This window comes from Balaenoptera physalus, assembly GCF_965194825.1.
Source record: "Balaenoptera physalus genome assembly, chromosome: 19".
NCBI lineage: Eukaryota > Metazoa > Chordata > Mammalia > Artiodactyla > Balaenopteridae > Balaenoptera > Balaenoptera physalus.
In genome coordinates, this window is record NC_138900.1 from 63,327,076 (window position 1) to 63,448,971 (window position 121,896).

The window sequence follows — 121,896 nt, forward strand, 5'->3', positions numbered from 1 at the left end:
TCTGAGCGGCGAACTGCACAGCTGCTACACACACCCACTCAGATTCAAGGAGAGGAGAATTAGGAGGATAGGAATTCTTACCACCGTCTTCGGAACATACATTCTGCTGCAGCCCATGAAATGTGTCGTGCATACTGGGAAGTGGTATTGCGTAGAGATGAACATCTTATGCCTTAGAATTGGCCCAAGATGGGTTCAAATCTTGGCACTTCGCTAACTAGCTGTGTGATTTTGGACACATTACATAACCTGTCTGAGCCTCAGTTTTCTCATCTGTAAAACGGGGAAATAATAAAGCTCCTCCTTCAGGGGTTATCTGAGAGTTAAACGAGATGAAACGTGTGAAGGACTTTGCCCTTTTCCTGGCGTGTGGTCAGTGCTCAGAAATATGAATATCATCACCATTAACACCGACCAGCAAGAAATCATGACAGTCTGCGACCACTCAATTTAAGGAGTAAGTGACCCCATGTGTTGCAGGAGCCCCCAGGAGCGTGAAGAAATGCATGTCCTGAGACAGGAATTGAAACCCAGCAAAGTATTTCACACTAACTTGGGTCTTGGTGAGAATACTGAGACCCCAGGAAGAGACTGCATTGCGTTTAATATAGTTACTAAGGCAGGAAACGTGAGACATTTACAAACACGGGAAGTGATGGCTTGGGTACCCTGAGCTGTCTGGAGGCAGGACCTGAGCTTTGTTCATCCTTGTAACATGGGGGCTGAGGGCTGTTCACCCAAGTGCCTCCAAGCGTCCACCGCGTCAAATTGCATCGAATAAAGGGTGAAATGCAGCTTCCTGGAAGATGCACAAGTTATGAAGGTAGATAAATATAGGTTCTTTTTTTCCATCCAAAATGGAAATGTAGAAAATATGACTTTTTCTTATTATTAAAAGTCACGCATGCTCATTGTAATCAAAAAAAAAAAAGAAAACAAAAAAGGTTGGGCAACCCAAAAATATATTTTTAAAAAATATTTTAAAGTTCAAAAAAAAAAAAAAGAAATCCATTACCCAGAAATAACTAGTATTAGCATTTTGGTGAACGTTTTTTCAGGATGCTTTTTTTTTTTAAATAAAAATACAATCATGGTATAAGAGTTTTGGAACCAGATCTTTTTCACGTGGCAACGTGTGATCCCCATGAGGGAGGCTGCTGTACGGGCCCACAGGGAATGGAAGCAGAGGGTGAATTCTGAGCAGCCCTCTTCTCTCGCTCTCTGGACGACCACCGCCGTGTACACCCTGGAAGGTCCTTGCAGGCTTGGCCGAAGCTCCAGCCACCCACCCTCTGTCCTTGGAAACGCCTGGTTCTCCAGCCGCCTGCCCACCTCTGGCCGCTTGGCCCTTCCCTCTGGGTCCCTGTCAGCTGTTGCTTCTCACAGGGCCTCTTCTTGCTTCTATGCCCTCACCAGCATCACCATCTCTTGTCCCCTCCTCAGCAGAAGGATGAGCTCTTCCCTCCCGTGTCAGGCAAGCGGAAGGACTAACGCCCACTGAGTTCCCTGTGTCCCCAGCACCATGCCACGTACTTTACCCAGAATACCCTTATCAGTTTCCACAACTGCTCTATAAGAGGGTACTAGCTTCACTGCACCCATTTTACAGATGACAAGGTTGAGGCTAGAGAGGGTAAGTAACTTGCTTCTGGTTACAGTAAGCAAGTGGTGCCTCGAGGGTTTGAGCACAGGAACTAAGACTCACTCAGTATCTCTCTCTCTCAACCACTTCCCTGTTACCCTACATCAGAGAACCAGGTAGGGGCAAGAAGTGAAAATACACTTATAGAGTGTTTTCTCGTACTTTTCCTTATGTCACTGAAATGCCAGCTGTTTAAGGTAGAGTTGTGTTGTGTTGTCTTGTTTCTGGGGAGGAAACTAAAGCTCAGAGAGGTTAAATAACTTGCCTGGAGTCCCACAGCTTATAAGCCACAGAACCATCATTTCAACCCTTCAACCTGCCAGATGCAGAAGCTTGCTTTTTCTACAATAACACAGGCTTGCTCCTTTCACATAGCTGCCCCCATGGTTTTGCCCCATCACATATCTAGAAGGGCTGCAATCTTACCAGAAAGAAACTGACCTTTTGTGTAATCAGTCACAAGCATGGCAGCATCTTTTGTGGGCTCTGGAGCCAGACTGCCTGGGCAACCTTGGACAAGTTACTTAACCTCTCTGGGCCTCAGTTTACCTAATCAGTACAAATGCAGATTAAAAATAGGACCTACCTCTCAGAGTTTGTTGTGAGGGTTAAATGAATGAGTTTGCGTGAAGTGCTTAAGACAGTCTCTGGCACCTAATACATTCACCACCAAATATTAGCTATTCTTACTATTAACAGAGGCCAGAGTTTGATACAAAACATACTTTGCCCGTTGCGTTTCCTTTTGGAGCAAACAAAGCAAATGTTGGAAGGTGTATAAGTGTCCTATGGCTGCTGTAACAAACAACCACAAACTTAGTGGCTTAAAACAACAATTCTGGAGGCCAGAAGTCCCGCACGAGTCTCACTGAGTTAAAATCAAGGGGTGGACAGGGCTGGTTCCTTCTGGAGGCTCCAGGGGAGATCTAGCCTCTTGCCTTTCCCAGGCAAGAGGCTGGCGGTGCTCCTTGGTCTGTGGCCCCTCCCTCCATCCCCCTCAGCAGCTTAGCAGCTTCGAGTCTCTCTCTGATTCTGACTCCTCTGCCTCCCCCTTCCACCCGGATGATCTCCCCATCTCAGTGTCAGCTGATTAGCAGCCTTAATTCCCTTTTGCCGTGTCACATAACATGTTCACAGGTTCCAGGGATTAGGACAGGGACATATTTGGGGGGACATCATTCTGCCGACCACAGAGTGGTACCTGGGAGTCCCTTCACTCCCATCTCCATCCACCTTCTCTTTGCTGAGCCTCCCTATCCCAGCCATGACTCCTTTCTGCCAGCACCCCAGAGCCCCTCATTCCTGGCACCCCCTTCAGACAGCAGGGAGGCCCCTGATGGCCGTTTTCAGTCCTCAGAGGAATCAGAATGAAGCATCGCCAAGTCCTCACACTTGCTGATACTGACCACCGATCTTAGCTTGACTCAGGAGCGTGTTAAAGACTCCATGGGGGCGCTGACCCCCATCTCCAGTCACTACAGTTCTGCTGCTTTCCCTGCTGGCTCTAACTTCAAGGTGTTTTTAAACCGCAGCAGAATTATAACCCCCTTCCAATCATTCAACAACAAATATACATGAAGCAGCTACTGTGTACCGGGTTAGGCAACAGGAATCTAAAGGTAAACGAGACACAGACCCTGCCATGGCAGAGCTCAGGGTTGGAGGCGTGGATGTGGGGAGGATGGCAGACGTGTATAAAAGAAGTGGTAGGGAAACAGTTTGCCATTACTTAGTAAAGTGGAGCCCTACCACCCAGCAATTCCACTCACAGGCATTTGCCCCAGTGGTTTCGAATGTGACCTCACATCATCTAAGGCTTTACTTTTAAAAATCCCAATGCCCAGCCCCCCACTCCAGACCAATTATATCAGAACCTCTGGGTGTGCAGCTGGGATATCAGTGTGTTTTTTTTTTAAAGCGCCCAGGTGATTCCAGTGTGCAGGCAATGTGAGAACTGGCATCTAGCAGTGTCCCTGGGGGTTATGATTTAATTGGACTGGGGTGCAGTCTGGGCATGGAATATTTCTTTTTTTATTGAAGTATAGTTGATTTACAATGTTGTGTTAGTTTCTGCTGTACAGCAAAGTGATTCAGTTATACATATGTATACATTCTTTTTTATATTTTTTTCCATTATGGTTTATCACAGGATATTGAATATAGTTCTCTGTGCTATATAGTAGGACCTTGTTGTTTATCCATCCTATATATAATAGTTTCCATCTCCTAATCCCAAACTCCCACTCCATCCCTCCCCCAACCCCCTCCCCCTTGGAAACCACAAGTCTGTTCTCTATGTCCCTGTTTCTGTTTTGTAGATAAGTTCATTTGTGTCATATTTTAGATTCCACACATAAATGATATATATGGTATTTGTCTTTCTCTGATTTACTTCACCTATTATGATAATCTCTGAGTCCATCCATGTTGCTGCAAATGCCATAATTTTGTTCTTTTTCATGGTTGAGTAACAGTCCATTGTATATATGTACCACATCTTCTTTATGCGTTCATCTGTCGATGGACATTTAGGTTGTTTCCATGTCTTGACTATTGTGAATAACACTGCTATGAACCTAGGGGTGCATGTATCTTTTTGAATTGTAGTGTGCTCCAGATATAGGGCATGGAATATTGCTAAAGCTTCCCCATGTGATTCTAAAGTGCAGCAAAGTTTGAGAACCACTAGTCTAAAGCAGTGGTCCTCAACAGTGGGAAGACAGCATGGTCTCCCAGGGGACATTTGGCAAGGTCCAGAGACATTTTTGGTTGTTGCCACTGGGAGCTGCTATTGGTATCTAGTGGGTAGAGGCCAGGATGCACAGGACAGCTCCACACACACAAACACATCACAAAGAATGGTACATCCCAACATGTCTATGGTGTCAAGGGTGAGAAACTCTACAGGGAGTCTGGCCCTAGGACTGGGAGACATGTCTGAGGAAGGTCATGGTAGCACTGTAAGAGCAAAAACAAACCCACCTGGATTCAACCCAAATGAAGAGATAAATCCACATTTGCATATTCACAGCACAGACTCAGGGAACTACTAGTGGGGAGAGAGGCATAAACACACCAGGGGTGAGAGAGCAGAGGCTTCCCTGGGTGGGGAGGAGGGGTCTCCAGGAGTTGTGTCAGTCTTCCCAGGGAGCCCCAGTGAGTTTATGTGTCTCTCTCCATTGCTAGGTTTCTTGGTTAGTTTGACATTTCATGGGAAATTTTATCCTGTTTGGTCTTTTTAAGTAATTTGGGCAACTCCAGTAAAGAAAAAATCAGTATGCATGAGAATATTTCCTGCAGCATGATATATATATTAGCAGAAAAAAATTAGAAGCCAAGTAAATATCCAGAAATGGCAAAGTGATTAAGAGATTATGGTACATCAACTCAATTGAATGTTATGCAGCCATTAAAAAGGATAATTATGAAGGTGATTTAGAAACATGGGAAATGTTTGTGATATGGTGGGAAGTAAAAAAGAACAGGAAATAAACAGCACAAACATAGTGATTACAACTCAGAAAAATATGTTGGCCTGTGGACAAATACTGGAAGGGTTTGCAGAAATAAAAACTGTCATAATTAAGATGCTAGAATTATGGGTGATTTATTTTTTTTCCAAGATTTTCTTTAACTCTTTTTTTATGCTTAATGTAAACATCTTTGGGGACAGCTGCCTGGCCCATAACCGTCTCCTCTGAATACTGTGTCCCCACCCGAAAGGGTGACTCCCCCCAGCCCCATTTGGTCTTTGTGACCTTTTATACCAGCCTGGTCACTTAATCCAAGCTGGACCAATCAGATTCTCTTGATGGAAATTGGCTAGAGAGATGCAAATCCTTCTGAGATGGTCTCTTTTTTTTTTTTTTTTTTTGGAGATAAAATCCACATGACGTAAAATTCATTTTTATTTTAACCATTTTATTTTTTTTCTTCCAGTTTTACTGACATATAATTGACAGAAGTTTAAGGTGTACAGCATAATGACTTGACTTACGTACATCATGGAATGATTCCCACAATAAGTTTGGTGAACATCCATCATGTCATAAAATACAAAATAAAAGAAATAGAAAAAAAATTATTTTTACCTTATGATGAGAACTCAGGATTTGCTCTTAACAGCTTTCATATGTGACATACAATGGTGTTAATTATATTAATCATGTTGTACATTACATCCCTAGGACTTATTTATCTTGTAAGTGGAATTCTGTACCCTTTGACCACCTCCGTCCAATCCTCCCCCCTCCCCCCTCACCTCTTGTAACCACCAATCTTATCTCTTTTTCTTTGAGTTTGTTTTTGACGTATAATTGACCTACAACACTGTGTTGGTTCCTGTAGCACAACATAGCAACTCAATATTTGTCTACATTTTAAAATGATCACCACGGTAAATCTAGTTACCATCTGTCTCCATACAAAGATATTGCATAACTTTTGACTATATTCCCCACGCTGCACATTTCATACCTGTGATTCATTTATTTTGTAACTGGAAGTTTGTACCTCTTTCAGCCATTCTGAAGTGTGCAATTCGGTGGTTTTTAGTACATTCGTAACGTTGTACAATCATCACCACTATCTAATCTCAGGACATTTTCATCAGCCGAAAAGAAACTCCATGCCCATTAGCTGTCTCTCCCAATTCTCCCCTCCCCTCAGTGCTTGGCAACCATTAATTTACTTTCTGTCTCTATATATTTGCCTATTCTGGAGATTTCACATAAATGGGATCATAAAAAACGTGGTTTTTTGTATCTGGCTTCGTTCACTTGGTGTAATGTTTTCCGGATTCGTCCGTGTTATAACATGTATCCGTATTTCATTCCTTTTGATGGCTGTTAATGTTCCCTTGTATAGATAATGTGACATTTGTTTTATTCCATTCATCCATTCATGGATATTTGGGCTATTTCTGCTTTTTGACTTTATGAATAATATTGCTGTGAACATTCATGTACAAGTTTTTCTGTGAATGTGTGTGAACATATACCTAGGAGTGGAGTTGCTGGGCCATATGGTAACTCTATGTTTAACTTTTTGAGGTGCTACCAAAATAATTTCCACAATGGCAGCACCATTTTACATTCCCACCAACAGTGTATGTGAGTGTCAGTTTCTCAATATCCTCACCAACACTTACTTCACTATTATTATTATTGTTGTTATTGTAATTATTATTATTGCCATACCAGTGGATTTGAAGTGATACCTCACTGTGGCTTTGATTTGCATTTCCCTAATGACTATTGATGTTGAGAATCTTTTCATATGCTTATTGGCTATTTGCATATCCTCTTAGGAGAAGTGTTTATTCAAATTCCTTTGCCCATTTTTAAAATTGGGTTGTTTGTCTTTTTGTTACCAAGTCACAGGAATTCTTTATACATTCTGGATACTAGATCCTTATCAGCTATGTGACTTGCAAATATCTCTCCCATTCTGTGGATTGCCTTTTCACTTTCCTGACAATGTCCTTTGATGCATGAAAGTTTTAATTTTGATGAAGTCCACTGTATCTATTTTTCTTTTGTTGTTTATGCTTTTGGTGTCATATTTAAGAAACCATTGCCTAATCCAACCTCCTGAAGATTTACACCTGTTTTCCCTTCTGAGCATTTTAGTTTCAGTTTTTACATTTAGGTCACTGATACATTTTGAGTTAATTGTTGTGTGAGGTAGACATCCAAGTTCATTCTTCTGCATGTTGATATCCAGTTCTGGCACCATTTGTTGAAAAGTCTATTCTCTCCTTCATTCAGTGGTCTTAGAACCCTTGTGAGAAATCAGTTGACCATAGACGTATGGGTTTATTTCTGGAGTCTCAATTTTATCCCATTGATCTATATGTCTACCTTTTTGCCAGTACCACATGGTTTGCTTTTTTTTTTAAATTTATTAATTAATTTATTTGTTTATTTTTATGGCTGTATTGGGTCTTCGTTTCTGTGCAAGGACTTTCTCTAGTTGTGGCAAGTGGGGGCCGCTTTTCATCGCGGTGCGTGGGCCTCTCACTATCGCAGCCTCTCTTGTTGCGGAGCACAGGCTCCAGACACGCAGGCTCAGTAATTGTGGCTCACGGGCCCAGCTGCTCCGCGGCATGTGGGATCTTCCCAGACCAGGGCTCGAACCCGTGTCCCCTGCATTGGCATGCAGGTTCTCAACCACTGTGCCACCAGGGAAGCCCACCACATGGTTTTGGTTACTGTAACTTTCTAGTTAGTTTTGAAATCAGGAAGTGTGAATCTTCCAAGTTTGTTCTTCTTCTTAAAGAACAAATAAAGAAGAAGTTTTGGCTATTCAGGGCCCCTTGCATTTCCATTATGAATTTTAGGTTCAGCTTTTCCATTTCTGCAAACCGGAATTTTGATAGGGACTGCATTGAATCTGCACATTCATTTGGAGGGTTTTACCATCTTAACAATATTAATACTCCAACTCATGAACATGGGATATCTTTCCATTTACTTAGATCTTCTTTAATTTGAGTGTTCTGTAGTTTTCAGCGTACATGTCCTAAATGTCCTTGGTTAAATTTATTCTTAAGTTTTGTGTTTTTTTTCTTTTTGGTACTCTTGTAAATGGAATTGTTTTCTTAATTTCCGTTTGGGATTAGGACAATGTTTTGAACCAAGGGCACAAGCAGAGAGAAGCAGAGAATGGCAGTTGACACCTGGAGGAAAACAAGTATGAACACAGAAAAAAGCAGATTCAAGAAATTATGTGAAAAGGGAGGAAGTTGGGAGAGAGACAGATTGAGAACTGTACTTGAAGCAAATACCTAAGCAAAGTGGACAAGGTCCCTGCAGCAAGGCAGGAGTATCCCAGGACAGATGAGAGCACATGGGACACGGAAAATGAGGACAAGCTCCAAAGGAACCTGTCTGGACCAGGCAGACTGCTTTCACCAGCTGGAGATGAGTTTTCACCACTTCCTTAGAGAAGAGGAACTAGTGTTCCTTCAGAAGGCTTTGTGTATTTCTGTCTCTGCAGAAGGAGCCAAACAGAGTTCCCTGGAGCCCTGTAAGATCAGACATGCCCAACAAAGGCTGGCCCCATAAAGAACTGCTACCTCTCGGTGCTTTTATACTGTAACGCTTGGACCAGAGGGTTCTACCTATAGGAATTCTGGCACCTAGTCAGCCAGGTACCGGCTCTCCTACCCTTAAACAAAAGATGCTTTGGATTTCCATCTGAATGGAACAAAAGTCCCACATATTCCTAATGCTTCCTGCAGTTTTGCTCCAGTGGGGGACCTGGCTGGTGTGGGATATTCTCTCCCATAAATGTGGTGGTGGGGTGGGAAATAGAAGGAGGAGGAGAAAATGGAAGGGAGGTCAGAGCCTCACTTCCTAGAAGACGAAATCATCTCCTTTGATAACTGTAACTATTTGAAAATTGTTTCAAAAGAAAAATCTCTTTTTGTTATCCTGGCAATTGCTCAAGGAAATGGCTTTCCATCAGCCTCTCTCTCTGTCTCCGTCTCTGTCTCTGTCTCTGTCTCGGTCTCTCTCTGACTCTTTCTCTCCCTTTCCACCCTCTTTTCTCACACTCAGCTGCCTCTTCCCTCACTTACTGCAGAATTCCAGGAAGAAGTTGCACAGGAATCAGAGTGTCTCTGAGCCCGGGGTCAACATGGTGCTCCATTTTTGGATACATGCAAATATACACCCACCCCCAAATATTAATGACCATAATTTCGCTAAAATGTGACAGAGGCTTTACTACTTGCCATGTGCTTAACATGAATTGTTTCATTTAATCCTCACAAGCCTGCAAGAGACAGTTACTCTCAACTACATCTGTTAGATGTGGAAAGAGCCTTTAAAAGGTGACAAAACCTACTCAGGGTCACTGAACTGGAAAGCGGCAGGTCCAGGATGCGTCCCCAGGACCTTCTGCTGACTTCGGAGCCCACGGTTTTTATTCATGTGCTGTCCCAGCTCCCTGTACTTGCCTCTGGGGATGGAGATGCTCCAACCAAGCCCCTCCCCCACCTTGATTTTTCTGTTTCTTCTTGGCCAAGGTGCTCCGGCAGAGGATTTTTGAACCTGAGCCCTTGTTATCACCAGAGGTGGCTGTTCCACCCTCACCTCCATCTCCTTGCGGGGACCCTGCTGTTGTCCTGGGCTCCCTGCCTGATTCCTGGTCCTGCTGATGGAGAACCCAGGTCTGGTCAGCCTTGTCATTGACGCATTCAGCACACGGAAGATGTATCTGTGCACATTGCTGGGCCGGTTTGTGATGCTGAGAGAGAACTGCCAAGGCACCCTGCACCCCCCACACGGCTGTACCAGGTGACGCGCCTGCCAGCGGCGGAAGAGGAGGCTTGCTTCCCCACAGGCTCGTGAGCACAGACTGTCACGCAGCTTTTTGATCATTACAACACAGAAAATCAAAACTCATAGCTCACTGGAGTATTTTAATTTGCATTTTTTTAATCACGAGTCAAGTTGAGCACCTTTCATATATTTTTAAAATTTATTTATTTATTTATTTTTGGCCGCGTCGTGTCTTCGTTGCTGGGTGCGGGCTTTCTCTAGTTGCGGCGAGCGGGGGCTACGCTTCGTTGCAGTGCGCGGGCTTCTCATTGCGGTGGCTTCTCTTGTTGCGGAGCAGGGGTTTTGGGCGCATGGGCTTCAGTAGTTGTGGCTCTCAGGCCCTAGAGCGCAGGCTCAGTAGTTGTGGCGCACGGGCTTAGTTGCTCCGCGGCATGTGGGATCTTCCTGGACCAGGGATCAAACCCGTGTCCCCTGCATTGGCAGGCAGATTCTTAACCACTGCGCCACCGGGGAAGCCCACCTTACAGATTTTTCAGAGGCATTTCTATTTCCTCTTCTAAGAACTCTCTGGTGAGATCTTTTCTTCATTTTTCTGCTGGGTTGACAGTCTTTTCCCATGGTGCTTTGTAGTTCTTTATATATTAGGGAGATTAGCCATTTGTATGTGATAATAGCTTGCAAATATTTCTCCAAGGTAGTGTTTGTCTTTTGCTTTTGTTATTAAGTATAAAGAACTTAAAAAATTTATATACTGGAATTTACCTATCTTCTCTTTTATGCATTCTGGGTTTGTGTCATGCTTCAAAAGGTTTGTTGCACTCTGGGATTTTTTTCCTCTAATACTTTTGTTTCATTTTGTGAAATTTTAAACCCTTAAGCCATCTGGAATTTCTTTTGTACAGTGTGAGGACACAGCTTTGCTCTTTTCCCCCCAGTGATGTGTGAAGCTACCATGATGTGGGGCGCTACACCCAATACCCAAGCACCTCTGGGCTCTTCTGTTATTTTCATAAATGTTTGTCTATTCATTCAGTTTTAATTACTGGAGCTTCATAAATTTTAATATCTCTTAGGGCTGGCCCCCCCTCTGCATTTTTTCCCCCATTATAAAATAACAGTTATCACTCCCTGTTGGCTCCCATCATCACTGGGATGGAACTTGGGAACAGATGGATGATTCCCATATGGCCTCTAAGGAAGGAAAACCTTTCCAGAAACTTAACTCACGAGAGTGGGAAAAGCAAAAGCTTCGGCGCCGATAGACAATGGTCAAATCCGGACTTTGCTTCTCACTAACAGGATGACCTTGGTTTGTCACGTGACCCCATCAAGCCTCGGCCTCATCTGTAGTTGGGGGACAACTACCTGAGAGTGTTGCTGTGAGGACTGAAAGCAGTCAACCCTCGGCCATGTGGGAGGGAGTTGGTATTTACTAGATTCCTGTCTCTCCTGTCTGTTCCTCAACATTTCAGCATGAAAACAAACTCACTTCTAAATAATGCAGGAATCCTCATTTTAGCAGAGGCAGGATCCTGGGGTGGAAGGAGCACAGAGTTTGGAGAGAGAGCAGCCTGGGTCCAGACAGTCCTTCCACACTCCAGGCTGGGGGAGACCCAGGGAGCACTGCTGCATTTACTAATGGGAGCCCTTGGGCAAGGCCCTGTATCTCTCTGTGCCTCTGTTCCCACCTCTATAAAATGGGAATAATAGTGCTGGCCCCATAGGGTTACTGGGAAGCTTAAATGAGATACTGCATGTAAGTGCTAAGAACAGGGGGTGGCATTTAGGAAGTGCTGAATGACTGGTGGTCCTATTAGTGCACAGAGAGGCACATGAGGGGCTCAGCCAGGGCCTGCACACATCCTTCTTACAGGCACAGGGGACAGCAGAGGGACTTCAGTGGGACATCAGTTACTGACTACTGTGTGACTAAGGAAGGGAAGCGTTCACCGTCCTCTACCCACCGATCGCCGGGTGCCCTGTAGCTCCCCAAACACACAAGAAAGGCCCTGCCCCGGAGCCCGCTTGCCCCGGGCATACTGCCCACCATGTGTTCTCAATGGGTTCTTTGATGCTCTCCTTCATCCTTTGTACCTAGATGAGGCTTCTCTTTCTCCAAGAGCACAGTGGGACCCTGGATGGCTTTTCCTCTGGACTCCACTGAATTTGGCGTCAAGCCCTGCGAACTCCCCCCAGTCTCTCACTAACTGTGGCAGAAATCTCACTCCCGGAAGGAGGGACTGTCTGAAGCGGGGGTGTGTGTCAAGGCTGTAGACGGATGTGATCCCAGCCACCTCCCCACTCCCTGTCCTGTGTCCGTCTTCCCAGTGTTTAAAAACTGATCCCAAAATCTAAACATCTGGGAGCCACCAGGCCACAGAGTAAGGGACGTGAGGTGGGAAGAGACAGAACACGGGGCCAGAGAGGGGAGCAGGGGCCGTCCTTGCCAGGCTCTGCCTGTCAGGCTCAAAGCATTTCGTTGTTGAGCAAGTGAATAACGTAGTTAGATGGATAGTTTAGAAAGTTCACCCAGTGGCTGATGCAGAGAATGGATTGGAGCAATCAAGTCTGGAAGCAGAGAGGCTACTGCAAGTGGCCCTCGTAAGAAGTGACACGGGCTGCAGGAGCAGAGAGCCAGAGAGAAGAGATGAATGCAGGAGTCTTTTAAAAGCAGAATCGATAAAATTTAGATGTTGGGATGAAAGGCAGGGAAGAGGTTATAAAAAACGGTGCTTTTGACCTTGGGAGAATGGATAGGTGAGCTTCTCCCCACCTCCCCACCTCCCCCCCTCTTCTGGTCTCAGTTGAAATGTCACCTCCTCAGAGAGGCCTTCCCTGATGACCCTGTCCACAGTGGGACGTCCGCTCTGACCCAGCTATATCACTCCACCCTATTTATTTCCCTTATAGCACTTAACACAATTTGTAGTTACGGTATCATCTGTCTCCCTCGTTAAACTGTAAACTCCCTGCAGCAGGTTCAGGTCTATCTGGTTCATTATTTTATCCCCGTGCACCGTATAGGACCTGGCACATACCAGGCGGCTAATAAACACTCTGTTGAATGAAAACGAATGAATGAATGAATGAGGACCAAGGAAGGAGGGACAGGTTGGGGAAAAAGATTCTTGGGAGAGCCCGGTTTGCCATATCGTTGAGAAAGTTCTCCAGCAGGCAGCTGGAAGCCTGTCTCTGGAGCTCAGGAGAGAGGAGGGCTGCAGCTCTGGGGGTCATCTGGGTAAATGAGAGGAGCGCCTAGGCAGGGGTCAAGACAAAGGCTACCTTGCCAGAGAATTACCACCACAAATACTTCGTAGGCACGCAGATTGCTCCGCTCCTCTCCAGACACGCTGGATCAGAATCTCCGGAGTAGGGCCAGGAATCTGCGTGCGTAACAGGTTCCCTAGGTGACCGTGACGTTCCTTGGGGCTGGAGAGCTCGGCCCTGGAGGAGAGGGACTGAAGCGGTGACTTCGGGTGGCCAGATGACAGGTCAGAGGCCGCCCCTGAAGTCGCCACCCGCGCCGCCGCTCGGCCCTCCGATTGGTCGCCGCCCGGGTTACCTTTGGCCACACTTGGCCTCGCGCCGCACTCCGCCCCGCCCCCGTCGCTCCGCCCTCCGATTGGTCGCCGCCCCGCCCGTCCCCCGGGCTCGGGCAACCGGACCGGCGCGTGCCGGAAGCCGGAAGCGCGGCGGCGGCGGCGGCGTTGGCGTTCCCCAGGCAGCTGTATCCTTGCGCCATGCGAGTCCTCAGACCGAGTCTGTCGGCTGGGCGCCTCCTCCTCCTCTGGCCGCGGCTCCCGCTGCGGCCGCCGCGGCCGCCCGGACCCCGGCTGTCGAGCGGGCGGGCGGCGGCGGCCGGCGCCCTGGAGCGGGCCATGGACGAGCTGCTGCACCGTGCGGTGCCCGCGATGCCGGCCTACGGGCTGCGCGAGAAGACGCCGGCGCCGGCGGAGAACCAGTGCGCGGACTTCGTGAGCTTCTACGGCGGCCTGGCTGAGGCGGCCGAGCGCGCCGAGCTGCTGGGCCGCCTGGCGCAGGGCTTCGGCGTGGACCACGGCCAGGTGGCCGAGCAGAGCGCCGCGGTGCTCCAGCTGCTCCAGCAGCCGCGGGAGGCGGCCGTGCTCCTGCAGGCAGAGGACCGGCTGCGCTACGCGCTGGTGCCGCGCTACCGCAGCCTCTTCCACCACATCAGCAAGCTGGACGGCGGCGTGCGCTTCCTGGTGCAGATGCGGGCCGACCTGCTCGAGGCGCAGGCCCTCAAGCTGATGGAGGGGCCGCACGTCCGGGTAAGGCCCCGCCCGGGCTGCCCCCGACCCTTGGCGGCCCTCCCCATGGCGTCCTCACCCGCCCCTCAAGCCCCAAGCGCTCCACCTTCCCCTGCCTGGCGCCGCGCACACTTCGCCCGAGTCAGAGCCCCCGAACCCTGTCCCCTTCCTTCCCACGCTTTCCCAGCCCTCGCCTCCCTCTAGGCTCACCTCGCTCCAGTCTTATAGAAACTCGGCCCTCGCTGACTTTGAAGGTGACTGTCACGCCTCGTTCCTGCTGAGTGTGCGCCATACAGTCTCTTCTTTATTCTTTTACCTGAGAGGTGTCGTCCGTGTGACACACTTGGATGCGGACCGGACCGAGCATCCGGTACCTTTCGGAAGACCTGGATGGGGTCAGTAAAAGTTAGTCGCAGTGCCCACTGTGTAAGCCCTTGTCCTAAAAAGTCCTGTGAAACGTACAGAGGTGACGAGAACTCGAGGTTGCCACCGTCTAGGGGCCTGGATGCCTTCTATTTTCTCTCTGCCTCATAACTTTGACCAGGGCATTTTCACCTGCCTGAGTTCAGCCCTAAAAATAGGGTTCTAAGTTGACTTCTTGAGGAAATCAGGCGTTTAGCACAGTGAGCTCAGGTTAGATGCGAATAAATAGTTTAAGATTTAAATAATGATGACTTGAAAGGTGGCTGATAGTTGAATATAGTCCTTTTATTACTATTGATGTTAAATATGGTGGGACCACTAACTTGCTCTTTTAGTAAACCAAAAATGCTGTAAATGTTCTGGCATTCAGAACTTTAGTAGGTGCAGTTGGCTTTAAAAAGAATTGAACAGTTGAACGATTATGTCCTGATTCGTTTAAGAACTCTTAACACTGGCATAATGGTTTTTGCGTTCATTGCCTCACACTTGGGGAGGTGATAAGCATGTCTCCTTTTACAGTAAAGGAATCAAGTCACGTGAGGTCACATGACTTGACCAGGCCCTCAAAGCAAATAAGTATGTCTCTGATTATCCACCCAAATCCAAATTTCCTAGGTTCTTTGCTCTACACTTTATATCCTCATCATGTTATGTGAGTTATGGTGTTTATCAGAAACCTTCTTATCTTTCTTGGCTATGTAGCCCTAGACGCATAAAATTGTGTGTAGTTAGGATAGGGTTAATCTCAGGATCATAATAGTAGCTATGATTTGATTGCTCATAATAGCTGGCTAATCTACAATGCTAAGTATTACCTAGGGCCAGTGAACCTTCAGCTATAAGAGTCACAGGCTGAGAACCTCAGTTGTTTATTGCATTGGCACCAAGTCAGTCCTGGAATCCCAGTGTGTTGAATTGACCATGTTCCCAACTAAATCCTCATCTGAATGGCTGAGACCTTGTGTTCCACACACTGTGTGCATACCCATCTGGTTCCTCCCAAGAGAGGCTTGGGTTTAGTCTGCAATCCAAGCAGAACTTTTTTTTTTTTCTCCTTAAAGCAGAGACCAGTGCTCCTGAAAGCCTTCTGAAACTTAATTCTCATTGCATAGGAGGCTTGAGAATTAGCTAGGATGTCTGTCTACCTAATCCAAGGTAGGATGTCTTTTGGGTAGGTGACCTGTCCCAAAGTGAAACTCTCCACCCATCCATTCAGCCATTCATTGGCTGTCTGTATGGTACCAGGCGTGCTCAGGCTCCAAGGTCACTTGGTCCAGAGGCTTCCCTTCTAGTATGGGAAGAGTTAGGGGCGGGCACCATATGTGTGAGTGCCTTTCATGCACTTGCTCATTTCATCCTCAGCAAGAAGTGGTGACTGTTTGACAGATGAGGTGATTAAAGCTTGTCGAGGCCCAGTGCAGCGCCCAGAGCACAGAGCTGGTAAGAGCGCCTCCACCCAAGACCTGTCTCCACGACTCCACGGTGTGTACTTCATCATGGCACAGCAACTCTCTTAGTTGACAACCTAACTAGATCGAAAATGGGCTTATTCTTTTAGATTTGCTTTTTTCTATAAAACTGAAGGGAAGGTAAAACAACCCAGTTGATGAATGGCTTTGTTTTATTTAGTTTCACTGAGTCAGGAGTTTAATATTCTCTGGTTGTGACTGTGTTTATCTTTCCAAGACTTTGTGTAAGCTTCCGTCTTATCAGCAACCTCAGCACCCACCTTTTTCTGAAGCATCAGGTCAGTCTCTGCTCTTCTGTCGAAAAATCATCAAACCTTCTGTGGCCAGGAGGATGGCATTCGGTGTCTTTCCTTTGGCATTTTTGCTGCCCACCAGCCATCCTGCACGTTCCCACTCCCCCAGCATTACTCGCTCCCCTCCACGGACCCTGCTCTCCAGCCAAGCTGGCTCCTGGATGGAAAGTTCCTGAACCCGCACCCCTGCGTGATTCCTGTTAGAAAAATAGCCACCTCCACTCGCAGCTCGTTTGCTAGGCTTTTCCAGCCGCTCCAGCTCAGGGCGGCCTCACCCAGTTCTGAGCTTCATAGATACGTAATTGTCTGTACCACTCGGTTGGATTTGATACATTAACCACAGAATCTGTTGTTTGAAATGTATTTTTCCCCCGCAACTGGATGATCAGCTCCTTGAAAACTGGGACCTTCGTCTTGCATAGCAAAATGATGAATGAAGCGTGAGATAGACTCCCGGGTGCCCTGCCATCCGGCGAAGTCGGCAGCTAACCACTCCCATTCGTCCTGAGGTCAGTCTGCTCCATTCAGAGGTCTGAGCCTGGAACGGAACCTGGAGGCCAGGGAAGGTTTCCGTGCGGCCGAGAGAGAGAGACATCCTACCAGACGTTGGGACCGCCCTTGTCCTGGGGGATTCATGATGTCGCATCCGATTCTGTGAGACATAACTGGACTCGTTTCCTTACTCTTCCACACATACAAGAGAAAACTCTTGGTTATCATGAGGTTGAGAAGACATCATCAAAGCTCAAAGCCGTGACCTTGAGACTTGGCTTGTGGGAGGGGAGCTGGGCCCAGGGAGACCCAGAGCTGCCAGCAACACCGTGTCCTCAGACGTTCAGGGTTCCTTTGCTTTTTAACCAAGGCCGTCCACACACATGAGGGAAAAACATCACCAACCGAAAGGCAAAAAGTCACGTGGAATCAAGATATTTCTCAAGCAGAGGGTGAGTGACCCTAGCCTGACCTTGGCCTCTGCGCGTGGTCTGGACGCGCCGGGTGCAGAAGCCTTTTCAGGTGGCTCCATCACACCTCTTGCGTTTCTCTACCTGGAAATCCCGCCCTTAGCCCGAGTGCCTCTAACCGTTAGTAGCTAAATCTGTTGCTCCCCTTCCCCTTTGCTCTCTGTGGCTACGTGAATGTTTTTTTACCCCTATCATTCAAAACATTCGGAGTTGATTTTTTTTTTAACCCATAGAAATCGTCACTGGGATCTGATATTGTAATTAATCACCAGAATCACTTAATGTGTGTGGTCCATCTTGATTCCATTTCTGTTTCATTCTGGATTTTGCAGCCAAGTTAAAGAGGTGGTTAAAAAGCTAGAGCTTTTCGCTTTTAGGAATCCAGTGTCGGAAACCACCAGCAGTTTGGCCCTCGAAGCTTCAGCGCAGGAGCCGCAGATCCCCAGGGGCCTAGGATGCCGCAGGACGCCCAGGAGGCGGGGAGTAGCAGACCTGAGCGCCCCTTGCTGTGCACACGGCACCCCGTCACACGGGTGTGCTTCTCCCCTGGCCCTTGCTGACCTTGGAGCTGCCAGCTAATGTCAGGTGAACGAGAGCTGCTGTGGGCTCAGGCCTGGGCATTGCCCTGGAGTGGACTCAGTCCACTGCTTCCCCTCGCAGCTTCTTGTTTGCTGAATCTCGTGAGCACAAAGGCGTCCTTAGAATAACTGGCGTGTGTGAGGCCCAGAAGGATGCTGATTGGGCATCTTATACGGAACAGTGGGTACAGCAGAAGACGCACCAGGTGGGGAAGGAAGGCCCCAGTTATGCTGGTGAGAAGCGTGATTTTAGGTGATCGTAGCCACGTCCCTTAACTGTCCTGGGCCAACCAGCTCTGCCGCTGAGGCGGCAGTGGTCAGTCTGCCCAAGGGCAGCCTGCTTCTCTTCTGAAAATACTGTGGAGCTTGGCTAAAAACACAGTTATGAATGAGGGCAGTTTGTCAACATCTTGGTCTCTGACCGAGGGCTGTGATTGTTGGAAATATGGAAGAATCCCGAAGCCTGACACTTCTATTTGAGTGGAGCCCAGCATGAAGCCCGAGGCAGACGGCCAGGCAGGGGCAGATCTCTTTTCTTGGATATTTTAAATCGGGTGAGGTTTCTTTTCTTACTCTTAATCCTTCCTGATAGGAAGTTCAGAGTCGGTATCAAGTCTGTTTGCTGGGAAGATGCAAGTGCTGTGTAGAAAGTTTTTACAACCCGGCAAATGTCAAATGTCTGCTGTGGTTTTCAAGATAGCAGATCCGCTGCGGAGAGGATGGACGTCGCTGCCCGTCAATTAAAAGGTCGTTAGAAGCCTAAGTGTCTTAGAGGCCAGCCTGGGACTTCTTGATTCATCCCAGGTCTCTACTGCGATGGTCCGTCCCTCTGATGCCGCTTTGTAGCACTTCTTGGATTATAATAAGTGAATTGATCTTAATGGATTTATCCCAAGAAAGGGATTTTAGTTGTTTTCATAATTAAGGAATTTGTAGAAAAGGGACTTGTCAATGTCCTTGAATTCTCTGGTCGCAGGACCCCTGCCCCCCACCCCGAATTTTAATCTTAGGAAATAGAACAATAAATCAGTCATCCAGTGTTGGGCAGGGGTGGGTAATACCAAACCCACAAAGCAGCTTAATCACACCAGGAAAAGAAACGGTCCCTTTGCTTACAAGATCAAATGTTCTTTTTGTTAAAAATGCTCTTCTCCTCTTGTTGAAGTTCCAAGTGAGTTGAGAGGCTTATTATGATGCCTGGACGTGTGGCCGTAAGTCTGGGTTTGCGTGTTCTTTCCCGAGGCGGGGAAGTGAGGGCTTTGCGCTCTGAGGTGTGAATCCAATCCAGCCGTCAGTTGCTCTCCTCAGCGAGACGCCTTGTGAACTTGCGGTTGTGTGTCCAGCTCCTGAGCGGGGTACACGGTGTGCGGGCAGGCGCGTGCTTCTTGTGTGTGCAGTTTACAGGCTTTTTGTTTTTCTGCAGAGTTATTTCCAAAAGCCCTTTGGGGTTGAAGAGTTCAGTCTCTTACAGATACAGTCCCCAGTGAAGCCAAGGGGACTCCCATTCTGGGAGAGAGTCTGGGCACCGTCAGATATTTGTGGGCAGCAGAAGGGAGCTGGCATTTAGGAAACGATGGGCGATTTGAATGTAGAAATGACGGTGAGAGCTGTGCGAACCTTAATGGAAGCCTGGGCGGAACATTGGAGAAGGGACCAAACGCGTGTCAGGCAGGGTCCCCACGCCACCACTGCAGCGCCCAGCCGCACCACGGTTGGTTGGAAACCTCCTCTGGTGTCTTGTCCTGTTTTGAAGTTAACCTGGTGGTCCTCGTGGTTCTCCTAAATTCTGTGCTTAGCCACGCTAAGAGATGAACTCATTTGTAGATGGGAACGTCGTCCCAGCAGTTGTATTTTCGAGTCCTGGGTCGCTGATAAATGATTTCTGAATCACTGAGCATGACGCACACACGATTCCTCTCCCTCGTGCTGTCTGAGATCCGGTAGCCTTGCTGCCCTCGGCACCTAATTCCAGCCTGAACAGCTGCGGTCCTGTTAGCCCTGGGCGGTGGAGGTGTGTAACCTTTAACCTAGATTCCCGGATCTCGTGTCCAGTGTCCCACTTCATAGCTGTCAGTAGCCCAGAATAGAACGAAGGGACGCGTAGAAGAGGCGCTTCCGTCAGCCAGACCATTCCTTTCATAATTAGTACTGTATGAATGCCGAAGGTAGATTTTTCCAACTTGTTCCTATTGTGCGTGTCACGGAGACGCCATAGAGTTCCACGTACATCCTACGTTCCAGGTGGAACTCGGCTGGTCCGTTCCTAACCTTTCAGTGCAGAGGTTCCCAACCTGGGGAACCTGGTTGGGAACTGAGTTTCAAAGGGGTCCATGAACCCCAGGAAACTGTGTGCAGAGTTTTATTAATGTGTTTGCATTTTTCTGGGGAGAGTGTCCCCAGTTTTTAGCACATGTGCAAGAGTGTGTGGGGACCCCAGGAAGGCTGAGAACCGCTGTAGTCGGTGCAGGAAAGACACTTTTGTAAGGAGCGCTTCTGTGTTGCCTGGTGAGCCACCCCTTCTCCTCCCTTCCTGCTACTTCCTGCTCACTGTTGTCCAGTTTGTCTTCTCTTTTTCATTTGCCATCAATCTGTTAAAGCATCTTCCACACGGAAGACCCCGCTGATGGCTTTGAGAACCAGGGGACTAAATCAGAAATGACCTCTGCCCTTACAGAGCTGAGAGGCCAGTGAAGGAGACTAGACCGTGGGATAGAGAGTTACGAGGAGTTACAGAGGTCATCTGGTCCAGCCGCCTGTCGACGTGGAAATCCTTTCTAAACCACCTCCGCTGCGTTCTTGCCCGCTCTGTGCTCATCTCTTCCCGTGGGGAGGGCCGCTGTCTCCCAGGAGGACCTCTGTGGGCCGCCCTCGCTACTCAGAAGCTCTTCTTTACACGGAGTCTGACTGTGCCTTCCCCCGTTGGTCCTAGACTTACCCCCTCTCCTCACCCCCATGGGGCCTCTTTCGTGCCCTAGGCCTTCAGTGTTGAAAGATGGGCATCGCTTCATTCTGAAACCCTTTCTGAGCCACCATCCCCATGCCTGCAGCTTACCCTCAAGTGACAAGGTTCTGAGTCCTTTGACCTTTTACCAGGGATTAAAATGTGAAATGGCCCTATAACAGTATTATAGCTTGTGTACAGTTTTACAGGTGTTATCCATCATGGTCTTTGTGATTCTTATACAGGGATTCATAAGGTCAGTTCTGTACCAGGCATACTGAGATGTTTGCTGTTATTCAATAATATGCAGTGTATCTGTTAGTATATAGTTCATCTATAAATAACAGAGACTCAAAGCAACAGTGGTTTGAATAAGAGAAGTTTGTCTTTCATGAAGAAGTCTGGAGGTAGGCAGCCCAGGGCTGATCCTGCTCTGTGTTGCCCTCAGTTGACCCAGACTTCTGTTTGTTGCTCTTCCCTGAAAAACTCATCCCCAAAGTTACCTCATGGTCCAAGATGGCTGCTCCAGCTCTAGCCATCACATCGCGTTCCACCCTGCAGTGGGAAGGACAAAGAAAAAGATGGAAGGACATCTCTTCCCTGCGGTGGGAAAGACAAAGAAAAAGAGCAGCCCTTTGCTGCTCCTGCCATCTTTCAGGGTTCCCAGAAGCTGCTGCAGGATACCTCTGCTTACATCTGAGAAGCCAGAACTCAGTCACATGACTACCCCTAGCAGCAGTGCAAACTTTATTCTGAACAGTCATGTGCCCAGCTAAAAAGTGAAGCTTCTGTTGATTTGGGGAAAAGGGACGCAGCCATTGAGGAACAACAGCCTTGTCTCTTGCCCTGGACATCCCCTCCGCTCTGGCTGTCACGAAGCTTACCACTGTTACATGGTCAGCAGTCACCACAGACTAAACTGGGATGGTTCTGCCCCTGCATCCTCTCCTCTCCTTACTCACCTCTTGTTCTGTTCTTGCTTGAAAAGTTTCAGTGCGAATGTATCTCTGATGGTAAAGTTGACTCAAATCATTTTTGGAAGTAAAATAAATATAAGTAAGTGAAATTAGAATAATGTCATCAATTCTAAATGCATGGATTGCCCGACACACTATTATTCTACGGCCCACTCAGGGAGGAAAAAATGCTGCCGATTAAACCGTGACCCGCCATCATTTGAACAAGGCGTCCTGACCACCAAGATGTTAAAATAGGAAAACACACACCTTAGAGCTGTCGAAATGTGGGGCGCGGGACCCAGTGCTCGTTTCTCTTGGGAAACAAGAAAGGGTGTTTTTGATGAACCAGAGAATGTTCCTGAGAGGGTGTTGGAGTTTCCTGCACGAGACGCCGTTCAGCGTCAGCTTAACATCACGTGTGTGGCTGTGTTCATGGCGGCGAATGCATCGGCGCACGTTATTTGATTTGGGCAGCTTAGTTCACATGGAGCCCAGGTGTCTTACGGGTGGAAGGAGGGAAGGAAGAAGTGGAGCTGAGCTCGGTCTGCCGTGGCCGAGAGCGGAGCCCGGTCGGGCTGCCTCAGGACAGGCCCATCCTGCCCGCTCCTCGTTTGTATCAGGTTTCGGAGTCGAATTCCCGGTGCGGCAGCGATGCGGGGATGGGCTGGACGTCTTTCCCTCGGAAGGCCAGCGCTCCCCCTTCTCCATTTCAGGAAATGAACGGGGTGCTGAAAAGCATGTTCTCGGAATGGTTTTCTTCCGGGTTCCTGAACCTGGAGCGGGTCACCTGGCATTCACCGTGCGAAGTGCTGCAGAAAATCAGTGAGTAAGTATTTATGACGTTTCTGCTTTTCTTACGTTTCAGCTGAAAGCCAGTCTCCATTCCCGTGTACATTTTGTTCCAAGCCTGATAAAACCCAAACACAGGATCCACAACGGTGGCTGTCCTAGCAGGTGATGCCGAGACCACGGAGGAGGAAAGGGCACAGGTGGAAGCTGGTCTTTCTGCCAGTGAACCTGCATTTGGGGTCTCGGTCACGTCCTCTTATTTAAAGCCCTCACGCCCGCGTCTCCCCAACGACCCCATGCTCAGAGCTGCCCGGGTTCACTGGACCAAGCACTGGCATTAGTAACTCAAAAAACGTCTGTCTCAACCCGCTGTTAAAATGTCTCCCTTGGATAAAATCTCCAAATTCACAGTATAGTGCGTGATTCCCACCTTCCCCCGGACACAGTGAAATGCAGGCTGGCCGACAGTGGCATGCTGCCACGTCGCACGTTGAAACAAAACAGCGGTGGCCGAGGTCACTGGGCAAATGGAAGCAGCCAGGCGATGTGTGTCCTCAGGCAGCACGGACTTCACACTGCGGAGATTCAGAGGAAGCAAGAGACGTAGGATGTCCGGTGACAGGCATCTGGTCAAGTCTCTGTGTTGAAATCTGCCACATAACTGCTCCCCCAGGGCCTGGCAAATGAGTCTTAAGAGCGGGGATGAGAGCACAGTTTTGTGTGTAAAACGGTCACCAGTCGTGCCTCCTCTCAGTCAGCGCTGTTTCACGCTAAGGTGATCTTTGAATTTCCCGCAGAGTCCGCTGAAGCTGTATTTAAAGGATTGCTTTGACTTGAGTGAATAATACGGGTAGGAATCAGCCCCGCGGCTATTTAACGTGTGAATTGTACTTTTGTCTTGCCCCTTCATAACGTTCTCGTCAGGTCTGAGGCTGTGCATCCCGTTAAAAACTGGGCGGACATGAAACGGCGCGTGGGGCCCTACAGAAGGTGTTACTTCTTCTCTCACTGCTCGACCCCAGGGGAGCCCCTGATCATTTTGCACGTGGCCCTGACCAGTGAGATCTCCAGCAGCATCCAGGTACCTGCGCGCGGTCGATTCAGGACAGGGCAGATGGCCCAGGGTGCCTTAAGTTTTCTGTTAACTTAGTTTTCTCCCCTTTTTGAGAATAAATTGCTTTTTGGCCTTTGTGGATCTTTGCATTAGCTAAATACAGTCTCCAGATCTGCAGCCACAGAGTGGAGAACGGGCAGTGTGTGGCAGTGATGGGACGGGGCAAGCTTTTGCCAGGGTGTGTGGACCTTGGGTTGAGACGTGGTCCAGGCTGTTATGGAGGAGGGGGTACAGGTGCAGGGGCCCCGGGATCAACGCTTCAGCCTCTAAGTGCCTGTGGGTAGTTTCAAAAGACAGCTGGTTGAGAAATTGGAAAGTCGGCTGTGCTGCATGCCTGATGCGGGCCCAGCTCTCTGCCCAGTGTGGTGGTTCCCCCCCGGAGCAAGCTGGGCTTCTCCTCGAGGCGTTGGTGAGTGTCTGAAACACTCAGTCCGCAGGCCCACGGGGGGCAGGGGCTGGGGCTGCAGAGCAGGTCCGGTGAGGGGAAGTGGGCACACCTGGGTCACTGCAGCTTCGGGGTCGGAGTGGCCTGTTAGGAGGCTGAGAGGCAATGGCAGATCTCAGGTGGGCTCTGGGCAGCGTCTCCTGGCATCGGAGGGTGGAGGGCTCGTCAGCAGGGAGACGTTCCCGCACGATGCTTGTTTGGAGGCGCCTGCACTGTCACGCACTAGAGGTTATCACGGCCTCCCGGGGGCAGTTTGGTAATAACTATTAAAATATAAAACGTGTGTTCCTTTTGACCTGAAAATTGCACCCTCGGGAATTTATCCCAGGAGAGGCTCAGGCCTGAGAGTTTGGGCGGTTGCTCACTGCAGCGTGGTCTGGAGGTGGGAGTGGTAACCAACGTGTCCACCGGGAGGGGATGCTCTAGGGAACGATGGTGTGTGCGTCTGGCCTGTCCTCACAGACCCCGCGCTCCCACGTGTGGGCTTAAGTGTGGATTTAGCTGTGTGTTTTTGACATGGAACGTCAACCTTGACTTACTGTTGACTGAAGGTTCAGGTTCCAGCCTGGCCTGTCTGGTGTGACCTTCTGTGTAGCATGAATTACGTCGACTGAGCGTTTGCTCTGCCCCGTCTGCCCGCAGCGCCTTGTGACTCAGGCTTATTTTTAGACATGAGGAGTCTGAGGCTAGGAGGGGACCGCAGAGATCCGCCCAGGATGATGGAAGAAGTGGGGACGGTGGGGGACCGGGGTCCCAGCCCTGAGGGCAGGTGCCTTCCGTGTGAGGAGACTCGCGCATCCGGACAGACACATGAGAGACCGCGTGTGTCCGTGGTTTTGTATGCACGTGTATTTATGTGTGTGCCTGCCTGGGGCCGGTGAGACCGACCTGGAAAGGCGCTCCCCAAAACGTTAACAGTAGGACTGGGTGTTGAGTTCTGGAGTGGTTTGTGATTTCTTCTTCATGCATTTATTTCTTGCCTCTTTGACATTATGCGTATCTCATTCATACAATCAAAGAAAAGTTCGTTTGTTTGGGGTTTTTTTTTTTTTTTTAAAACTTAAAAAAAAAGATTTGCTGGAGACTTTTGAGTCCAGAGCCACAAGATAACCTACAGACTTCTTGAAAAACAAAGGAGGCGATTTAACAAGATGAGGACGAGGAATGATGGGAGGAGAGCTCCTCCGTCAGCTGCGGCTGCAGGAGAGGCTGGCGGGGCCCCGGATGTCACGGCCTCTGCGTCACCATCCGCCCCACTTTCCTTATGGTGACGGTTCATGGCTTCCCAGGAGTCACAGAAAAGACCCTCCAAGCGTCTGAAGGGGATGAGAGCTGAGGATGTTTTCCCCAGGGGGCTACGCGCAGACCCACGCACCCCGTTGGCAATTTAAGAAAGTCTGTGGGCTCCAGACCTCAGCCTGGACTCTGGGCCAGACTCCCCTACTTCAGGCATCCAGGGTAGCTGGTAGGAGTTTAGAGCAGCGCAAGCGTGTCCTTCAGAAGCAGGCTGGCGGGCCTGTGTCCAAGCCAACCGCAAGGTCTCCACCACTATTGTCCAGTGGCCCTCAGGGTGTTAAAGCTCAGAACGCCCCACTCTCACATCTCAGAGCCAATCAAGTCGGACTTGGCTAAGGGACTTCCCAGTACGAGTCATGATTCTTAGATCGCTTCTCGTACGTGTCTGTGCGGGCATGTGGTTTCACTGTGGAAATATAAGGACGTGGCAGAAAACAAAAAAGGTACATAGGAAAAGCATAAAAAGGTACATCTCCTGAAAGAAAACTTACGTAGGACTGCGTCCGCCTTATTGGGAAATGTAAACAACTAGGGTTCAGAGGGGCGGAGGGAAGCCTGCAGGACGCAGCGGGCAGCCTGCGCACAGGAGCCGCAGGAAGTGGGGCCCTTGGCCTTGGCAGAGGGCTGGCATGCTGTCTATGGGTGTCAGAGGGCAGCAGATTGCACAGAGAGAGAGACCTCCCCTGAGAGAGACCTAGGGGACATCAGTTGTGATTCAGCGAAGCTTGTGGGAGAATTTCAAAGTGATAGAAATGATACAACATTGAGCAAACAGCCAGGGAAGTTGTGAGACCACCGCCGCCTCCAGAGACGTCTCAGAACGGGGTGCTTGCCTCTAGAGGCTGGTCCTTGGGTCGAGGGACCCCCAGGAGGGGTGAGGGCGGGGCGGGTGCATCCACGGCTGCCCATCTGTGTCCTTTATGTTTTCCAGACCATCATAGTGAAGGAGAGTCCCACGTCGGAGACAGAGGAGCGGGACAAGATCACCACAGCCATCTTATACTCGCTGAGCCTGACCCAGCAGGGGCTGCAGGGCGTGGAGCTGGGCACCTTCCTCATCAAGCGGGTGGTGAAGGAGCTGCAGGTGAGCGAGGCTCGACCCTGATCCCGCCGCACCGCTGTCCGTGTCCCCGCCTTGGGGTGGCCGAGCAGTTCTGCTCTCATCTCTGGGGACAGGGTGAAGCTTTGGGCCGGAGCGAGCAGGAGGGGTGGAAAAGTGCCAGGTGCCCCTTGGCACTTCCTACGAGCCCCGAGACTCGTCAGGGGGTGGAAGCAGTGCTGAGGAAAAGGCCCTCAAAGCTAGCTTCTCACGGGCCACACATCCAGATGCGTCCTGGGGGCGGCGGCTTCTGCAGGGGACCCTGCCCCCTGGCTGGCGGGGCGGCTCCTGATGGGCACGCGCTGTCCCGGCATAGTCGCCAGCAGGGCCCCCCTCGCTCCCACTGTCCAGTCCTGGCCGTGCCAACCTCCCTACCCACCCTCGCCCACTCGCGGCCCGGGAGGGAGCGTCAAGGTTCGACCAGGCAGCTGGAGGGTAAATGCACTGGCACTTGGTTTTTTTTATAATTGCCTTTTCTTGGTTGCCCTGGGAAACACACAGAAGTGTTCAGGTCCACTCTGGGTTTGGGCTTTTTAAAGCTATCTCATGAGGGGCTGGAGTGAACTGTAATGTGCAGAATCCAATTTTTAGGTAAAATAATTAGGTCACGACTGATGGGCTCTGAGAGCAGCACTCTGTGCTTCTGGTGGTTTCCGCACAGACAGCTGCTGCAGAAGCTCTTCCTCAGAGAATGACAGATAGGGTGGAATTTAAATATTTGCGTGCTTCGTGTTAAATTCATAGTTTTAAGTCTGAGAACTTGGGATTCAGTTGGGTATCAGCTTCGTTAGAATCACTCCCTGCCACTTTTTCCCCAGAGGCGATAAGAAGCACATCTGATTACCCTGAGTTTCTTCTTATTTCCTGCTTCTTTGCTGAAGGTGCTAATGAATGGGGCGAGGGCGGGTGGGTAGCAGGGCTGGTATGAGGGTCAGAAAGGCAGTCAGAGGAGGAGCAGAATCCGGGGTCTGGGTGATACAGCAGAGTCTGTTCCGGAATCAGGCATCCCAGGAGCCATCCTGCCGCTGACCTCTTCTCCACGACTGGGCTGGGAGCCGGAAAGTCACCCGAGAAATCTGGAGGGAAGGGCAGCCCTTCCTACACAGAGGTGTTCGTGGAGGTTTATGAAAGAGGCACCTTAAATGCCCAGTGAAAAGAACAGGGTTAGGAAAGGCATGGGATCGTCTTATCTTTTAATATTATTCTGTCGATACAAGTTACGGTTCTGAATTTTGAGTGACAATGAGAAAGCGCTCATGATATAAATCCACAAAGCAGGATGTAAAATAACTGTCTCGCCCTTGCAAAAATTGCCTAGAGAAGGACCAGGAGTTATACTCTGTCAAACCTGGAGAGTATGGTGGTTTCTTTGCTTCCGTCCTAAATTAAAAAAAAATTTTTCTGTAGTGAGCATATATTACATTTTTAACTGGAAAATACTGGGTTCTTTGAAGTGATCATTGAGATCTCTCTGTAATTTGAACAACAATGATTGAACTGTGTTATCTGATCTGGAGACGTAACTTCTATCCCATCCTCTGCACCCACTTGTGCTGTAGTTGGGCGATCAGTTATTCATTCATTCAACAAACAGCAAACAGTCACTGGGTACTTGTGTGCCAAGCACCAAACCAGGTTCTGTGGCGGCAGCAAAGTCCGTGGGAGGGGCCTGGTGGGCTAGAAAGACAAGACCTGTAGTCAGAAGACGGCACCCCGCATCGTAGCAGCCCACCCCTCCGATTTCAGGCAGGTCCCCCAACTTGCCGGCGTGGATAGTGGTGCAGATGGAGACCCCACAGTAAAGGCTTGTCCTGGGGACTCAGGATGCCTCCAGGACCTGACACACATCAGATCCTTAATAACTGTTCCTTGAAAGAAGAAGATTCATGCGCATCAAATATCACTTTGTAAACCCCACAGCAGCACACGGAGGTTAATGATATGTAAGCGAGAAAGGAGGTGTTTGTGAATCCGTGACTCACCTGCTGAATTGTGTTGTGTGTGTGTGTTTTCTCCACCTTCCTTTCCCCACCCCAACCATGCCCTGCAGAAGGAGTTTCCTCACCTGGGGACGTTTGCAAGTCTGTCCCCTATCCCCGGGTTCACCAAGTGGCTTCTGGGGCTGCTGAAGTCAAAAGCAAAGGATCACGGGAGGAATGAACTGTTGACAGATTCCGAGTGTAAAGAAATCTCCGAGATCACGGGCGGTCCCGTGAATGAGACCCTCAAGACCTTTCTCAGCAGCAGCGAGTGGGTCCAATCTGAGCAGCTGGTCCGGGCGCTTCAGGCCCCCCTGATGCGGCTCTGCGCCTGGTACCTGTACGGGGAGAAGCACCGGGGCTACGCCCTGAACCCCGTGGCCAACTTCCACTTGCAGAACGGGGCCGTGATGTGGCGCATCAACTGGATGGCCGACGTCAGCCTCAAGGGCATCACGGGCTCATGTGGCCTCATGGTCAATTACCGCTACTTCCTGGAGGACACGGCCACCAACAGGGCCACCTACCTCAGCTCCAAGAGCATCAAAGCTTCCGAGCAGGTCCTCAGCTTGGTGGCCCAGTTTCAGAAGAACAGCAAACTCTAAGTCACCTTTGCTGAAGCCAACGTCCCCGGCTTGGAAAAGGATAATTTTCCGGAGGGGTCGGGGATGGGGTTATGTACCCAAAGGAGCTTCTAGAGTGAACCAGAGTTGAACTGTGCTCTCTGGCCTGTGGCAGGGTCACACCGGCAGGCCGGGCCCGGGCTTTGCACGAGGGAAGATGCGTTACCGCTGCGAGGTAGTGGTGGGTACAGGTGGACGTGGGCTGGATGGGGATGCTGTGCTCTCTCCAGAAGATTCCATCGTGGCCTTCGGCCTGGCTCCCTGCCCTGGGATGGTCTTCAGAAACCATGGAGCCTCTGCCGGCTCTCGTCCCAAGGTGGATGGGTCAGCCACTCCAGGACCCGGGCAGGTGGCCCAGGTGAGAACAGATATTCTTTTCAGCGTAGAACATGGTTCAGCCATGATTGTTTTAGCCGTTTCTCTCTGCTGATTGCAAAGGGGTAGAGAGCTGTGCTACACTTCAGTAGTTAAATTCTGGAGATCGTGAACGTATGAAAAGGTTTGTGACTTTGCACAAACTTCACTAAGCTAAATTATTGGACACGAGTGCTCTTGTCGCCTGGGGCTTAAATTGTATTATAGACTTGACAGTTACAGCGATTCAAGTTCGTGATGAATTTCGTAGCAAAGAACAAGTTTGTCCTGTGAAGCATTAAACACGTGGTTATTCACGATCGCATAGTGGTCGTCTCTGAGGTCCAAGACCTCGTTAGCCGTGCCCTTGGTCCCCAGCCAGCCCGTTGGCAGGTTTGATGCTCTGTAAAGCGGGCCTGGAGTGTGTGGCCTGAGGACAGAGGTGATGGCAGAGGCGCTGCTGATTGTGGGCGAGGAGGGGGTGTGATGTTGAGTCAGGCAGCAGGTCCCCACCTTCCTTGCCTTTCACCTTCCAGACCCGTCCCTGGACCACCCCTGTCGTCTTCTTCGTGTCACTTGTTGCCTGGTAACAGACAACGTGACCGCGGTCACTGCTAGAAATTGTGCCTTTTCTGTATCCTGGTGGAAGCAGCCCCCTCTTTCTCGGTTTTGCTTTGAGCTGATGGTGAAGGCCCCTGGGCTCTGCAGGCCTGAAGTCGCCGCCCTCCAGGAGCTTGGAAAAAGTTAAGGCACCAACTGCTTCCGTGTAGCAGGCGGCCCCTGAGACCGCAGCCCCTGATTCCCACACTGCACGCCTTATCTCTGTTCAACCTCTTATATGGGAATCTTCAAACAAAATACACAGAAGTGGAGAAAATAGTGTAATGACCCTAGGTACATACCACCCAGCTTCCACAACCATCAGTAATTTTCCATTTTTATCAAACCTTCTTTCTTTCTTTCTTTTTTTCCAAACCTTATTTCTTATAATGTGTTGCATCTAGGTGTTCTGTGAAGACTGGATGATGGGTGGAGGGATGGGTGGATGTGGATGGTGCCGTGCTCTGAATGTTTATGTCCCACCAAAACTTGCATGTTGAAATCCTAACCCCCAAAGGTGATGGCATTAGGAGGTGGGGCCTCTGGGAGGTGATTAGGTCGTGAGGGTGGACCCCTCCTGAATGGCGTTAGTGTCCTTATAACTCACGACCTCACGAAGCTCCCTAGGAGAATTCTGCAGCTGAAAGAGGGCCCTCACCCAACCGTGCTGCCCCCCAATCTCAGATTTCCAGCCTCCAGAATTGTCAGCAGCCAGTTTCTGCTGTTTTAAGCCACCCAGTCTGTGGTATTTTGTTACAGCAGCCGGAGCAGACTGAGCTGATGGATGTAGCTGGCTGGATAAGGGCTCCGTGCCTCAGTCCACATCACTGAAGGGAAAGCTTATGACGCTTCCATTGCAGTGCACTGGGCTGGAATCCCCCTCACTTCATGTGTGTTACAGGGAACCCCCTTCACTTCCCACACTTACCCTACAAGCCCTAGAAGGGCAGAAGATGGCTGAAACAGCCCAGCCGCCCACTTCCTCTGAGGGATGGTCAGACTGCCCAGTTGTGCGTATGTTGTCCTGGCAATGGCAGCCAGGCAGGAGTCAGAATCAGCAGCTGGGTTTGGAGGCAACAGAAGTTTACTCACGGACCCTCCTCACGTTGCGAATTTACATCCTACGGAAGAGTACAACCCACTCCCCGGGGGCATTATCGCAAGGGGGATGCAGTAACACGAGCATGGACGGTGTCTCCCAGACCTGTTTTCCATCCCACTTGCTCTCAAGCCATCACTCTGACCACCGGATCTTCCTCTGTCAAGTGCCTGGCAGTATGGTGGGCTCACAGTAAGAGCTCAGTAGATTGTCATTAGTAGTCAGTTTCCACAGCGCCCTGGGTTCAAGGCTGCAGCCCCCTCCGCCCCTCCCCAGCACACAGCCTGCTCCCCCAGCGTTCCCAGCCCGCACCCTACAGACCCCACCCGTGGGGTGTCTGTTCTCCCCTCCTTTCCCGTGCACGGCTCTTCTCCTCTCTCATTGCTTTGGGGTCTGTGGTTCAGACAGATCCCAGATCTCTCCAGCCTGTTGTCCAGCAGTCTTGGGCTGTTCTGGAATTCAGATTAATTCCGTTTCCAGGGCTGCAAGTGGCCTTGGGGCTGACTTGCTCTGACTTGTTCGTGGGCGGTTTTGTTCTGAAAGGCAGTAGGTGCCATAATGGTTGACGCCACCAGCTTTGGCTCCAGCCAGTGTCGGGTTCAAATCCCGACCCCACCACTTCCCAGCTGGGTGGCCTGGAGCAAACCACCTACCCTCATCTTGCCCGTTTTCCCATCTTTAAATGCGGGTAACCACAGCACCTACCTCAAGGGCTGCTGAGAGGCTCCAAGGAGATGAAGTGCATAAAGCTTTGAAAAGGCACCAGCTGTTGTCTTTATTACAGATGTTTATACATCTGGACTCTGGGACCACCGTCACACCCGGATGTAGGTTCCGGAATCCATCGTCCCCCTCTTTGGAAATTAGAGTCGTGATGGTTTTCTGGCTTCTGTTCTCTAAGGTGACTGAGTGCACTAATTCATTCCCAGGAACTTCTGTGCACTGAGGCGTCCTCACCGCCCCTGGCAGCTAAGCAGCACCTCACTTTCAGACGAGGATCCCCAGGTTCAGTGGCTTGGCCCAAGCTCTGAGCTCTCCCAGCTGCTACCTTGTCCAGCAAGCCCTGAGCCGGCTCTCCCATGCTAGCTTGAGTCACTCTGATGCCTGCCCCCCCCCCCCCCCATTATTCCTCTGCACCACCCACCCCATCTTCCATCTCAGAGGGCTGGACCTTCTCTGCCCTCTAGATCTAGGGCAGCTGAGGGTTGCACAGCTCTGCCCTCTGTCGGTCATCTAGGGGCATAACACTTCTGCAAGAGGGCCGTGTTCTGTTTGTGGCTTTATATTCGTTGGAATATAAAGTCCATTTTGATCTCTTCTTGGATAGAAACAAAAGCTACTCCGTGATACCTATTCACCACAGAAAGCTGCTGCATTATTTGCAGTTTAGCAAAATCGGTAGAGTGACCCCAGGTCTCTTTCTCGTCTTTTTTTTTCTTTTTTTTTCTTCTTTTCTGATTGCATTTGCATTTCTCGACTAGCTAATTTTTTTTAACATCTTTATTGGAGTATAATTGCTTTACACTGGTGTGTTAGCTTCTGCTGTATAACAGTGAATCAGCTATACATGTACATATATCCCCATATCTCCTCCCTCTTGCGTCTCCCTCCCACCACCCCATCCCACCCGTCTAGGTGGTCACAAAGCACGGAGTTGGTCTCCCTGTGCTATGCGGGTGCTTCCCACTAGCTGTTTTACATTTGGTAGTGTATATATGTCCATGCCACTCTCTCACTTCGTCCCAGTTTACCCTTCCCCCTCCCCGTGTCCTCAAGTCCATTCTCTACATCTGCATCTTTATTCCTGTCCTGCCCCTAGGTTCTTCAGGACCGTTTTTTTTTTTAGATTCCATATATATGTGTTAGCATATGGTATTTGTTTTTCTCTTTCTGACTAATTCTAGCTAATGCTTAGTCATCGAGGAAAGGAGGAAGAAGCAGCGTTTATCTCTGCTCTGGGCCGGATGTTCTCTGCACCTCCCAACCCCGAAGCCTGAGGGAGTGATTGTCATTTACAGATGAGGAAACTGAGGCTCCGGGAAGGCTGAGCAGCTGCTGAGGCTGGAGCTGGGGCCCGAGCCCAGGCCTGCCCAGCGCTGTTCACGCTGCCCTGCCTTCCAACCTCAGGGCGCAAGCAGAGCCCCAGGGCAGGAGCCAGCGCCGTGGCAGGAGTGAGGGGGATGGAGTCGGGAGGGCAGCCCGGCGGGGCAAGACGGCCAGGGATGGAGATGTTGTGACACTAAAACGCCAGCAAGGGGAAGGCTGCTGGGAAGGTTTAAATCCAGTGTCTTCTCTAAAATCTGAGCAGTCGGTATTTGCCAGTGGTTCAGGGACGGACGCCCAGCTCCAACCAGTTCAGGGCAGAGAACCTCAGCTCAGAAAATCCACCGGAGGAGGGCAGAGCCGCTGAGCACACGTGGGCGGAGACAGCAGGGCCCCGCGAGCCGCGGGAGAGCAGAGCAGGCCTGCCGCCTGCCCAGGGCCCCCGCATCTTCTCCGCTGCCCTCTCCGCTCTCTTCCAAGGCCTCGCCACATTCTGGAGACCCGCTTCAGCCCAGGGGTCTGCCCACAGCCCCACCGCTGTAGAGACCATCTCTCTGGGTCACCCCGCTGCTAGTTACCCGGCCTCAGCCGTGGGCAGGGCGGGGAGATGATCGGCCCAGTCTGGAAACTGGAGACGGGCCCCGCGAGGGGTCCAGCTGGAAGGCGACTCTGTCTCTGGACCAGTCGAGTGGAGCGGTTGGCGTCCACTGTTCCCATGGCGATGGGAGGTGACAAGTGTCGGGGGGACGGTTCCTAGGAGGAGGGGGGCGGGGCGGGCCGTAGCCCACCTACCGCAGAGCCTGGTGTGTATGGGTGACAAAGGCTGGAACCCCCCCAGGCTTGTCCGTTTCAAGTATGTTGCTGTGAATCTTCCCGCCATACGTGGCTCGTAGCAGGGGCTCAGTATGTATTTTCCATCCACTGGAGAGACGCAGCCCTCCTTCCTGCGCACTAGACAGCGCATCCTGAGCAAAATTTAGTCCCTCCTTGATAACTCTGGCAGGGAGGGAGGGAGACCAGAGGGCTGCCTTAGATATTCCAAACGCTGTTTTCCTGGGGGAGAGGTGAGGCTCTTTTCACGCTGCTCCAGAGGGGACTGCCACGGGCACTTGCTCCATCCCCTCACCCGGCTCTGGGGTCCACCTCTCACCAGCTCTGCGACACTCCCAGCCACCCCGAAGGGGTAAACCCAGCAGGTGCCCTCCGGGCAGCAGTCAGGGCTGGGGAACGTGCCCTTCCCCTTCACTGTCGGCGCCCTGAGAGGCCGCGCTCCTGGCCGTCCTGCTGCCTCCTCCCCCCAGCCTCAAGTCTTGGCAGATGGTCCCTCAAGGCCTGATCGCAGGAGTCCCTTCTTTCCCCTAGAGAATCTCATCTCCATCCACGTCTTCACTTGCCACCTGCCCACCTGATGACAGGAGTGACCGTCGTCCTTGCTTGCCTGGGGCAACCCGCGTCCGAGGTGCCCCTATCCTGGCATAATTGTTACGAGAGCGTCCCTTCCCTCTCGGAAGTGTCTCAGTTTGGACCGCCAGTTCTATGGTCTGCCCACCGAGGACGCGCACGTGGGTATCGACAACGCAACGCAGCCACCTGCAGAGGGTCCCCTGGCTTTGACAGCGACAATCACCCCGGGTGCCCCGCATCACGGCCCCTTACGGGCAGGGTCTTTCTGGCCAGGCTTGGCCCCCTGCCCCGGCTCTCCCCACAGAGTCCTGCCCCCTGGGGCTGCTGTGTGGGAATAGGACACAATCCCCCCCACCCACCCCAGGAACCCACAAGACCTCACTTCCTCCAAATCCAGTTCCTGCCCAGGAAGCACAATCCCAGCTGCCTTGATGGAGGGCTGTTGGGTGCAGGCATGTTCTGGGTGATGACTTGCACTCAGTCTGAAGACCCCGAGGGGGCCTGTTACAGGAGCGCCATTGTCCCCACTGACAGCTGAAGACACTGAGGCCCAGAGGGACGGGCCTGGGAGCTGCTCTTACAGCCCTGCTGTGTGACCTGAGACCTACAGGGCAAGTTCCCTTTAAACACAAAAAAGGGAAGTTAAAAGACATGCTTCTCTCCACAGTCCCACTTCCACCTCTCTCGAGCTACACAGTGTCCCCAGGTCCCCCGCCTGGCAGTGAAGGCAGGTCTGCAGGGAATGCTGGTGTCAGCGCCCAGTCCTGGGGCTGTGAGGGGGGATTTGAGGGGAGATGTAGGTCTGGAACCCAGCACGGTGTCTGTGGCACGCAGGCTCTTAGGTGTGGTGGCTCCGTGGGTGGTGACCTGCCGTGGCTGGAGAGGCAAGGAGGCCACAAATCCCCCTTTGCCACTGTCAGCAGGGTCAGAAACCTGCCTGATGCTAAAAATGGTTCTGAGCCTATCAGCAGGCATCGCGGGTGCTGTGCACACTATTGGCCACAAGATGGCGGTGTTGCCTCTTCCTTTCCTGAACTTGGGGACCTTTTTTTTATATATATATAAATTTATTTATTGACTTATTTTTGGCTGCGTTGGGTCTTCGTTGCTGCGCGCGGGCTTTCTCTAGTTGCGGCGAGCTGGGGCTGCTCTTTGTTGCGGTGCGCGGACTTCTCACTGCGGTGGCTTCTCTTGTTGCGGAGCACAGGCTCTAGGTGCATGGGCTTCAGTAGTTGTGGCACACGGGCTCAGTAGTTGTGGCTCGCGGGCTCTAGAGCGCAGGCTCAGTAGTTGTGGCGCACAGGCTTAGTTGCTCCGTGGCATGTGGGATCTTCCCAGACCAGGACTCGAACCCGTGTCCCCTGCATTGGCAGGCGGATTCTCAACCACTGCGCCACCAGGGAAGCCCGAACTTGGGGACTTTAATCACAACTTAGCAAGTAACAAACCCACCCGCCACCCCCAGCCCCCGGGCGGGTGTGAAACCTGCACCCAGATTCCTCACAGCAGGCTTCCCTTCCTCTCACAGGAGCTAACGGCGCTCAGAACCGCTGCAGCGACCTGAGCTGTCCAAGCCTGCTGCTCTGCTGGCTTTCGCCAAGTTTCCCCGCAGGCTCTTGGGGGCCCCCCAGCCGGAGCTGGTGGTCATCTCCAGTGGAGCAGGAGTGGGCGTGTTCGGAGATGTCCCAGGGCACCCCCTCCCCAGGCCCTCAGATGGGTCACCGTGCAGGCTGACTCAGGACCTGGCTTTCTGGTTCAGGCACGGAGCCCAGATCACAAATCCCTCCCGCTCAATGTAGAGGCTGTGGCCTCAAACTTCAGACGTTTGGTAACCACCAGGGCGATTTTTATATCACTGCCATAAAGAAACACTCAGTGTTTCCTGTCAATAAATAGAAGTTAAGAGTAAAAATAATACATCAAAAACAAAGCAGTATTACAACATTCTAGATAAATTTGGTTGCCTTCTGAGATGCACGTTAGGGAGTGAGAAAGATGGACAAAGCACCAAACAGACTTACAGATGTTCCCCTTGAGGATCCAGAAAGTCCTCAGAAGACTTTTGGAAGAATGAGAATCGGAAAAAGATTCAGTGAGGTGCTGGCTTTGTCCAAGAGCCTCCAGATTCACGCACACCTCACACTTCGGGAAACTTCTGAAGGACCCTGTCTCTGGACACACACAGTGAGCTTTTCCCTTGGGCTTATCGACGGCAGTTGCTGCAGATGTGCTCTCGAGGGGCCAGCGGTCAGTACGAGGGCCGGAAGGAAAGCCACGTGCAGGCAGAACTCAGAACCCGGCGTTTCAGCCCGAGATGCTGCCCTCGGGGGCCAGGAGATGGGCGGCTCCCCAGCCCCACGTGGCCAGCAGTTGGCGCCCTGATGCTGGGGGACTGTCCAGGCTCTGTGGGCCTCCCGGAGCTCTGCAAACGCTGTATTAAGCTTTCGCTTAAAAATCTGCACACGGGCCTGTACGTCAGCTCCCTGCACGGATGCTGGTGTTGGCGGCCATTCTGCGGCTGTGAGATATTTGACGAGTAAGGCCAGCATGGTGTCTGCCGGGCAGCGAGATGCTCTCAGATGTGCAGCAGAAAGAGCCCATCCATAAATGTGGTGCCTCAAACGCTAGCATATGGGGGCTTGGGGCACCAGGTAATCTCAGCTTCATCAGGCACTCCGAATACCCAGGCTTGCCCCCAAATCTGTTCATTTGCAGCCAACACCGACAACTGCCTTAAACTCTGACCAGTTGCAGCTTTTTGTCTGCATGACTCAGCGCTCTCTCTGGGTTCTGTGCAACCACAGAGACAGGTCAGCTTGTTGAAATAAGCACCGGACATCCCAAACCCTTCGGTTCCAATTTCTGCAATTCTCAGAACAGCCTTGCCGCTGAAAGTTTTTTACCCAAGACCTCAGGATCACGAGGCTGCCACCCTCCAAAGAGGCAGCTGATAGCTGACCTTCTGAAGAGGAAGGTCATGTGTTGAAACAGCCATGGGACTCATCAGTCCTGGCCTGAAGCCAGGCAGGAGGGGGCCTGCCAGGGGCATGGGCTTGTGAGGGTCTTACACGTCACACATGAGAGAAATTTATTAACAAACACGTGACACCTCTGTCCCTCCAACCTTAACCTCCACTCCTGCAGTGACACCAGTCGAGCCCAGAGGAACACTCTCCGTGTCCCTTGCTTTATGTCCTTGAATCAAAAGGCCGCTGTGCCCAGCACCGGTGGTTGGCTGGCTGTGCTGTCACCAGCAGACACAGCGCCGCTTCAGAGCCGAGGGGGCACTGGAGCGGCAGAAGAGCTTAGATGAGAAGGAAGACACATCATTCAACTGTCAGGCCCTTCCTTTCCGATGGCAGAAATCCAAGGGATTTTGGCAGGACCAAGTGTAGCCGCCCAGAAGGCCAGGGCGGTTCATGAGTTAGATACGCCTGTATTTTCTGACCATCCCAACCCACGGCCCCGTCCACAGAACCCCCAGACATAACTGTACTGTCATCTTTGTTCTGTGGATGACCTTCAGACACATAAAAACTGTAGCTTTACAGTACTTTTTTCCCTTTGATTTTGTCATCACAAAGACTACCTGTGACAGTAGAGGTTAGGACCTAATTTATCTGAACCCAGATACGGGTTCTAACCCTGGTGTCATCACTTATGAGCTATGGGGCCATTACTGAATTTACAATAAGTAAATGTAACCATTTTAGTTTATAAAACAGATGTAAGCCAGTAAAAAAAAATTTTTCTTGGCCCCTGATGGGGGCTTGTTTTTTTTCATTAATTTTTTTTTTTATTGAAGTATAGTTGACTTACAATGTTGTGTTAATTTCTGCTGTACAGCAAAGTCTTCAGCTATACATGTATATACATTCTTTTCCATTACGGTTTGTCACAGGATATTGAATATAGTTCCCTGTGCTATACAGTAGGACGTTGTTGTTTATCCATTCTCTATATAATAGTTTGCATCTGCTAATCCCAAACTCTCAATCCATCCCTCCCCTGTTCCCCCTCCCCCTTGGCAACCACAAATCTGTTCTCCAGGTCTGTGAGTCTATTTCTGTTTCATAGAGAAGCTTATTTGTGTCATATTTGAGATTGCATATATAGGTGATATCATATGGTATTTGTCTTTCTCTTTCTGACTTAGTATGATCATCTCTAGGTCCATCCATGTTACTACAAATGGCATTATTTCATTCTTTTTTTATGGCTGAGCAGTATTCCACTGTGTATATGTACCACATCTTCTTTATCCATTCATCTGTCAATGGACATTTTGGTTGTTTCCACGTCTTGGCTATTGTGAATAGTGCTGCTGTGAACGTAGGGGTACATGTATCTTTTTGAATTACAGTTTTGTCTGGACATATGCCCAGGAGTGGGATTGCTGGATCTTACGGTAGCTTTACTTTTAGTTTTTTTAAGGAATGTCCATACTGTTCTCCATAGTGGCTGTACCAATTTACATTCCCACCAACAGTGTAAGAGGGTTCCCTTTTCTTCACACCCTCTCCAGCATTTGTTACGTGTAGACTTTTTTTTTTTTAACATCTTTATTGGAGTATAATTGCTTTACAATGGTGTGTTAGTTTCTGCTTTATAACAAAGTGAATCAGTTATACATATACATATGTTCCCATATCTCTTCCCTCTTGTGTCTCCCTCCCTCCCACCCCTCTAGGTGGTCACAAAGCACCAAGCTGATCTCCCTGTGCTATGCGGCTGCTTCCCACTAGCTATCTATTTTACTTTTGGTAGTGTATATATGTCCATGCCACTCTCTCACTTTGTCACAGCTTACCCTTCCCCCTTCCCATATCCTCAAGTCCATTCTCTAGTAGGTCTGTGTCTTTATTCCCGTCTTGCCCATAGGTTCTTCATGACCATTTTTTTTTTCTTAGATTCCATATATATGTGTTAGCATATGGTATTTGTTTTTCTCTTTCTGACTTACTTCACTCTGTATGACAGACTCTAGGTCCATCCACCTCACTACAAATAACTCAATTTCGTTTCTTTTATGGCTGAGTAATATTCCATTGTATATATGTGCCACATCTTCTTTATCCATTCATCTGTCGATGGACACTTAGGTTGCTTCCATGTCCTGGCTATTATAAATAGAGCTGCAGTGAACATTGTGGTACATGACTCTTTTTGAATTATGGTTTTCTCAGGGTATATGCCCAGTAGTGGGATTGCTGGGTCACATGGTAGTTCTATTTTTAGTTTTTTAAGGAACCTCCATACTGTTCTCCATAGTGGCTGTATCAATTTATGTTCCCACCAACAGTGCAAGAGGGTTCCCTTTTCTCCACACCCTCTCCAGCATTTATTGTTTGTAGATTTTTTGGTGATGGCCATTCTGACCGGTGTGAGATGATATCTCATTGTAGTTTTGATTTGCATTTCTCTAATGATTAATGATGTTGAGCATTCTTTCATGTGTTTGTTGGCAATCTGTATATCTTCTTTGGAGAAATGTCTGTTTAGGTCTTCTGCCCATTTTTGGATTAGATTGTTTGTTTTTTTGATATTGAGCTGCATGAGCTGCTTGTGTATTTTGGAGATTAATCCTTTGTCAGTTGCTTCATTTGCAAATATTTTCTCCCATTCTGAGGGTTGTCTTTTCATCTTATTTGTGGTTTCCTTTGCTGTGTAAAAGCTTTTAAGTTTCATTAGGTCCCATTTGTTTATATTTGTTTTTATTTCCATTTCTCTAGGAGGTGGGTCAAAAAGGATCTTGCTGTGATGTATGTCATAGAGTGTTCTGCCTATGTTTTCCTCTAAGAGTTTGATAGTGTCTGGCCTTACATTTAGGTCTTTAATCCATTTTGAGTTTATTTTTGTGTATGGTGTTAGGGAGTGTTCTAATTTCATACTTTTACATGTACCTGTCCAGTTTTCCCAGCACCACTTATTGAAGAGGCTGTCTTTTCTCCACTGTATATTCTTGCCTCCTTTATCAAAGATAAAGTGACCATATGTGCGTGGGTTTATCTCTGGGCTTTCTATCCTGTTCTTTTGATCTATATTTCTGTTTTTGTACCAGTACCATACTGTCTGGATTACTGTAGCTTTCTAGTATAGTCTGAAGTCAGGGAACCTGATTCCTCCAGCTCCATTTTTCTTTCTCAAGATTGCTTTGGCTATTCGGGGTCTTTTGTGTTTCCATACAAATTGTGAAATTTTTTGTTCTAGTTCTGTGGAAAATGCCAGTGGTAATTTGATAGGGATTGCATTGAATCTGTAGATTGCTTTGGGTAGTATAGTCATTTTCACAATGTTGATTCTTCCAATCCAAGAACATGGTATATCTCTCCATCTATTTGTATCATCTTTAATTTCTTTCATCAGTGTCTTATAATTTTCTGCATACAGGTCTTTTGTCTCCTTAGGTAGGTTTATTCCTAGATATTTTATTCTTTTTGTTGCAATGGTAAATGGGAGTGTTTTCTTAATTTCACTTTCAGATTTTTCATCATTAGTGTATAGGAATGCTAGAGATTTCTGTGCATTAATTTTATATCCTGCTACTTTACCAAATTCATTGATTAGCTCTAGTAGTTTTCTGGTAGCATCTTCAGGATTCTCTATGTATAGTATCGTGTCATCTGCAAACAGTGACAGCTTTAATTCTTCTTTTCCGATTTGGATTCCTTTTATTTCTTTTTCTTCTCTGATTGCTGTGGCTAAAACTTCCAAAACTATGTTGAATAATAGTGGTGAGAGTGGGCAACCTTGTCTTGTTCCTGATCTTAGTGGAAATGGTTTCAGTTTTTCACCGTTGAGGACGATGTTGGCTATGGGTTTGTCATATATGGCTTTTATTATGTTGAGGAAAGTTCCCTCTATGCCTACTTTCTGGAGGGTTTTTTTTTTTATCATAAATGGGTGTTGAATTTTGTCGAAAGCTTTCTCTGCATCTATTGAGATGATCATATGGTTTTTCTCCTTCAATTTGTTAATGTGGTGTATCACGTTGATTGATTTGCATATATTGAAGAATCCTTGCATCCCTGGGATAAACCCCACTTGATCATGGTGTATGATCCTTTTAATGTGTTGTTGGATTCTGTTAGCTAGTATTTTGTTGAGGATTTTTGCATCTATGTTCATCAGTGATATTGGCCTGTAGTTTTCTTTCTTTGTGACATCTTTGTCTGGTTTTGGTATCAGGGTGATGGTGGCCTCGTCGAATGAGTTTGGGAGTGTTCCTCCCTCTGATATATTTTGGAAGAGTTTGAGAAGGATAGGTGTTAGCTCTTCTCTAAATGTTTGGTAGAATTCACCTGTGAAGCCATCTGGTCCTGGGCTTTTGTTTGTTGGAAGATTTTAAATCACAGTTTCAATTTCATTACTTGTGATTGGTCTGTTCATATTTTCTATTTCTTCCTGGTTCAGTCTCAGAAGGTTGTGCATTTCTAAGAATTTGTCCATTTCTTCCAGGTTGTCATTTTATTGGCATAGAGTTGCTTGTAGTAATCTCTCATGGTCCTTTGCATTTCTGCAGTGTCAGTTGTTACTTCTCCTTTTTCATTTCTAATTCTGTTGATTTGAGTCTTCTCCCTTTTTTTCTTGATGAGTCTGGCTAATGGTTTATCAATTTTGTTTTTCTTCTCAAAGAACCAGCTTTTAGTTTTATTGATCTTTGCTATTGTTTCCTTCCTTTCTTTTTCATTTATTTTTTATCTGATCTTTATGGTTTCCTTCCGTCTGCTAACTTCGGGGTTTTTTTGTTCTTCTTTCTCTAATTGCTTTAGGTGTAAGGTTAGGTTGTTTATTTGAGATTTTTCTTGTTTCTTGAGGTGGGATTGTATTACTATAAACTTCCCTCTTAGAACTACTTTTGCTGCATCCCATAGGTTTTGGGTCGTTGTGTTTTCATTGTCATTTGTTTCTAGGTATTTTTTGATTTCTTCTTTGATTTCTTCAGTTATCTCTTGGTTATTTACTAGTGTATTGTTTAGCCTCCATGTGTTTGTATATTTTACAGATTTTTTCCTGTAATTGATATCTAGTCTCATAGCGTTGTGGTCGGAAAAGATACTTGATACGATTTCCATTTTCTTAAATTTACCAAGGCTTGATTTGTGACCCAAGATATGATCTATCCTGGAGAATGTTCCATGAGCACTTGAGAAGAATGTGTATTCTGTTGTTTTTGGATGGAATGTCCTATAAATATCAATTAAGTCCATCTTGTTTAATGTATCATTTAAGGCTTGTGTTTCCTTATTTATTTTCATTTTGGATGACCTGTCCATTGGTGAAAGTGGGGTGTTAAAGTCCCCTACTATGATTGTGTTACTGTCGATTTCCCCTTTTATGGCTGTTAGTATTTGCCTTATGTATTGAGGTGCTCCTATGTTGGGTGCATAAATATTTACAGTTGTTATATCTTCTTCTTGGATCGATCCCTTGATCATTATGTAGTGCCCTTCTTTGTCTCTTGTAATAGTCTTTATTTTAAAGTCTATTTTGTCTGATATGAGAATTGCTACTCCAACTTTCTTTTGATTTCCATTTGCATGGAATATCTTTTTCCATCCCCTCACTTTCAGTCTGTATGTGTCCCTAGGTCTGAAGTGGGTCTGTTGTAGACAACATGTATACGGGTCTTGTTTTTGTATCCATTCAGGCAGTCTATGTCTTTTGGTTGGAGCATTTAATCCATTTACATTTAAGGTAATTATCGATATGTATATTCCTATTACCATTTTCTTAATTGTTTTAGGTTTGTTATTGTAGGTCTTTTCCTTCTGTTGTGTCTCCTGCCTAGAGGAGTTCCTTTAGCATTTGTTGTAAAGCTGGTTTGGTGGTGCTGAATTCTCTTAGCTTTTGCTTCTCTTTAAAGGTTTTAATTTCTCCATCAAATCTGAATGAGATCCTTGCTGGGTAGAATAATCTTGGTTGTAGGTTTTTCTCCTTCATCACTTTAAATATGTTCTGCCACTCCCTTCTGGCTTGCAGAGTTTCTGCTGAAAGATCAGCTGTTAACCTTATGGGGATTCCCTTGCTTGTTATTTGTTGTTTTTCCCTTGCTGCTTTTAATATTTTTTCTTTGTATTTAATTTTTGGTAGTTTGATTAATATGTGTCTTGGCGTGTTTCTCCTTGGATTTATCCTGTATGGGAACTCTCTGTGCTTCCTGGACGTGATTAACTATTTCCTTTCCCATATTAAGGAAGTTTTCAACTGTAATCTCTTCAAAAATTTTCTCAGTCCCTTTCTTTTTCTCTTCTTCTTCTGGGACCCCTATAATTCGAATGTTGGTGCATTTAATGTTGTCCCCGAGGTCTCTGAGACGGTCCTCAATTCTTTTCATTCTTTTTTCTTTATTGTGCTCTGCAGTAGTTATTTCCACTATTTCATCTTCCAGGCCACTTATCCGTTCTTCTGCCTCAGTTATTCCGCTATTGATTCCTTCTAGAGAATTTTTAATTTCATGTATTGTGTTGTTCATCACTGTTTGTTTGCTCTTTAGTTCTTCTACGTCCTTGTTACACGTTTCTTGTATTTTCTCTATTCTATTTCCAAGATTTTGGATCATCTTTACTATCATTACTCTGAATGCTTTTGCAGGTAGACTGCCTATTTCCTCTTCATTTGTTTGGTCTGGTGGGTTTTTGCCTTGCTCCTTCATCTGCTGTGTGTTTCTCTGTCATCTCATTTTGCTTAACTTACTGTGTTTTGGGTCTCCTTTTCACAGGCTGCAGGTTCGTAGTTCCCATTGTTTTTGGTGTCTGTCCCCAGTGGGTAAGGTTGGTTCAGTGGGTTGTGTAGGCTTCCTGTTGGAGGGGACTAGTGCCTGTGTTCTGGTGGATGAGGCTGGATCTTGTCTTTCTGGTGGGCAGGTCCACGTCTGGTGGTGTATTTTGGGGTGTCTGTGGCCTTATTATGATTTTAGGCAGCCTCTCTGCTAATGGATGGGACTGTGTTCCTGTCTTGCTTGTTGTTTGGCATAGGGTGTCCAGCACTGTAGCTTGCTGGTTGTTGAGTGGAGCTGGGTCTTGGTGTTGAGATGGAGATCTCCTAGAGATTTTCACCATTTGATATTACGTGGAGTTGGGAGGTCTCTTGTGGACCAGGGTCCTGAACTTGGCTCTCCCACCTCAGAGGCACAGCTCTGATGCCTGGCTGGAGCACCAAGAGCCTTTCATCCACATGGCTCAGAATAAAACGGAGAAAAAATAGAAAGAAAGAAGGAAGGAAGGAAGGAGGGAAGGAAGGAGATAAAATAAAATAAAATAAAGTAAAATAAAATAAAGTTATTAAAATAAAAAGTCAAAAATAATTGTTAAGAAAAAATTTTTAAAAAGTAAAAAAAAAAAAATGGACAGACAGAACCCTAGGACAAATGGTAAAAGCAAAGTTATACAGACAAAATCACACACATACACACTCACAAAAAGAGAAAAAGGGAAAAATATATACATATCTTAGCTCCCAAAGTCCACCTCCTCAATTTGGGATGATTCGTTGTCTATTCAGGTATTCCACAGATGCAGGTACATCAAGTTGTTTGTGGAGCTTTAATCTGCTGCTCCTGAGGCTGCTGGGAGAGATTTCCCTTTCTCTTCTTTGTTCGTATCTCCCGGGTTCAGCTTTGGATGTGGCCCCGCCTCTGCGTTTAGGTCGCCTGAGACCGTCTGTTCTTCGCTCAGACAGGACGGGGTTAAAGGAGCAGCTGCTTCGGGGGCTCTGGCTCACTCAGGCCGGGGGGAGGGAGGGGTACGGATGCGGGGCGGCGGTGGGCTGGCCGTGGCGATGTCTGCCCCCGAGACCAGAGTTCTGAACCACCCAACTGTGGGGCCTCTTGCCCACCTCCCCTTGCCTCGGGCTCACCTTGGCAAGAGGTGCCCATTTTCAGGGTGCCCCCCTTGAGGCCGAGGGTGCGCTGGTGGAGGTGCTGCGAGGGAAGGAGCGGGGCCCAGCCAGGACCCCGGGGCAGAGGCTGTCCAGGCTTCCCCCCTGCAGACCCCCGCCCGCCAGGATAGGGCTTTGTGATGCGACAAACAGGCCAGCCTGGCCTCCTGTCCCCCTGCTCCCCTGATGCCACAGCCAGGTTGGCGGGGTGCCCCCAGGGGAGGGCCAGCTCCACTGTGCCCACTCCTCCCCAGCCAGCGCTGGTCACCTGTCAGCCCTGCAAACCCAGCCTTACTTGTCACCAGGTAGGGAAGGCGGCCTGCGGCGAGAAGGGGCCAGAGAAGAGGGGGAGCTCCAGAGAGGTGGCGGCCAGGCCCTGTGGCCCCGTGGCCCCAGAGCGAGGAGGGTTAAGCCTGTGGGCTGTGGAGTCAGGGGGCCTGGTCGGGAGCCCCAGGGCTGTGCTTGCCGTCACGCGATCTGGGGAAAGCGCTGTGACCCCTGAGCCTCAGTGTCCCCAGCAGTAAAATGGGCTAACTCTGGTCCCTCCCCTGCGAGGGTGACGGGAGCTCCCTCTGGAAGCCCTAGCACACTCCCCCCACCCCACCCACCCCCGTGCAGAAGGTGCCAGAACCCGTCATCGTCCCTTGTCATCAGCCCACGTAAGTGGCCAACATCACTCCCATCTCAGCCCAGAGCCCGGGCTCTCCTCAGAGCACCAGCTCCCCACCGACTCCTGTGGACCCTCCGCAAGAAGCAGCCCTCGCCAGTGTGCCCACGCCCCTGCCACTCCGGGGCCGAGGGGGAGAGGGTGGCTAGGCCTCCCTCCCTGCCTCTGTCCTCCTAGGCCTCTGGCGCCACCTTGGCCCTGTGTCAGGCTGGTGGAGACAGGCCCGGGCGCTCTGACTCAGAGTCTCTGGCGAACCAGCTCCCCCAGAAGACCGCGTGCTTCACGGTGCGGGCCCCCCTCGAGTCCTGCAGAGGCACGCAGCCCCCAGGGATGCCCAAGGCCCCAGCCAGTCCTCCCCCCACCCCCCGGACAGGGGATGCTGCGACCTCACTGGGTCCTGACCCCAGCCCTGCCACTTTCTGCGGGGGTCACTTTGGGAAGGTTGTGCAGCGTCCGTTTCCTCGTCTGTGAAATGCCTGTAACCACATCTTCCAGGTGGGGAAGCTGAGATGCTCTGTGATGTGATGCAGGTGGGGCGCCGAGCCCCCGGGGGTGGGGTGAGTGGTCTGTAAGTGGTGCCCCCGACCCCATCCTCCGGGTGGTTGGTAGAACACCACTCCCACGATCTGTTGTCCTGGTTTAAATGGCTGGCCTCCAAGGCTGACGGCAGAGCTCCTGGGGCTTCCAGGCCACAGCCACCGGCAGCTGAGCTCAGGCAGAGCCAGGCTGCCCTGTGTGCCCAGCCTCGCTGGGCTGCACCTCGGGTAAACACCACGCCCAGGCGTTGCCCGGGCGTGGCCCAGGGGAGGTGGTTCTGCACCCGGAACGCTCCCTGCCCGATGCACCCCACCCCAATCCCAGGACCGGGAGCAGGACGCAGCCGGGCGCGACCGAGCTGAAAGGCCGGAGCTGAAACTTGGAGGGAAAGGTAATCCTCAGCAGCCCTCCCTGCAGGCTTTAATCCCCTGCAGTCCCTCCTGTGGGAGGTTTCTGGGGCAGCCGTAACAAACGACCACAAACTGGGCGTCTTAGCACCACAGAAATGTGTTCTCTCACGGTCCCGGGGCCAGAGCCCCAGATCAGGGCGTGGGCAGCGCACACCCCCAGGCTCTGCGGGAGCGTCCTCCCTTGGCTCGTGACTGTATCACTCCAGGCCCTGCCTCTGCGGTCACATGGCCTTCCCTGTCCCTGTCAGATCCCTCTCTGTGACAGGGACAATTGTCATTGGATTTAGGGCCACACTAAATCCAAATGATCTCATCTCAACCTCCTTAACCTGATTAACTTTGATCTGCAAAGACCCTTTTTTCTCAGTTGGCCGCATTCGTAAGTTTCTGGGGTTAGGACTTGGATGTATTTTCTGGGAGGCCACCCACCCACTCCTCCAGACTCCTCTCCCCACGATGTGATGATGTCTAAACAATGACGTGGAGACACATGGGGTTTGCCTGGTAGCAGTTCACGTGGCTCAGCTTACACCTTGACCGCCAATTCCTGTTACACACTCCCAAGCCCCTGGATATTAGAACGGATGGGGGGACGGGAAGGACAGGCGTCCAGAACGTCTGAGATGGAAAGTCCCAGGGGAGGAGCCCAGGCCGACCCCCTCATTTACAGATGAGAAACCTGAAGGCCAGTCGATGCTCCCAGGGAGCCAGGGGTTTGGAGGTGCCCTGGAAGAGCTGACCCCTCTGATGTTATGTCTCCAGGAACAGAAAGGTCGGCCCCAGAGGAAGGAACCCAGGAGCCTCTGGTCTCAATTGTCCCTCGCTTAAGGCGTGCTCGTAAGCCCAATTCATGCAGTGGTATTTATGGAACACCTACGTGCCAGGCCCCATCCTAGGCATTTGTGATCCACCAGGGAACAGGACAGAAAACACCCTCCCCTCTGGGAACTGGGATCCCAGTGTGGGGATTCAGACAAACAAATGAGCAAGTAAGTGTGTAGCGTGTAAGTGGTGGCGAGGGCTGTGTGGCAAGAGGCAGCTGGGTGAGGAGGGTAGGAGCTGCTATTTTTTTTTTTTTTAAGATTTATTTATTTTATTTTTGGCTGCATCGGGTCTTAGCTGCGGCACGAGGGATCTTTCATTGAGGTGCACGGGCTTCTCTCTAGTTGTGGCATGTGGGTTTTCTCGTCTCTGGTTGTGGCGTGCGAGCTCCAGGGCTTGTGGGCTCTGTAGTTTGTGGCACGCAGGCTCTCTAGTTGAGGCGTGCAGGCTCAGTAGTTGTGGCGCGCCGGCTTAGTTGCCCCACGGCATTTGGGATCTTAGTTCCCTGACCAGGGATTGAACCCGAGTCCCCTGCATTGTAGGGCAGATTCTTTACCACTGGACCACCAGGGAAGTCCCAGGAGCTGCTGTTTTATACAGAGTGCTCTGGCCACTGAGAAGACATATGAGCAGAGACCCAAATGGATTGGAGGAATAAGTCACATGGATGTCTGAGGAAAGAGCATCGTAGGCCCAGGGAACGGCAAGTGCAAAGGCCCCATGGTGGGAGCAAGCCTGGGGGAGGCCCAGGAAGGCAGAGAGGCGGGAGAGGAGATCAGACAGGTGATGCCGGGTCGCAAAGGACTGGTTTACACCCCAGGTGAGAGGGAAGTCGTCGCAAGGCTAGGGCCCCCTCCCTCTCCCCCCTCCCTCTCCCACCTCCCTCTCCCCCCTCCCCCTCCCCCCTCCCCCCTCCCTCTCCCCCCTCCCCCCCCAGCTTTGTTTGATGTGACTGTCCTAGCTGCTGCGTGGAGGATGGGCCGGTTTAGTTAGAAGGTTTGCAGCAACACGGCACAGATGTGGCAGCAGCTGGGGTGGTGTCAAGTGGTCAAAGTCCAAATACATTTGCAGGTACAGTGGGTGGGATCTGCTGATTGGGTCGGGGTGTAAAGGTTGCCTCTGAGCAGCTGGAAGGAAGGAAGAGCAGCTCTGGGGAGGGGGTTGGCGGGAAGAGGGGGAACCGGCTCTGGCACCCGGGCAGGGCGGGCTTCCCAGTGCAGGGAGCCGAGGTGGCCGGGCAGGTCCTGCCTCTTGAGTTCCCCCTTCTCCACCTGGCTGCATCTTCCCTTTGCCGGTTGCTGCCTGCCCGGGGCCGGAGGGTGGGGCACGGAGTCAGGCCCCCGCCCAGGGCCCTGCCTCGCCCAGTCCCGGCCAGAGCCAGGAGGATAGCACGGAGGTACGCACGCCGCTCCCCCGCCTTCAGAGCGCCAGCGAGGCCCCCGTGACCCGGTAGCCGTTGCCCCATCGGAGCAGGAGGTGGCAGGCCTGCAGGGGTGGGCGGGGTGCGAGCCTCCTCTCCAGGAATGTGGTCACAGCGTTAGAGACACAGAAGCTGAGATCCAGACCCCACGCCCCTGCCAGCGCAGACACTTACGCATGAGGGTGTGTACGCAGGGAGAGGTGGGAGGGAGCAGTCGGAATGGAAAAGACCCAGAACCCCAGGCCCCCGGTGGCCTGGTTTCTAGGCTGGCTCTGCCTCCTGGGCACCTCCATTAATAATGATGATGTGACGCTGCGGCTGGTGGCGGAGACCAGCCTTTCTGCAGGGCTCCCCGTGAGTCCTGCAGTTCTCAGCGTTCAGGGCTGTTCCCAAACCTGTGCAGGGCTTGCTATTTTTATCCTCATGCCACCTGTGGGGAAACTGAGGTCCAGAGTGGTTAAGTCACTTGGCCCAGGCCACACAGCTGGGAAGCACCCCTGAGGCAAGTTCCTCACCACACTGCCTCTCAGAGCTCTGTGTGGCCGGGCCTCCACCCTCCTCCCCATCACCCCCTCTCTTCACCCCCAGCCCTCAGCACCCTTGATCCCGCTGTCACCCTCACACCCACCAGGCCCTCCCAGCCCCAGGGTCTTCGTCAGTGCTGTCCTGTCTGCCTGGAGGCTCCTCACCTATCCTTCCGGGCTTAGTGGAAACGTCACTTCCTCAGAGAGCCTTTCCCTTCCCGTTGATTATCGATGGGTGCTGAATCAAGCAGGACCGCCACCTCCCACATTCTGTAGGTGATGCCCTTAGTTTTTTTTTTTTTTAAAGCCTTCAATTTTTTTAAAAAATTTATTTATTTTATTTATTTTTGGCTGTGTTGGGTCTTTGTTTCTGTGCGAGGGCCTTCTCTAGTTGCGGCGAGCGGGGGCCACTCTTCATCACGGTGCGCGGGCCTCTCACTGTCGTGGCCTCTCTTGTTGCGGAGCACAGGCTCCAGACGTGCAGGCTCAGTAGTTGTGGCTCACGGGCCTAGTTGCTCCGCGGCATGTGGGATCTTCCCAGACCAGGGCTCGAACCCGTGTCCCCTGCATTGGCAGGCAGATTCTCAACCACTGTGCCACCAGGGAAGCCTATGATGCCCTTATTAATGTGACCCAGGATCGCAGTACAAAGGACCATCCTCTGGCCCCACCCACTGAACCTAGCTCTGGAGCGGTGATTCTCAACCCTGGCTGCACGTGGGAATCACCTGGGGAATCTTTTAAAACCCCAGCGCCCAGGCCTCTAAGGGTGACAGTGGTTATTTATAGAACCGTCTAACCCAGGGTTCCCAAAGTGTGTTCCAGGGAACACTAGTTCTGCAAAATGCACCTTGAAGAAAGGGTGCGTGGCCAGTGCGTTTGGGAAATGCTGCTGTAAAGCCATCCCCCTACACCTCGCCATCAGATGCGTCAGGGTGGAAACTACCCTCCCTCCAAGGAAGGAAGGCAAAAAACGCCGGAATCAGGCTTCCTTCACTGGAAGGACCGCCTCAGATGAGAGCAGCTGGGGCCTCGTCCAGCGGTCAGGCAGTCAGAGAAGTTGCCAGCCTACCCTGAGCCAGGCGCAGATGCTGCAGGGTGTACAGGGCAGATATGGTCCCCACCCCTCCCCGCCCGAATCCTGGGCATGGCTGTGGGTGCATTACTCTGTACCCAGCTCTCACGCCCCTCTCCTCAGGCGGGTGTAGCCATGGAGCTGAGCAGAGGGAGGGCAGGATGGACATGAAACCCTTGGAGGAGAGACAAGTCACCACCAGGGTCCTTCCTGCCAAGCCGGGGGTCCTGGAGGGCCTTGGCTGGGTGCCTCCACCCTGGTCAGCCAGCAGGGGGTCGGGGGGCCGGCCTAACTCGAGTTCAGGGGTCCAAGGTGATGAGGCCGAGTTGAGAATGAACAGGAAGAGGCATCTGTCAAGTTTCAGGAGCCCGTATTCAGTCCTGTTTGAACTGTATCTGTTTATTGACCAGATGGTACAGGAAAATGGCCCAACATCCAGAAAGTGCCAGTGGGTTTATAGTGAGAAGTCAGTCCCCAGCCAGGCAGGTCCCCACCCAGAGACGCCTGCTGCAGGTGCTGGCGTGTCCTCCCAGGCAGCAGACCTGTCCCTCCCGTCTTACCACTCCCTCCTCCCACCCCCCTCCCTGCCTTCCTTCTTTTCCTGCACAAATGGAAGCAAAGTCTGCCCACCATCCTGATGTCCTGTTTTCACTCGCAGTCATGGAGAACCTTTCGTGCCATCCCAAAAAGAATGGCTGTAACATATTCTACTGTAAGAACGTGCCAAAACCTATTTAACGAGTCTCTTGACGATTGGCACTTGTGCCGTGTCCCGTTTTCTTCTAAACAATGCTGTAATGGATAACTCAAGGCAAACATCATTTCACACAGGTGCGAGTCTGCCTCTAAGACACATACCTCCCGAGGCATTGCCGGGTCAAGGCCATGTGCACTGTCATCATGACAGATGCGGCCAGAGCACCTCCCCAGAGGGTTCCCGCCGCCACGCCCACCCGCGATGCCCGAGGGATGCAGGCACTTCTGCTGAGTACCTTTCTGTCCTCCAGAAGCTCACCGTACCCCCGCCCCGACCACCCTCACCCCGGGTTTCTGACCTCTGGTCTCAGAATCATTTCTTCCACTGACATCCTATGCAGAACATTGATAACTGACAGAAATGGAAGTGAGCTGGGGTTCAGGCAGGGATGGGCTTCTGCTTCACTGTCCCCCAACCCCAGGACACCACCTTTGGGCCACCCAGCCGGGGCACAGGGAGAGACATTGAGTTCTCCCCGGGCTAAAGAGGCAAGAGGAGAGAGCATCCCTGGAGCCCCAGACCAAGAGGAGGAGTCACAGGGCTGGAGCCAGACCACAGAGGGCGCTCCAGACAGGCAGCCTGAGGAAGTGTCACCCGGCCCAGTGGCCTGCCCACCTATGAGGGCCGGCTGTCAAGCCTTCAGAAATTCCGTGAACCAGTTGTTAGGCACTCCCATTATTGAGAATTAAATTATATGAACTTACAATTAATAAATTATACTCAAAGCAAAGACAACATCTACTCAAAATTCATCACTCCCTAATGACTTTGCTCCATTTCACTACGAGCTATGGTCGTGAGGTTCCCTACATGGATGTATCTGGAAATACTCCTGCACATCTCTTCCCAACTCTGCGGGCAGAGCTGTCATGGGGGTAACTTGAAATTGACCGCGGTGGGAGCATTTACACCACAGAAATTAGCAAACACTGCCAATTGGGGCTGGTTCACCCCCTGAAGCTGGTTGTGCAACGTTTGCCCTGACTGCTCTCTCCTCCTGCCCTCTGACCTCCTGCCCTCTGACCTCCTGCCTCCTGCCTGCCTCTCCCTTTGATCAAATCCAACCAGAAGCAGCTAGCTAGGGCCTCAGCCTCCCGGGGCTCACAGCAGGACAGAGAAGGGAGAGCATGGATCTGGGAGAAGCCAGTGGCAGATAATTGGCACGCCAGGCCCCTGCTCTCGGGGAGACAAAAGACACCTGATCCACATCGCCCTCCGTGTGGGGCAGGCGTCTGTGACCAGGGAGGCTCGGGCTGGTGCTCTGATGACGTAGCAGACCACATCAGCCCTGAGCTCCAGAACCCCTTTGCAATTTTTAGAGTAATGATAACATACTTCTACTCCAGGGAATTTGTGTTCCCATTTTGATTGATTCATCACCAACATGTTCACAAGCCAGGAATCAGCGGTTCTCACACTCGAGCTGCATCAGAACCCCCAGAGGGTTTGTGGGAACACAGATTGCCAAGCCTCACCCCCAAGTTTCTGATTCAGTGAGCATGATATCGTGATATAATAAGAAATACATATTTCGGTCCTCATTCCTGGCTTCCCGGCCAGAGCTCCTAAAACCTTTGTCATTTCCTACATGATGAAATGCTAGGAGCATGTTTTATACTAATGGTTGATCTTTGACCCCCACTTCTGGACACAGAACTTCCAAATCCCTTGGAATTTCCTGGGTGAGGGGAGCATCTTTTGTTCTAATGAGGTGACTCTGGGTGGCCTCGGGGACAGCTTCAGGATGGGGCTGGTCACCAGGACCATGATGGGAAGCTTGGAGCTTTCAGCCCCACCGTCCTCGTCCAGGGAGGGGAGAGGGGCCGGGGAGTCAGTTAACTATCGATCGTGCCTCCGTGATGAAGCCTCCATAAAAATCCCTAAAGTGTGGGGTTTGGAGAGCTGCCAGGTCAGTGAACGTGTCCCCATGCCGGGAGGTGACGCACGCCAGCTCCACAGGGGACAGAAACTCCTGTGCTCAGGAGCCTTCCAGACCTCCCCTGTCTGTCTCTTCATCTGCCTGTTCATGTGTATCCGTTAAAATACCCTTTGTAATAAATCAACAATAGTAAGTAAACTGTCTTCCCGGGTTCCCTCTAGCAAATTAGTGAAGCCAAGGAGGGGGTCGTGGGAACCTCTGATTTGTGGCCAAGGCGGACAGAAGTGTGGGTGGCCTGGGGACCCACTGCTTGTGCCTGGCATCTAAGTGGGGCAGCAGCCTGGTGGGACTGCGCCCGTAACTTGTGGGGTCTGTTCCATCTCTGGTTGGCGGCAGAATTGAATTGAATTGTAGGACACCCAGCTGGGGTCTGAGACTCAAGTCGCTGAGGGCAGACGCCCACACATCTCGGGTCAGAGGTGCTGTGAATATGAGAATAAAGGAAAGAAAGCAGTGAGTTTCTCCCAGAGAGTGAGTCTGGAGTGGAGCCCGAGAACTTGCACCTCTGAGCTCCCAGGTGATCGGTGCTGATGCTCTGGGACCCCACGTGAGAATTCAGCTCCGAGGTGTGGCCAGGTGGACCAAGGTGACGTGCACGGGCCCGAGCTTACAGTGATGAAACCGCCAGGTAGTTGCAAAGAGGGGATGCAGTGAGGCACAGGAAACAGGGACGGTTGCCCGGGGACCCCATGCGCGTGGGACCAGGGCAGTGCCACAGCTTGGGTCCCTGAATTTCAAAGATAACTTCCTGATGACAGGAAGAAAACGCCTCTCCCGCTTAGGAAGCAGCGACTTGCTGACAAAGCCCCGACCCGGGCTGAGGACAGAAGGGGAAGAGAAATCTTGGGAGAGGGAGGAAATCAGTCAGGCAGGGGCTGCCAAGGTCTCCGGCCACCAAGGCAGCAGGATTCAGGCCCAAGGAATGTGCCTCTCAGGGCTGGAGTCCGGAGCGAGCAAAGGAAGGCAAACGCAAGAGAGAAAGAACATTCTGTGTGGTTCCGTTTATGTCAAGTTCAAGAACAGGCAACACTAACCTCAGGGGACAAAAGTCAGACGAGAGCTGGGCGTGTTCCATGTCTTGCCCTGAGTGGTGGTCACACGGGGGTGCACGCTTTGGATGTGTGGGCTTTACTGTACGAAGCTGAGCATTTACTGCACATTTACCGAGGCCTCCTGTGTGCCGGGCATCCTGCTGGGCTCTGAGGACGTAGCTGGGAGGAAGGGGCTGCCCTGACTGTGTGGCATCCCTCCCACGGTGCAAACCCGGCGTGCTCAGAAGAGCCCCAGCCAAGGTGGCTTCGAGCAGCCAGGTGGAAGTGGGCCGAAGGATGCGGGTCAGGGCCCGGGAGACGTCGGCAGTTCGCCAAGATGCTCTGGTTAGATCTGAGAAGACAAGGCGGCCGCCCTCAGGAGGGCGACGGAGGGACGTGTGCTCCTGGCGGAAAAGACAGTCCACGCAGAAGGACAGAAATGACGTGTGTGCAGGGAACTGTGGGCCTTCGATATGGCTGGAACATGAGGTTCAAGGTGGGACAGAGCCAGGGATATACGGCTGGGGAGATAAACAGGGCCGGTGGTGGAGGGCCAGGTGATGCCGCCGAGTTGGAACTTCTCCACCCCCGCCCAGCCCCCCACCAAGGCAGGGGCTGGCTGCAAAGCAAGTGAGGGAATGGCGTGGCCAGCTACCCGTGCAGGAAGTTGGCTGGTGTCGGGGGGCGGGGGCCAGCCGGGCGGCGGCCACAGGGACCCGGCCAAGGTGGTGCGTCCCTCTGGAGAGCCACGTGCAGTGTCTGGTAACCTCACACACTCGCCTTCCCTGTGACCCGGAGTTTCCGCTTCTATGCATTCACCCCAATAAATGAAAGCCAGTGTCCCCACAAAGGCTCGCTCTGGAACCATCATAGCAAAAGCTAGAAACAACCAAACGTCCAGGAAACAGACACACAAGCTGTGGAGGATGCAGACGGTGAGGCTCTGCCCAGCAGTTAAACGCAGGGACCCACGACCCACGCACCGGCGTGAGCGGACCCAGGGCCAGAGATCCAGACATGAGAGGGAACATTCCGTGCGATGCCGTTGGTGGCAAGATGGAGAGCCGACAACGCTAATGCGTGGGGACCAGAGTCAGAGGAGGGGGCACTCCAGGGGGCCGCGCGTGTCCTGCATGGTGGCCTGCGTGGTGGCCACGTGGGCGTGCACATCTGCAAACTTAAGCGTGCACTGTACTGTGTGTAAGTTAAAAGTTACACCCACTGCATAGAACTCACGGGGACAATGCAGGTTAGTGCATTGCAGGACAATGCAGGCGAGAGATGGGGAGGCCCTTGGTAACAGACAGATGGGGGGCTGTGCATGGTGGGGAAGTGACAGGATGTCATGCCCCCTTGCTCCGAGGACCCCCTCCCGGGGATCAGTGCGTTCAGCCATCGAGTCGCAGGCACCTGAGTGTGCCGGGGAGAAGCCCGCCAGGAGCCCCAGGCTGGTGAGTGTTGGGAGGCCTGGTGAGGAGGGGCCGTGGCGACCTTGGGTGCGGTGCTCGTCCGAGGCCAGAGTCAGGACCAACCTCCAGTCTCGGGGCCTCTGTGGCGCTTGGTGTCCGGCAGGAGCGCAGAACCTGATCGTGGCGTGAATGGATGAGAGAAAGAGCTCAGGGCCCGACTCTTGGTAAATTCTTTTGCTGTGAGGCATCTCTTACCCTGAAAATGACTGGCTGGCAGGCCCCCACTCCTGCACCTCTAAATGGGACCAGGGCCGCTTCACAGGCATTCGGGGCTCAGAAGGGCCCTCGCTGGGTTTAAGCTCTGCTATCGCCATCTTGATTTTTTTTTTTTTTAATTGAAGTATGGTTGATCTACAATGTTGTGCTAGTTTCAGGTGTACAGCAAAGTGATTCTCTCTTTTTCAGATTCCTTTCCGTTATACGTTATTATAAGATATTGAGTATAGTTCCTTGTGCTATACAGTAGGTCCTCATTGTTTATTGTATATATAGTAGTGTGTATCTGTTAATCCCAAACTCCTAATTTATCCCACTCCCCCTTTCCCCATTGGTAACCGTAAGTTTGTTTTCTATGCCTGTGAATCTGTTTCTGTTTTGTAAATAAGTTCAGTTGTATCATTTTTTAGATTCCACATATAAGTGATATCATATGATATTTGTCTTTCTCTGTCTGACTTACTTCACTTAGTATGATAATCTCTAGGTCTATCCATGTTGCTGCAAAGGGCATTATTTCATTCTCCTTATGGCTGAGTGATATTCCATTGTGTATATGTACCACATCTTCTTTATCCATTCATCTGTCAATGGACACTTAGGTTGCTTTCATGTCTTGGCTATTGTAAATAATTCTGCAGTGAACACAGGGGTGTATGTATATTTTCAAATTAGAGTTTTTGTCCTTTCTGGATATATGCCCGGGAGTGGGATTGCTGGATCATATGGTAACTCAGTTTTTTAAGGAACCTCCATACTGTTCTCCATAGTGGCTGTAGCAATTTACATTCCCACCAGCAGTGCAGGAGGATTCCCTATCTTGATATTCTTACTAACTGTTGAACAAGGGGCCGTACGTTCATTTTGCTCCAGGCCTGCGTATCCTGTAATCTGTCCTGGTTTTGGCCCTGGGAGAGGGGTCTCTGGGCAGCTTGGGGTAGGGTAGAGCATGCTAAGACTGAACCAGGACAGCTGTCTGGGGGGTTGGGGGCTCCCAGACACACATGCAATCCCACGGTTGCCAGGGAAGAGAGGAGGTTCAGGGTGTAATCATGGTGGTATTAGGGCAGGAGACTCACAGGACCCAGATCCTGCCGGGACCCGGGCTCCTGTCCTCCCCATGAGATCCCTGGGAGAGGCGCCAGCACAGGGGGTGCCCACTGATGTCAGTGGGTTCAGGAGCCCGACCTGCCTCTCCACAGCCCCAGGCCCCGGCCAGAGACCCAACCCCCCCGCACACGTGGAAGGCGCAGCCACACAGGCCAGTCCCAGGAGAAGGAAGAGGGCACTCAGGGTGATGGCTGCCCCTGCCCAGGACAGACCACGCGGGCTCAGGGAGAGGAGAGCCCACTGGGCAGCTCTGGACCCTCGGGGAGGAGGACAGACCATGCCCGCGTGCCCTGTGACCTTTAACCCCTCAGCAAGTTCCACCCACTGGCACTTCCACCTCTCCTGTCTGCATGTCATACCCTACAACACACACACGCACACACACACACGCATGCACACACACGCACGCACACACGCACACACACACACAGTGTCTGGAATATGGCCCGACCCAGGTGGAGCTTCTTCCTGGGGACAGAAAGTGGCTGTGACCTTGATGCTTTCTTGGGACAGACGCCACAGCCCCCGATCCACACTCGCCTTCATCCTCCCCACGATCTTTTCAAAATGCGAGTCTGATCCCGTGACCCTCATCTGGGGTCTTCCCTTTGCTCCTGGGAGAAAGACCACCAGGCCGTGCGTGACCTGGCTACTGTCAGCCCCTGCAGCCTCAGCTGATGCCCTCACTCAGACACACACGCCCTTTTGGTTTCTCAGAAGACTCCTTCCAACCTCAGGGCCTTTGCACCTGCCACTTCCCCCACCTGGAAGACCTTTCCTAGCCCAGTGGGTCCTTCCCACGCTCTGCTCCCGGCCCAGTTGTCTCCTGGGGCCTCTCCTGACATGGCCAGACTGGTGACAGGACGTTCACTCACATGCTCAGCTGCTCATCTCCCCGCTGGGTCGTCACCTCCTTGGGGACGAGACCTGCATCTTCCTCCAGCATCGTGTGCCCATCTCCTAGCACAGCACTGGTGCATAGACGCCTGCTGACTGAGTCCCTGAAGGGCGGGGGAGCGTGGAGCCCCCTCCCCAGAGTCCTGGCCTTTTTAGGGGGAAGCAGCATGGTGGCCCTAGAGGCACCACTTCCCCTCCTGGACCTCAGCTTCTGCACCTGGGAAGCGAGGCGTTGGGCTCATGGGGCAGCTCCCTCCGAGTGTCGACGTCCTGGTGCCCGGGACCCTGCACCTCAGCTCTCAGGGGGCCCAGAGTTCCCAGGGGAGTAGGGCACAAGAGCAGAGGATGACCTGCTCCTGCCCCCTGGCTGGGGAGACAGCATCTGCCCACCCTCATCAAATAGAGGATGGAGTCTGAATTCCAGAAGGAGGAAGAAGGCTACAGTGGCCTGGAGTCAGGTCCAGAGTCCTTGACGGCCAGAGGTGGACCAGCCCATCCTTGCCCAGACTTGTGAGGAGAGCAGAGCCACGCCCAGCCCGATGATGATTTAGCCCCCATGCCTCCGATTCCACTGGCAAAGCGTCATCACCTGTAGTGCAGGAATCGTCCCGTGACGAGGGTGTCTGGGGCCCCCTGCTCATGCAGCGGACACCTCAGCCCCCCTCCTCCCCGAGCCCACACAGGCTGCTCCTCCACCCCAAACCGTGCACCAAACACGCAGAGCCTCCAAGGCCCGGCCCGGACTTGACTGTGCCCGGGGGCGGCACCCCAGCGCTGCAGAGGGCAGGCAGCAGTGGAGGTCAGATGGCAGGCTGCCCAGCATGCTGGCTCCCCCATCAGTCCAAAGAGCCCAGGGCCTGTCAGGTCCTGCTGGATGCAGCCCTGTGAGCAAGGCGGGGCTCTCGTCTATTCAGACAGGCACCCGCTTGTCCCGGCCATCTCCTTACCCAGCTCCAATCACAGTACCTCAGTGCCACCATGGGATTGCCCCCCTTTAAAATGTACAAGCAGTACTCGGCCATGGCAGATAACTTAGAACTACATGTAAGGAACAGTCCTGTTATCCCATTACCCAGTGATGCTTATGATGATGATGATGATGAAGATGGTGATGAAGATGGTGGTGATGGTGAAGACGGTGGTGGTGAAGATGAAGATGGTGATGATGAAGATGGTGATGATGGTGATAGGGATGAAGATGACGGAGATGATGAAAATGAAGATGAAGATGGTGATGATGATGATGGAGGTGACGGCTGTCATGATGTCGAAGATGACAGACGATGGGGATAAGGATGAAGGTGGTGACCATGAGGAACCAGAAACCAGCTGTGGTTCATTTTGGTCTCAACTCAGGCTAGTATCAAAGGAGACCAAGCAGGCCTCATTTCTTCAGAAAACAAAACCACTCCCAAAGAAGGCTCTGTGTTTGGAGAAGGAATTGGGCTCAGCTGGGAAGGTAGGCAGCAGCGGAGGTTGCCGCCATCAGGCTGCCTGGCTCGGCCCCTCGCTGTGCCTCAATTTGCTCCTCTGTAAACCTGGCTGGTGATGGGACCTGCCTCGGAGAGGGACGTGCACATTGATGGTACACAAGGCACTGAGCACCAGCCTGGCATCTGGTTAGGATGTAATAGATCGTAGCTTTTATCGTTATCATTTTTATCCCAGTCTCTCTGTTTTCTCTGACTGGCCCGCTCTCTGCTGCTGGTGCCACTTTTCCCTCCCTCCCCTGGGCCACGCTGTCACCTCAGCTGAGCCAGTGGCACCTCTAAGCTGCTTTGCAAGATCCCCACGGGGTCTGCCTGTGGTCCAGGGGGCCCCAGAGTCAGCGGCCCTGTGAAGATGCACCCGTTGCATTGCTCAAACCAGGAGAATGGCTGGTATTCTTTTTTTTTCTTTTATAAATTTATTTATTTATTTATTTTTGGCTGCATTGGGTCTTCGTTGCTGCGCGCAGGCTTCCTCTAGTTGCGGCGAGCGGGGGCTACTCTTTGTTGCGGTGCGCAGGCTTCTCATTGCGGTGGCTTGTCTTGTTGCGGAGCACAGGCTCTAGGCGCGCGGGCTCCAGTAGTTGCCGCACGTGGGCTCGGTAGTTGTGGCTCGTGGGCTCTAGGCTCGCGGGCTTCAGTAGCTGTGGCGCACGGGCTTAGTTGCTCCGCGGCATGTGGGATCTTCCCGGACCAGGGCTCGAACCCATGTCCCCTGCATTGGCAGGCGGATTCTTAACCACTGTGCCACCAGGGAAGTCCCCAGAGTCAGTGGCCCTGTGAAGATGCACCCGTCGCCTTGCTCGAACCAGGAGAATGGCTGGTATTCTTGACCCCTGGGGTCGGCTGACACGGGACTATGCTTGTCTCTTCCCAACTCCGCACATGGAGTTGGTAGCTTCAGATCAGCCGTGGTGGGAGTATTTAGGCCGTAGGAATTGGCAGGTACGGCGATCCTGGCTTTTCCTTTGGAGGGAGTCAGTCAGCTGTTCCACATTTAGCAGGGCGGCACTGCTCACTCCCCAGGTATAACCTGTCATCGAGTCGTGCTGATGCCGGCTCCAGAATGGACCGAGCCCCATCTATTCTCGGCCTAAACCGCCAGCATCCTGGCCCCAGGCACTGCCGTTTCTCGCCAAGTAGCCACCACAGCCTGCCCACTGCTCTGGGGCTTCGCTGGCCGGTCAGGGGCTCCCACTGCAGCCCAGGTAAGGTCCAGGTTGTTTCTCTGCACGGCCTATCCCCGGCCGGCCCCTCCGGCTCCCCTGCACCCTTCCTGCCTTCCTTTAGTTCTTCAAACAAAGCAGTCCAGTTGATGATCTGGAGGGCTTCTGCTTGGGAGTGTCTCTGCCCTGCCTTCCCTCGGCCTCCTCCACCAGCTCCCTGGGTGACCAGGCCACCTCAGCGGAAGTGCTACCACTGCCAAGGGGCTCCCCGTCACCCTCACCGCCCTCACCCCCATTCCCTCCAAAGCTCCCCTGTACCGTCTTCTCTCTGACGTGGGACACTTGGGCATGAAGCGCTTGTTGGCTCTGGTCTGGTGGGCAAGGCAGGAGCCTCCTGGGTTATAAGCCCTTGGTATATAAGCCCAGCGCCCTGTAGGGCTCAGGAAATGCAAGCTCCGGTTATCCCTGCCTCATTTGAACAGCAGAGAGCTGGATCCAGAGAGGTTTGCCCAGAACCAGAGGAAAGTGAGGCAGGGGATCGCGGGCAGAGCAGGGCAGCCGGCAGGAGACAGCATAGGCACTGGGTGCCGGGGGGACCCTGAGAGCCGGGGCAGGTGGGCCCCCCTCCAGGTCCGTTCCTGCCGGGCCTGTCTGCTGGTCCTGAGGCCAGGCAGGTCTGAGGACAGCCAGGAGCCCCTGGAGGTGGCGCTGCAGAGGAGGTACAGGGTCTAATTTGCAGTTTATAAGAGACTCTGGAGATGTCTCTTATGGGGCCTCAGTAAGGAAGGACAGGAGTCTGGAACCCTGCTTCTGGCAACCACGAGACCCCGAAGCCCCGCAGCCCTCTTCCCGGGAATTCACAGGTGCTCTCTGCAGAGAAACGTGTGAAATGCCCCTGGAGCTATTCTCCCAGCCCGTCCAGTTCCTGGGGAAAGGTCCAGCTCGCAGGACGCAGGACGAAGGACGGTGAATGGCCTGACCTCACCACCGCCCAGGAAGGCAAGGCCTGAAGGGTATGTGAAATCCAATAAGGACAGCAAACAGGGCTTTTTTTAGCAGCATGTGGGGCAAAAGGAAAAAGGAAAGTGATGCCGCGGCTCCCCTGGGCCAAAGGGCAACAGCAGCGGCTTCCCCAGGAGTGCTTGTCCGCCCGGACAATGAACTTGGACTTGAAGGAGCCACATACCTGCTAGGAGGGCCCGGAAGCTTGGAGGAGGGGCAGGTCAGGGCAGGTCGCAGCCCTCGGGCGTGCTGAGGGGCCTGGGACGTGCCCTAAGAGGACTCACAGGACACGGCAGGACCCTCCAGGTCAGGGACAAGCAGGTGGGCCCCAGGCTTCTGAGGGACGAGGGGGCACGCGCTCACACTCCAGCCCCAGGCCACAGATTGCTTATGGATTACCAGCCAGAGGGAGAAAGAAGCAGTGGCCCAAGTACTCAGCGCGGCTTCTCCAGGAGCAGTCGAGTCAGATGACGGTCATTCCTTTGTCTTGTGGGGCCTGCAGACGGGTCCGGAGGGTGGCGTGGACGGCAGTGGTTCTCAGGATCACGCAGAAGACTTGTGACGATGCAGACGGCGGGGCTCATCCCAGAATTTCTGATCTAGTGAATCTAGGGTGGGGCCTGAGAATCTGCATTTCTAATAAGTTCCCCAGTGCTGCTGGTCCGGGGACCACACTTTGAGAACCACTGCACTAGAGGATACTTGTGGGGGAGGGGTGGAACTGTGGGCTGGATGATTGGAAAATGACTCTCTGCTCAGAGTGAAAATGTCTGGATGGTGGGAAGCACAGGTGGCGGTATTCACAGTTTGCTGAGAACCCACAACGTGCCAAGCAGCAAGCTACCCTGAGGGACAGGTGTCCCTATTTTATAGACGAGGAGATGGAGGCTCAGAGAAGTGAAGTAACTTGCCCAAGGACACACAGCTAGTAAGTTCCAGAGACACAACCCAGAGTTTCTGACTCCACAGACAGGACCCTTTTCACTCACCCCTCTGCCAATGATAGAGCTATGTCCACTAGTGGGAGGGTCTCTAATGGCATACCACAGGGCTCTGTCTTCAAGCCACTGAAAAGTTGTCATCAAAGATTTAAACATACAGAAGGCACTCCAATCTATATGCACATGATATAAAGCCAAGGGGGGCCATTCGTGCTCAAAATCTTTTAAGAATCTGTCAGGAAAGTGTGAAAGCAGCAAGATTCATTCACTCATTCAATTCGTATTTATTGAGCTACTACTGTGTCCCAGGCCCTGCGTAAGGCATACATCAGTGAACAAAATGAAACAGAAAATCCTCGTCTTGAATTGCCTTTCCTTATGATTATTACTATTGATTATACAAAGATAGTGAAAATTCGAATTTTAAAAATCCATCTACAGGAATTCCCTGGTGGTCCAGTGGTTAGGACTCCATGCTTCCATCGCAGGGGGCACGGGTTTGATCCCTGGTTGGGGAACTAAGATCCTCTGTGCCGCATGGCGCAGCCAAATAAAACCAAAAAAAAAATCCATCTACAATTCCTTGGCCCTGGCAAATATTCTAGATTTTTTTTTTTTTTTTCCTTGATTCCTTTCCACTTCCTGCCCTCAAGCCCACGTAGTCTGCTTCACTTGTTTCTATCATAGAGAGTTTCCACATTGCCTCCTGGCTCTGTAACTGCCATTTCCAAAGGCTGCCGAATGGTCCTCTCTGAACACTGGCTCCCGCTGGCTGCACTGGTCTCAGTGGCCAGCACGGAAGTTGCTTAGTTCTTGCTATAAATATCAATGCTTGGTGCGTGTCTCCTTGTCTGTCGTGGCTGGGGTTTGTCTCTGCTTCCGGGTTTTCCCTTAGGATTGGAATTTAGGCTCAGGGGATGCCTGTGCATAGAGAGAATGAGATGAAAAGCCGTGGGGGTCAATGTCAAGTCCTCCATCAAGTTCAAAAGTCAAAGTTGAGGAAACCAAATCTCGGTAAATGAGCAAGGTGACATCGAGGTCTGTCCGGTTGGTCGAGGCCCCACCAGGGTCACCAGCTGGCCCCTGCTATCCTGGTGGCCTGCCTCTTCCAAAGACGTGTTTCTCTTTTAGACCTCATGGCTGTTCCTGCAACAGCATAAAGAATGTGGTTTACAAAAAGAAGGGCCGCCAGGATGGAAGGGAGTCCAATGTATTGGGCATCTCCATGGACCAGGCGGTTCCTCAGCTGTATCTCAGCTCATCCCCCAACAGCTGTAGGGACAGAGGATCCCAGCCCTGCCGCACATGGAAATCACCAGTGGTACTTCCCGTGTCTGGCCGCATCCCAGCCCCGTGATGTCAGAATCTCTGGGACTGGGGCCTGGGTGTTAGTGTATCTTTAAACCCCCTCCACCAAGTGATTCTGATGTGCAGCAGGGATGAGAAGCACTGCTGTGCCGTCTGCAGCTCACAGATAAGGAAACGGAAGCTCAGAGAGGTTAAGTCACTTGCCCAAAATCACACAGCTGAAAGTGATGGAGCCAGAATCCTGGTTGGTCTGACTCCAAAGTGGAAGCCTTTTACACCCGGGGCTGGACCCCTGTCCACCCTGACTGTTGGACAGACACATTCATTCTCCTGCCAAAACTTTCCTCCTGGTTTTTAAGGAAAAGAGGGGGCAATCAGGAAGCAGAGAATGTAGCTGAAGACCCCCAGCCTCAACCCTGTGCAGACACTCCTTCCCGGGGCCCTCCTTGGTTCTCTCCATGCGGGGGCAGGATGTGGGCTTCCCCAGCTTTGACACCGTCTCCCCCGGGGGATCTCTGGTGACTATCCAGGGCGTGAACCTGCCCTGCGCCCTGGCAGCTCACACCGATGTCCTGGGGCAGCAGGCGCAGGCTGTACCACCAGACAGACCCAACTCTGAATCCCCTCTCCCCACTTCATTGCCCCTGGCCTTGGGCAAGTCCCTCCGGGTTTCTTCATCTGTAAACGAAACTTGTTATTGAAAATATTTGCCCACCTCTGTGGGTTATCAGGAGAATCGATGGAATGCGGTGGATGACAAGACTCTAACCGGCGAGGGCAAATATTAGCTCTCCTGTCATGCACTGGCCGGCCCTGCCGTGACTCAGGGCTACATCTCACATTCTCAGGGCCTCAGTTTCCTCAACTGTAGAATGGGAGAATAACAGCACTGAGCCTTCCTCACTGGACTGGTTAACAGATCAAATGTAGCAATCCCCCAAACACCTTACAGTGTGAACGCCTCATAAAGGGGGTGGCCGTGGAGATAGGGGGCCCTCCGGGAGAGTTCAGGGGTCTGTGCCTTTGTGTCTGAGACAGGAAGCAGGCTGTCTTCCTTCCTTAGTTCCTTCGTAGTCAGCCTTTTTCTTGCAGGCGCCCAGGCTCTGCAGTTGCAGCCCTGGGTTCAAGCCCCAGTTCTGCCACCTACGCTGTGTGACCTCAGGCTCAATATTGGCCTCTCTGAGCCTCAGCTATGTATAAAGAACCTTGTGTCCACAGTGCCCAGTGCCTGGAAGTGCCCAGCAAGTGGCAGAGCCATGGGAGCTGTCCCAAAGGAGAGGGATGAGGAGAGGCCAAGAACAGCCCCTTCGAACCGTTCTAGGATTTCTTTTATCTTTTATTTTTGTTCTAATTTATTTATTTATTTTTGGCTGCATTGGGTCTTCATTGCTGCACGCGGGCTTTCTCTAGTTGCGGCGAGCAGGGGCCACTCTTCGTTGCGGTGCGCGTGCTTCTTATTGCAGTGGCTTCTCTTTGTTGCGGAGCATGGGCTCTAGGCGCGCAGGCTTCAGTAGTTGTGGCTCGTGAGCTCTAGAGCTCAGGCTCAGTAGTTGTGGCGCACAGGCTTAGTTGCTCCGCAGCATGTGGGATCTTCCCGGACCAGGGCTCGAACCCATGTCCCCTGCATTGTCAGGTAGATTCTTAACCACTGCGCCCCCAGGGAAGTCCCCGTCCTGGGGTTTCTTAGGGAGGGAGGAACGGTGGGCTTGATGTGAGGGCTGTTTCAATACCAGGACCCCCAGGGAAGCGCCCTGAGGCTACCCCTCCCCTCTCTTCCCCTGGTTCCCCAGCTCGCGAGCACCTGGGGCGGGGGTTGGGGGGAGCCTGGGGGGCAGGGGGCTGCACACCAAGCACAGGCTGCTCCCATGAGCCAGGCCCCTGCCCTCAGCTGCATGGGCCAGTGGTTACCCCCTTGCCAGCCCCATGCTGGCGCTACAGGGCATGGAGTGGGAAAGTGAGGCTCAGAAGCGAGGCGCCAGCCGCTTGCAGTGGCCCAGGGTGACCAGCCATCCTGGTTCACCTGGAACTGAGGGGCTCCTGGGACGCGGCGGGGCTTTTGGTGCTAAACCCGGGAATGTCCCAAAACGTCCCCGTTTGCACGAGCCGCTGGTGCAAGCGTCCCGCAGAAGCCAAATGAGAGTTGTGTGTGTAACTGTGAGTTTTCCAAAAGCGTCGTTAAACAAAGAGGCGGGTGACGCTAATTTTAATAATCTATGTCACTTAACCCAAGATGTCCAAAATATTTTCACGATATTCATCTCAACCTGGAATCCATATAAAAATTATTGAGCCATTTTGCCTTTTCTTTTTTAGTTGTTTTTCGTTTTTACTAACAGTTTGAAATCTAGCGAATATTTTACACTTAAGGCTAGATTTGCCAGATGAAGTGCAGGCTGCCCAGGTAGCTTTGAATTTCACATAAACAATGAAAAAAATTTTTTTAGCATAAGTATATCCCAAATATTGCATGGGACACACTCAAAGTTTATTTCTTGTTTATCTGAAATTCCGGAAGTTACCTGGGTGCCCATATTTTTATTTGCTGCACCTGAGCCCTACTTATAGCACATCAGAATGAGGAGGCTCACACTTCCGGCGCTTAATATTCAAAGTCATGGCCGAGAAGGGGGCGGGGCAGGTCTAAAGGAATCGGGGCACCCAGTGGAGTCCAAGAGAGCCAGTCCCCCAAGAGTCAACCTGCAAAGACCCTTCTTGCTCTTTCTCTGTGGCTCCTCTAACCTTCGCCCCTTTGTCTGCCTGTGACATTATCAGTCTTTGTCTTAGTCAAGCTTTCTGGAAGCAACTCAACACATTTTATTTCTGATAATCTGCTGTCAGGTAAACAGGCGACAGGGAAGAAAGTCCATATCCCGCCCACAATTCTCCCATATCAGCAAATTTTCAAAATCCGGAAAAGGGGTCAGGGCCAGTGGGGGCAGCGGGGCAGGTTGGGAGGAAAGACTGGCCAGACCCAGAGTTGGGGGTGCCCGGAGCCCACTTCCTTCCCAGGCTCTCCCTCCGGACCCTGAGCCTCAGCCCCGCCCCGCCCCACCATGCTTCGGGTGGGAGTCTCTGACCTCAGTTTACACACCCACCAAAACCACCGGGAGGCTGCAGACCAGAGCCCTGGGATGGAGAAGTGGAGACAGCGGGCGGGGGTTGGGCAGGCAGGGCTGCTGGGGAAAGATGCAGCCTGTGCCAGAGGGACATCCAGGGGCAGCTCCATCTTCGGCCGTCACGGCTCCTGGTGTGTGCAAACCCCAGACTAGGTCCTGGTGTGTGTGGGGTGCACACCAAGGTGTCAGGGAGTTTTGGTAACAAAGCCCCGCTGGAACAGGGGCCCAGAGAGGTGGGCCACCAGCCCAAGGTCACACAGCACATGTGCAGCAGAGCTAGAAGCCAGCCAGGGAGCTGGGGCCTGGAGCAATGGACTTCCTGCCCCCTCCTGCATGTTATGTCACACTGTGTCATGTGACGCCAAGGGTCCCTGCTGCCCGGGACCCCAGGAGGAAAGGACTATGAGTGCCATTTCTCCTGGGTAAAGGGAGGCCCCGAGGGCGCAGTGCCTCACCCAAGCTCCTTCGGCCAGTAGAGCTGAGCCCAGAAGCCAGCTGTCACCCACCCCACCACGCACCGGAGGCAGCCCTGCCTGGACCAGTCACGTGATTTGTGGGGCCTGGTCCCCCAGGGTCTCCCTTCTCATCCCAGCTCCTCTCACTGCCCCCCAGACGCTTGTCAACAGCCCCTCCCTGTGGGGCACCCCTCTCTCCCTCTCCTCCCCCCCTCAACCTCTCTCTCTCTCCTTTCTCCCCCTTCTCTTCCGGTCCCAGCAGCACTCTGCATCTTCAGAGCCATCCTTCACCCGGGCCCCGCCCCCTGTGCCCAAAGGAGCCCAGCGGTCAGACCCGGTCCCCTCCCCCTTGGTCCCCCGCCACCCCTCTGTGCATATTCCACAGCAGGGCCCTTGTCCCCTGTGGCCACCAGGGCCAGGACTAGGAGAGAGGTGTCGCCTCGAGCACAAAATGCAAGGGGCAGCAAAGCACTCCATAATCAAGGCACATAGTGTGTTCATGCAGTATTTTTAAAAATCAAAAGTAACACCTCAAATCCAGGATGAACAAAATGTCAAAGTTTTAAATACAGACAGCGTGCGTATTCTGATTTTTCTTTTTGCATCAGGCTCTAGTACAGCTTGGCATGGCATGGTTACAGATCTTTGTTTGAAATTTTAACATTTTCGTTTATCTTGGATTTTTGGCATTAATTTTTATTTTTTTCAATTGCATCAAAATACTGTTTTCTTGATCACTGAGTGTTTTTGGCATCCCCTTAAATTTGGTATGCAAGGTGAGTGCCTCCTTGCTTAACCCTGGTCCCAGCCCTAGTGGGGCCGCAGGGCTGGCAGGGAAGTCCCCAGGCAAGTGAGGAGGACGGGGGTGACAGTCACATCAGTAATGAAATAACAGCTAATATGCACTGAGGTCTCTGGGCCGAGTACTGTTCTCAAGCCCTCCCGTCCTTCCTCCTGGATCACCTACTATGTGCTGAGCGCTCAGGATAGAGCAGACAGAGATACACTTTCCTGCCACTCAGAACCCACATCCTGGTTTGGGCAGAGAGACGATAAAATAATAAAATGAGTAAGAATCGGCAAAATGTGAGGCACGCAATGCTACAGGCTAAAGAGAAAAAATAACGAAGAAAAGAAGACATGAACCATGTTTTAGGCACGGTCACCAAGAATGACATCCCTGAAACGCCCCGACCACCCAGGAGGGAGAGTTATTACTTAGCCCCATTCTCAGATGAGGAAACTGAGGCAGCCTGCCCAGGAAGTGACAGCTGGGTTCCCAGCCTGCGCCGGGCTGGTGCCAGAGGACTTTCTATTGCGGGGAGGGAGAGGGCGGGGAGAAGCGGGAAGACACCACGTAGAACCAGGTGGAATGAGGGCACCAGGACTTCTTTCTCTACTTAAAGGGGCCGCCTTGACTGTACGTTGGGCAGGACTGTCTCCGCCTCCCTAAGGGGAAAGCCCAGGTTGGCTCAGCCTGGCCACGACCGGGCCCCACCCTACCATGGACCGGCCCCACCCCCCAACCCCCCGCCCCGGGTAGGGGCCCTTTAAGGCCGTGCCCCGGAGCTGGCAACGTGACCGCCCTCCCTCAAGTGTGCAAGTTCATTCATCCAGGGGCCCCTGCTGACTCACGCTTATGAAAGTGATTTTCCTGGCCCCGCCCACCACCCGCCTCCTCCCAACTCGTGAAATACCCTCGCTTCCCGGCCTCTCATAGCCTCTTGGATCCCCACGGGGTAATGGGTGTCCTGCTCCCTCGGCCGGCACCGTGACCCCTGGTTCTCCTAGTGCCTGACCAGGCCAGGCTCACGAGTGTCCTCGACCCCTGCCCATCAGGTGAGTGGCCCAGGCGAGGCATGGGGGGGCGGTGGGAGAAGCTAGTCCCTCCCAGGCAGGGGTGGCCACGGGGCCCTGGAGCCACGCAGGCTCCCCGGACCAGCATGATCCCCCCACCCCAGGGTCCTCCCTCGCCCCTCCCGGCCGTGCCCATCTCCAGGTGCCTGGCACCCTCAGCTGACAGCTGCCCTGCCCGCTTGGAGTACACCCCAGCCCACGTGATGCTGCTCTGGGCAGGAAAGAGAGGTGTGGCCAGCCCGGGCAGGCTGCCCGGCGCCCCGAGGCCACTGGGTCACACAGGCAGGCTGGGTGCTGCCCTCCGGGACCCCGCCTCTCCTGCTTGCAGGGGACGGAGGTACCAGGCACCTGCCCTCGGCTCCCGCCCCAGGGTCCCGGAGACCTGGCTTCTCCCAGGACGGTTCGGGGTGCCGAGAATGAGGGGTCCCAGAGGGTCTGGGGAGCCTCGGAGCTCTTGGGGCTCCAGATGGGGGAGGCTCCGGGGGGGAGGTGGTGCCACGGGGCGCGCGCCGGTGTTGAGGCGTCACCCTGGCGACTGGCAGCTGCTGGCACTTGGGCTGACAGAGCGCCTCCTCATCCTCCCCCTGCCACTTTCTTGGTGGCACTGTTGTCATGCTGTTTTCCTCAGAGGGCACTCACCCGGCCTCTGACAGGTATCAAGGGGCAGGATTTGGGCTCGGGGGAGCCGTCTCCAACATTCCTGGGAAAGACACCTGCTCCCTCCTGACCCCAGTTTTTCCCTCTGGTCAATCGGGTTAAGAAAACCCACGGGGCAGAGGGGTGGGGGGTTGTCATTAAAGTGAAATGAGCAAAAAGCCACCACAGGTACTCAGTAAATGTAGCCATACAGGTGCCCCAAGTCTTAGAGTGGTTTCAAGCTTTGATAACCCTAGAAGTTCCAATGCTGCAAACTCCAAAGAAAGAAAGAGAAAATAATTGCACCTTGGAAGGTGCAGTTATTCCCATTTCTTTTAGGCTTCTTTTCTCTTGTGAACTTGAATGAGTTTTCAATGTTAACTTTCTTCGGTGGACATTTGCCATCTCCAACCAGAGGGACTCCAACAAAACGTTCGCATTAAAAACTGACCCTTCCAACCCCACAAAACTAAAAAGCATAGAAGAAATGGGAAGTTAAACTTTCAAATGAAAGTTGGCAGCATGCGTTCTTCCGAGGTTTTGAGAGCTTTGTCTCAGGACTTGGGGCTGTATCGCTGCACAGGAAGTAACCTCTCAGGTCAGCCTCTGGGTGGTGACCTCATGTGTGTGGCATCCAGAAGCTTCTGGCAACGAGCACTGGACTTGGAGTCCAAAAGCTCTGCTGGTAAATGGGGCCCCTTTGCCTCCGGGAAGCGTGAAAAGGGGGCAGTCAGTTCTGATTCCTCATCGGTAAACGGGGGCTTCTGCAAGTACCCTCCTTACTGGCGCTGGGAGGATTCAAAGGGGCTGGGATCCTCAGTCCTTTACTGAAGCTTCAAGTAAAGGACTTGGCCCGGGGTGGGCACTCCGTGGGCGCTGGGGACAAGTTGGCACCCATTGTGGGGGGCTATGGGGTGTCCAGGTGGTCTGAGCCCTCGGTGAATAAACTAGTTTCATGACCCCCTGACTCTGTGACCTCGGGGGCATGGCCTTACCTCCCTGAGCCTCAGTTTTCCGGACTGTAAAGTGGGCTCCATGAGGATTAAAGGAGCCGATGCAGAAGGAGCGTCTTGCAAGGACATCACCTGCGTCCCGTTGGTGCTATTTCTGGGGGCAGTGAGGATGTGCAGTGCAGGGCCCTGGGGCTGTTTGAAGGAACCAGGAGGAAGAGTTCTGGGAACCACAGCCCTCCTCCCCAGGGCCACCAGGCACACCCAGCGGCCGGTGGTTAGTGAGAAACTGTGCCCTCCCAGCTGCGAGCATTGGCCGCCTGGCCTCCCTCCCCCGACACCAGCGCTGGGACAGAGCAGCAGGGGGAGCAGGGATGGGTACGCGTGCTACACTCCGCCGGGTAGGAGGGGCCTCTGTCACACGCTGTCACACTGTCACTCCAGCTCAGGGGGCACAGAGAAGGCTCTGGAACAGGCCATCCTGGGCTCAAACCCAGCTCGGCCTGTGCAAGCTGGGGCAAACTCCTCGCAAACCATACAGGGCTGTGAGAAGCTCGCTGGGCCTCAGTTTCCCCGTCTGTAACACGAGAGTGATTGCGAGAGTCCTTATAACAACGCAGCTAAATGCGGATTAAGTTAGTTAATGTGCATCAAGTGTTTAGAGCATGCCTGGCACCTGGCTAACTCCATGGAAGTATGGAAATGTTGGTCATTCTGTGTCGTTGTTGGCAGTGGCAGTGGTGTCACCCCGGAATCCTCCTCCCAGGCAGACAGCCTGGGCCTCTGCAGGGAACCAGGCGTGGAGAGAGCCATATGGTCCCTGATGGGGAACACGGGGCTCACCAAGACGGGAGGAGGAGGCTTTCCCAGCCCAGGCCCCAGCTGAGGTGAGGAAGGCCATTCTCAGGGGACCTGAGGGCACTGGGGAGGGGGTCCTTAAATGTCACATCCCCCTGTGTGACACTGGAGACACCCTTCACCCTCTGAGCCTCCCTTTCCTCACCTGCCAGATGGCGGTGACGCCGCCCACCTCTCAGGGTGCCCGAGGGGCCCAGATGCTATGGCTCAGGTGCAAGCTTCTCTCCTCGCAAACTGTAAAGTGCTGTGCGAAGGTCCACTGTTGTTGCTGTGGGAGTGACACCCAGGTCCTCCCACCAGCCTGTCTGGGCGGCTGTCCCTCGTCCCTCTGCTTGGGACCTGCCCAGCGGTGGACGCTGGTGTTGCTGTCACTCTGCGCACATCAGAGGTCATACGCTGGCCTCGGTTGTGTTTCACCAGCCTGTTGAAGATTTTCAAAAAATGTGAATTAGTTGCCCACTTTTCCAAATCAGAGAATTCACATTAAAAATCCAGATTTCAGTCTTTTCTGGAAGAATCCTGAAGGCCAGCGATGCCGGGCCCCCATCCCTGGCTGCTCTGGGTGGTCTGGCCCTGTGCCCCCCCATTCACCCTTTTACTTGCTACCAGCCCCATGTCTCCCTGGGGACAGGCCAAGCAGCGTGCACGGTGCATTCAGGCAAAGCCTCGGCACCATTATCCCTGGATTTAAAAGTCGGCTGCGTGATACTGAGCAACTTGTGTGACTTCTCCGAGCCCCAGTTTACCCATCTGTGAAGTGGGATAATAGCACCAACAGTGCTTTCTGCATAGGGTCAGTGTGAGGAGGACATAAGAAAAAACATGTCAAATACCTGGGACATAGAAAGTGCTAAGTGCCTGCCTGCTCCTCACATGCTCGTGTGCATGTTGCCCTGTGGTGGTCAGGACAGCAGGGCTGCTGGACAGTGGGTGAGGTCAGGGCCCCCGTTAGCTCGGTTGGGGGGATGTGGAGAAGGTGGGTCTGGACTCTCCTCAGGCACCTGCAGCCCTAAGAACGGGGTTTGGGTCTCTCTGAGTGATTTGGGCTTGTGGCCAGCAGGGGGCGCTGGTGCTCCAGAGACAAGCAGGTTTGCATGCATTTCTCCCCAAACCAAGGGGCTCAGGCTTCCGTGCTTTCTGCATGTCCACCTGTTCTAGCGCAGCCCCTGGAGGAGACAGTGAGCTCTGGTCTCTTCCCGGTGGCCCATTTTCTCGAGGCAGGTGCTTCACGTACAGTACCTGTGTCCCCCCTCCAACAACCCCATGGGGTAGAGACGATTATTATTCCCATTTTACAGATGAGGAAACTGAGACCCAGAGAGGTCGCCAGCTCAGAAGTGCCTCTCCAGGGCCAGGTCCGCTGAAGACCCGAGGGCTGGATTGTGGGGTGAGGGCTGTGGCCGTCACAGAAGTGCTGGGCAGGGCTTGCCCCCAGCTGGGCGGAGGAGGCCTCATGGAAGCTGAATAAGCTTCGAGGACAGTTACTGCCCCTGATGAGATGGGGAGTGTGGAGTGAGGCTCAGAGAGAGGCGGTGACCAGGCTGGGGGAGAGAGCCCTGCATAACTGGACCTGTTCAGAGTATAGCAGATATGAGAGGGGAGTGTCATCCTGATAAGACTCAGGGAGGACCTTGGACTTGATCCTGAGGGCCACAGGAGGTCACCCTGCAGCTGGGAAGTGACTGCATGACACCCCGGCTCACCTCCTCCCCTGTGCCCCCAGGTTGCTGCCAGCCCCGAGCCCCCCCGAGAGCCACAGCCATGAGCAACGGGTGGAAGGACCACCTTGGTGCCAGCGGCTCAGAGCCCCTCCCGGTCGTCATCATCGGTGAGTGCCGCCCAGGGTGGAGGAGGGGCTGCGCTGAGCCCCAAGGGTTGGAGGTCAGGAGCGGGCAGGGCCTGGAGCGGTCACTCTGTGCCCGGTGCTGTGCTCAGCAATTTATAAAACATCGTCTGAGTAACCCTTCCCAGAACCCTCGAGGCAAGGGCAGGGTGCCCTGCAGAGGCTGCGCAGTAGGGGCGGGGCGGGGGGGGGGGTCGGGGGACGGGTTCTGTGCCTGCGCCCGTCCTGTGCTTTCCCTGTGCCTGCTGCCTGAGTGACGGGGACACAGCCGAAGCATGTGGTCCTGCCGTCAGGTCTGCACAAATGGGGGACAGAGGGCCCCTCCCTCCGGGCAAACGGCAGGTCGAACCACATGAAATGGCCATTTTTGTAAGTTAAAAACAGTTGAGCCTCGGCGATTTCATAGGGTTTGTCTGAATAGCTGTCTCCATATGAGTAAGACTGAGAACAGCATAACATAAGACAGGGGAAAGACAGAGAAGAATAGGAGTGATGTCATGAGGTTAATTGCCCAAGAAGTGCCTCGGATAAGCAGTGCGATTCATCCAGACCTGGGGGCAGCCCGCCCCACAGGTGGCTTAGCGCCCACCCTGAGCACCGTTGGCCCCCGAGGTCACCCCCAGAGCACGTAGCCATCTGTGCTGTAATACTTTACACACCCTTCTGACCGACCTGACCCCACTGTCAGTTCTCAGTGATCTCAGGATCTCAGTCATGCCGCTGTGTGACCACAGGCAAGTCAGTTAACCTCTCTGTGCCCCAGCTTCCTCAAGTAGAAAAGGAGGAAAAGTAGTATGTGTCTGGCTCAGTGCACTCGGGGCTATGGAGGGGCCTGGTACAGCAGCAGCGGCTGTCAGTTTCTTATTATTTTGTTGTTATTAAAATCACTTGACGCAAAGCTTGACACATAGTAAGCACTCAGTAAATGTCAGCAGTTATCTCCACAACTTTATTGTTGTTAAAGTGGTATAGTGCTAATAAGTGTTCTATTTTGATTTTTATGCATGAAGAGCAAATCAATGAATGAGACAGATCGAGACCAAAGCCCTCGGTGGTGGTGGTCTCTCGTGCTCAAAAGCGCCGCCCTCTGACCCCACCCTCTCTCCCCAGGCAATGGTCCCTCGGGCATCTGCCTGTCCTACCTGCTCTCGGGCTACAGCCCCTACGTGAAGCCAGATGCCATCCACCCGCACCCCGTGCTGCAGAGGAAGCTCACCGAGGCGCCAGGGGTCTCCATCGTGGACCAGGTGGGCTTGAGCTCCGGGTGGGAGGGACACCCCCATTGCGGGAAGACTCTCCCAGGCAAAAATCAAAAGGATGCATTTATGAGACATAAGACCAAACGTGTGAGAGACCACAAAGTCAGTCACAGAAACTGGGGAAGAGGAGTCACAGTCTTTGAAGACTTACAAATACCACATCAGCTTGTCTCACCTCCCCTAGACCAGTGCTTCTAAACCCAGGGATGATTTTGCTCCCCCTGGGGACACTTGGCCACCTGGAGACAGTTTCGGTTGTCACGACCAGAGTGGTGACACCACAGGCGTAGAGGGTCGAGGCCAGGGATGCTGTTAAACATCCTAGATGCACAGGACAGGCCCCACCACAAAGAATTATCCAGCCCAAATGCCAGTTGTGCCACAGCTGAGAACCCCTGCCCTAGACATTGCGGGTCCACCAGCCCCTGCTCAGGAGGGCTCACCAGTCTCCCCTCCACGCCCCTCGCCTTCCAGGAGGCCACTCAGTGTCCGCCCCCCATTTCAGGCTGCATGCATCCTCCTGAGCCCCTCCCAGCGTCAAGCTGGTGGGTGAGGAAGTAAGTTGGCATTGGGTCTAGATAGGCATTTTTCAGAATGCCTTCTACAGCAGGGGTGTCCCCCTGCGGGGGACCCCCGCCCAACCTGGGCCACACAGCAGGAGGTGAGCGGCAGGCAAGCGAAGAGAAGCTTCATCTGCCTCTCCCCATCGCTCCCCATCGCTCACATTACCGCCTAAACCATCCCCCTCCGCCCCACCCTCGTCTGTGGGAAAATTGTCTTCCACGAAACCGGTCTCTGGTGCCAAAAATGTTGGGGACCGCTGTTTTACAGGACAGCCGTCCCTCAGTATAATATGCAGAGAAAAATGTCCCTGCTCCAGTAAATCTGAGAGACACTGGGTTTGGCAAAATTAAACGGGTAAATGACAGCTGCGGGACTTGTCAGAGCCTTTAATTTGCTGATGTGCACGATCTCCTTTTGAGAGGCAGTATTTCCCAAGCTTATCTGACACCCTGATATTAGGGTGGAAAGGCAGGACCAGGTGGCCTTCCTCCAGCGGGCCCTCTGACTTGTGTCCCCCCGCCCAGGACCTGGATTACCTGTCCGAAGGCCTTGAAGGCCGGTGCCAAAGCCCTGTGGCCCTGCTGTTTGATGCCCTCCTGCGCCCAGACACAGACTTTGGGGGCAACGTGGAGTCTGTCCTCACCTGGAAGCACCAGAAGGAGCGAGCCATCCCCCACCTGGTCCTGGGCCGGAACCTGCCAGGGGGGGCCTGGCATGTGAGTGGGGCCCAGACGGGGTGAGGGGACTTGAGCCAAATCTACATGAAGTCTTGGGGAGGGGGAGGGGGGGAGGGGGGGAGGGTCCCTCCTCCTCCCTAACTTGGGTTAGGACGCTTCCATTTCCCACCTTTCCCTAGTCACCTCCCCCTCCCCCTCCCCCTCCCCCCACCCCTCGCCTGCCCTGCCCTGTCCTCCAGCCCTGAGTGGATTGGGGCCCAGCAGAAGCCTGGACTTTGGTCTCCTTTCCTCCCAGTCCATTGAAGGCTCCATGGTGACCCTGAGCCAAGGTGATTGGATGGGGCTCCCGGACCTGCAGGTCAAGGACTGGATGTGCAGAAAGCGAAGGTGGGGCTGCCCTGGAAAGCCCAAGGTGGGAAGACCTGGGCCCGACCCGACATTGAACTGGGAGCCAGAGGGCTTCGGGGCTCAGCTAGCCCACCCTTCCTCTTACTCCAGGGGTTAAGCTGAGGCTCGGCTGGGGAACGGACTTGCCCAGGACCACACGGGGAGTGAGCAGCAGAGCTGCGTTCACCTAGGACTCCCTGTCCAGTGCTCCTGCCGCACGACCTTGACCTGGCCTCCTTGTAGCATCCCAGGCTCTAAGGCGAGGGTGACAGCTGGCCCCTGCCCCCCACGCCCTGCCCTGGAGCCTCCGGCCCAGGCTCCCAGTCCTCTGGCCTCCCACTATTCTGAGCCTGGCCTGGAACAGACTCTTTTTGTCTAGGTCAGCTAATAGGATGCAGTTTTTTTAAAAAATGTTTCTGCATTAGAAACATAACCATACTATAGAAAACTGAAAATTGAGAAAAGGAAAACAACTGACCCCTACCTAGCACTGCCGCATCTCGGGGGGTTCTCTCCCCATCCGGTTTCCTGCTCCATAATGACCACACTGCACACTTCTCTCCACCCCAGAGAGACAGCAGAATTACTGAATAGATAAATTCTAGCCCCCGCTCGCCCTTGTACATTTCCTCCGCCCTCGGGGCTGTGACAGGGGGCCTGTTGTCCCCACCGAGGAGGCAGTCGGCCTCTCTGGCAGCTCGGTTTCCGCCCCTCCGGGGCTCACTGTCTGTCCCTTGGACACAAAGACTTTTTGTCCCTGAAAATTTGATAGGAAGACATCCAGGCTGGTGTAGTGATGTGTTAACAGACAGATGGGAACGTAAATTTAACTTGTGGACATACCCTTTTCTGTCGGACTCTTAAAATGTACCATTACGTCATGAGGACCTCACAGGACCATTACAGTGTTTGCAACCATCCTTTCCCATGGTCACTTATACTCCCAAGAGACGGTGAGCATCTCCACTGAGCAATGCCTCCATACCCAGCCTTGTGCTTAGATGTTGGAGCCAAAAGCCACAACAGATGCCCTCCCGGCCTCGTGGTGCTGCCACGGTTCCTAAACCACTTTCCAGTCGTGGAGCTTTCATTCTTTCCAATGTGCCATTATTATCAAGAACCCCGGATGGAACATCTTCTGAGGACGGTCCTTTAAAACAATCTTTACTAAAACAGAGGAGGGGAAATGACCAGCCCACAGGCATGGATTCCAGACTTCCAGTTTCAGGAGCAGACTAACGAGTTGGGTTGGCTGGAGCGGCCTTAGGGGATGTGCTCTGAGCTCACACTGCAATCACGGGTTGTATTGAAGGCGTGTCACAGAGGATTCCCTTCAAGTGAGTTAATCCGTAACAATGTGTCCACAAGTCAGGGAAAGTAACTCACCTAAGGTCACCCAGGTAGCTACAGGGAGGAGCTGAGATGATGTCAAAGTCTGTGCGTCACCCACTGGCAACACTGGCCCTAGTCATGGCCCCGGAAGGGGTTGCAATAATAGCGATAGAAATAACAACAACAACAATAATAGTAATATCATAATAATAGTCTCTGCTGCTACTGTGTGGGCTAAGGACTATGCTAAATGCTTTACATGGGTTATTCTTTAACCAACTTGTTTACTGAAATACAGGGACATACAGAAAACTACACAGTTCATATGCCCACAGGTGGGTGAAATTTCTCAGAGTGGATACACCTGCGCTTCAGCCCCCCCAGACTCAGAAAACAGATCCCCTATCCCCAGAAGCCCCCTCAGACCCCTCCCAGCCATCACCCGCTTCCTAAGAGGTAGCCACTCGCTTGACCTTGAACTCTGTAGATTAGTTTTGTCTGTTTCTGAACTTTATAAAAACGGAATCCTACCACATTTATGTAAAATATTATTTAGTCATTTGAAGAAACAGTAGTGGCCGACCTCATGTCACTTACTGCCTGTCAGGATCTATTCTAAATTCTTCATTCGTATTATCTAACCCTCTCAACAATGGCAGGGAACGGGTGCTGTCACCACGGTCATCCTCATTTTGCAAAGGAGGAGCCCAGGCAGAGGGTTCCAGGCCCAGAGCTCACTGGTGGCAGAGCCAGGATTTGAACCCAGGCCATCTGGCACCGGAGGCCACACTCGGAACCCCACCCTAATGAGGCACCCTTATCAGCTCCATTTTACAGAAGAGGAGACTGAGAGGTTAAACCACTTAACCAAGTCCTACACGTCTGGGTGGTGCACCTCCCCCGCAGTCCGCTCTGTGACACTCTCCCTCCCTCGTCCTTCCCCGCAGAGGTCTTCGCAACAGCCGGGCCACGGCCGGGGACATGGCCCACTACTACAGCGACTACGTGATCAAGAAGGGCCTGAGCCACAATTTCGTGTCTGGCGCCGTGGTCACGGCCGTGGAGCAGGGGACGCCCGAGCCCAGCGGCCCCGGGGCCCGGGACCCCAGCCCCCTCTTCCAGGTGAACGGCTTCGTGACCGCCAAGGACCGGAGCCAGCAGCCCTTCTCCCTATGCGCCCGCAACGTGGTCTTGGCCACTGGCACGTCTGACAGCCCAGCCCGGCTGGGCATCCCCGGGGAGGCCCTGCCCTTCGTCCATCATGATCTGTCGGCCCTGGAGGCAGCCACGCGGGCAGGCACCACGTCCCCGGCCTCGGACCCCGTCCTCATCATCGGGGCGGGACTGTCGGCGGCCGACGCGGTCCTCTACGCCCGCCACTACAACATCCCTGTGATCCACGCCTTCCGCCGGTCCGTGGACGACCCCGGCCTGGTGTTCAACCAGCTGCCCAAGATGCTGTACCCTGAGTACCACAAGGTGCACCAGATGATGCGGGAGCAGTCCATCCTGTCGCCCAGCCCCTACGAGGGCTACCGGAGCCTCCCTGAGCACCAGCTGCTGCTCTTCAAGGAGGACCGCCAGGCTGTGTTCCGGGACCCCCAGGGCCTCCAGAAGGTCTTTGGCATTGCCCTGGTGCTGGTCCTCATCGGCTCCCACCCTGATCTGTCCTTCCTCCCGGGGGCAGGCGCTGACCTCGCCATGGACCCCAACCAGCCACTGAGCGCCAAGAGGAACCCCGTTGACGTGGACCCCTTCACCTACCAGAGCATCCACCAGGAGGGCCTGTACGCCGTGGGGCCACTGGCCGGGGACAACTTTGTGAGGTTTGTGCAGGGCGGGGCACTGGCTGTGGCCAGCTCCCTGCTGAGGAAGGAGGCCAGGAAGCCGCCCTAGCACCTGGCCTGGCATCCTTGCACCCAGGCCCTAAAGAGGAGGGGAGAGCACCACGGCCCTGCTGGATGCAGAGCCCATCCCAAGATGCCCCAGTGATGGAAGGGGGCCTCTCCTGGCAGGAGACAGGAGCGGCCACGAGCCCATGCAACAGGCCTCTCAGGTGAAGAGTGAGAAACCCAGGCTGCCAGGACTCAGACCAGGGTGGAAACAGTGACCACAGGACAGGGTAGGCCCAGACCTGTAACTGGGGGTGAAAGCTGCTGGTGTGAGCTGGGAGCACCGGGGCCAGCTGAGCACCGAGCCAGCAGGACCCCAGGCCCTGCTCTTTCCAGAATCGGGTCCCAAATAAAACCAGCGCCTGCCTGCACTCCTGTGTCTGAGGACTCTGTGCTTGGGGAGGGGGCCAGGTGCCCAGGACCTGCTCTGGGAGCTGGGGAGTGGGGGCGGGGGGAGAAGCACAGGGCCTAGTGGGAGAAGGTCCTTGGGCTGGGGGGTTGGGAGTCAATGGATGGTGCCCCAAGAGGAAGGGCAGCTGAGTGAGAGCAGAGGAGACAGCAGCTGTGTTTGAGGAATGGGTGCTGGGGAGGCTTTCCTGCTCCGCCCACCCCTCCAGTCTAGTCCCACCCTCTCCCACTCTCCCTCCAGCCACACTGTCTCCTTTCAGTCTGTCCTGCATGTTCCCCACACTTGCACCTGCCACAGGGCCTTTGCACAGGATAGTCTCTAGCAGCGGGCACTTTCCCCTCCTCTCTTAACTCGTCTTCCTCCCACTCTCAGAGCATAAGGATCATTTCCTGTAGGAAGGTTCTTCTGACACATACCCCTCCGTGGCCTTAAGGCAAATTCCCCTCTCACGGCCCAAGGTGCCACCGCTTCATAGCAGTTCAGTTTTAATTGTTCATTTATCCGTGTAATCATTCCAGTATCTGGCTCCGCCCACTTGGATGTAAGCTCCAGGAGGCCAAGGAAATCTTCTGTTTTCCCTGTCCTTGGAACCCAGTGCCAGCACCAGGCCTAGCACCTAGCAGGTGCTTGTTTAATTCTTTGGGTCGGTCGGTGGATGGATGCGGGGAGTGAGGGGAAGAGGGTGTTCCGGGGTGAAGACTGGTTCTGGGCGTTGTTTAACGGGCGGCTGAGGTCTCACCGGGCGTGCACCGGTTGGAAGGGAAGAGTGGGTACCAGCGGAGTGGTGGGGGAGACCCCCGCGCGTGGGCGCTGATACCCGGAGCCGGAGCCAGCAGAGGGCGCTCCGGGCTCGCCGGACACCGCGCTCCGGCCCCTGCGGCGGTGCCAAGGCGGGGCGGGGCGGGGCACCTTCCGGAGAGAGGACAGCGGGAGACTTTCGGAGGGGGGCAGCCCCCAGGGACGCACCCCTGCAGCCAGACCCCCCCAGGACCCCGCGCCTGTTGGGTAGCGCCCTGCCGCCGCGCCCGGCCGCGGGGGGTGGGGGCTGTGGCCACGGGGCACGGGGCTCGGGGTCCGGGCGGAGCGGCCCCCTCCCCCCACTCCCGTCCCCCGGCGCCGGCCGTCCCCTCGCGGCCGCGGCCGCGGGGGCAGAGGGAGGGAGGGAGGGCGGGGCGCGCGGGCGGCGCCGGGGAGGGGGTCGTGCGGGGGCGGTCCGCGGGCCGGGCGGGGGTCGGCGGGCTTCCGGGCGGTGGCGGCAGCGGGCGCGGCGCGATGTGCGAGCGGGCGGCGCGCCTGTGCAGGGCCGGCGCGCACAGGCTGCTCCGGGAGCCGCCGCCGCAGGGCCGGGCGCTGGGCGGGCTGCTGCGCTGGGTGGGCGCCAGGATGGGCGAGCCCCGGGCGCCGCTGGCCCCCGCCGTCCCCGCCGCGGACCCCGGCCCCAGCCCGGGCCCCGCCTCGCCGCGCGGGGGCACCGCGGTCATCCTGGACGTGAGTACGCGCCGGCCGGGACCCCGAGCCCCCTCCTCCCACGGGGGCGACCCCGAGGCCGCCCTCCTCCGTCCCCGCCGGGACCCGCGAGGCCCCCTTCTCCCTGGGTAGGGACCCCCCTGCCCCTCCCGCTCGGCGGCCCGGAGCAGGACCCGCACCGGCCCCTCCGCGTCCCAGAGCGCGGCCCCCTGCCCCTCTACCTCCCGGCGGGTCTCCGTGCGAATCCTGTCTCGTTCCTGGACCGGGACGACCCCCTTTCTCCCGTCCCCTCCCTCCACTTCTGGGGATCTGCACGTTTTCAGAGCCGGGAGCCTGGAGCCCCTCGACCCGGCCACCGCCCCCCTACTTTTGTTCTGGCCAAACCCTCATCTTTTTCCCAGCTCGGCACTTCATCCTTTACCCCCATCCCTTCCCGGGACGGGAGCCTCTGACCGCTTCCGGCCCCCTCCTCCTCTCCATCCCGATTCCTGCCCCAGTCGTTGCTTTTCTAAGACCACCTCCCCCCAACACACACACACACACACACACGCACACACGCACACCCCCTAGGTCGGGGGCCTCCTTTCTTGTCCTGGCTGTAGACCCTAAGCCCTTGTATTCTCTACCCTAAATGCCCTTCCCCCAGGCACCACCTCTTTAAGTGAGGCCCCCTCCGCACCTCTGTCGTCCCCTCTCCTGTCAGCAGAGGCGGAGCCATCCCCCGTCCTCCCTGAGCCTGGACCCCTCTGGGGACCCCCATCCACTCTGAGCCCCGTCATTCCCTTCCCCACCCTCCCTCCCTCTCCTCACCCCCATCCATCCTCTCCGGGGCCCAAATTGCCCCACCTCTCCCTCCCACCCACTCCCCACCGTAGGAGGGAGATTCTACAGGATGGACGTCCCCTGTAGAGTGCTGGGGGCAGGTGGAGGGAGCTTTGCCCCCCCAAGGGGCAGCATGGCAGTGGGGTGTGCATGTCCCAGTGAGGGTGTCCTGTGTGGTGGGTGACCGTGGGCTGGGGTGCCTCGCTTGTGCATCGTGGGGTTCTGGGAGAGGGGGTGTGTGTGTGTGTGTGTGTGTGTGTGTGTGTGTGTGTGTGTGTGTGTGTGTGTGTGTGTATCACACATCGTTGTGAGTGGGGGTAGCGTGGATTTCCGCTCTCCCCTTGCTCCTGGAGCCCATAGCTGGCTCTGGGCGGAAAGGGCTGGGCAGGGAAGGGGGATCTGTGCTGTGAGTGCCTGTGGCTCAGTGCCCCCCGAAACAGGCTCACACACAGCCCGACACGCACTTGCACAGCTGAACCCTCTCAAAGCCCCAGCAGCGTTCACAGCTGAAAGTCCTGGGCCGCCCTTGCAGGGAAGACCTGTCCAGACCTCTCCTGGTCCTCACAGGACTGGAGGTGGGCTCTGGAGTCCTCACGTGCTGGCCGTGAGCTGGCTCTGAGCCTCCATTTCCTCATCTGTGAAATGGGGTGATGAGCAGGCCTGGGGGCCACATCACGTGGTCGTGTCAGCCACTTGTTTAACGCTCACGCCGGCACGGGCACCTGACGGTGGGACCCCCGCCTCCGGGAACCTTGCAGTCAGGAGCAGGCTGGGGTTCTGATAACTGCTCCCTTTTCTGCCTCAGCCACAGTGGCTACTGCCCCGGGCCCAGGACTCAGGGTTCAGCTAAAGGAAGGGGAGATGTTTGAGAAGCCTTCCTGAGCTGCTGCTTTGGTTTGTGCTTGATGATGGACGCCTGCCCCGTGGCTTGGAGGGAGGGGACTAGGGGGCTCTGTCCTTGAAGGTGTGATGGTCACCCACAGGGGCCGTGCCTCCCTCTCCTCCTTCCATCAGCAAGGCTTACTAGGTCTCAAAAACACCAGGAGGAGGAGTTACCTGGTTTCAGCTGAGGCTGGAGGGGATTGGGCTCCCCCTCCCCCCCCTTCCCCTTCCCGTGGCAGCCGGAACCTTGCATCTGCACCTAGATTTCTGAGCTCCTGGCAGCCTGCTCCTACCCACTCCCCCATCCCCCAAAATAATCCAGTTCTGCCCTGGCTGATCCAGTCATCAGGCCTCGAGGTTCCCTTAGCAGACACCTCTGTTCAGACTTAACCCAACCTCCCTGGAGGAAACCAGGCTCCCAAGGGGTCCTGGAGGGGGGAGGTATAAGGCGCATGGCTGCATCCATGGGACAGGAATTGAGTGTGCGACTGAGCGTCCGACAGTGCGTGCAGCCCACGGACCCACAGCTCTGGAAGCACACACGCAAGCACGTGATGGCTGTGAGCGTATGTCCACGCGCATGTGTGTGTGTGTCAGCGTGGCCGTGGGCAGGCTGCCGGCACAGAAGGGAGAGTGGGCAGCTGCTTCCGTGCAGGCAGCGGGAGGACCTCTGCCTGAAACACCCTCCCACCCCTGGATCCCAGCCAGGGTGTCCTCCCCGGGGAGGGAGAAGGGGGCCCAGCTTCCCCAGGACCACTTGGGGTTGGGGGCGGTGGTCAGAGCCTGCCCCTTCCGGGCCAGCGCTGATTCGACCTCTCTTCTCTGCAGATTTTCCGCCGTGCGGACAAAAATGGTGAGTTTCCCTCCCAGGCTGTCCCCTGAATGAGGACCTGACTCTTTCTGGTTGGGAGTGCAGAACTCTGAATCCTGGCTCTGCTCTGTTCCTCAGTTTCCCCATCTTACGATGGCACTCCCCATAGGTCCTACTTAGTAGGGGAGCCGTGCGGATTCAGAGAGCAGGTGCTGGTGATGCTGTGATGCCTTGCCCGTGGTAAATGCTTGATGTACTTTAATCTCATGCAGCTGGGCTGGACCAGAGCAGCCCAGGCGGGGGCCCAGGAAGCCCCTAGCCTCACTGCAGGCCCTTCCCAGGCCCTGGCACACCTCCTCCTCAAAGCCACCTGATACAGTCGGTGCTGTTGCCCCCATTCTGTCAACTCCGTAGTGGCCCAGAGAGGTTCCGTGACTTGCCCGGGGTCACCCAGCTGCATGAAGACAGTCGAAGCTCTGCTGCGGACCCCAGCAGATTTCCCCACTTCACGCGGCTTCCCGAACAAAGTGAGCACGTTGTCGTGGCCAGTGAATTCAGGACACTCCACTTCTCCTGACTTGCTGGAGATGTTCCACCCTGGACCTTTCTGGAAGGCAGGGGCCAGAAGATAACAAGGTTTACCAAGGCACACCTGAGCCTCACAGTGGCCACAGAGAGCGTTTGTATTAATACCATAGTCATTATTCTTGGGCCGGAAGCAACTCTCTATGGACTTTAACCAAGGCACAGCCCCTCTCCAGGCCTCAGTTTTGCCATCTGTAAAGTGGGGTGATAACACGTAACCTGTCTGCTTCCCTGGGCTGTTGGGGAAATGCAGGGAGGAGATGGGTGGTGAACTTTTTAAAAGAGAAGCAGGCAGTGCTCAGTGTTGATTTATTCATCCATTGAGAAAATACTAATTAAGTATCAAGGCCCGTGCTGGGGAAGGAGTGGGGAACAGATGGCCCATCGCTTGCCCACTCCCCCAGGGCCTTCAGGTCCCAGGCCCTCTCGTGCGTGGGCTGGAGGTCAAGATGGCAGCACTCCCCTGGGCCCCAGCACCCCTCCCTCCTGACCCTGGGAGTTACCGTTGAGCTGCCCCCTCACTGTGTTGGGGGTAGAGCATGAGACCTTGGGGAACAGCCCTGGGCTGGAAGCTAGTGCCCAGGGGTCTCCCTCTCTCACCCACCATCCCTGGGTGTGACGGTGGCCCCTCCCAGGCCTCTTGGGATACAGGACCATCAGATGGAGTAATTCCCTATGGAGGAAGGAGAGGGACGCGGTGGGGGGACTTGAGTGGCACTCGAGAAATCGTCGTGGCATTGCGGCCTGGACAACGTCAGAGACTAGAGAAGGGGGTTTGGGGGGCCTCTCTCTACCTTCTAATGTGCAGACAGCCTGAGGTCATCACCGTGTGTTGGCCACGCCCCTCAGCAGATGACGAGGTTTTTCCAGGGAGGGATTTGGGCTTGTCCCTGTCGTGGGCCTGGCACACAGTAGGTCCTCGGTAAACAGCTGCTGGCTTACAGGTGACGGACTCATTCACCGCTGGGAGTGCGGTGTGTGTGTCCCTGGGATGCAGCCGTGTGGGTCTGACTGTGCGTCACCATTCACGCTTTTGAGAGTGTGTGCACATGAGGGTTGAATGGCCGTCTCCGACTGTTGCTGTACATACCAAGTGTGTGTGTGTGTAGTTGTGTGTGTGTGTGTGTGTGTCTTCCTGGTGGTTAGCTCTGCAGGAACCTTTGCAGTGTGTGTGTGTCTGTTTGGGTGCGTGGCTGGCGCCCTGGTCTCCCTTCAGGCACAGATGGGGTTTCATCCTCCTTGCTCATCCCCCGCCCCCCTGCACCCCGGCCCATCAGAGGCCGTGTTTCTGCCCCCTGAACACAGCTGCGGGGACCCTCGACTTTGCTCCTGAGGTCCCCACAGAGGCTGAGCCCAAGCCCACTCGTGCCCCTGGGGCCCTAGTCTTCCCGGCCGGCACCAGTGGCCGTGGGGGGTTGTCACCAGGGTTAATGGGGCGTGTGATTCTGGTTCCCAGGAAGCTTCCCGGGCCTGTGAGAAGGAGGTAGCGCCCCCACTTCGCTGCAGGGGCTGCCAGGGCTCAGCCGCCTCCCAGCTCTGTGACCTCAGGCCAATCACCAACCTCTCAGGGTCTCAGTGTCCCCATCTGTAAGTGGGGATAATCATACTAGTACCCGCTTCGAGGGGCTGTCATGGGGGGTGGAGTGAAGCTCGGGTCTTGGCATGCTGCAAGGAGCCAGCGAGCCCTCACACCAGCTGATGAGCATTGAGTGCCTTGGAAAATGGGCCTTGGTTTGTCAACAAGTGTTTGATTCTCGCCCCGTGCTTCACGGGGCGTTCACCATCTGGTGGAGACTGCCCGCAGCTGTGGAGCATCTATTAGGCACCAAGACATTAATAGACCTCCTCTGACGTTCCCTGGGCTCCTAGTGGGAGAAGAAGCATCACCCCCCTTTCCTACAGGTGCCAAAAATCAAGGCTCAGGGAGGACAAGTCAAAGATCGCAGATTCTCAGTTGGGGAGCAGAGCGGGCGGTTCTGACTGAGCCCAGCCCAGTTTGCCAACATCGTGTGGGCAGGGAATGGATGCTGGCTCTGCCCCAGTTGTCCACGGACGCAAGATGCCTGCCGCGGCCCGAGGTCGCGGGTTGGAGTGGGATCGGCCTTTGGGATCACAGGAACAAGGGCTTCGGCTCGGGCTGGCCTGGCCTGGCCTGGCCTGGTGGCTCCCAGGACAGAGGCGTCTTCGTGGAGGTGGAGCTGGAGACTGGGCGTGGCCCCCGCGGGGAGGCAGAGAGTGGGGTGCCTGCCGGGGAGCCTGGGGTGTAGGACCTGGAAGGGTGGAGGGGTGGGTGCCAGACTGCGTTTCCTCCAGGGAGCAGGGAGACTGGCGGACTCGTGGCATTTGAAAGGTCACAGAGGCTGAGCTCATGCTAATTAGTGAGGACACCTGCAAACGGCCCGCGGGGGGGGCGGGGCGGGGGGCGGGTCCTGGAGGTGCTAGGCCCTCTCGCTCCTCTAACTGGACAGAGGCCCTGGCAGATAGATGTTGCTTCCCTCACTAGCTGATCTGGGTTCGGTAGGGCTGTGGTGGGACTTTCAAGCTAAATGTCACCGAGAAGCCTTTGTGCTCAGGAGGCCTGGCGGGCCTCCCTCTGCCTGTTCTCCTGGGTGCAGACTGGATGGCGGTGCCTGGCTGCGCGGAAGGAGATGGTGGCGGGGATGGTGCCGTGCCCGTGGCAGACGTGACTAATCGATCACAGCACGCTTCCACTGAGTCCAGACCTGGCTTCGGCTTTTCCGTCTAGCCCTGTGGCTGGGGGTCTCGACACAAGACCCTGCCCCAGGTTGGGTTGGGAGCATGGACTCAGGAGCCAGGTGGCCTGGGTTCGACCTCCCGCTGAGGGACCAGGGCAAGTCCCATAACTGCTCCGTGCCTCTCTGCTCTGTAAACTGGAGGTGATGGTATACCTATGTCGTGGGGCGTTGTGAGGACCAGATGCGTGAACACACAGAGCCTGTGTGTCTGCCCTGGTTCCGCTCCCTGGCTCCTGGGTCATCATCAGTCTTGTTAAAGGAAACCTGGAAAGTGTCCTCTTTCACAGGAGACACAGAGCCATAACTTAGCATTTATGTATGTCACGGCTGGTATCGTGCACTGTTTATGGTTGGTTTCTGGGTCTTTATGTGTGAATGGGGGGGATTGTTTTGTTTTGGGGGGACTCTGGGTTTTGAAAGTTAGAAATTCATTCTCGCGTCTGTGACATTAAACCATGAGCCGGGAGAATTCCCTGGTGGTTCAGTGGTTAGGACTCCGAGCTTCCACTGCGGGGAGCGCAGGCTCGATCCCTGGTCGGGGAGCTAAGATCCTGCATGCTGTGCGGGCAAGGCCGAGAAAACAAAACAAACCTGAGCACCTGAGACAGGAAGTTGGAGGCACGCTGGACATTGCCCCAGCCCTCCACGTGCAAGCCCGTGCCCACTCTCCTGTATTCCCCTTCTCAACACGGGCGGGGCGGAGCCCAGCGCAAGGCGTGAGGATCTCCCTCTGCCTACTCAAAGTTGCCCTACTTTGAGTCCCTGCAGAGCTGTTGGCAGCGGAGATAGAAGCTCCAGAGCCTTTAAAATGTGCGAGTGGCTTCTGCCTGGGTCCAAGTAGGTCTGCCGTGTCTGATTGGGCGGATTGTGCCCTGCTCAAGGGCAGCTACTTGAGAGAATTGAGGGCCTCAGATCCAGCCTGCACGGCCCTCCCCTCACGTGCTCTGATGCTGTACTGCATCTCCTCACCACCCCCACCAGGAAGCACGTTTCTTTCTAATCCACACAACGTGCCATGTGGGCTCTCGAGGGCTTTGACTGCAGACTTGCCGGAAGTAATGAAGGGGGTCTGCAGAGAGGGCCTGGGGCTCACCCGTTTCCCTGACCTCCGCTGTCTGCCACAGATGCGGCCCCTTTAAGGAGGAGCAGGAAGCGGTCTAAGATCAGTGAGGAGGGGGTTGTGGCTTCCGGGATGGGATGGGGAGGTGGGTGCACTGAGCGGGAGAGCCCAGATGGGAGGAGCGGAGGCTGGAAGCTTGGGGAGTCGCTGGAGCTCTGCTGGGAGCCTCTCTCTCAGGGGCCCAGCTGCCCCCAACCCATGAGAACTTCCCCAGCGGGTGCTGGTACCCAGGGCAACCGCAAGTGGAGGCCGAAGAGGTGAGACGGGGAGGGAAGCGTTGGGACAGGTATGTCAGCTGTGAGGGCCCCTCGTCCAGAGCCCAGCCCCTCCCCACCCCAGAGCCCCAGGCCTGGCACCACCTCCTCCGGGGTTTGGCATCCTCAGGGCTGCATCCTTGGCCCGGTGAGTGCCACCGTTGGTAGCGGGCTCACGTCAGACCCTGTGAGGGCAGAGTGGAGGGGGGTCATTCCCTCCCCAGAATCAGGACCTGGGTGCTGAGGCGGAGATGATTAAAGTGTGCGGAGGTTATCTGGGCTTTTGGAACCAAAAGAGAGTGGTCATCAGACTGCCTCCAGGTGGTCAGGTGACTGGGAGAGGAGGTTGCCTGACAGGCTCAGGTGTGCTCTACCTACTTGTTGACTGCGGGCCTTAATGAGCCCCAGCAGTTGCTGGTTTGGGGATTATCTGTAAATGGTGTTGGTCTGTTGGTTTGGGAATTAGCTAGATGAGTCTGTGATCTCCGTGAACTGGAGTTTGCTGGTTAATTTGGATTAGCGGCACCGGCAGGGATGATCTGAGCTGGGGTTTATCTGCTAGTTTGGGAATTAGCGGGGCAGGCGGGGATTACCTGGCTGGAGTTTCCCTGTTGGTTTGGGAATTGTCTGGGTCTGGGGATGTCCCATCTGTTAGACATCAGCTGCTCTCCCCCCACCCCTTCCTCGCAGATGACGGGAAGTTATCCTTGGAGGAGTTCCAGCTCTTCTTTGCAGATGGCGTCCTCAACGAGAAAGAACTAGAGGGTCTCTTCCACACCATCGACTCCGACAATACCAAGTGAGCTAAGTCCTGGGGGCTGGGGCCGGGAGGCAGCGTTTCCCTTCTCTCGCAGTGGCCAGTCTCCACTGCCCACTCCCCTGGAGGCACAGAGACCTCAAAGTCCCCAAACCTGCTAATCCAGAAGTCCCATCTGTTTGGCCCCGACTGGCCACTGGCGGGGCGATCTGGGGAATGGATAGGTTGATACTGCGTTGGCAAGTGTTTGTCTTTTCTGAGCACACATGGCGAAGCTGGGAGAGACCGTAGATTTGCAGAGTATACACCGGATAACGAAAGGGAGAGATGAGCCCCCTCGACCTAGTTCTGACCCCAGCACCTCGTGCTTATCCCCGGTCCCAACACGAGCTCTGTGATCCCTCATCCTCACCGGATCCCGTCTTAAACCAAACTGATCTTCACTCTGACCTGAACTCCCCTTCTCACCCTGTACCTGATCACCGTTTCTCCAACCCAGCCGGAACCCTAACCTGTGTCTCAATCAATCCCAAACTCCGGCCCCAGCCCTAAAACTCTAAATCCCTAAATCGAGTACAAAGTGCGCATTCTACTCACACGTACCCGACCCTTCCCAACCTGAACTCCAGCCTTGCCCTCTCCGAGTGATCCCCCGGCAGGATGAGCCCCGAGCCCCCTTCTCCACTCCACACCTGAGTTCCTCGGGGCTGTTTGGAGCAGATTTGATAAGCTGGGGTCCCCTGTGACAGGCTAGAGATGGTCTGGACGAGGAGCTGCCACCAGGCCCGTTGGCAAGGGACGTAGCACGGGGGCGCCTGGGGCCAGAGGTGGGGCGGAGCGTCCTGGGAGCCGGGGTGGGGCAGGCGGAGGGGGAAAGGCCCCGTGAAAGAAACGGCTTCCTGCCGCAGGCTCCAGGGGAGGGCTTTGTTTCTGGAGCGAGACGGAGGTTCTGAGCAGTTCCTGCAGCGCCCCGGGGAGCTTGAAAGGGCTGCGGCAGGTGCCTGTCGATTATTCATCCTCATTCGCGCAGCTGGGTCTGGGAGGAGGCGGCACTGGAGAGCGTATGTGAGTGCGGGCGGGCGGACTTCCCACTAGCAAAGGCCAGACCTCTAAAGACATTTGGGTGTTTTCTTTCCAACGTTCCCCAGAGTGTGAGCTGTAAACATCCCCTCCTTGGGATGCTAAACAGGTTTTCTACCCAAAACCGTTCACACGGCTCAGAAAGGTCGGTGAAATGCTGCTTTGAGTACCATGAAGCAGGCTTCGTTTCTGCAGGACTTGTCGGAACTTTTCACCAGGTGATGCGGATTGGGGGAACCTCCAAGACAGAGTTTGCAGAGCCTTTTCCCAGAAGCCTCTCGATGAAGCCGGCACACTCTGTAGGCCGGCGTGTCTCAGTGAGGGAACTGGGGCCCAGAAAGGGAAGGTTATCAGGACCTGCACAAAGCTCAGGTCCCTTGGCGTCCGCCGCCAGCACACCGCCCCGCGCCGTGTCTGCGTTCCAAGGCTGCCGCCTGCGCCTTCCCCGGCGTGGGTGGCCTTCTCGTGCTCGGCCTCCTCTGAAGAAGGACAGGAGGATCCCAGGCCTAGAGTGAGAGCAAGGAGGGCCACCCGCACCCCCAGCAGAGCCCAGGACCCAGCAGGCAGGGACGCCCGGGGCAGTGCGTCGCGTGAGAGTTTTGTTGACAGCCTGTAATAGCCATGGGCTATTCCCCTCCCTCTTGCCAGCCCCCGGTTTAGCCCCATCTGCTCCTGATGTGTGGTGGGCAGGCTTTGGGAGAGGAAAGCGGTGGGGAAGCATGGTGAGGGGGTCAGACAGACGCACAGACATGGAACCCTCTGGAGGGGGCGGCATTCTTCACCTGCTGTTCCCGCATCTGTGAAGCCGGGGTCACGGTGCCAGCGCATAGGATGAAAAGAGAAGAGGCCCGGGAGGTGTTTTGCCAGCTGCACTAGGCTGTGCTCGCTAGGCAGGGAAGGAGGGCCGGAGGCACGGCACAGGCTTGTCCCTGAGTCCCTCTCATTCTCTCTCTGCAGCCATGTGGACACCAAGGAGCTGTGTGGTAGGTGCTGGCTGTGCAGGGACCGAGGCTTGGGTGGGGTGTGTTTTTTGGGAGGGGAGGGGCCTGGGGAGAGGCAATCAATGAGGGGCACAGACGGGATTGGTGGGAGGACCCAGGGGGAGGGGCATGATCTCCTATGACCTTTGACCCCTGCCTTCCCTTCCTCCAGATTACTTTGTGGACCACATGGGGGACTACGAGGACGTCCTGGCCTCCCTGGAGACCTTGAATCACTCTGTCCTGAAGGCCATGGGCTACACCAAGGAGGTCAGCGGGTGCGGGTGGCCCTCGGGGGGCCAGGGCTTGAGTGCTGGTTTGGGTCTGCATTCCCCCAGGACATGGTCACGCAAGGGTGCCTGGATTTGTGATGACAAGTGTTGGGCGAATCTGGCTCTGAAGTGGGCTTTGCTTGGAGCTTCTAGAGAGAGTGAGGGAAACTGTGCAGTGAGTGGAGTGGCTTGGTGAATGGCACTGTCTAGCCGTGTCTGGTTCGGAGCGTGAGGCCCTTTCCCACGGTTGGGCTTGGTCCTGGGGTGGAGTCCTAGGAAGGGAGTGGCAGTCACACTGAGGACTCCAGGGTCCTTGGACAGGTGTCACACCTGACGATGCCATGCCCTTTACAGCAGGGTTACGGATGGGGAGGGATCGGGGTGGATTTGAGCATCTGAACTTGACCGGGAATCTGAGGGTGTCTGGGGTGAGAACGCCGTGTCCAGACCAGGAGACGTGAGCTGGGCGGTGGATCCACTAGGAGTGTTGGGGGGGAGCCGGGTGCAGGACTCTTTGCGTGTCCTGGAGAGAGGGCTCGGGTGTGGCTTCAGAGTCTGTGCCCGCAGGCCTGTCACCTCCTTGTTGGCATTTATGCCCTGGAGGAGGGCAGAAGGAGGGAGATGGGGCAGGTTGTGGGCTGGGCGTCATTGTAGCTCAGATGGGCGTAAGCAGCCCGCCTCCCAGCTCCGTTTCCCACCTGTGAGCCTGCACCTGCTCTCGCTGGTGCTTCTGGGGGGAGCAGTGGGGTGTGTTCCTTCTCTGTATCCACGGAGAAGAGTCACCGTGAGTTTCCCAAGGATCTACGACAGCCAGGATTAAACGCTCACTTAATCCCCCCAGCAACCCTGTGGGTAGTGACACTCACTCATAACTATAAGTGACATAGCTATGGAAACATAGCTCGCATAACTATGGAAACAGAGGCTCGGAAAGGTGAACCCTGTAGGGTCGTGGCCAGACAGCCAGAGCTTCCTACTGAAATGGGAGGGGAAACTGAGTCAGGGACCTGGCCGGAGGTATGGAGCACAGCATGGGAGCAAGCTGACCAAGGCGTGTAGAAGGGAGTGGGCCACGCTGTGATGGACATGTAATGCCTGAGGGCGTGCAGCCTACCTGAGCTGTGGGAGCTCAGGAAAGACCAGCGCCACCTGCTGGTTGAGGCCAGGGAGCTTAGCTGATAAAGTTAGCCAGACCAGGCTGAAGGACCCCAGCCAGTCACTTCTCTTTCTGAACCTCAGTTTCTCCATCTGTGGAATGGGAGCATTCACTTTATAGAGTCCTTACAAGGACTGAACAAAGTAAAAGGTCTCTAAGCTGCTTAGCACAGGGTCTGGCACAGAGCAAAGGCGACTGTTAGTATCATTAGGCCCCTATTGTGTGCCCAGTCATAGGAAAGATCAGTTCTGTATGTTTTGTTCAGATGCTACTCGGTTCCTGCTCTACCAGGTGCTGGAGAATCCCTTTCTTCCCATATATCCAAAAACAGCTGGGCCTGATCCTGAACCTCCACGAACCCACATTTCCATTTGTGTCCTAGCGTCATGCTGTTTTGAGTCTTGGTGTTTGAAGTATATTTTAACGTTGTGTGAGACTAATTCCCTTTCATTGTTCATCCTTGGACATTATTTGATATTCTGAAAGTATCAAGATGTGCAGGGGGTTAGAAGGCAGCATGGAAAGCCCCCAAGCTCTGGAACCCTTGCGCAGTGTGTCAGCCCCAGCTCCGCTCCTCACGGCTGAGTAAGGCACACTGGATGCCCACATGGGACTCCTTGCGATTGAACTCACCGCCTTGAGCCTCAGTTTTGAAATCTGGGAATGGAGCCACTGCCCAGCAATGTTGTCTTCCGTATTAGTAAAACGCGTACTTGTTTCTTGGTCTTTGGGCATAACTATTCAGAGATGTGACACAATTCTCTATCAAGAGACGATTTTATTTTATTTTTTAAAATTTATTGGAGTATAGTTGACTTACAATGCTGTGTTAGTTTCAGGTATACAGCAAAGTGATTCAGTTATACATATATTCATTGTTTTCTCATTGTTTATGAGATTCTTTTCTCATATAGGTTATCAAAGATTATTGAGTAGAGTTCTCTGTGCTATACAGTAGGTCCTTGTTGGTTATCTATCTTATATGTAGTAGTGTGTGTATGTTAATCCCAAGCTCCTGATTTATCCCTCCCGCCTCTCCACGTTTCCCCTTTGGTAACCAGAAGTTTCTTGTCAATATCTGTAAATCTGTTTCTGGCTTTTTTTAATCTCTTCAAAATATTGTGTTCTTTTGGTTGTTTAAAAATTTCTATTGGAGTATACTAGATTTACAATGTTGTGTTAGTTTCAGGTGTACAGCAAAGTGAATGTTATATATATATATCCATTATCTTTCAGATTCTTTCTCCATATAGGTTGTTACAGAATATTGAGTAGTGTTCCCTGTGCTATGCAGTAGGTTCTTATTCGTTATCCATTTTATTTATAATAGTGTGTATATATTAATCCCAGCCTCCTAATTTATCACTTTCCCCCATGTTTCCTCTTTGGTAGCCATAAGTTTGATTTTGATATCTGTGAGTCTGTTTCTGTGTTGTAAATAAGTTCATTTGTATCATTTTTTAAAAAATTAGATTTCACATATGAGCGGTATCATACGATGTTTGTCTTTCTCTGTCTGACTTACTTCAGTTAGTATGATAATTTCTAGGTCCATCCATGTTGCCACAAATGACATTATTTTGTTCTTTTTTATGGCTGAGTAATATTCCATTGTATATATGTGCCACATCTTCTTTATCCATTCATCTGTCGATGGACATTTAGGTTGTTTCCATGACCTGGCTATTGTAAGTAGTGCTGCAGTGAACATTGGGGTACATGTGTCTTTTTGAATTATGGTTTTCTCAGGGTATATGCCCAGGAGTGGGATTGCTGGGTCATATGGTAGTTCTATTTTTAGTTTTTTAAGGAACCTCCATACTGTTCTCCATAGTGGCTGTATCAATTTACATTCCCACCAACAGTGCAAGAAGGTTCTCTTTTCTCCACACCCTCTCCAGCATTTGTTGTCTGTAGACCTTTTGATGATGGCCATTCTGACCGTGTGAGGTGATACCTCATTGTAGTTTTTTTTGTTTGTTTGTTTTGTTTTGTTTTAAATTTTTGGCTGTGTTGCGTCTTTGTTGCTGCATGCAGCCTTTCTCTAGTTGCAATGAGCAGGGGCTACTCTTCGTTGCAGTGTGCGGGCTTCTCTTGTTGTGGAGCACAGGCTCTAGAGCACAGGCTCAGTAGTTGTGGTGCACGGGCTTAGTTGCTCCACGGCATGTGGGATCTTCCCAGACCAGGGGTCGAACCCATGCCCCCTGTGTTGGCAGGCAGGTTCTTAACCACTGTGCCACCAATCCCTCTGATTGTAGCTTTGATTTGCATTTCTCTGATAATCAGCGATGTTGAGCATCTTTTCAAGTGCTTTTTGGCCATCTGTATATCTTCTTTGGAGAAATGTCTACTTTGATCCTCTGCCCATTTTTTGATTGGGTTTGGTTTTTTTGATATTGAGCTGTATGAGCTATTTGTATATTGTGGAGATTAAGCCCTTGTCAGTCGCTTCGTTTGCAAATATTTTCTCCCATTCTGTGGGTTGTCTTTTCGTTTTGTTTATGGTTTCCTTTGCTGTGTAAAAGCTTTTAAGTTTAATTAGGTCCCATTTGTTTATTTTTGGTTTTATTTTCATTACTCTAGGAGGTGGATCAAAAAAGATATTGCTGCAATTTATGTCAAAGAGTGTTCTGCCTATGTTTTCCTCTAAGAGTTTTAGAGTATCCGGTATTACATTTAGGTCTTTAATCCATTTTGAGTTTATTTTTGTGTATGGTGTTAGAGAATGTCCTAATATCATTCTTTTGAACTGCTATCCAGTTTTCCCAGCACCACTTATTGAAGAGACTGTCTTTTCTCCATTGTACATTCTTGCCTCCTTTGTCATAGATTAGGTGACCATAGGTGAGTGGGTTTATCTCTGGGCTTTCTATCCTGTTCCATTGATCTATATTTCTGTTTTTGTGCCATTACCATACTGTTTTGATGACTGTAGTTGTAGTATATTCTGAAGTCAAGGAGCCTGATTCCTCCAGCTCTGTTTTTCTTTCTCAGGATTGCTTTGGCTATTCGGAGTCTTCTGTGTTTCCACACAAATTTAAAAATTTTTTGTTCTAGTTCTGTGAAAAATGCCATTGTTAATTTGATAGGGATTGCATTTAGTCTGTAGATTGCCTTGGATAGTATAGTCACTTGGACAATATTGATTCTTCCAATCCAAGAACGTGATATATCTTTGCATCTGTTTGTGTCATCTTCGATTTCTTTCATCGGCGGCTTACAGTTTTCAGAATACAGGTCTTTTGTCTCCTTAGGTAGTTTTATTCCTAGGTATTTTATTCTTTTTGATGTGATGGTAAAAGGGAGAGGATTTTAACATCTACCAGTACAACCTAAAGCAGTTTGCAGGATTTTTGCTGTTGGAGTGTACCAAAGGCTGCATGATTTCCTAGTGATGGTGGTGATGCTATGATAGGTTGTCACAATGGTGACTGGCATTTCTTGCATGTTTTCTAACAAGTTTTTGTTTGGAGAAGTGCAGCTCATTGATTATTTCAAATACTTCTCTTGCATCCATTGATTTAAGGTGACTCATTTGCTTTTGTAGATATGCAGTCATAGTATCATTGTTAACTAGTGTAGTTACTGTCTTCATTTCTGATATGTGTTCCTCCTATTTCTCTGTTGTGTCCTGTTGCATTTACCCTGAATTCTCAAACATTGTAATGGCACTACGTCGCACATCCTTGTTTTGCTCCTGATGTTCAAATGCATCTCTGTAGTAGTTCTTCACTAATTATAATATTAATACCAGCTCTTATTTTAGAAATAAAGTCTTCAGTCTGTTAAAAAATATTTTTGTGTTCCCTTCGTTAAATGTTGCCTTAGGGGGTGGTAGTGAATTTTTTTCAAATGCCCTTTTGGTATTTTTTTTCAGGGATCATATGATTTTTCTTAACCTATTGATGGGGTGGATTCTATTATTAGATTCTCTCCTATTGAACAGTCCTTAGCTTTCTGTGATAAACACTAATTGGCACATTATTCTTTTACCACGTTGCTGAATCCTGTCACTAGCTGAGTGTTTTATCTCTGTCTCTATCAGGAATTGAGATTGGGTGATAGGGAGTGAATTGTAGGTGGTTTTGAATATCTTTCTGTGTGTGAATCAGCTTCTTTAACTTAGAATCATGTTTCTATTCAAAAATAGAAAGAATTAATCCATAGGCTTGGGTTGAAGTACCAAACAGGGGGAGGGGATTATTATAATAGTGATTTTAAAGTCAATCCTAATTTTAGGTAAACTTTTGGTGTCCATTTTAGTATATTTTTAAACAAAGCTGCCATGGACATGTTCAGTTTTATGATCGATTGTATATAGTATGTTCTTATGATTTTTTAAAAAAAATTCTAAAACATTGAAACAAAACAGGCACATAACGTTTAATAAAACATCTGCTGTTACAGCTCAGGTCTTGATTTAAATTTTGTCCTATTTTGCTACATTTAAACTTCTATTTAACAGAGTTTTGCCTGTTTTAATTAGTTGTTTCTAGAAACGAGCCCCTGACACATTTATTTAAATTTAATTTATACAGTATGTTTTCTCCTGTATTTATTTTTTAAATTCTTTTCTTTCCTTTAAAAAAAATCTTTTGTATTGAAGTATAGTTGATTTGCAATATCGTGTAAGATTCAGGTGTACAGCACAATTCAGTTTTATATATATATATATATTCTTTTTCAGATTCTTTTCCCTTATAGGTTATTAGATAATATTGAGTAGCATTCCCTGTGCTATACAGTAGGTCCTTGTTGGTTATCTGTTTTATATATAGTAGTGTGTATATGTTAATCCCAGCTTCCTAATTTATCCCTTCACCACCCCGCTTTCCCCCTTGGTAACCATAAGTTTGTCTTCTGTGTCTGTGAGCCTCTGTTTTGGAAGTAAGTTCATTTGTGTCTTTTTTTTTCTGTTAGATTCTACATGTAAGCGATATCATGATACTTGTCCTTCTCTGTCTGGCTTACTTCACTTAGTATGATAATCTCTAGGTCCATCCATGTTGCTGCAAAGGGCACTATTTCATTCTTTTTTTTATGGCTGAGTAATATTCCATTGTATATATGTACCACATCTTTTTTATGCATTCCTCTGTCAGTAGACATTGAGGTTGCGTCCATGTCTTGGCTATTGTAAATAGTGCTGCAATGAACATTGGGGGTGCATGTATCTATTTTTTTTTTAATTTTTATTGGAGTGTAGTTGATTTACAATGTTGCGTTAGTTTCAGGTGTACAGCAAAGTGAATCAGTTATACATATACATATATCCACTCTTTTTTAGGTTATTTTCCCATATAGGCCATTACAGAGTATTGAGTAGAGTTCCCTGTGCTGTACAGTAGGTCCTTATTAGTTATCTATTTAGAAGTGTGTACATGTCAATCCCAATCTCCCAATGTATCCCTCTACCCCCTTACCCCCTGGTAACCATAAGTTTGTTTTCTACATCTGTGACTCTTTCTGTTTTGTAAAGAAGTTCATTTGTACCCTTTTTTTAGATTCCACATATAAGCGATATCATATGATGTTTGTCTTTCTCTGTCTGACTTATTTCACTCAGTATGACAATCTTCAAATGGCATTATTTTGTTCTTTTTTTAAGGATGAGAAATATTCCATTGTATATATGTACCACATCTTCTTTATCCATTCCTCTGTTGATGGACATTTAGGTTGCTTCCATGTCCTGGCTATCGTAAATAGCGCTGCAGTGAACATTGGGATGCGTCTATCTTTTCGAATTATGGTTTTCTCCAGGTATATGCCCAGAAGTGGGATTGCTGGGTCATATGGTAGTTCTATTTTTTGTTTTTTGAGAAACCTCCATACTGTTCTCCATAGTGGCTGTACCAATTTACATTCCCACCAACAGTGTAGGAGGGTTTCCTTTTCTCCACACCCTCTCCAGCATTTATTGTTTGTAGATTTTTTTTATGACAGCCATTTTGACTGGTATGAGGTGGTACTTCATGGTAGTTTTGATTTACATTTCTCTAATAATTAGCAGTGTTGAACATCTTTTCATGTGCTTTTTGGCTACCTGGATGTCTTCTTTGGAGAAATGTCTGTTTAGGTCTTCTTCCCATGTTTTGATTGGCTTATTTGTTTGTTTTTGATATTGAGCTATATGAATTGTTAATATATTTCAGCATTGAATTTCTTGTCAGTCGCACTGTTTGCAGATATTTTCTCCCATTCTGTGGGTTGTCTTTTCATTTTGTGTATAGTTTCCTTTGCTGTGCAGAAGCTTTTAAGTTTGATTAGGTCCCATTTGTTTATTTTTGGTTTTACTTTCATTACTCTAGGAGGTGGATCAAAAAAGATATTGCTGCGATTTATGTCAAAGAGTGTTCTGCCTATGTTTTCCTCTGAGAGTTTTAGAGTATCCGGTATTACATTTAGGTCTTTAATCCATTTTGAGTTTATTTTTGTATATGGTGTTAGAGAGTGTCCTAATTTCATTCTTTTAAACTGCTGTCCAGTTTTCCTGGCACCACTTATTGAAGAGACTGTCTTTTCTCCATTTGTATGTTCTTGCCTCCTTTGTCATAGATTAGTTGACCATAGGTGAGTGGGTTTATTTCTGGGCTTTCTATCCTGTTCCATTGATCTATATTTCTGTTTTTGTGCCAGTACCATACTGTTTTGATGACTGTAGCTTTGTAGTATATTCTGAAGTCAAGGAGCCTGGTTCCTCCAGCTCTGTTTTTCTTTCTCAGGACTGCTTTGGCTATTCGGGGTCTTTTGTGTTTCCATACAAATTTTGAAATTTTTTGTCCTAGTTCTGTGAAAAATGCCATTGGTAATCTGATAGGGATTGGATTGAATCTGTAGATTGCCTTGGGTAGTATGGTCATTTTGGCAATATTGATTCTGTATCTACTACTGAATCTACTGTATTTATAGTTTTTATCATTATTATTTCCTACCACCTATTTCCTTAGGTTTATTGTTGTTGCTATACTTTTTCATATGTGAAAAGGAATGCTTACATTTTTTTGGATAATAAAGTTTGAAATTTTAGAAATCTACCTTTGAATGATACTTTCACTGCAATGATAGATTTTAGTATATAGGATTAATATTTCCTCTCTCAATATTCTCTAATAGTTTGTTATGTCCTCACTCATTTCTCATTTCATAGTATTAGGATAAAACCAAGTAACCAGTAGTTTGTATTCTATTTTTTTAAATTTTTTTGAAATTTCTTCACTACATATTATTTTGATTAAAAAAAAATTTTTTTTTAATTTGATTGTGCCGGGTCTTAGTTGCAGCAGGCAGGCTCCTTAGTTGTGGCTCGTGGGCTCCTTAGTTGTGGCATGCGAACTCTTGCGGCATGCATGTGGGATCTACTTCCCTGACCAGGGCTCAAACCCAGCCTCCTGCGTTGGGAGCGTGGAATCTTATCCACTGTGCCACCAGGGAAGTCCCATATTATTTTGTTTTTATAATTCTCCCATGGATACTTGGGAAGAAGATGTGGATCATACTTTCAGAGTATAAAATCTGAAAATAGCTATCCCTTCTTTGTTGTGAAATATATGTTGTTAAAAGACAACTTTGTAAAAAGGTAAATTTGTCTCTTGTACAAATATAAAGTATACACATGTGAAAGATTTTATTTCACTCCTTAATTTGAGAACCAGTAAGATGTTACACTGTCTCCAAGGAAAATTCAAAGAACATTTGCCATGTACATAGGCAACCAGGAATTCTGAGATGAATCTGTGAATAAATGCAAAATTGGTCACTGTTCATAGGACAATAGTCAGTTGAATTCTGCCAGACAAAATTCATATGCATTTCTGTGGATGAGAATTATTTGCATTATTGTCAAGTTTTTACATGCTAGAGTTTTTTGTTCTGTTTTTTTTGTTTTTTTTTTAAACATCTTTATTGGAGTATAATTGCTGTACAATGGTGTGTTAGTTTCTGCTTTATAACAAAGTGAATGTTCTGTTTTTTAATTTTATTTATTTTTTGGCTATGTGGGGTCTTCATTGCTGCACGCAGCCTTTCTCTAGTTGCGGTGAGCGGGGGCTATTCTTCGTTGTGGTGGCTTCTCGTTGCAGAGCATGGGCTCTAGGTGCGTGGGCTTCAGTAGTTGCAGTGAGTGGGCTCAGTCGTTGTGGCTCGCGGGCTCTAAAGTGCAGCCTCAGTAGTTGTGGCGCACAGGCTTAGTTGCTCCGCGGCATGTGGGATCTTCCTGGACCAGGGCTCGAACCCGTGTCCCCTGCATTGGCAGGCGGATTCTTAACCACTGCACCACCAGGGAAGTCCTACATGCTAGAGTTTTAAAAGTAGCTCCCAAAGGAGGAAAGACCTAGATAACCTAGAAGGGTGTATTAGACAAGGAACCCAGTAATCTTTTTTGCCCATTTTAAAGACTTGCACATTTTCCCAGTAATGCCCTTTACAATAGACATTTATTATTTCTAATTTATCTGTCCTGTGGGACACTGGTGAACTAATTTCTCACACTAGATTGTGTTTTGACATTTAATCTTTAAAACTCTAATATTTCCTTCCTGTATATTTAGCCATGCCATTTGACGCCTATAGACCTTGTTGTAATACTTTTGTTACCTAAATGGTACATATTCAATTTTCAAAATTTAGGAAGTAGAGAAAAATATAAAGAAAAATTTCAAATCACTTCTAATTCCCACTATCTCTAACCACTGTTACCACTTTATTACCATTGAGCCTTTTTTTCTCTGGGTATTTCTCTAATACACTTAAAATCATTCTGTATACAAAAATTTTCTTTTTTTCCCCTAACATTTTAACAAACACCTTTCCCATGTTAATAAAACTGTTTAAAAGTATCATTTTAAGTGTTCTTACTTAAATTTACATACTATTCCTCTGTTCTTGGGGATGGTAGATTATTTCCAGGTTTTTGCTATTATCAATTAACACTGTATCCTTGGGACATCAGTATTTGTCCACATTTTGCATTATTTCTTAAGGATAGATCATCAAAAGTAGAGAATTACTGGGCAGTCTCAGGCTCTTGATATAAAGTAGAATTGCCTTATAAAGTGGTTATATTCATCTAACCCTGCATAGCCGTACTTGAAGCAATATCCTGTCCCGTTGCACGAAGATTTAATAATGCACGAAGATTTAATAATGTCATGTCCGTGTAATGCATTACGCCTTCTGTCATTTATTCTTACCCTTTTAATCTTATGTAATACTTTCCCATTAAATTCTACCTTGATCGTGATATTGCAACTCGTCCTCATCATTCGATCAAATTTGGTAGCAGAATCTTTGCACAGGCTTTTCTTTGCAAATCCTTTGGTGCTCTTTTGCTTTATATATGCCTCCAGATGGACCTCATTTAGTCAAATCTGGGACTGTGTCTTTACGTGGGGCAGTTTAGGCTGATTTTCTTTATTGTTATGATCTGTCTGGCCTGGCTGCTGTCATAATCTTATATGCTTCCCATTTTTTAATGATCCTTCGTCTTTTTTGACATTTTACCTTTTGGTAGTCTGCTTTGTTTATAACATTGATTATGATTTCAAAGGTAAATATTCTAGTTTTCATTTTACTAGGGACTTCTAAAACATACATTGTTAAACACTCTTAATCCTGTTTTTATACCTGGCTAATAAAGAACACTTTCTCTTCCCTCTTGTGAAATTAAAACAATTTTTGAGATGATTGGCTCTTTTTCCATACTTTGACACTCTTTATTCCCTTAATCCAGTGCGATTAAAATTTAACTATTAGTGATCAATGTTTTTATTTCCTAACCTCTGTAACCTTCATTTTCATTTGGATGATCGCCCTCACTTTTTTTCCACAACTTCCCTATTCAAGAATATTTTTCTGTGATTCACCCCTAGAAGATTTGGGAGAAATTCCTAGGCATTCTTTGCCAGAAAGGTGCTCATTTGATGAACTTTCAGAGATCTGCAGATTTCTGAAGGTCTCCCTGTTATCCTGCACGTGAATAACTTGCCCACATGTTGCGGAATTCCCAGCTCTGACTCTTTCCCTCTGAAATCTGTGGAGCTGGCCTCTCGGCTGAGGCATCAGTGATAGTGGAGGACAAAACTGTACAAGTTGCATTTTTACTCTTTTGAAAATTTTGTCTTTTATTTTTCTTTTTTTTTTTAATTCAACTAACCAGTTACACTTATTGATCCCTGACTGCACCTTGAGTCACTTATCTGGGTGCTTTTAACATACTCCCTTTAGCTCGTTTTTCTGCTTGATGGCTTCTAGCAGCCTTTCTCTTTTTGTTCAGTTTTTGTTTTGTTTTTTTTTAACCTCATTATGTCTTCCTGTTCTTTGGGGTCATTTGTTTGTCCAGAGCCCATCGATCACTGGATTGCATGTGAGTTCAGCTGTCTGCTAGGAAGGATAATTGATCACTGCAGTGCATTAGGCTGCCGGAACCTGGCATGCTTTCTCCCCTCGGCTCCTTCCCCGTCGGGGCCTGCCGCCAGCGCGCCTGGTCTGATGGGTGGCGCAGGAGGTCCACCTCCACACCTCCCCGTCTGCGTGCACCTCTCCTCTCGGCCCCTCTCCACCCCCAGCCGTGTTCCCCTGCTCCCCGCCCTGACCTTCATTTCTCAGTCTCTCTGTCTCTAGCCGTGGTTCCCTTGTGCAGTTATTGCTGATTAATTCCAAGTCAGAGTGATGGATGGTTTAACTTTCTTTCCTTGAGAGCCCTTGCCTGGCCGGGGACTGGGCAGAATTCCCAGGTGCTGGGGCAGGTGGCTCAGGAGGGTGGGGTCTTGGTAGAGGAGGCCAGAGAGCAGCACAGGGCTTGAGGGACCAGCTTCCCAGCACAGTGTCATTTTGATCATTGTCATCCTGGAGTGACCTGGCTAAGCCAGAGCCTTCTCCCTCCCACTCAAGTCTTCTGAAGCCAAAAGAAACTCAACGGGATCCAGGAACCTTGAGCCGTGTCTCTGCTGCAGACTCTTGACCAAAGGGGAAATGGTCTCACATCACAGAGCAAACTCCGTGGAAGACCCTCTTCATCTTATGCCCCAGAGTTCCTCTTCTCACGGCCTCTAAGCGCCCCCCACCCCGTCCCTTTCCCCCAAGACTTCCCTCTCGTCCCCTCCCTCTGGGGACTGAGTCTCAGGCACTTTCTTTGGGGAGACAGTTTACTCTGGCTGCTTTGGATTCTCTTCTGTCACTCCTCAGAGTAGCAGCATGAAAGAATCCACCTTTTTATTTTTAAAGGCAAAAGTTTATTGTTTATTTAGAACAATACAGAACACTTAGGAGATGCAGAATTCCCTTAATGAGAGAGATGGGGTCTCGCTGTGCTGCCCAGGCTGGGGCGCTGTGGTTACTCCCAGGCACGATGCCACTACTGATCAGCACAGGCGGGTTTTGGGGGTTTTTTTGTTTTGTTTTTATTGAAATATAGTTGATTTACAGTGTTGTGTTAGTTGTTTCTGGTGTACAGCAAAGTGATTCAGGTATCTATATATATTCAGTTATATATATATTCTTTTTCATATTCTTTTCCATTATGGTTTATCCCAGGAGATTGGATATAGTTCCCTGTGCTATACAGTAGGACCTTGTTGTTTATCCATTCTCTGTATAATAGTTTGCATCTGCTGACCCCAAACTCCCACTGCATCCCTCCCCCAACCCCCTCCCCCTTGGCAACCACAAGTCTGTTTTCTATGTCTGTTTCTGTTTCATAAATAAGATCATTTATGTCATATTTTAGATTCCACATATAAGTGATATATGGTGGTATTTGTCTTTCTGACTTACTTCACTTAGTATGATACTCTAGATAATCTCTGCAAATGACATTATTTCATTCTTTTTTGGCAGAGTAATATTCCATTGTATATATACATATACCGCATCTTCTTTATCCATTCATCTGTTGATGGATATTTAGGTTGTTTCCATGTCTTAACTATTGTAAACAGGGCTGCTATGAACATAGGGGTGCATGTGTCTTTTTGAATTATAGTTTTGTCCAGATATATGCCCAGGAGTAGGATTGCTGGATCATATGGTAATTCTACTTTTAGTTTTCTGAGGAACCTCCATACTGTTCTCCATAGTAGCTGAACCAACTTACATTCCCACCAACGGAGCAGGAGGGTTCCCTTTTCTCCACACCCTCTCTAGCATTTGTTGTTTGTAGACTGTTTAGTGATGGCCATTCTGACCAGCGTGAGGTGGTACCTCATTGTAGTTTTGATTTGCATTCCCCTGATAGTTATCGATGTTGAGCATCTTTTCATGTGCCTGTTGGCCATCTGTATGTCTTCTTTGGAGAAATGTCTGTTTGGGTCTTCTGTCCATTTTTCGATTGGGTTGTTTGGTTTTTTGTTACTGAGTTGTATGGGCTGTTTGTATATTTTGGAAATTAAGCCCTTGTTGGTCGCATCAGTCGAAAATGTTTTCTCCCAGTCTGTAGTGTCTTTTCTTTTCTTTTTTTTTTTTTATGGTTTCCTTTGCTGTGCAAAAGCTTATAAGTTTATGTCCCATTTGTTTACTTTTGCTTTTACTTCTATTGCCTTGAGAGACCTAAGAAAACAGTGGTATGTTTTAAGTCAGAGAATGTCTTGCCTATGTTCTCTTCCAGGAGTTTTATGGTGTCCTGTCTTATGTTTAGGTCTTTAAGCCATTTTGAGTTTATTCTTGTTTATGGTGTTAGGGTGTGTTCTAACTTCACTGATTTGCCTGCGGCTGTCCAGCTTTCCCAGTACCCCTTGCTGAAGAGACTTTTTCCCCATTGTATATTCTTGCCTCCTGTCGGAGATTAATTGACCGCAGGTGTGTGGGCTTACTTAGCACAGTTTTGACCTGCTTCTTTTCTGACCTGGGCTGGTTCATGCCTCCATAGGCAACCTGGTGGTCCCCTGCTCTCGGGAGGTCACCACGTTGATGCCGAACTTAGGGCCTGGTGCACTGCAGCCTGGAACTCCTGGGCTCAAGTGATCCTCCTGTCTCAGCCTCCCAGGAAGCTGGGACTACAGGCGTGTGACACCATGCCTGGCCCAAAGAATCCACCTCGGAGGAGGAAGGAAGGAAGGAGGCTGTGAATTCTTCTTCCCTAATACTTTATCCCTGTCCACAACAACATCAAGAACACCACCACCATCACCATCTTCATAACCATCACCACCATCATCACCGCCATCACCATCAGGATCCTCTTTGTAACCATCACCACCACCATTACCACCACCATCTTCACCATCATCATCACCACCATCATTACCACCACCATCTTCACCATCATCATCACCACCATCATTACCACCACCATCATCACCACCATCACCACCATAACCATCATCATCTAACCATCACCACCACCATTACCACCACCATCTTCACCATCATCATCACCACCACCATTACCACCACCATCTTCACCATCATCATCACCACCATCATTACCACCACCATCTTCACCATCATCATCACCACCATCATTACCACCACCATCATCACCACCATCACCACCATAACCATCATCATCTAACCATCACCACCACCATTACCACCACCATCTTCACCATCATCATCACCACCATCATTACCACCACCATCTTCACCATCATCATCACCACCATCATCACCACCACCATCATCACCACCACCATCACCACCATCACCATCATCATCTAACCATCACCACCACCATTACCACCACCATCTTCACCATCATCACCACCATCACCATCATCATCAGCATCCTCTTCATAACCATCACCACCACCATTACCACCACCATCTTCACCATCGTCATCACCACCATCATTACCACCATCACCACCATCATTACCACCATCACCACCATCACCACCACCATCCTCCTCCTCCTCCTCCTCATCTTCATCTTTTTCATCATATTCATCATTTTCATCATCTTCATCGTCTTCATAACCATCATCACTACCACCATCTTTTTTTACATTTTTTATTTATAATTTAGTTGTTTTTTATTATTTTTTTACTGAAGTATAGTTGATTTACAATGTTGTGTTAACTTCTGTTGTACAGCAAAGTGACTCAGTTATACACATATATACATTCTTTTTTTTTATATTTTCCATTATGGTTTATCCCAGGAGGTTGGATATAGTTCCCTGTTCTATACAGTAGGACCTTGTTGTTTATCCATTCTATATATAATAGTTTGCATCTGCTAATCCCAAACTCCCAATCTATCCCTCCCCCACTCCCCCTCCCCCTTGGCAACCACCAGTCTGTTCTCTATATCCATGAGTCTGTTTCTGTTTTGTAGGTACGTTCATTTGTGCCATACTTTCGATGCCACTTATAAGTGATATCATATGGTATTTGTGTTTCTCTTTCCGACTTACTTCATTTAGTATGGTAATCTCTAGTTGCATCCATGTTGCTGCAAATGGCATTATTTTGGGGTTTTTTTATGGCTGAGTAGTATTCCATTGTATATATAGATACCACATCTTCTTTACCCATTCATCTGTCTATGGACATTTAGGTGGTTTCCATGTCTTGGCTATTGTGAATAGTGCTGCTATGAACATAGGGGTGCATGTATCTTTTTGAATTATAGTTTTGTCCGGACATATGCCCAGGAGTAGGATTGCTGGATCATATGGTAACTCTGTTTTTAGTTTTTTGAGGAACCTGTATACTGTTTTCCATAGTGGCTGCACCAACTTACATTCCCACCAACAGTGTAGGAGGGTTCCCTTTTATCCACACCCTCTCCAGCATTTGTCATTTGTAGACTTTTTAATGATGGCCATTCTGATGGGTGTGAAGTAGTACCTCATTGTAGTTTTGATTTGCATTTCTCTAATAGTTAGCAATGTTGAGCATTTTTTCATGTGCCTTTTGGCCATTGTATGTCTTCTTTGGAGAAATGTCTATTTAGATCCTCTGCCCATTTTTGGATTGGGTTGTTTGTTTTTCTGTTATTGAGTTGTGTGTGCTGTTTGTATATTTTGGAAATTATGCCCTTGTCAGTCACATCATTTGCAAATATTTTCTCCCATTCTGTAGGTTGTCTTTTCATTGTTTTTTTTTTTATGGTTTCCTTTGTTGTGCAAAAGCTTGTAAGTTTGATTAGGTCCCATTTGTTTATTCTTGTTTTTATTTCTGTTGCTTTGAGAGACTGACCTAAGAAAACATTGATACAGTTTACGTCAGAGAATGTTTTGCCTATGTTCTCTTCTAGGAGTTTTATGATGTAATGTCTTATGTTTAAGTCTTTAAGCCATTTTGAGCTTATTTTTGTGCATGGTGTGAGGGTGTGTTCTAATTTCATTGATTTACCTGTGGCTGTCCAGTTTTCCTAGCACCACTTGCTGAAGAGGCTGTCTTTTTCCCATTTTATATTCTTGCCTCCTTTGTCAAAGATTAATTGACCATAGGTGTGTGGGTTTATTTCTGGTCTATCTGTTCTGTTCCATTGATCTGTGTGTCTGTTTTTGTACCAGTACCACACTGTTTTGATTACTGTAGCTTTGTAGTATTGTCTGAAGTCTGGGAGAGTTATGCCTCCTGCTTTCTTTTTTTTACCCCCTCAGGATTGCTTTGGCAATTCTGGGTCTTTTATGGTTCCATATAACTTTTTAAATTATCCTAGTTCTGTGAAAAATGTCATGGGTAATTTGATAGGGATCACATTAAATCTGTAGATTGCTTTGGGTAGTTTCGTGATTTTTAACAATATTCTTCCAATCCAAGAACATGGGATATCTTTCCATTTCCTTGAATTCTCTTTAATTTCCTGTATTAATGTTTTATAGTTCTCAGCATATAAGTCTTTCAGCTCCTTGGTCAGGTTTATTCCTAGGTTTTTCTTTTTTTTTTGGTGCGATTTTAAAAGGTATTGTTTTTTTGCATTCCCTTTCTGATGTTTCATTGTTAGTGTAAAGAAATGCAACCGATTTCCGAATGTTAATCTTGTATCCTGCTACTTTGCTGAATTCATTTATTAGATCTAGTAGTTTTTCTGTGGAGTCCTTAGGGTTTTCTATTTATAGTATCATGTCATCTGCATATAGTGACAACTTTACCTCTTCCCTTCCAATTTGGATACCTTTTATTTCTTTTTCTTGTCTGATTGCTGGGGCTAGGACATCCAATACTATGTTGAATAGAAGTGACCCACCACCATCTTTCTCATCATCATCACCATCACCACCATCATCATCATCATCATCATCATAGCAGCTCCTGTATACTGAGTATTTGCTATGTGACAGGCACAGGCCATACCCCTGCCTTCATGCTGGAGCCCTGTGATTCCCCCATCCCAGTGCAGAGACACTGACCCCAGGTGTCCCCCAACCCCTGTACCAGATCTCCACCCACGATCCCTCCCCAACTCCTTTCCCCTCTGTGCCCCTTCCCTTCCCGCCACAGGTGTATGAGGGTGGGAGCAACGTGGACCAGTTTGTGACACGCTTCCTCCTGAAGGAGACGGCCAATCAGATCCAGTCCCTGCTGAGCTCGGTGGAGAGCGCGGTGGAGGCCATCGAAGAGCAGACCAGCCAGATCCGGTATGTTGATGGGATCTTGTGGGGGCCTGTGGGGTGGGCCGTGTGTGTGCTGACCTGCTGCTTGGTGGGGATATTCGTGTGCTTGGGGGCTGGGTGACCTTGGGCAAGCCGCTGCTCCTCTCTGTGCCTCCACTTCCCCAGCTCTTTCAGTGGGGACGATTATACACCTACCTCCTCACAGAGTTATGACTAGTTCCTAGACTCTGATCAATTTGGCCACATTTCCATATTGCTCACATTATTGTTTAGCTAAAACTATTCTATTGTTTGACTCATTTTTTAAAACCTGGGAATAAATTTAAGAAACTCTGGTGGCTATTACCATCATTTGAAAACAAGTTATCACATGCTGTGAGTGAAGAAATTGTAAAAATAAGCGCTGTTGGTGCCTGCAGTCAGCTTGGACCCTGAGGGCTGCTGCCTCTTTGTTCAAAAAGAGAGGCTGTGAGATCATAGATGGGCGTTGAAAACAAAGGAGCATCAAAGCATGACTTCAGAAAGATTGAAAGAGCAGTGAAATAGAGTGGTTTTCTCCCAATGTTAGTGTTATTTAAGGCCTTGTTTGTGGGTCCTTGAAGCCGTGGAAAAGTACCTGGGGTCCCCCCTCTTTGCAGGGGAACACTATTGGGGCGGTGAGATGGGGGTCCGGAGAGTAGCAGTCTCTTTCCGGCTCGGCAGGGCCAGCCCCTGGGGGCCACGAGCCCTCGCATTTGCTGTCCCAAGTTCCGGCCAACTCCTCTGTGCCTGTTCTTCCCTGAAGAGCTGATGTGCCCGGGGCAAAGGGGAAATAAAGAAATAGAAACAGGCGGGGGCAGCTGCCGGATGCCCAAGCGTTACTGAGCCTTGAGTCTCTGCCGCGGTTTCCCAGGCAGAGACCCGGCACAGCAGGATGTTGGTTGCTGGGCATGGGGGTTTGTATGTGTTTTTTTGGTTGGTGGGGGGCTTGTCCCAGTCAGATATGATTGCAAAGGCTGCTCAGTGATGCTGTTCGCAAAATGCCTTTGCTCTGAGCACCTGCAGCCCGGTCACCTAGGATATGCACAATGCAGATTCCTGGGCTCCGGCCGTGCCCGCTGGATTAGGGTCCCTGGGAGCTGAGCCCAGGACTCTGCATAGCTGATCAGTCTTGTGATTCTGAGGGTTCCCAAGGTTAACAGCCTCAGCTCTGGAAGTTGTCACGTAGATTTTCTTCATTTTTTTTTTCTTTTATCACTATCTTGATTTTAAAATCTGCGGTTTCTATCCTGCTGCAGAACAGATAAGACCGCTGCATGATTTTCAGAGCCTATTTCCTGCACTTTGCCAGTTCCATCACGTGTCAGCCGTTACACCTGCCTGCCCCCTTTTTGGAAGCTTACTTTGGGGTGTTGTTGGCAGGGGTGGCACGTCGCGATGGGGAGACACATCTGCTTCACAGGCACTGCCACCTCAAACTGCCCAAATCTCAGCTGTTTCGGCTCTCAGCTGCAGGTCCCCTGAGCGTCCTCTTTCCCAGGCCTGGGGACGTCGTGACCCAGGCACGAGCCACTGGTTCAGACCCTGCCGCCCTTGGGGGACTCCCACTGTTCCCACTCATGGTCTGAGTCTGTTGAGGCGCCACGATTGACACCTCAAGGACTCTGCCAGCCTTTCTCCTCCCTTGGGGGTGGCCCCTCTGCACAGGGAGAGGCTGCTGGGCTTTCAGGCTCACAGGAGGCAAATTCCAGAACATTACCAAGGCAGCCCTGGGGACCAGGCGTGTCGGCCGTGCACACAGGAGTGTGTGGGGGGGGCGGGGGGGAATATGTGCGTCTGGGTGTATTTTTATGTCTGTGGTGAGTTTTCCAGCATTTTTGCACATGGGGGTTTGGGCATTTGTTGAGTCGCTACTACGTGCCAGGCACAGTGTCTGGTGGGCTGTGTGTGCGTGTCAGGGATGCCGGGGGCTGTGCGTGTGTGTGCACATCAGTAGTGTGCGTGGCGGGTGGTGTCATGACAGGATGGGGCCAGGCTGAGGTCGGGATCACAGATCTTTGTCCTGTTAGATGCCTGCTCTCGACTGTGTCTTAGGGCTTCCTTTTTTGGACAGGGGGCTTGTTAGCCAACCCAGGCCCCCACCCCAGAGGGCAGTGAACGCTGAATTGGCTCCTAGCAGGGCCGGGGCGGTAGGGGCAGCTGTGGGCTGCGGGGAGGCTGGGGGCCTGGCTCAGCCTCGCCCGGCCCTGGAACTAAACCTCCCGGGAACAGGGTCTGGGTTCCTGGAAAGGATCTGAGTTCAGATCCCAACCCGGCCCCGCCTGCAGCGTGGCCTTGGCCTGTGGGCCTGGTGTCCCCCTCTGTAAAACAAAGGCCACGATGTTCGCTTCACAGGGACGGGGCTCCACGGAGTGAGTTTTGTGCACGTTTCAGCCCCCAGTTGGTGCTTAATGTTTGTCGAAGCTGCCACAAGCGGACAGGGCCCTGCAGCCCCCCTCACAGTGTGTGTTTCCCCACTCCTCTGCAGACAGAACCACAGCAAACCCAGCCACAGCGTGGTGGAGACCTGGTCTGGGAGTTCCACTCCCCTCTATGCCCACAACCACAAGCTCACGGCCGTGGAGCAAGGGAAGAGCCTCCCACTTGGTGAGAGAGCAGTGGCCCAGAGTGGGGGGCACTGGCTGGGGGATCCTGGGGGGAATTCTGAGAGTGGTCCACATGGGGCCTGGGCCTCCCATGGGGACCGAGCCTGGGAGGGCTGGGGGCAGGTCTCAGCCCCGGGGCAGGACCGGGAGCTCCCCTCCACCTTAGGCCTGGCCCTGCCCCACCCCCCATCAGCATCTCTGTTCCTCTTTCCCAGTCACCTCAGACTCCAAGGAGGAGGGCTTGGAAGCCCAGATCAGCAGGTTGGCGGGGCTGATAGGACGGCTGGAGAGCAAGGTGAGCCCACTGAGCCCTCATCTCTGTCCCTGCATCCACTGTCCGCCCTCCCAGCCCCCAGGGAGTGCAGAGTGAGGCCAGAGCTCGAGACAGAAGTCAGGAAGCCTTGGAAAGGACATTCCCCAGGTGGAGTGCGGACTAAGGGTAGATGCCGGGAACATGTCCATTGTATAGGACCGGAGGAGAGGAGCAGCTGTGGAGGGTGGGCGGGCAGCCAGGAGGGGCATCTCAAGGAGCAGAAAGTAGTCAGCAGGGTCACGGGCAGCAAGGGGACAGAGCTTCAAGGAGGCGTTAAGGCGGCGGGGTGGTCTGGGCAGGTGGTAGCCTAGACCCAGCAACGTGGTGGGTGAGGGATGATGACGTCCCAGGAGAGATTAGAATGACAGGCGGCGTGAAGTCTTTTAAATGTGACGTGGCACATCCACAAGTGACGGAAAGTGGCACAGCCTTTACGGAATCGTGTTTTCGGAAAACATTTCATGGCTCGATAGGCACTCAGGATACGATTGTGTTAGCTTTGCAGGGCTGCCAGAACCGGGGCTTAAACCCAGGCATTTATTCTCTCACAGATCAAGGCTAGAAATCTGAAATCAGGATGTTGGCGGGGCTGGTTTCTTCTGAGGCCTCTCGTTGGCGTGTAGACGGCCGTCTTCTCCCTGTGTCTGTGTGTCTGTGTCCTGATCTCTTCTTATAAGGACACCAGTCATATTGGATTAGAGCCCACCCATGTGACCTTATCTAACTTAATCACCTATTCAAAGGTCCTGTCTCCAAATATAGTCACGTTTTGCGGTACGGGGGATTGGGACTTCAACATATGAATTTTGGGGGAACACAATTCAGCCCATAACGATGACCATTCGTTGGAAGAAAGAAAATAATTTGCCTTAAGGTTTACCAACAGGCTCCAGTATCAGACTGCCAGTATTTGAATCCTGGCTATACCACTTAACAGCTGTGTGACCTTGGGCCAGTGACTTACCCTCTCTGAGCCTCAGAGTCCTCCTCTAACCACAGAGAAAATAATCAGAATGGCACCTCTCACAGGGTCATTGTGAGGATTAAACAAAATGATGTCTTAATGGCTTCGCACAGAGCCTGCTGCATAGTTAGCATTTAATATTAGCAATGTTATTTAGCAGTTATTATTAGACATTCTGATGCCAGAACCTATACACATACCATACCTGTATATCAACATAAACCAAGATAGCAGGCATCTCCAGGCTGTAGGGTTGCAGTGGCAAGTTTACATTTTTCCTACTTCTCTGAATTTTTTTATATCTTTTGCAAAAGGGCAAAAGAAAAATAGTGCTTTGATGGGTTTGTGGGTTAGTTCTGAGGGATTCGTGAGGGCAGTGGGTGGGGCTGCCCAGGAGGAGGTGAGGCCGAGACTTGGAGGGGAGTCCGAGGGAGGAGGCGGCCATCCCACCTGCAGGTCTGAGGCCGAGGGGTGGGATCTCCTTCCCCCCGCCACCCCGCCACTAAGCTAAAGCCGGCTGCTGGGTGGGAGCGGTGGGAAAGGCTCGGCGGGGACCCTGAGGCCTGGTTGTCATAACAACTCTGCGGGCGCCCCCAGGGGGAGGCTCTTTGAAGCTTATTTTTAGCGCCCCAGTCGCCTTAACAACCGGCTGGCTGGAAACCAAGGAGCACCTGGGCGTCCTGGAGACGGGGCGGGGCCCTCTTCCCGGCCTCTGATTGGTCCGAGCTGCGAGCAGGGGCCAATCCGGGACCTGCTGTGGGCCCCGCCCTCCAAGGGCCAACCTGAGCGCTCCTAGCTGTGCCTGGGCTCCTGGAACGCTGGGATGGCGAGGCAGGGAGACAGGGCGGGGGGCGCAGACGTGGGTGCAGTCGCCCCTCCCCCACCCTCCCGTCATCTTTATCTCATCCCCACCCTCACCGCCGCGGGGCCCAGCTGGCCAGGAGAAACCTAGGGAACCAGTTGCAGCCCCTGCTCTCCAGGAGCCCACCTACACGGTTTTAAAACCATGGAAAGAGACTTGCCCTGCCAGGCAGACCTTAGCCACCCACAAACGCCTACATCCACACCCTGTGTCCCCGGAAAGTCAGTACCCTCTCTGGGACCGGCTGTGTAATTTATGGGGCCCCTTGTTCCAACATTATTAAGAATTTCCAGGTGGTGAATGCATGGGTCATGGCTCTGCACTTCGGCCGCTCTCTCTGTTTTCCTTAACAGCCAGCTGATGGGCCTCACTCACGTGCTTGTGTAGAGAAGAAAGACCTGGGTGCGGGATTGCGCCAGGGCTGTCCTCGTGGAGGCTGGACAGGGATGGGCACAGAGGTGGCCTTTAGTGGGGTGCCCAAGTTAAAGGAAGAAGGATTCCGTGCATCAGGAGGAGAGAGGCCTGGCCTCAAACTCAGACTCTGACCCTGGACCAGCTTCTGTGGCCTCTGGGTTCTCTGCTCTGAAATCGTGGTGCTGGGCACCATTACAGACACAAGCACGTGGTCAGGAGCAGAGTGCACAGGCTTCCCGCTTTCCTAGAGCTCACAGTAGGGCAGCCGCGACCTCGGGGAGTCTGGAAAGTTACATAAGATTTGGTATAGAGGGTTTAGCCCCCAGGGTCGGTGGAAGGCCAGCGAGCACAGACTACCTCATTTAGACCGTTATATTCATGAGGCGCCAGGGGCTGTGACTTGGGGGCGACGTGTAAGTTGTCGGGGAACCTGTTGCCAGCAAGGCTGTCGGCGGAAGTTGTGACGAAACCCCAGCGTCCTGGGTTCAGCACAGTGGAGCCGCCTTCGTGTTCTCTGCACTTGGCGTGCTTGGCCTCTGTGGCTCCAGCGCCCCCTAGATGCCACGGCCAGAAGGGATCTGTGCCACTTCCTGTGGTTGGTCTCCCAGCCTGGCTTCCCGGCTCCTCTCTGAGCCAGCACCGTGCCTGGAGGGTGGGCTGAGCTCTGGCCCTGGGAGCTCCCACCCGCTCGGGGACTCCAGAGCCTCTGGAACCGTGGGGTGGAGGGGCTGGAGCTCTTCGGTGGCCCTGGGTGCTCCGGTGTCACTGTGGTGGTCCTGGAAGCCTCCCTAGCAGAGGTGGCCTCTGTCTCCGGCATCTCCTCGTGCTTTGTTGTTGCAGACCCTTTGGTTTGACCTCCAGCAGCATCTCTCGGATGAAGAGGGCGCCAACGTGGTGAGGACCCGCCTGTGGCCCCACCCCTGCCTGAGCCAGGCCTCAACATGCAGGTGGCTCAGCGTCCCTGACCCCCCGCCCTGGGGCCACCACAAGGGGCGATGCAGCCCCAGGTGGCTCAGCGTCCCTGACCCCCCGCCCTGGGGCCACCACAAGGGGCGATGCAGCCCCAGGTGGCTCAGCGTCCCTGACCCCCCGCCCTGGGGCCACCACAAGGGGCGATGCAGCCCCAGGTGGCTCAGCGTCCCTGACACCCCGCCCTGGGGCCACCACAAGGGGCGATGCAGCCCCAGGTGGCTCAGCGTCCCTGACACCCCGCCCTGGGGCCACCACAAGGGGCGATGCAGCCCCAGGTGGCTCAGCGTCCCTGACACCCCGCCCTGGGGCCACCACAAGGGGCGATGCAGCCCCAGCACTTGGCCACCCTCCCCTCCCAGGAGCGTTCTTAGAGGCTCCAGGGCTGTGATCAGTTGGGCCTGGAGCAACGTGATCAGCAGGACAGTGACGTCACAATGCTGATTCAATCAGAAACAATTTTGCTGGTCGCTCATTTTGTTGTGTCCTGGACCGGAAGCCTCGCAGGCAGCTCCCAGTCTCTCTAGAGCCTCTTTAAACGTACCTGTTTTTTCAGCACTTGTGGGACTACTTCCCGCATTTGGCTTCTTAAGTTTAGCTCATTTTTCGCCAGTTTCCACGTGTAAGAATGAAAAGTGTGTGTGGGGTGGGGGGAGTGGGTCGGTTTTATTTTGAAGAAGTTGTCCTGTGCTGGGGAGGCGGGCTCCTGGGCTGGGCGGGGTCCCGGGGGGAGTGGGCCGCCAGGGGGCCCGCAGGGTGGCTCACTGGTCCTGTGGCCCCGCAGCATCTGCAGCTGGTCCGGCAGGAGATGGCCGTGTGCCCTGAGCAGCTGGCCGAGTTCCTGGACTCCCTGCGTCAGTACCTGAGGGGCACCGCCGGAGCCAGGAACTGCTTCCAGTGAGTAAGCTGCGGGGCGGGGTGGTGGCTGGGAGCTCTGCCTGGGGTGGAGGCACAGGGCAGGACCGGCCTCACCCCTGAGAACACACCGGACCCCAGGGAAGCCCCCTAGCAGGGTGGTTCCAAGAGCTGGGTTCAGGTCCTAGCTCGGGCTCTTCCTTGCTGCGCAAACGTGCCAAGTGACTTCTTCTCGCGGACCTCAGCTTACTCATCTGTAAAGTGGGACCACTGACCGGACCCGCTCCCTGGTGGGGTTGGAGGCGTCAGTGGAATAATGACTGTGGAGGGCACAGGCCAGTGCCTGGCACCCAGCGCCCACTCAGCGTTAGCTGCCACGGTTGCTGCCCCTCGGGGCCTCACCCTCTGGTCCCTGCTGCCAAGGCCTGCCTCCTCGCTGGGGGTGGTCCCAGAGGGCTGTTGGCACAAGCTGCTGGGCTCTGTCTCCCATCTGTGGCCCACACATCGGTGCCCGGCGGACAGTAGCTGTAGGCTCTGTGCTTGTTCCCTGCCTCGAGTCTCTCCCTCCCCGGTTGCTTTTTTCCTACCTCAAGAGCACGTGTGCCTCCACCAGCTTCCCGGTGAAGCAGGTGTGTCAGGCCTGGGGGTAGGGCGTGACTCAGGCGGCTGCTCTTGTTGCACGTTAATCCTAGGTGGTGGGAGAGGGCAGGTGATGAAAGATGGTTCCGGTTGGCAGGGGGCGCCGTGCAGGCCAGCGAACGGGGGGCTTTGGGGAGGGGCTGCATGTGTGCTGAGGCTGAGTGATGAGCAGCCCCACCCGCAGAATCTGAGGCCCGGCATAGGCTGCTGCCCAGACCTGGCGTGGCAGTGAGGGAGCCATGCTTGCGAAAAAGCAAGCAGCTGGTGTGGCTCGACAGAGTGACCCAGGGGTGGGTGGGTCAGATGGCCAGGGAGGCAGGCAGGCCCTGCTCGTTCCGGGGACCAGGGACCACGGGGGAGAGATGCTTAGGCAGGAGGGAGACTCGGTCTTGCCTGCCTTGTGTAAGAAGGGGTGGCAACAGGTGTGCAGCTGGCAGCCAGGGAGAGGCCCTGCGGTCACGCGGAGAGGGCACTGGCCTTGGCACGATGTGGGCAGAGCTGGGATCTGGTTTGGAGGGGGGCTGACTGGACTTGACCATGGCCGGGATGGGGTGGGGGGCTGTAGAAAGAGGAGGCAAGGCGGAGTCTGAGATTCTTCAGCTTCAGGAACTTGATGGAGGACGGGGCCACAGGCTGAGCTGGAGAAGCCGCGGAAGGTCAGGCGCGTGGGTGCGGGGAGTCGCACGGGCCTTTTGGGCCATGTTAAATTCCAGATGCCACTCGAGGTACCAATGTACAAGTGGGGCGATGCGGGGAGTGGGGGGCATGCAGGTGTCACCCGGAGCCCTGGGAGCTGTGTGCTCATCATGGGAGAAGGCGTGGAAGAAGGGGGCCCGGGGCTGGAAGGGCCGGGAGGAGGCGGCACGCAGGAGGGCGTCCTCCCTGCAGCCCCACCCTGGAATTGCCTGTAATTATGCAGCAGACGCCACTGGGCCAGGATTCTCCTCTCTCGGGGATGCTTGGGGTTCTGTGCTACGGAGCGTGTGGGAAAAGGAGAAGGAACCGGGAGGGTGGCCGAGAGGCCAGATGGGGTGGTAGCGTGACCTCGGAGGCCGGGCCTCCCTCTCCTGGGGTCGGCCACGTTCTTAGAGGCGCCCCCCGCTTGCTCCAGCCCCCCAGCCTGGGTCGCTCAGTCCTATCTGCAATGGGGTGAGTGCCTTGCTGCTCGCTCAGGGGCTTGGGCCACGTCTGCCTCTCCTACATTTAAGGATTAAATGAAAGGATGGTTATGAAGGACAGCGTGGCAGGTGGAAGATGCTTTTAAAGGTAGGTTTTTCAATGACTTGAAAGGCTTTTTCAAAAAGACGTTTCACTGTCATTCATTCAACAGCCATGCTGGCCACTGTACGGGGCCAGGCCTTGCTCTCGAGGGTAGAGAGGGGCACTCAGCTGATCAGACTAGGGGGCTGGTCCTGGAGGGTTCGGGGGTCCTGATCAGAAAGGGAGTGTGGTGCTGAGAGCAGCCTCGGGGTGGTGACAGGCTGGCTTCCGGGCCTGTCACCACCCCCGGCTGCTGCAGCTTCGGTCTGGGCTCGGCTGTGTGTGCACCCCAGCGGGGAGCAGGCAGGCGGGCCGCCCGGTGCATCCACTGAGTCCGGTCTCCTCTCCTCTCGCAGCATCGCTGCCGTGAGGCTGGCGGACGGCGTCACCTTCGTGGTCTACGAGTTCTGGGAGACGGAGGAGGCGTGGAAGATGTAGGCCTGGCCACGCACGTTCTCTAGTTTCAGCCCTCGGCCGGGGGTTAGGTGGTGGGATGGGGGAGGGGACCTGCCCCGGCCCCCTTTCCAGGCCCTTCCTTGGGTGATGAGTCGGGGTTCCAGCGGCATCCACCACTCAGAAGGCCGGGCCTCAATCCAGTTGGAGGCGGTGTTTCTCAGGCTGGAGCTTGACCCCCTCAACGTGCTCGGCTGGGCCCTGGGAGCAGAGGCCAGGGTTGCTCCTGTTTCAAAACTGCTGCCCAAGGATAAAAATCCAGAGAGAAAGTTCTCTCATTGAAGGTGGCTCATGGGGAGGCAAGAGCCAGGCTGTGCCCCCAGCACCCGGGGGCCCCCGCCCTACCTTCCCACAAGGGCTCTGAGCCCCGAGCTCGGCTGACTGGTGTGTGGCCCCCAGGCCCCGAGAGCTCATGGGCGTCCCCCTGGGTTGCAGGCACCTGCAGAGCCCCGTGTGCAAGGCGTTCCGGCACGTCAAGGTGGACACGCTGAGCCAGCCCGAGGCCCTCTCCCGGATCTCCGTGCCAGGTACCGGGGAGGAGGGCCTGGACCAGCTACACCACGGGCCAGGCAGAAACGGCTGAGCTGAGGCCCAAACCACCCCAGACTCTCTTCTGTTCCCTTAGCTGCCAGGAACTGCAGTCCACCAGCGAGTGCTCCAGCAGAGGGGGGTCCTAGACAAGACACGGTGCTAGAGGCAGGGAGGCCGGGCCTCAGCCGAGCCCAAAGGCCGGGGCCCTGAGCCCAGCATGGGGCAGGCCTGTGCCAGGGGCCCAGAAAGCACCCCCAGGCCAGGGCAGCCCTCGCTGCGGGACACCCCTCCCCCGCCCGCGTTCCCAGCCAGACTACCATTCCCTCCCTGGGCAGGTGATCTGCCCCCAGGACAAGCACCTCTGCGCCCTTCGTAGGGCCTGGCCCCTGGCACAGAGTTGGCACCAGCAGGAGCAGTGCCAGCCTGCAGGCCGTGAGGGGAGAGGGGGCCCGCTGCAGCCTCCGCCCCCTGACGCGTCTCCCCTCCTCCCCTCCAGCTGCCTGGTGCACCCGGGGCCGCGACTGAGCCCCTGCCCGAGGCCGAGCCCGCTGCCCTGCTCCCGCTGATGAAGGACGTCCACTCTTTTCTAAAAACTGTGGTATATGAGCGAGCTGCCTTTTTAATATACTTCCAAATAAGAAGGTCTTTTCCTGCTGTTTGAAGTGAAGGAGAACCCCTGCCCCCCCGCTTGTTGACAGAGCAGCAGCATCTGAGCTGCTGGGCCCTGCAGAAGCCAGAGGGCGGCGGTGACGGGGAGCTGCCCCCGCCCCCAGCGAGTGGCCACACCTGACCAGTCCCCACGTCCTCGGCCGGGCTCGCCCCTCACCGCCTCTCCCTTCTCTCGCCTCCTGGTTGCCACTCCTCCACCTGGTAGGAGCCGGGACCCTGTAGTGCCCCCCAGGCCCGGGCCGAGCCCGCAGGCGGCAGTAGACCCCATGTAGCCAGTGCCCCGCTAGGCAAACAGCCGCCCGGGACAGGCACCAAATAAACTAGCATTGGGGACGGCTGCGTGTGTGTTTTCTAGTTGATGACAGCTGGCGAGCGAAGCTGTCAGGATGCTCGGGGCCCCTGAAACCTGAGCCCAGTCGCCTCAGCTTTCTTATCTGTCAAATGGAAGTGATGTCCGAGGTATGTATGTATCTTGACAAACAAGTTCATGCCTGTTGCACAGTTTGGGGGTCCCTAAGACCCCCCCGTCGGCTCGGTAATTCACTAGAAGGACTCTCAGAACTCAGCCGAGCCGTTCTACTCGTGGTTACGGATTCTGGCAGCAAAAGCATACAGACTGAACGCAGCATGGCGGAGGGTCCCGGAGAGACCAAGCTCAGGGGTGTCCCTTCCCAGTGACACGTGCAGACAGCACCTGGTTCTCCCAGAGCTGCCAACCAGGGAAGCTCACCTTCAGAGTTTGCACTGGGGGTCGGCTCTGGCTGACCTTAGCCTCCAGCCCCTGTGGAGGTCAAGCTGCTCCCAAGTAGCCCCAGGTAAACAAAGATACACGTGTCAGGACATTCCAAGGTCCTAGAGGTCATCACCTCCTAAGAGCCGAGGGCAAAAGCCAGACCTCCCTGGACACACTCAGTCCTTGACTGCACACCCATAAAGGTGCTGTTCCAACAAGACAGAAGACCCTAGACTTAAAGGTTATTTCAAGTCCGATGCTGGAACCTCTGTAACTATTTCCCTGGCCGTGGTGCAGGAGAGACATAATATACAAAAGTCTCAAGGGACAAGGAGAGAGACATGCCTCCCTTTCCTAAAGCAGGATGGAAAGGAGGGCAGGTAGGTAGGGATGCAGCTGCCAGGGGCCGCTGAGGGCTGGGGAAGGAGGAGAGAGAGAAAGGGCCTGGAACTGGGCCGTGGTGCCCAGTGAAACCATGGGGGCTTGTTGGAAGCGTAAAATGCACATTCACATCCCAGCCGAACATCTGAGCGTCCTTGCACTCAGCCTCTCACAGCCTCTGTTTTCTCATCTGTGAAGTGGGGAGAAGACCCCTCCTTTGAAGATT

General features: G+C 52.2%; 3 protein-coding genes across 10 annotated transcripts; all 3 read left to right on the plus strand.

The window, feature by feature from the left end:
- The first annotated feature begins 13,600 nt into the window (after positions 1 to 13,600).
- MLYCD (malonyl-CoA decarboxylase) lies at positions 13,601 to 29,842 on the plus strand. Of its 2 annotated transcripts, XM_082437218.1 has the most exons (5): positions 13,606 to 14,219; positions 22,537 to 22,649; positions 23,537 to 23,693; positions 26,399 to 26,551; positions 28,617 to 29,842. In XM_082437218.1, exons 1-5 carry the CDS (start codon positions 13,671 to 13,673, stop codon positions 29,148 to 29,150), a joined length of 1,506 nt encoding a protein of 501 aa, XP_082293344.1. In that variant the 5' UTR covers positions 13,606 to 13,670; the 3' UTR covers positions 29,151 to 29,842. The 2 variants fall into 2 exon arrangements, with proteins under 2 accessions (XP_082293345.1, XP_082293344.1); XM_082437219.1 differs by lacking the exons at positions 22,537 to 22,649; positions 23,537 to 23,693 and having other exon boundaries at positions 13,601 to 14,219.
- On the plus strand, positions 26,431 to 80,521 carry OSGIN1 (oxidative stress induced growth inhibitor 1). 6 transcript variants are annotated; one of them, XM_082437236.1, is made up of 7 exons: positions 69,589 to 69,734; positions 72,071 to 72,225; positions 73,920 to 74,024; positions 75,150 to 75,286; positions 76,387 to 76,578; positions 76,835 to 76,926; positions 79,206 to 80,521. In XM_082437236.1, the coding sequence occupies exons 3-7, from the start codon at positions 73,958 to 73,960 to the stop codon at positions 80,152 to 80,154; spliced, it is 1,437 nt and encodes a 478-aa protein (XP_082293362.1). In that variant the 5' UTR covers positions 69,589 to 69,734; positions 72,071 to 72,225; positions 73,920 to 73,957; the 3' UTR covers positions 80,155 to 80,521. The 6 variants fall into 6 exon arrangements, with proteins under 6 accessions (XP_082293364.1, XP_082293363.1, XP_082293361.1 ...); XM_082437238.1 differs by lacking the exons at positions 69,589 to 69,734; positions 72,071 to 72,225 and adding an exon at positions 26,431 to 26,551; XM_082437237.1 differs by lacking the exons at positions 69,589 to 69,734; positions 72,071 to 72,225 and adding an exon at positions 47,035 to 47,141.
- A 1,234-nt stretch (positions 80,522 to 81,755) lies between these two features.
- Positions 81,756 to 120,885, plus strand: NECAB2 (N-terminal EF-hand calcium binding protein 2). 2 transcript variants are annotated; one of them, XM_082437241.1, is made up of 14 exons: positions 81,756 to 82,047; positions 84,559 to 84,583; positions 89,007 to 89,048; positions 89,947 to 90,055; positions 92,051 to 92,076; positions 92,246 to 92,343; positions 109,891 to 110,027; positions 112,510 to 112,628; positions 112,843 to 112,922; positions 116,021 to 116,074; positions 116,934 to 117,046; positions 119,260 to 119,337; positions 119,792 to 119,883; positions 120,384 to 120,885. In XM_082437241.1, exons 1-14 carry the CDS (start codon positions 81,832 to 81,834, stop codon positions 120,410 to 120,412), a joined length of 1,218 nt encoding a protein of 405 aa, XP_082293367.1. In that variant the 5' UTR covers positions 81,756 to 81,831; the 3' UTR covers positions 120,413 to 120,885. The 2 variants fall into 2 exon arrangements, with proteins under 2 accessions (XP_082293367.1, XP_082293368.1); XM_082437242.1 differs by lacking the exon at positions 89,007 to 89,048 and having other exon boundaries at positions 81,757 to 82,047.
- The last annotated feature ends 1,011 nt before the right edge of the window (positions 120,886 to 121,896 follow it).

Bases quoted from the DNA above. Each gene is read 5' to 3' on its own strand.
- MLYCD (XM_082437218.1), top strand. From the start codon at position 13,671: ATGCGAGTCCTCAGACCGAGTCTGTCGGCTGGGCGCCTCCTCCTCCTC. The intron at 14,220-22,536 runs GTAAGGCCCCGC...TCTCCATTTCAG, and splicing joins TGGAGGGGCCGCACGTCCGG to GAAATGAACGGGGTGCTGAA. The intron at 22,650-23,536 runs GTAAGTATTTAT...CGTTCTCGTCAG, and splicing joins GTGCTGCAGAAAATCAGTGA to GTCTGAGGCTGTGCATCCCG.
- OSGIN1 (XM_082437238.1), top strand. From the start codon at position 73,958: ATGAGCAACGGGTGGAAGGACCACCTTGGTGCCAGCGGCTCAGAGCCC. The intron at 76,579-76,834 runs GTGAGTGGGGCC...CTTTCCTCCCAG, and splicing joins TGCCAGGGGGGGCCTGGCAT to TCCATTGAAGGCTCCATGGT. The intron at 76,927-79,205 runs GTGGGGCTGCCC...CCTTCCCCGCAG, and splicing joins TGGATGTGCAGAAAGCGAAG to AGGTCTTCGCAACAGCCGGG.
- NECAB2 (XM_082437241.1), top strand. From the start codon at position 81,832: ATGTGCGAGCGGGCGGCGCGCCTGTGCAGGGCCGGCGCGCACAGGCTG. The intron at 112,629-112,842 runs GTGAGAGAGCAG...CCTCTTTCCCAG, and splicing joins AGGGAAGAGCCTCCCACTTG to TCACCTCAGACTCCAAGGAG. The intron at 119,338-119,791 runs GTAGGCCTGGCC...CCTGGGTTGCAG, and splicing joins ACGGAGGAGGCGTGGAAGAT to GCACCTGCAGAGCCCCGTGT.